Source organism: Ursus americanus, chromosome 27, assembly GCF_024610735.1.
Source record: "Ursus americanus isolate L20-20 chromosome 27, mUrsAme1.1.p, whole genome shotgun sequence".
In the NCBI taxonomy this organism is placed as follows: Eukaryota; Metazoa; Chordata; class Mammalia; order Carnivora; family Ursidae; genus Ursus; species Ursus americanus.
The window spans coordinates 27,136,500-27,280,678 of record NC_142153.1 but is presented as its reverse complement, the minus strand read 5'-3'; positions in this window follow the sequence as shown (position 1 = coordinate 27,280,678).

Below are 144,179 nucleotides of genomic sequence, written 5' to 3'. Positions count from 1 at the left end.
TATGATTATAACAGCTATAAATAAGCGAACATCTTTTAATTTTCCTAAATCTTCAATCTGTGAAGAGAAAACCTAGCTAAAATCTCTAATAAGCATTTTCTAGATGAAGCCTTATTTATTCAAAAATGACACTTAAAGCCATGGATCTCAGAATGAAAAGTAATCAGAAACAATCTGTTCGTCATCCTTCCACGTTAGGACGCTGATTTGGAACTGATAAGGACACATGGATTTAATGGGAATATTTATACATGAAACATTATTTGCAGTTAACTGTGTAAAATTCTAAAACGGACATGTTGCTTGCTCATGATGGAGTTCTGTCTCCTTTTTCCTCAGCCCAGCATCTGTAAAGAATGGAAGATCCTTGATAGCGAAAGGCAATTACTCAGGATTTTCTGTGGCCTCTGATTGTATTTGGGGCTCACAGTCACGTCTGCACCCGTCAGACTCTGCCAGATTTCTGATTCGTCCTTGAGGGTTTGTGCCAGGGATGAAAAGGCCCTCCTGCGGGGCTGTCCAGAAAGCTTAGGCAACAACCCTCATCATGTCTGGTGGCTGGCGACCAGAAGTCCTACCTAACTCCTGCTGCACTACTGTGCACTTTAACAATTACTTGCACAGATTACAGAGAGAGATCTCGAGTGTACAAATAAAGACTGCAATGAGCGTATCATGGGGATCACAGCGTACAGAAAAGAGAGAACATTTTCAAATATACTCTAAATTTAAGACAACAAGCGTTAAGTATGTTAACTTGACAAATAGGACAATGAGTCCAAATGATGTCATGTTAGCCCGACAGAGGTCCCCTGTGAGATTTTTCACAGATTTGGCTTTCTTTTAACCTGAACCCACACTGAATTGTTACCAACGCTGCAGTCTTGCCGCACGCTCTCTTAGACGTCCTTACAAATCGCAGAAAAACTGGATCAAGGTGAACGTGAGAATCTAGGACATCTGTTCTCAGCCGTGTGCATCAGCGGTTACAATCTGTCCCGTAGGGCGGCCCATGTTTTGCCTGACTAGGTCGCACTGCAAAGGAAAATCGGCGACCAAGAAGTAGTCCACACTAGGCTTTCACCGACAAAGACCGAATCATGTATGCCTGGCTCTGTTGTCGGCATGTCTGTGCTCACACTGACCACTTATCCCCAGAAGCCAAATCGAGGCGAGTCCTGTAGAGCTCGTTACGTAGGAACTGGAGGACCACTCAGTAGAGAATGAGCGATAATACCCCACGATGATCCTCATTGTGGTCATTTCTCTTAGCTCTGCTCCCTTCTAGGAAGCTGCCTTCCTCATCAGGAAGTCTGAATAGTGAAAGTGGGACGACACAGTGGCCAACGGGTAAATCACAATCCCAAACATGAGAACGGTCCCATCACTAAAGGGGCTGTGGACAAAATGACAAACACTCAATGGAAGCAGACCTGGCATTTTCTACCACCACATTCGGCTTCAAAATGTTCTTACAATGTAAAAATATACACTTTTACTCTGTAGCCCCTGCAAGGCATAGAAATGGTGGACCTCCACCCTGTGGCCTCTGACTTCTCACTCCGGGGATAGGGAAGGCGGGGCCCCCCTCCTGCTCTCAACCGCTGGAGGGTGGAATTTGATGGTAGTAAAGCTCTCGTGTTGTCACTGCTGTGTCAGAGCACCGTCAAATGAGTCTGGAGCAGTGGCATTTGGCATATTCCCAAGATCAAAGCTGGGAGAAGGAGACACGCTTTTGAGAGGAGCATGCCCTAGACAGGCAGGGCAGAGCCGAGGCACGCGGCGCTGGGAGGGAGGGGGCCAGCCAGCCAGGAACCCCCGGACTCCCTGGACATGTCTCTATTCTGGAAACCGCAGAGGGAGGCAGGGCAGAGTGCCGAGGGACTTGCACAAACAGTTCACACTTGCCCCGCAGTTCCAAACCCCAGGACGTGTAACTCTCCTCTGACTCCTCGACCCAGCTCCCCGCGCTTTGTATGGTTGAGATTTAAGGAGAAACAGGATCCATTTAGAAATAAAAATGAAACTCAGCCAAGGAACTGGATGTTAGAAATAGGGTCTCTTTGAAAATGATTTCTGCATGAGTTGGCAAGGAAACCGTCAAGGAAAAGGGAGAGAAAAGAGAAGAGCTCCGTTCAGTGCCAGGGGCACAGCTCGCAGCCTGCCCCCGGCTCCCTGGCTGCACATTGGTGACCACGTGACGCCGCCCTCCGCCACTCTCAGCTGTGTGTGTAGCTGGATATGCGAACAGAGGAAGGTGGCTGATGGCAGCAGGGCTGTCCGCTGCTGAAAAGCAGCGAGATCCTCCCAAGGACCAGAGAATATTAGAGAGTTACCTGAAATAAGCCAAAGGAGGCAGGTGGGGGCTGAACATTGCAATAAACCACCAATAAACCACCTTTGTTCACTTGGACAACTTTTGCATGTGATCTTCTAGGATTGTTCTATCCTCCAGTTCTACATCTGGGAGTAGTAGTAAAATTGGAAATAATCAGAAAACAAACTGTATCATCTCCCAAAAACTAGAGAATTACTTTTATAAATCCAGAAATATGCTGCTTCCATTAACAATGAACTAAAAATAAATCCTCAAACTTTCCATTACTAGCAATGCCTTATTTCATTGTAGGTAAGTTGATCTCACACATAAAATGCATAAAATTGTGAAACTTGCTAAGATGCTGAATTTTCATGATGTAGCACCATGTTTAAAGCAACTCAATGATAATGTCTAAAAATAGAATATTTACTCTTTAATTCTGTTATATTTTTACTCACACATAAACTCATCTACTGGACCAATATTGATGGAGTGCTGATTGGGTTTCAAGCATTTTTTTCAGCCTTGGGAATACAGTGAATAGAAAAGACCAGATCCTTGTACTGAAGAAGCTTAAAATCTCGTGGTTGCAGGGGTGGGGGTAGATAATGAGAAAATGAATAAGCATAAATCTTTGGGTGATAAGTATAAAATATGAAAGAAAACATATAACAGAAAACATATTTGGTTTTTTCAGAGCATCAGGGGCTAAGGAATACAAGGGCACAAGGTGACTCTGTTTTATAGAGCTGACCACAAGTCTGATGAAAGTGAGGGAGAGCTTGGTCCTTGCTGGAGTAGAATGTTCCAGGTGAACACTCCAAGGAGTGTCCCTGGTGTGCTCAGAAGGAATAGCAGAAGCAGGGGTGGGGGGGGTGAGGAGGGCAGGCAATGCAGCTGGAATTTAGACAGGAGGAGGATGGCAGGATAGCAGAACAGACCCCAGATTTCATAGGGCAAGGTAAGGAGTTTGGCTTTTGCTTCAAAGAAGATGGAAAGCCATGGAAATGGTTTGAGCAGAGGAGTCCCATGAACTGACGTCAGTGGGCAAAGGTGCTCTCTGGCTGCCACCGTGAGCTGTTAGGCACACAGGCAGCAGCAGGGAAATGGCTAGAAGGTACTCTCGTGATCCAGGTGAGCCATGGTGGTGGCTTCACCATGCTGTACAGGTAAAGGTCATGAAAAGGCGGCATGTTCTGAAGAAGTGTTGAAGTTCATCTTAGTCTGTCTGGGCTTCTATAACAAAACACTCCATAGTAAGTAGCTTATGAACAACAGAAATTTCCCACAGTTCTGGAGGCTGATGTCTGAGATCGGGGCGCCAGCTTGGTCAGGTAAGGGCTGGTTTATAGACAGCCATCCCCTAGCTGTACCCTCGCATGGAGGAAGGGATGAAGGAGCTCTGTGGGGCACTGACCCCATTCAAGAGGCTCCACACTCATGACCTAACCACCTCCCAGTGCCACACCGCCCAACACCATCCCCTTGGGGATTAAGATTTCAACATATGGGGGCACCTGGGTGGCGCAGTCGTTAAGCGTCTGCCTTCGGCTCAGGGCGTGATCCCAGGCGTTCTGGGATCGAGCCCCACATCAGGCTCCTCCGCTAGGAGCCTGCTTCTTCCTCTCCCACTCCCCCTGCTTGTGCTTCCTCTCTCACTGGCTGTCTCTATCTCTGTCAAATAAATAAATAAAATCTTTAAAAAAAAAAAAGATTTCAACATATGAATTTGGTGGTGGGGGAGACACACATTCAGACCACAGCAAAAGAAGAGCTGATGTAATTGGCTGATGGGTTGAACATGGTGTTTAAGAGAAAGTCAAGAAAATGATTATTTGGGGTGTTCAAGTGTTGAATCCTCATAACATACAGCAGCTTTGCAATTAAAGACTACTCTTTGCCATCATCAAGGTAAGGAACACCAGTATTTATATTATTAATAATCATCTTAGCAATCTGCACAGTAAATTTTTAATTATTATTTATAAAACAAAGTCCTAAAGTCTTCCTTGTGGAATAATGGAAATTATCCTTCAGGCATTTATGAAATTAAGCATGCTACAGTGGATTTTCTCTTAGGAGTTAATGTATTTCCTTAATTAGTCTGCTTTCAGGAAGTTTGGAAGTACCCAGTTTAATGTGTGATGCACCTGATAACAGCAAGGGTACATGAGCCGAACAGGTTGTGTCCTGCAGAACTGGGAACTAGATCACCCATTTGCTTGTTTTAATTGACCATTTTAAAAATGTATCTAAAGTGAAATACTCCAAATGCTATTTGACGGAACTCTGGGAAATACTAGCATACTTTTAGTTCAAGTGTTATAAGGACCACAGCATACTTGAATGACAATGAAAAAATCAGAGAAATAGGATTAAAATGCCCCACTTCCCATTTTTGTGCTTTACTTTCCTTCCTTCCTTAAAATGAGGCACTAACTCTGGTGATCCCAGAGGTCCTTACTAGCTGATATTTTATTATATTGATTGATATGTTAGTAATTTGGTAAATAGATATTCAAAAGCTTTTTTCCTAGATTTTGCTAAACATTGTATATACAAAAGTGAGAATAATTGGCTACAGACATGGAGAATGAACCTATCAAAATGGCATATGTTTAAAATTCTATTCCTAGAAATCCAGTACGTTGCAAAGATTTTGTGTTGCTTATAAGTTGCCAATGTGAGAACAATTAAAATAAGGAAACAAAAAAATGAAACAATAAAGGGGCATGAAGTATTACCCCAGAAACAAACAAATGAATATCAGGTAGGAATCCATTACAGCTGAGCATCAAACAGGGCCCTGGGACTTCTATTTTTTTTTTTTTTTTAAGATTTCATTTATTTATTTACTTACTTATTTATATATTTATTTATTTGACAGAGAGAGGGAACACAAGCAAATGGTCCCATGGCTATTTATTTTATGTTTGGGTTGTAATTTAACACTTCATTTGTTTTTTTAAGGATTTTATGTATTTATTTGAGAGAGAGAGAGAGAGAGCGCGCGAGCGAGCATGAGCAGGGGGGAGGGGCAGAGGCACAAGCAGACACTCCACTGAGCAGGGAGCCTGATGTGGGGCTCAATCCCAGGACCCTGGGATCATGACCTAAGCTGAAGGCAGACGCTTAACTGACTGAGCCACCCAGGGGCCCTGGCCCTGGGACTTCTAATAACTATGGGGAAAATGGAAGAGCAATGGGATGTGCTACTTTCCTCACCTAAAATAAAAGGAACGATCTCATTTAAAAGGCAATTATCAGTAGATATAGGAAGGGTATCAATACCTCCAATAGCTTTGCACAAGCTACAGGAATGACCTTCTGGTACTAAAGGGGAGGTATCCAGCACTGTTCTAAGCATGTTACATGCACTGATCAGTTAATCCTCCTAACAGCTCTACGCAGTGATGTTCAAAAATATATTCATTTTATGGATGAAGATGGACTGCCAAAGGGGCCAGGTGTCTTCCCCGGGGACAGACGGCTAATACAGAGGGAGAATTCAGAACCGAGTCAGTGGCTCCAGAATGTGGGCTGGACCTCTGGATCACTGTGCTGTATGTATTAGCAATACCTCATACATGTAATGTACTTCCTGTTTTGTCTCCCATAGATTTCTTCTGTTTTTGTAAATGTATATTGACTGAAATTCATGGCATCGAACCTAGAAATACCTAATTATCGATGGACCATTTGATTCCTCAATGAATTAGCTTTGTATTCATTCAAAAATTAAGGTCTACAGTTTTAACAGCTTTTAAAATGGTTCTTCTTGACTAAACTGCCAAATAGATGTTACTTAATCTAACAACACTTCTTATGTTGCTTTTTTTAAAAATTTGGGATGGTATGCCCACAGATGAATAAGCAACTGCATGCATAGCTAAAAACCTTAATTTTGTTTGTAAAATAACTTTAATGATATTTAATTACCCATGAAGAGTGATAAGAATAAACCCCTATGTTGGAAACTGCACTCAATGAAATTTTGCATTTTTAAATTAACAAGTGCATGCTTCCTCCAGAAAACAGCAATAATTTCTCCCTTGAAAAGTAACTTTTTTTTTTTTTTTTGGTCAAATTACAAAAACTTCAGATACGTAAAAGGAGGCCATAGATAATGGCCCCCTTTCTCTTTCCAGTGGAGATAAATACAGTTAAAATTTGGTTGTACATCCTTCTAGATGTCTGTCAACATATCTAGGTATGGGTCTAAATGAGTACAGTCTTAACTTTTAAATATAATGGACATGTTACTACAAGTAATATTTGCTAATATGCCTTCCATTTAACATGTTGTGACAATCTTTTCTTATCAGTAACTAAGACCTTTGCCCAACTTACGGACATCGCTACCCTCGTGTGGTCGTCCAGTGATGCCTAATGAGCATCTAGTTGGTTCATGATTATTTCATATTTGAAACACCAGTGCTGGAAGATTCCTTGAACGTATCTCTTTCCAGTGTATTTCCTTTCCCTAGAAGAGCTTAGATTTGAAACTTATGAGTGAAACTATATAAGTTTATGAAGACTTTTCATACAAACTGCCAAATTGTCTTCCCCAAAATGTTTCCACTTTTCACTACTTACATACGAGCATCACTTTCCCGTTAACGTTCCATAAATGTCAGTTATTTTGTTAAGGGAGAAAAAAAAAAGGTTTTTTCATTCAAGGTACATTTCTGTCATGACTAAAAGTTATATTTTAACATTTTTTGTTGTTTTATTCTCATATGAGTTCTCTCTTCGAAATGCAACAAAATTACTCACTACTTCCCTTCTGCTTTTTATAAATATTCTAATTTAATCCTAGTTTAAAATGGTAATTCCTCACCAGGCATCAAAGACCCTAACATTTAATTTGCAGCTTAAAGGTCAACTGGAAATCAGATATCCATTTCACATTCTCTATAAATTACTTGTGAAGGTATTCTTGAATTTGGCATAATTTGTTTTTCTTTGCCTTCTACGTGCTCAGTTCTGAAATAGAGAAGAAATGAATAGTTTGATCTGAATGAGAAGAATGCCAGGCTTCCCTCTTCTCCATCAGAGATGATGATGGCTGAGAGCTGGGAAGAAAATCTGTCCTCCTCGGGAGCAGAGGTGCCATCCTGTCCCTGGACGCGAAGGGACAGCAAGCCTGCACTTGGAGAGTGCTGGACGGTGCACGTAGACCCGCGGCCTTCCTCCATCCTCTTACTAATCACTACACTTGCAGCCCAGGTTTCTCTGCACCGAGGACAAGGAGGAATTCCTGAATAAATGGGGTGTGGACTTGGGCCAGCAATGCAGCCAGAAACAGCAAACAGGTAGGAAACCCAGCCGCCAAGGTGATGGTGTTAGGGGTGTGGCACTGAAGGGGATGGGGTCCTGAGGGTAGAGCCCCAGGAATGGGGTTAAGGGCCCTCCTTATAGAGACCTTGAGAGCTGCCAGCCCCCTCCTCCATGTGAGGACACAGTCTGGGGGGCTGGGACCAGGAAGTGGGCTCTCACCAGACTCCAGATCTTCAGACAGCGAGAGCTGGGACTTCCCCGCCTCCCAAACTGTGCGAGGCGCAGTTTAAAGTCACCGCCTGCTCTGTCGTCAGAGCAGCCCAAGGGGGTCCAAGACAAGCAGTAGCTGACTCTTCTTTGATGCAGTTACGAGGTTAAACAGAAGCCTGTCTGCGGAATCAGAGCACATTAGAATACGTGCTCCTGGTTTTCTGAAGGCGATAGGAAGACACTTCACAGAGTAATTAGCTGAAACATTGATGGCATGACACAGTGGCCAAAGATCTAATTTAAAAAACAAAAACAAAAAAGGTCGTAACATGGAATAGATCGCCCTTAAAATTCCAGTTGCGCCATCTTTGTGTGGACTAACCATGCTCTCCATCAGGTGTGGGTTTCTGTGTGTTACTTTTCTAGGATTTTTATCACAGCTGAGTAAACACACACACACGATTCTTCAATGGAAAACTTTTGCCCTTCACGTCAGAGAGTAAGAACTACTCCACTTCATTTAAATAATGCCCAGTTGGGGCGCCTGGGTGGCACAGCGGTTAGGCGTCTGCCTTCGGCTCAGGGCGTGATCCCAGCGTTATGGGATCGAGCCCCACATCAGGCTCCTCTGCTATGAGCCTGCTTCTTCCTCTCCCACTCCCCCTGCTTGTGTTCCCTCTCTCGCTGGCTGTCTCTCTGTGTCAAATAAATAAATAAAATCTTTAAAAATAAATAAATAAATAAATAAATAAATAAATAACGCCCAGTTGGTGAGACGGAAGACAATTTGGAGTCTACAAATTATTGTTTGTAATTAGTAACAAAGGGATCACGGCAGGTGTGTAACTAGTGTTGTCTGCACATTGAGGTCTCCGGATCGGATACCACGGTGGGCCAGGCCAACAGTTGCCATAGTCACCTGCACGCTGACACATACGGAAGACTGAGCGAGAAGCCAGGACTTGGTGACATCCCCCTGCTGGTAAGTTTCACTGTGAGCCCGGGTCCGCTGCCCCCGGACAGCTTTACTCCATTTATCCAGGCCCAGAAATGCACCGCAGAGTCGCCGTGTGCCACAGAGCATCTCATCAGAGAACACGGCTGCAAACCAACGCATCCCCTCGCACGCTGCCTCAAAGTTACGTAATAGCTGATCAGGTGCTTGGTTTTTCCCTGCTGTCTCTTTGTTAAGTGATTTGAGCAGGGTTTGCTTGACAACCCTTAATGAATTACATGCAACAAAGAGTCAATTTTCTGTCAAATGGCAGCAGCGAATCATTCACACAGGCACAAGTAGAAGCCTAAGTATTAAATTCTGGTCCTTAACTGACTTTCTTCCTCTCTCCTAGTACAGGACCATAGAAAGATTGAGATTTATATCGGAAATGGCACAATGGCAGGCTTATTTTTGAAGGCAGAAGGCCAGCCTCCCTCCATCCATCCACTTCTGTGCCTGTAATTCAGCACTGGGGAGTTTCTCTTCTCCATTATGGATTAATTACCGGGAGTCCTTATGGAAAACAGGGAGAAAAGGAGCCCTGAAAGTATTGTATACATAATTAATAGAGTTCAGCCTTGACAATTTACTGACAGACCGATGTGAGAGTTATCAGAGGCAGTAAGGCCAATAAACATACAGGCATGGACAATAACAAGACATCAGTTGCATGACAAACACATTTCTTAGGAAGAAAAAGGCATTGGAGGGCAGCCAAGGGCATTGTATCCTTAGGATCTGGACCCAGAAGTCATTGCTCTCTCCCCGTTTGAGTTTGGGCCCTAAATAGACGGTGTGCTAATGTTAAAACCAGGCAGAAAGTTCTTTACTAGAGGTTCTGTCCCCATGTTCACGGTTGTAGTTTCTGCTGAGAGGGGAGGGGACAGACAAGAGGTCCCCCAGGACCCGCGTGTCCCTAGAACTTGCTTTCTAGTTGTGCCTGAGCAAATTCTTTCACCTCTAACCTGATTTTCTCATTTTTAAGACTGAGATACTAATGAGGATTTTGGAAGATGATGCATGCAAAAGCATCTAGAATGTGGAATTCACCAGCTAAACATGAGCTGAGTAGGACTCCATACTCCCAGACACACACACCAGAAAATGGGACAGATATTTTCTTAAAATACTCAATTGAGCAGGAAAGATTAAAGTTTCTTAGCTAAAAAGACGTTTTAAAATACAATATATCTACAGCATTTTAAATGCATGAAACTTACTAAAAGGAAATAAAATATTCACTTTTTTGAAAAATTTGACATCTTATATGGAAACTAAAGGCTATCCCATCTTTTCCTTACAGTAAAAATTGTTCCATCTCAGATAATGTTCTAAGATGTTCCTAATTTTCTGTTTTATCTGAAAAACAATCATATTTGTAGCACAAAGTAATTTAACCTGAAAATTAGAATCCGTGGACTCTAATGACTTTACACTCATTTTCAGATAAGAAAAATTCCCTATTTGTCTCAGACCCACAAACCCATACAATCCATTAGTGCCTCTGTAACTCCATGATGTAAAATAAATGGGGCACAATGAAAAGGAAAAGCAATTACTTATTTCAAATCTATTATCACCCTTACACTCTCAATGCAGAGAGAAACAAAAGTGACCATGAGCGTGTATTCAAGTGTGCAAAGCCCCCACGCACCTGCGTGCCCCTACACACACATGCACGTACACAGGCTAACTTCTCTAGCTTCTGTGTTGTGTATCACTAACAAGTCTCTTCACGATGGACTTAAACAGCACTTCCCCTGGAGGCTGAAAAGGCTCCCCAGTACAGGTGGCAGACAGGACTGCGGTTTATTCCTATCTTCTGCGTGGAGAAATGACGGAAGTACTGTTCACTGGCTTATGCAAAGGAAGATGGTTATTTAGAAATGCAAAAAAGTTTCCTGACTTAGATCACCGTAATTTAATTGCCTAGAAATGTTCAATTCTTAATCATAAAGTCATCAAACTATTAGGCAGATCCAATCTCTTATGCAACAGTCAACAAGTATTTGAGAGCTAGCTTCAGGTCTCCACACTATGAAGAAAGAAACTGAATCCCAATCAAAAGAAGAACTACACCCCAAAGTCCTTAGTAAATGAACAAGTTTTAGGGTTGAAAGGTGTGATTTCCTTATGCCATCTTCAATAACCAAACTAGTTTAATTGCACGAAGCTGTCTTTATGATAATCCAAGAATATAAAAAATAAAACTCCATTTCGGTGAGTTGCATTTCAGTGTTTAAAATGATTCTTTTCATCTTGCTCCTGACAGCTGATAGTAAGAGATCAGAATGGGGATGGTTACTATTCCAAAAGCATTATTTTTCAACTATAGCAGATGGACTTAGAGTCTTCAATAATTTAGATGTTGTTCCTATAAACTGAGACTGAGTCTCTAGCCGGAGACATTTTCAAATCGTGATGTAAAAAAAAAAAAAAAAAAAAAAAAAAAAAAAAATATATATATATATATATATATATATAAAATTAGTTAATTCCCAAAATAAAACCATTGTAATCCTACCCAAGAGTTCTCAGTTCACGGTGTGTCCCATCTAAGTCCCAACAACTTAGAAGCCATCCTGTGGAGCGCCCCTTTGTTGCTGCTAAGGAAAACACCCAAACAAGCACTCCAAAAATGTTGTTTTCCTGGTAAAGTTCTATATTCCACACGAGCATTTTGAGACTCGAGAAAGGTGAACAGTGGACCCATCCCAGAGGTCTGTCCTGACCTGAATGAAATCCTCCCTCAGACCAAACAGACAAGATGTCCACCCACCCTTTTTCTTCTGAACTCCCCCATCACTGGAGGGGCATGAAGGAGGCAGGTTCTGGCCTCTGATATGCAGAGCACCTCAATAACTCCAGCTCATTTTTATGAGGAAAAAATAATTATTTTAAGCGGGTTACATACCTGTTTTTCATGCTTACTCTCTGTAATGAAGAACCTAAACTATACCAAATACCAAGATTTCCTCACTCCTGCATTTCAGCAAAATATCATTTTTGATAATGTTCAATAGACTACAGTTAAGAAAAAAAACCGAAAACCAAAAACCAAAAACCAAAAAAACCTCTAAGGCACAGGAAATGGTCCAGCAACTAATGAGAGCCTACAATGGACACCGCACAGCCTGAGAGTGAGGGACACTGAATCGGTTTATTTTAGGGGCACTGTGATTCCTCAGTTCTTTTTTTTTTTTTTTTTTTTTTTATATCAGATGAAGATGCGTTTAATAGATGACAGAGAAAAACAGAATTCAATTACTGTTTCACTTGTCTTAATAAAAAGCCAGGCTAACTTAATTTCCTTTTTTCTTTTCTTTCTTTCTTCTTTTTTTTTTAAATAGAATAGTTTGCTCAGAAAAACATAGGTATATTTCACCTTGATTTCAATGAGACACATAATAGCCTCTCAATATGTCTATGGATAAAATGGAAATTGGTTGGCTGGTGGAAGATTAGTTAATTGACTTGATTAATTAATTAATACTAGAAAATGTTTGGATTATTCTGGATTATTACTGTCCTGGAATACAGCTTCTAAAACAAAATGAGGGCATCCAACTATCGCTTTCCCTATGTTACGGTTTAGTTCCAATTTGACAATATTCTTTTTTTTTTTTTTTTTTTTAAATGATTTTTTATTATATTATGTTAGTCACCATACAGTACATCCCCGGTTTCCGATGTAAGGCTTGATGATTCATTAGTTGTGTATAACACCCAGTGCACCATGCAATACGTGCCCTCCTTACTACCCATCACCGGTCTATCCCATTCCCCCACCCCCCTCCCCTCTGAAGTCCTCAGTTTGTTTCTCATAGTCCATAGTCTCTCATGTTTCATTCCCCCTTCTGATTACCCCCCCTTTCTTTATCCCTTTCTTCCCCTACCGATCATCCTAGTTCTTATGTTCCATAGATGAGAGAAATCATATGATAGTTGTCTTTCTCTGTTTGACTTATTTCACTTAGCATTATCTCCTCCAGTGCTGTCCATGTTGTAGCAAATGTTGAGAACTCGTTCTTTCTGATAGCTGAGTAATATTCCATTGTATATATGGACCACAACTTCTTAATCCAGTCATCTGTTGAAGGGCATCTCGGCTCCTTCCACGATTTAGCTATTGTGGACATTGCTGCTATGAACATTGGGGTGCATATGGCCCTTCTCTTCACTACGTCTGTATCTTTGGGGTAAATACCCAGTAGTGCAATGGCTGGATCATAGGGTAGCTCAATTTTTAACTTTTTAAGGGACCTCCACACTGTTTTCCAGAGTGGCTGTACCAACTTGCATTCCCACCAACAATGTAGGAGGGATCCCCTTTCTCCACATCCTCTCCAACAATTGTTGTTTCTTGCCTTGTCTATTTTTGCCATTCTAACTGGCGTAAGGTGGTATCTCAGTGTGGTTTTGATTTGAATTTCCTTGATGGCTAATGATTTTGAACATTTTTTCATGTGTCTGTTAGCCATTTGTATGTCTTCATTGGAAAAGTGTCTGTTCATATCTTCTGCCCATTTTTTGATTTGTTTATTTGTTTCTCGTGTATTGAGTTTGAGAAGTTCTTTGTAGATCTTGGATACCAGTCCTTTATCTGTAGTGTCATTTGCAAATATATTCTCCCATTCCGTGGGCTGCCTCTTAGTTTTTCTGACTGTTTCCTTGGATGTGCAGAAACTTTTAATCTTGATGAAGTCCCATAAATTCATTTTATCTTTTGTTTCTCTTGCCTTTGGGGATGTGTCATGAAAAAGGTTGCTTTGGCCGATGTCGTAGAGGTTGTTGCCTATGTTCTCCTCTAGAATTTTGATGGATTCCTGTCTCACATCGAGGTCTTTCATCCATGTGGAGTTTATTTTTGTGTATGGTGTGAGATAGTGGTCAAGTTTCATTCTCTTGCATGTAGCTGTCCAATTTTCCCAGCACCATTTATTGAAGAGACTGTCTTTTTCCCACTGGATGTTTTTTCCTGCTTTATCAAATATTAGTTGCCCAAAGAGCCGAGGGTCCATTTCTGGGCTCTCTATTCTGTTCCATTGGTCTATGTGTCTGTTTTTGTGCCAGTACCATGTGTCTTTGTGATCACAGCTTTGTAGTACAGCTCGAAATCTGGCATTGTGATGCCCCCAGCTTTGTTTTTCCTTTTCAACAGTTCCTTGGAGATTCGGGGCCTTTTCTGTTTCCATACAAATTTAAGGACTGTTTGTTCCAGTTCTTTGAAAAATGTCCTTGGTATTTTGATCGGGATAGCATTGAAAGTGTAGATTGCTCTGGGTAGCATGGACATTTTAACTATGTTAATTCTTCCAATCCATGAGCATGGAATATCTTTCCATCTTTTTATGTCTTCCTCAATGTCTTTTAAGAGTGATTTATAGTTTCTAGAATATAGGTCCTTTACGTCTCTGGTTAATTCCAAGGTAACGTATGGTTTTTGGTGCTATTGTAAATGGGATGGATTCCCTAATTTCTCTTTCTTCGGTCTCGTTATTCGTGTATAGAAATGCAACTGATTTCTGAGCATTTATTTTGTATCCTGCCACGTTACTGAATTGCTCTATAACTTCTAATAGTTTGGGAGTGGCTTCTTTTGGGTTTTCCATATAGAGTATCATGTCATCTGCAAAGAGAGACATTTTGACTTCTTCTTTGCCAATTTGAATACCTTTGATCCCTTTTTGTCGTCTGATTGCTGTTGCAAGGACTTCTAGTACTATGTTGAATAATAGTGGCGAGAGTGGGCATCCTTGTCGAGTTCCTGATCTTAAGGGAAAGGCTTCCAGCTTTTCCCCATTGAGAATAATATTTGCAGTAGGCTTTTCATAGATGGCTTTTATGAGATTGAGAAATGTACCTTCTATTCCTACACTCTGAAGGGTTTTAATCAGGAAAGGATGCTGTATTTTGTCAAATGCTTTTTCGGCATCGATTGAGAGGATCATATGGTTCCTGAGTCTTTTCTTGTTGATATGATGTATCACGCTGATTGATTTGCGAATATTGAACCACGCTTGCATCCCAGGTATGAATCCCACTTGATCGTGATGGATAATCCTTTTAATGTACTGTTGGATTCTATTAGCAAGTATCTTGTTGAGGATTTTGGCGTCCATATTCATTAGGGAAATCGGTCTGTAATTCTCCTTTTTGATGGGGTCTTTGCCTGGTTTGGGGATCAAGGTAATATTGGCCTCATAAAATGAGTTTGGTAGCTTTCCTTCTGTTTCTATTTTTTGAAATAGCTTTAGGAGAATAGGTATTATTTCTTCTTTGAATGTTTGGTAGAATTCCCCAGGAAAACCGTCCGGGCCTGGAGTTTTGTTATTTGGAAGGTTGTTTATCACTGACTCAATTTCTTCATAATTAATTGGCCTGTTTAAGGAATCAATTTCTTCTGGTTTCAATCTTGGTAGTTTATAGGTTTCCAGGAAGGATTCCATCTCTTCCAGATTGCTTAGTTTATTGGCATATAGCTGTTGATAAAAATTTCTAATAATCCTTCCGATTTCAATGGTGCTCGTCGTGACCTCTCCTTTTTCGTTCATAATTTTAATAATCTGGGTCCTTTCTCTTTTCTTTTGGATAAGTCTTGCCAGGGGTCTGTCAATTTTATTGATTCTCTCAAAGAACCAGCTTCTAGTCCTATTGATCTGCTCTACTGTACTTCTGGTTTCTGCTTGATTGATTTCAGCTCTAATTTTGGTCAACTGCTTCCTCGTGCGTGGATTAGGCCTGTCCCTCTGTTGCTGTTCCAGCTTCTTGAGGTGAGAATATAAAAACTGCATTTTAGATTTTTCTATTCTTTTGAGTGAGGCTTGGATGGCTATGTGTTTCCCCCTTAGGACTGCCTTTGCAGTATCCCATAGGTTTTGGACTGTTGTATTTTCATTCTCATTGGTCTCCATAAATTGTTTAATTTGATTTTTGATTTCCTGGTTTATCGAGTCATTCCTGAGCAGGATGGTTCTTAGTCTCCAAGTGTTTGAGTTTCTTCCAAATTTTTCCTTGTGGTTGAGTTCCAATTTCAGAGCGTTGTGGTCTGAGAATATGCAGGGGATAATTTCAATCTTTTGGTATCGGTTGAGACCTGTTTTGTGTCCCAGAACATGGTCTATTCTTGAGAATGTTCCATGGGCATTAGAATAGAACGAGTATTCTTTGGTTCTGGGGTGTAGTGTTCTATATATATCTATGAGGTCCAACTCGTCGAGTATGGCATTCAAAGCCTTTGATTCTTTGCTTAGTTTTTGCCAGGGTGTTCTGTCTATTTCTGATAGTGGAGTGTTGAGGTCCCCTACTATTAATGTATTTTTATTTATATGTCTCTTTATTCTGGTTAAGAGTTGGCTTGTGTATCTTGCTGCTCCCCTGTTGGGGGCATATATATTTATAATTGTCATATCCACTTGTTGAATACTTCCCTTAAGAATAATATAGTGCCCTTCTGCATCTCTAACTATAGTCTGTAGTTTAAAATCCAATTTATCTGATATGAGAATTGCTACCCCAGCTTTCTTTTGAGGTCCATTTGCGTGAAAGATGGTACTCCATCCCCTTACTCTCAGTCTGAATGCATCTTTGGGTTTGAAATGAGTCTCTTGTAGACAGCAAATGGATGGGTCATTTCTTTTTATCCAATCTGCAACCCTGTGGCGTCTTATGGGATGGTTCAAACCATTTACATTAAGACTGATTACTGAGAGATATGATTTTAATGTTGCCATGTTGCCAGTAAAGTCTTTGTTTGTATTGGCTGTGACTTTCTGTTCTGTATCACTCTTGGGGCCTTTTTACTTTTATAGAACCCCCCGTAATATCTCCTGTAGGGCTGGTTTCGTGGTTACGAAATTGGTTAGTGACTGGCGATTCTGAAATGTCTTTATTTCTCCATCAATTCTGAATGACAGCCTTGCTGGATAAAGGATCCTTGGCTGCATGTTTTTCTCTGAAAGAGCTTTAAATATGCTCCCCCAACCCTTTCTCTCATTCCAGGTCTGTGTAGACAGGTCTGACGTAATTCTGATGCTTTTGCCTTGGTACGTGAGAAATTTCTTTGCCCTGGCCGCTTTCAATACTGTATCCTTGCATCTAATATTTGCGAATTGCACTATGACGTGACGTGGCGTAGGTTTGTCATGGTTGAGCTTGGGAGGGGTCCTCTCTGCCTCTTGGACACGAATTTTTGTTTCCCTTGCTAGACTAGGGAAGTTTTCAGCTACAATTTGTTCAAATATCTCTTCTAGACCTCTGTTTTTCTCCACCCCCTCGGGGATGCCGATGATTCTAACATTGGATCGTTTCATTGAGTCAGTAATCTCCCGTAACCTACATTCGTGGGCATGGATTTTTTTAAGACCATCTTCTATTTTCATTTTTTCCTCTATTAATCCATCCTCCAATTCACTAACCCGTTCCTCTGCTTCTGCGACCCTGGCCGTCAGAGCCTCTAGTTTTGCCTGCATTTGGCTCATAGAATTTTTAATTTCTGTCAGATTCGCTCTCATTTCTGTCCTTAGGGATTCTATATTCTCAGTAACCTTTTCGTTAATAGTTTTTTCAATTCTACTCATCATTTTGACCATCGTTACTCTGAATTCCATTTCTGATAATTTGGTTACATCCATATCCATTATTTCTGTGGCAGAGGCCACAGTCTCACTGTCTTTTCTTTGCTGGGGGGGCTTCTCCTTCTTGTCATTCTGATGAAGAGAGGTTGCGGGGTTTCCAGAGCCCAAATTATTGACTGGGTCCCAGGCCGTGCCCCTTGTTTTATAGGGATCTTAGGGATGTGGGCTTCTTCTTTAAAGATTTTATTTATTTATTTATGTGGCAGCCAACCAGCGAGAGAGGGAACAGAAGCAGGGGAGTGGGAGAGGAAGAAGCAGGCTCCCAGCGGAGGAGCCCGATGAGGGACTCCTTTCCGGAACGCCGGGATCACGCCCTAAGCTGAAGACAGGCGCTCAATGACTGCGCCACCCAGGCGCCCGGGTTGTGGGCTTCTTGATTTTTCAGCCTGCCTTCTGTGTTCTGGGGGAGGGGCCTGCCGCGCCGATACTCAGGCAGCCATGTTTGGGTAGAGTCTCCGTGTCCCCTGCGAGGGGGGATGGGGATGAGCACGCTGTGAGCCAGTGTTTCCAGGCTTTTGTTCTCTGGCGGCTTTCCCTGGCGGTTTGCTGTGCCTCTTCTGAGAGTCAGAGCAGCAGCGGCCGAATTTCAGCCTCTGTCACAGAACAGAGGGATTGCGGCCTGTTCTCTACTAATGTTCTGGCCACTTTAACTCTGTTTCTGTTGGTGCTGCTCAACCCTGCAGCGTCCGGGATGTGCGCCCCACACCCGGCGTCCCAGCCCTCACTTCCTGTGCCCGTGCGTCTCTGTCCTTTGTGTTTCTAACGCCGCCTGCCGCCAGCCGCCCCGCGCGCGCTCCCGGATCTCCCGGTCTCAGTCTGGATCCAGTGAGCGCACCGGGATTCCGGTGTTCCGCGAGATGCCTGGTGGCGCGCGCACCCGGCTCACGGTCTCAGTCTGCTGTTTTGCGGTGCCGTCCGCGAGCCCGCCCGCTCTCCCGTGCAAGTGGCTACCGCTTCCCGGCACCCGAACGCGGCGGCTCCCTCCCCCTTCCGTTTATCTTCCGATATCTGTGCACAGTTTCATGGCTCCCCGCTTCGTACCTCAATACTCAGCGCTGGAGATGTTCATTTGTAGAGATCCAGATGCGTCTTCCTGCATCTCAGGCTGGTTCCGTGGTTGTTTAGGCTGGTCTGGTACCTATCCAGCTCCACTCGGAGGACCGGCTGAAAACGGTGTCTCCTACTCCTCCGCCATCTTAACTCTGATTCCTCAGTTCTTTACCAATCCAATTCTTGGATTATCATTTACCAGTTATTTTCCTAGTGGTGAAGATCATCCCTACTGTCATTATTTTGAGAAACAAAAGGAAAAAGTTAAAGGCAAGAAAATCATTTAAGTTTTTTGAGCTGGTTTTTTTTTTTCCCTAACATTTGATCAACTTTTAAGTTACAGCTTGTTTTAATCTTACGTAGGACACTAATAACGCAACAGGTCTGTTTAACAGCCGACGGCATATCTATTCAAACTAGTGGTTAGTTCTGCTTTATTTTGCTGAATATATTCCTTAACATTCCACACATGGCTTCTAATCGATTTCTAAATTTTTTTTTTAATTGACTGTAGTTTAGACTTGTTTTAGAAATAGGTTTTTGACCACAATTATATGATTTAATTTTTTAAACATGTTTATAATTTTTTTGGAAACTAAGATAAGCTGCATTTTTATTCCTGCCATCTGCTCTGTCATTTTTATCTGAGCTACTCTTCACAGTTCTATACAAATAGATGAATAAAGAAAATATAAATAAAATCTTTAAGAGCTTTTACATTGCTTTCTTTGAGACCGTATAAAACTGATCTAGGTTTTACCAGAAAAGCTTAAATTCCAAAGGGAAATGAAACAGAAACCAGAGTTGGTTCTAATAGTATTTAATAGCATCGGGAATGATGCAACCATGTCCTTCCTCCATATTTCTAAATATGTAAGAATGATCTTTCCGTAAAGCAAATGCCTCGCCATGAACACAGAATGGAAACATCCAGGTGAATACGAGACCCACTAGACCCAGCAGTAATTTTCAAACTGCAGTCTGCTTTTCCTAGCACCCCTGGGAACCAGGCCCTCCCCTCAGGGGTCCCTTGTGTGGACCACCTGAGTCTTGTGTTCGAAATAAGAGCCTGGTTGCAGAATTAAGCTCATGTCTCAGACCCACAAACCCATATAATCTATAGACCTCTCGCAGGCTACTGTGTCAGGACACCCGCATTGGAGGGGCTCTTCCCCAAATCACCAGAGTTCATTCTCACTGGTTGGGTTTTAGCTCAAAGGCCATTCCCTTAGTGAATCACTTGGCACTCATTACTGCAAGAGTTTTTTTATTATTCATCTCCTCTGCGAGATCACATTCATTCAAGTTCAAGGGCCCCATCGCTCCCCCTTCATCAACACGCCCAGCTTACCACCTTCCTCACCATTGCTTGTGGCCTTGCTCATAGTCAGTATTGGTTAATTGAATGAGAAAATGCAGTATTGATCTTTTAAGTATTTACAGTATGGTCACTTCTTATTTTGGTAAGCTTTCTCTTGGTCCTTTGTCTTTGCATAGCTTGTAGTTCGTAGAAAAACATTTTAGAATATGTGCAACGATGACAAGATCACTACAATTTCAGTTGTGTTTAGTTCTGCACAGACTGCCAAGTTGCCAATTGCCACATGAGAGGGTCCTGTCCCCAGAACAAAAAAACAAAAATCTGGAGACCATTCATTCATAGCATCCACGCTATGTGACCAACCAGTCCTCCCATCTGGAAATACCCATCTTAAAAGACTCTAGCCCAGATCTTACGAATAGCCTTCCCCAGTTCTCCCCTCTGAGAGAGCACTAAAACGCAGGAATGTAGTGTTCTTCCTTCCAAGCAGGAAATCCAGTGAAGAAAGCCCTGCTTGATGAACAGGTTTTGTTCAGGCGGCCTAAAACCGAGGATTCTAAGATGCAGAAATATTTTGGAGGTCTTCAGCAGAAGGGGAGAAAAAAAAAAAAAAAAAAGAGTGGGCAAGACTCAGATATGGTGCTTACAGAGCTAAAGCTTAATTTATATTCTGGTTGGGAACCAAGCAAAAATCTCAGGATAGGGTTTTCTTCAATTCTATGTGTATATTTATTTCTGGAATCTTCTTATCTCCTGCATAGGCTTCTCTCCTATCCAACAGAAGGAGGTTTTTGAAGTTCTGCGCTCCATCACCAGAAGCATTGCCGTGGGAAGCAGTTACTTACCGCGTCTCAATCAGGCATCACTGTAACTAAACTGATAGATCTAAAATGCAGTTGACGGACCATCTTGTTGTTTTAAAATGGGGTAGGGGGTAGGAATGTTGTCAATGCTTTTCTAGTACCATGGGAAAGCCCAAAATGTATTTCTGATTTCCCTTCTCAGAGAAAATGTTACGGGATTTTTCACATCACCTTACCGTTAATCTATGCAATTTAAAATACAAGAGTATGTGTAACGGAACAGACACAGTTGGTTAGAATGAATTCTACACACACACACACACACACACACACACACGAACAAATCTACTGTATTTTTAGCAAAGATAACACTAGTTGCAGTAATCCTGGAAGGAGTATAAAATAATGCAATTCTGTTTCGAAAAGGATTTACCTACTTAACTGTCTGCTTAGGCATTTCCTCCCCATAGGAATGCCAAATAAATATTCAATGATAAATAAGCTTGATGAACTTCACTAGTCTGCTCTGGTTTTGATTTTCCCCTTACTCGTCATGGGGGAAGTGGCAGCTTATCTACATTATCAGTTTTCCAAAGATTAATGATTGATATGTGTTAATTCTGAATATAATATAGTCACAATGTATTATAAAATTAACACCACTACCTAGCATGCTCCAGATGAACTGAATTTCAATTTGTCACTCAGGGTTTGGCAATGTTTAGCATCGGGACTGATTTTTCAGTTCTGAGCGCTGGCCTTTCCTGCCATGGAATAGCAAACACACGGGGTGCTCTGGGTGATGGTCAGAGATGGTGCAGCTAGCCCCTGGACCAGTCCACCAGGCTGGCTCATTACCAACCCCCCACAGCTGGAATACAAGCCCAGAGTCTACGGATAGCTCACTGCATCCTGCACCAGCATGCCCCAGACTCCCGATGGGTCTACCAAATACAGCCAGTCACATTTCCCACCCTCTTCTGACCACATGGGACTCTGTGTCATTTAAGTAACAAAGACATTACTTTAAAAAGATCTTCAGACTGCTGTTCTCCTGCTTTAATAATGTCTTCTTTCGCTCTCAAGAGAAAGCTCCTGGAAAACCAGGCATGTTCTAATAATTCTGGTGTCCACATAACAACACAGTGTCTTATGTAGGTTCGCTGCAGAACACATGTCACTTGGAATTAAATAACTTCATTAAAAAAAAAGCCATTTGCTTCATTTAAGGACAAAGAATAGCATAAACGTTAGCACTATGCCAATCAGATCTAAATGTTAAATATGAATAACAGATTTACATTTATACGCTGGAAATTTGCATAGACTACAAAAAGAGGCATAATCATGTGTTCATAAACACTATTTTACATACACATTTTATTAAATTATAATCACTATGGGTGAATTAAATCCTTATTAATAGAATTAGTTTTGCTATTTATATTCATATTTACAGAATCATATCATTAGTTATGAGAATATAAGTTTTTCCTTTGTAATAGTAGGTCTATAAAAACCCATGCCTGTTGTGTTTGGTGTTCAGAAAGTAGTAACTGGAGACAATATGGAGAAATGTTTGAAACACCAGCTACTGAATAAAATTAAACGTGTTAATAACAAGTATTCTATAAAAGTCTTTTCTGTTTTAAGAGATTATAGATGTATATCCATATGTATGCAAAAATAAAATATGCACCTATATGCATAAAATATTCAGATGACCTGAGAAAGTTAAGTGGCTTGCCCAGAGGCTGAAATTTATTAAATGGTCATGTGTGATGTTTTCCTCTATCTACTGATAGCTAAGATTGGGAAAACTACCGCACATTGAAAAAAGACGAACTATGTTTCAGTGATTTCGAAAGGATACAAATCATGAAGAATATACTCTCTCACTAGAATAGAGATGAGAAGTCAATAGCAATAAAATACCTGGGAAATCCCATATATTTGAACTCAGACTCTATTCTTCTTAATTTACATGTCAAAGATGAAATCATAAAAGAAGATAGAAAATATTTTAACTGAATTGCTACAAAATGTATGGCATGCAGATAAAATAGTGTTTGGAGAGAAATCATAATCATATAAAAGAGCAAAATCAGTAACCTTGCATTCTACTTAAATTGCTGGAAAAAGAACATAATAAATCCAATGTAAACAGAAGGAGGGGAATAAAAGAAATAAGTGAAATTTAAAAAAAAGGATAAGTCAAAGTATCTTTGGGGGAAAAAAAGAAATCTGACAAGCTCTTAATCTAGAAAGAATATAAATCACCAATACAAAAAATGAAAAATGATTAATCACCACAGTTTCTATGGACATTAAGAGAATTTAAAATACTATTAATAACTTCGTACCAACACATTTTATAACAGAGATTAAGTGGATAAATATCTTGAAAAATATAATTTACCAAAACTGACATAAGAAATACAAAATCTGAAAAGTTCTAAATCAGGGAAATACCTTTTTTTTTTTTTAACAGATTCACAAAAGAAAACTCCAGATACAGATGTTTCTTTGTGAATTTTGTGAAGGAGTAACACCAAAATAACAAACTTTCTCAGAGCCAGAGGCCAGGTTTATTCAATGTTTTGAGATTACCCCTACCCTTATAGCAAAACCTGAAAAAAATTACAAAAAAAAAAAAGAATTACAAGCCACAACACTCATGGGTATAGACACACAATTCTTAATAAAATGCAACAAGTTTATGAAGGGAGGGAAAACTGAATGGGAAGAAATCAGGGAGGGAGACAAACCATGAGAGACTCTTGACTCTGGGAAACAACCAAGGGTTACAGACGCTGGTGGGTGGGGGCTGCGGTAACTGGGTGATGGGCATTAAGGAGGGCACATGATGTGATGAGCACTGGGTGTTAAATGCAACTGCTGAATCACTGAAGACTACCTCTGACACTGATGATGTACTGTACGTTGACTGAATTTAAATTAAAAAAATAAAATAAAATATAACAAGTCAAGCCCAACAGTATATAAAAAGATAGTATTTTATGACCAAATAGACTTCATGCAAAATTGGCTTAACATTTTAAACACTAATCAATATAATTGACCATATTAATATAAAATGGAAAGAAAAAGTACCACCATTTCAACTGATACAGAAAAAGCAGTTGACAAAATTAAACACATTCATAATAAAACCCTCAACAAATAGTAGGAAACTTTCTTAGACTGATAAAGAACATTTATGAAAAAATGAATAATCAATTTATCAGTCAAGTTCCAATAGGGAGACCAAAACTCCTCCAGTAATTTGAACAGGGAGAATTCGTATTAAAGAATAATTAATTTCCAAGTGTTGTTTCTTGCAAAATGTATTTGAATGAGCATTATTTTGTGTTAAGAAGCAAAATGTCTGAATTTGGTTTAAAATTTACACACTACTATGTCTTATTACCCTAAATAAGTTTGAAACTTTAATGACCATCATCTGAACTATAAGAGTTAAAGTGTCTTAGCTTATTTAATCTTTTATTTATTTTTTTGAGACAAAAAGAAAAAAAATGGGGCACCTGGGTGGCTCAGTTGGTAAAACATCTGCCTTCTGCTCAGATCATGATCCTGGGGCCCTGGGATCTGGTCCAGCATGGGGCTCCAGGCTCAGCAGGGAGTCTGTTCTCCCTCTCTCTCTCTGCCCCTCCCCCCTGCTCCTGGGCACTGGTGCCCTCCTCTCTCTCTCAAATAAATAAAATCTTGCTATGCAACAGAGTGCTGAAGGTACTATCCATTACCAGACAGTCCCAACGAGAAATAAAAGGAGGGACGCCTGGATGGCTCAGTGGGTTAAACGTCCAACTCTTGGTTTCAGCTCGGGTCATGGTCTCAGGGTCCTAGGATCCACCCCGAATCCTGCTCCACCGTCAGTGGGGAGTCTGCTTGAAATTCTCTCTCTCCCTCTCCTTCTGCCTCTCCCCCACTCGCTCACCCCCCCCCACACTCTCTCTAAAAATAAATAAATCTTAAAAGGAAAATCAAAGGCCAAAAGGAAGAGGTACAATCCCCCCTCCCCTTTGTAGATGATAGGGTTGTTTACATTAAGATCCCAGGGAATCTTCAAAATAGCTACTGAACCAATAATTGAATTTAGGAAGGTCACAGGATACAACATTAACAAAAATATTTACATAGTATCAAAAAATTTAAAAAAAGATATAATAAACAATGGCATTTATAACAACAAAACACTTAGAAGTAGATAGGAACAAATCTAACATTCTGAGAGAAACAAAAGAAACCCTCAATAAATGGTGAGATATTTTATGTATTCATGTATCAGAAGATGATTGTAAAAATGGCAATACTTCTCAAATTTATTTATATAGATTCAAAGCAAGTCCAACCAAAATCCCAAGGAAATTTTTATAGAAATTGACAAGCTGATTCTAAATGAATATATGAAATGCAAAGGGCCCCCAATAAACAACACAATAATAAAAAGAACAAAGTTGGAGCATATACTTTACCTGCCTTCATGCCTTACTGTGTATTACAATGATCAGTCCAGCAAAAAGACAAACATCATTGAAAAAAATGTCCCTCGCGTATATCAGAAATTGATTTTCAACAATGATGCCAACTCATCTCAATGAGGGAAAATGAAGTCTTCAACAAATGTTAGACCAGCTGAATACTTCTTTTTTTTTTTAAATGAGCACCTGCACTTACCTAGCACCATACACAGAAAGTTAACTTTGTAAAAATCATAGTCTTTTCAACAAATGGTGCTGAAACATTTGGATATCTACATGCAAAAAGATGAATTTAAAACCTTAATTCACATCAGATATGCAAATTAACTCCAAATGTATCACAGACCTATGATGAAGAGCTCAACTATTAAACCTTTCGAAGAGAAGAAATCATTTGTGGTCTTGGAGTATGCAAATATTCTTATATATTCCATAAAATCATAAAAAATAACAATACTAATAAATTGAACTTCATCAAGATTAAAAATGTTTGTTGTTCGACATATACCACCATTAAGAGAATGTATCTGGGAGAAATTATCCATAAAATAGGTCAGTGGAAGATTTTAACAGTCACTTCACAAGAAGAAGAGATTTGACCAGTAATCACATGACAAGATGCTAACATTAGTCATCAGATAAATGTAAATTGAACCACAATAAGATACTCCTTGACACACCCATCAGAAAGACCAAAATTAAAAAGGGTGGACCCACCAAATACAAGCAAAGATGTGGAGTAACGAGAATTCATAACTACTGTTGGGAACGTAATACGGTAAAGCCCATGGAAACTTTGTGGCCGTTGCCTCAAGAGTTCAACATAAATCTACCTTGTGACCCATCCATTCCATTCCTAGGTATCTGCCCAAGAGAAATTAAAACATCTGCCCATACAAATGACCACAGGAGCTTTATTTTTAATAGCTAAAAACTGGGGGGGGGGGGAGAAAAAAACAAAAATAAACCCATGTTCACCAACAAGGGATAAATCAAATATGGCATATCCATACAATAGAATACTATTTGGTGATAAAAGGAACGCACTGCTGGGGCACCTGGGTGGCTCAGTCGGTTAAGTGTTTGCCTTCTGCTCAGGTCATGAACCCAGGACCCTGGGACCAAGTCCCACATCAGGCTCCCTGCTCAGCGGGGAGTCTGCTTCTCCCTCTCCCTCTGTCCTTCCCCCTGCTCCTGCTCTAATAAATTAAATCTTAAAAATAAATAAATAAAAATAAAGGAATGCACTATTGTTACATAAAGAAACATGGATTTCTCTTAAAAATGACTAAGTAAAAAAAAAAGGCAAAAAAAAGCATACATGGTATATAATTCAAACTACATAAAATTCTAGCAAATGCCAATGAATCCACAGAGTCAAAATGAATTTGTGGTTGCCTGGAAACCAAGGGTAGAAAGCAGGATGGATTATAAATGGGCACAATGACATTTTCATGGGTAACAAATATTTGTGATGACCTTTTATGATGGTATAGAACTCGAGGTTTACATTTTCAGTATATACAACTTATTCTTTACTATATTCCAAAAGAAGCATGAGGGGCACCTGGATGGTTCAGTCTGTTAAACTTCCAACTCTTGGTTTCTGCTCAGGCCATGATCTCAGGGTCGTGGGATCGAGCCCCACGTAGGGTTCTGTGCTTGAGGAGGTTTGGGGGGGGGGTCCTCTTCAGGATTCTCTCTCTCTCCCTCTGCCCCTCCCCCTGCTCTCTCTCCAAAATAAATAAATCTTTAAAAAAGACGTGGGAAAATTAAAGGATTCATTTGTCAATATAGTTTTCAAAATCCAGTCTCCAGCTCTTGTGTAAAGACGTCGAGAATACATCCAATGTGATTTGGGCTATTTACATACCAGAGTTCTAATTCAGGAAACCCAAATAACAGGTTTTCAGAAAAACTTGGCAAACCAACTACCTAATAATTATACAAACTTTATTCGGTTAAAGAGACGGGCAACATAGGAATACACTATTGACATATCAAACCATGTCATTGCAACACAAGGTATAGAACAGAAAAGGGTGAGCTCCAGTCTACATGATACCTTTGAGATTTTACGAAATCTCCCAATTTCCAAACCAAAGTCACTGAACTCTAGAAAGTTGTAAGCTACTTCGGGGCCAGGTGTTGTGTGGATGCACGACTCCTCACTCTGGAATTACCAACATATGGAACGCACAAGGCTGCAATTGTTAATTAACTTTCTAGGGCACAGGTGGCAGAGCTGCTGCCACCCAAATGCATTTCCTTTGGCCTGCACCGTTGTTTTTTTTTCCGTATCTTTTTTTTAAAATCAGTAAATAATGGGCGTCATGATGGCAAATGACTTGCAGGGGAGCCCACCCAATAAAACCATGGCTGTCATCTTTGGTTACCCTCAAACAGCCCTCCACAGCCCTCCTCCGATTTCCTCACCCTCCAGACCGAGTTCCCCGCTTTCCAAACACGACTTGCCCCTGTGGCCAGGCAAACCACAGACCACGTCATCCTCCCCTGCACAGACTCCCCCACAGCTAAAAGAGAGGGCACCCCAGCTCGGCACTGGCTGGGGCACACCCAGACCGAGTACCTCGGGGGTGTCGGCAGGAGACTGGCCCACGGTGCACAGGCACGTACCAGCTTCCCTCTCGTCCGACTATGGCAGAAAGGATGGTCTCACACTAGACCCGCACCTCTCCCACTGAATGAAACAGCCTTCCCGGCACAACCTGGGTCCACGGGAAAATCTGGCCCAGACTGCCAGAAGCCAGGGGGACTAATGGGTACATAGACTCCAGCTGGTCCTCAGCCCCATGGGCTCCCCAGGCTGCACACTGCTTTCCAGAAAGAGCTAGGTTTCACCGACTTAGTGCACTTCAGGTAGTAAGGGCAGAAAAAAAAAAAAAAAAAAAGAAACAAGCCAATGCACTCAAACATACATGAACACAGAACAAAAAACTCAGGCACTCACTTGCATCCTGGGGCCAGTTGCGCGCCTGTCTCTGCGAGGTGTCAGGAAGACCATCACCGCCTGTTTCTGGAGGCTTCTCCCATAGAGTAGCCTCAGTGCATTGCTCTCCCATTTGACTCAGCCCAACTGCCACCCTGGCACGGGGAGCTGGCCTCTTCCCTGGAGCCGTGCCCGCAGGAACTTTTCTGCCTTCTGAGCACCGTGGGGCACACGCACGGACTGGGCCTTGGTGTGCGTTCCCAGGGAGGCAAACAGGGCGCAGACGCAGGCTGCATGGTGCACGTGTGGCTCCTGATGAAGGAGCAGGGAGAGGACGGACGGGGTTTGCTAGGCATTACCACCTGCAGAGAGGCTGCCCCGAGCACTCTTCAAGTTGAAGAGGAAGCCAGGTCTCGAGGGAATCGTGGGCGTTCTACAGGTGGCCTGCACTGCATTTTACAAATGAGGGAGTTTCACATAATGAAGCATCGACTGGAAACTGCTGTTGATCAGTTGGAAGCTCTGATCTCATTGGATAAGGCCCACGTTTCTGCTTGGCAACCGTGGATGGAGGGTGAGTAGCAGGTGCTGCAATTACTGGGACCTTTCACCACAGTTTCTTTTACTATTGTCTTACATCCAGTCTGGTTTACTCATTTACGTCCTAAGTCTGACCGCAGCAGCCATGTGAACTTGTGACCCTTGTCTGGTGAGCACGTGGCAATCAGACCTGGTAGTCGAAATAATACCTGCCTTACCCTGTCCCTCTTCCATGCGGGGTGACCTGCAGTTCGGGCTCTGGGCACTCTCTTTAAAATTGAAATATGATAACAGAAGCTAACGGCAGTTGTTGTAAATTAACAACTCGGAATAAATGAGTTTATCCTCATTGTTTTATTCCTCATTCAAGTTGCTTGCTATTTCTGAGATCATGAGAAAATGGGACACCTGACAGGGACTTTTAGAAAGAGAAAGTTCTCTTAGCAGTGGGGGTAAGACAGGATGCCACAGGGGAAACAACTGTGACGCCAGCACGCCAAGGAAAATGGGAGAAAGGAACCGGCTGTGGGGCTGTGGGAGGAAATGAGCCCAATCAACAGGCATATTCCCAGGAGCCTCCACCTGCTGCTTAGCCACTGCCTTCCAGCCTCCCCAAGTGTTAATCTTCCTTTACTGTCGCCGTTTCCTCAGTGTCCCTCAACCTTTTCAACTATGCCCTTGTTTGGCATGGAGCTGAGAGCTTTTCGGGGGGGGGGGGGGGGAACCATGCCTCTGGCTGTGCATTTTGAATGCAAACGCACACTAATGCCCGTTATTTAGAACTTGCAGAAGTGAAGGAGCCACTAGCATGCAGTTTGGAAAATAACATCCATTAATCATCACCTGCTTACAAAGAGATGCATATTTTCTCCTAAATCATGAACACATTTATTATACCGGATGGTAAAGTCTCACACAGAGGGTACAGTTCCAGTGCAAAGCTTAAATGATCCTTTCAAGGTCCCTGTGTGAGCAACATACATTGTATTTGAAAGTAACTCTTTGAGGATGCCTAAGGTGTTACTGAGCAGAAATGTACAAGTGCAAAACTAATCATGGCTCTCAACTACTCCACCTCTGAAAGTTATATACTGCTTGTTGCTTTCTTCCCACATCCAGCACCACTTTTCAAAGGTAGTATTTGCCTAACTCTACTAGATTTAAAAAACACACAACCCCACTATACATACCAAACATTTGTTTGTTTGCTTTTCCAGAAATATCTAATCTAAAAAAATATTTTCTGATGCATGGGCACATAGAGTGTGAAAACCATTAGAACCCAAGCAAGAAAATACTTGATTGGTGTGTCTGTATCCTCTGAAGGATAAGTTCAGTACAGTTTAGACGGGATGATCATGGAGTGTAAGAATTGATACTGTGGTCAGAGAAGATGCCATGCAGGCTCCGTGTATTGCCTGGGAGAAATGGAGAAGCTGTCTGATCAGGGAAGACATGTTTAGAAACTTGCAGGAGGACAAGGTTTTATTTATGTCCGTTTGCCTCCTTGGGCTGAAAGGCTAGGGTCTGTATGAAGCATTCACTTGCAGGCTTTCCTGCCCCTTCCTAGTCTCCCTCTTGAAGTGCATATACACCCTGTTCACCAGGGGCTATGTCCTTGAAGCAGGGAGCCAGCCACGCAGATTCTGCTTTTACGTGAGTGGTTTCTAAAAGAAAAAGGAATGGAGGTTGGTTAGTATATGGCGGTAAGGAGTAGTCAAACAATACTGATGACCCGGAAGCTTCTGTCTGAGGGTTTAATGCAGGATCAATACCATTTGGGAGCTTGGGAAGTTGTGCTGAGGATAAGCTTCGGAGAAGAAACTGTGTGATCTTAACGTGGTTGTCAGACAGAGGCCCAGGAAACTAGGACTCAGGGCGAGAAGCCAAGCAAATGCAATGAGCATCAGTGACCTGAGGGGCCGAGCCGGGAGGGCAGGGCTCCAGATCCTTCTGAAGAAGTTGATACTGGCAAGTTTTACCCCCCACTCAGGTAAAGACCCTCCCCAGCCTGCCTCGGCCTCCAGGGCAAGGATGCCCCAGAGAAAAGATTTGCAGGCTCTGTTCACTTATATGCACAAACCTGGAAGCTGTGAGCAGATTTCTGACTTCTACTTTTAATACTCCAGATGCTATGAGGTGAGAAAGGGAGACGTAAGCCACAAACAAACACAAAACTGAGGTTTAAGAAAGAGGACCCTCTATCTCTGCTCCTGGGAAGAATTATTTGAAAGCATCTTCTAAATTTAAAGGTTTGGGGCTGTATATGCTTTTAATTGTTTACACAATTTTTATTTATCGTACTCTTGGCTGCCTAAATGCACAAACTTGCAAAATGTCTATCAAAACTACTCCAGTTTAAGAGCAACATTTCAAAATTTGAAACAAGTCTCCTTCTAAGATAAATATTTACCTTGTCGATTATTTTTAGTACATTCAGAGACAAAGGAAATCATATTTATAGCAAAGGGAGAGTGATTGTGTTTATTATAGTAAAAAAAAAGAATCGCTTTGGGTTCTAAGTAATTTTCTACCATTTAAAAAAAATTATGTGAATTAAAAGTATGTAACTATCAGATATTCATATAGAGTACTCATTCCATTAAAATATTTTATAAACAACTAATATTATTGAATTAAAATGCTTTTGTTTAGTGTTTTCTGGGGGCTTCTCTGCTGTAGAGTATATAATGATAAATCCGCACTGGCTCTGCTATCCAAGTATTTAAAACAATGAGAGGAGGAGAAAAAGTAAATCTTAAAAGTCATTCAACTACCAATCTGGCCATCCACCTAAAACTCATCTAAAATCTTGGAAATTATAGAAATCTGATTATTCATTGCTCTTCACTGCTTATCAGGGTGGATAGCTTCCCAGTGAGCCATCCGACCAAACGATTTTTGCAGATTCACTACCATGAAGAAGAGTAAAAGGATCTAACTGACCTTTTGACACTTTTATTCCTTTTCCAGGAAATCAAGGACTAAAAAATATAATTTCATTTCCTTTTGAGAGAGAATACGAACATGATTCTTAGTGAAATCTGATTATGCCTAATACTGTGGAAATCCCATTTCCTTGCTGACACAGTCCTGCAAGTGACACCATCATTTCCGTGCACTCCAATTAGAGCAGCTGCCTGCTGCCTGCGCACAGCCGAGAGTAAGTGTCTCCCAGGCTTGGCGAGTTCTGCTGCACGTCTCTTGGCTCGGGTCCTTTAACAGTAAAACAATGTAGAGAGATACCGGTACAGGCGCATGTGTGGGTGGTTATAGCAATAGACGGTTTGCATCGCTGGTTTTCTAGATGGCGTAGTACTCTAGATCAGGGGGTGTTTATCCACAGCATTATTGATATTTTGTGACAAACAACTCTTTGTCTTGTGAGGCTGTCTCGTACACTGTAGTGTATTTATCAATATCTCTGTATTATACCGGCTGCATTCTAGTGCGGCCCCCACCCAGTTTTGACAACCAAAAATGTCTCTAGACGTCGCCAGATGTCCCCTGGGGCATAAAGGCACTCCTGGTTCAGAAACACTGATATAAATATAGATACAGATTAGAGAGAGAGAGAGAGCGCGCCAGAGACAGAGAGATGGAGATAGGCAGAGAGAGAAAGAGAGAGACAGAGATAAACGTGGAGATAGGCATAGACATAGACCTAGCTGCTTCTACGAGAATTCCAAAGACAGGAAATAGATACTTACAAAAACAAAAAACAAAAACAAGAACAAAACAACATTCCCCCACTAGGGCTGCCGGGGACACTCAGTAGCCACACTGTTTCAGGATGAAGTCAGCATCTTCTCTTAATGCCCTCTGGGAGCCCTCAGGTTGGGGTCATGCCCTTGGTCTAGCTTCCCACAGCCCCACTCAAGTCCCCACAGTGCACAGCAATTATACATAAGGAAGAGATTCCCGAGATTGCACCACCGTCCAGAACTCCATCGAAGGTGTTTGATTATGAGTGATTAAACATCATCTATTAAAGAGAATAAGGTGTGGGGATAGATTGAACATTCTAATGCTGTATTTATTTTTAAATGTAAAATACTGAGATCTCTTCATGTCAGCCACTAAAGATCACATTTACTAATTTCAGTGGTGTGCTATATGACATATATATACTCTAATTTTTTTAGTCTGTGGAAAGAGAGACAAACTTAATCCTTTTCAATATTATCAAAATGCACCCATAAACATTCCTTTACATATATTTTGTCATATTTGGGGTATTTTTGTAGAATAAATTCATAGCATAACCTTGCTGAGTAAGTTTGTTTAGTTTTTCAATCTGAGAGAAATTTCAAAATTTATATCTAAAGTAATCCTTAAAAACTTTGACTTGTCATAAGATGTAAAGTGTTGCCATTCAGAATGGTGAGATATTATTTTGCATTATTATTTTCATTGGCTGTAGTTATACTAATTGCCATGAATTTCTTATATTTGAACTGTTTAGTCATATTTTTACCTGATTTTCAATTAAATGATTTTATTTCCTGATATTTCTGATAATGTAGCTTATCAGTGAAGGATGTCAGCTCTTTATCTCGCATGCCTGTTGTGAATTCTTTTTCTCAATTTGTCATTTGGCTTTTGGATTTTAAATCTTAGGAAGTCAAATTCTTCAGCCATTTTCTTCATGATTTCTAAATGATGTGTACTGAAGAGTTTCTTTCCAGTATTTTTGTTTTTCCACGTTAATATTTATATTGGTGATCCAACGTATTTCTTCTGTTGTTAAGTAGTGAAGATAAGACTTTATATTTTATTAAATCATGCCTACTTTCAGGTTCCCATGATTAACACCACAAAATATCTTTGCTGAACATGGAATCCTGTTGCCAACCATTTGTTAGTCCTCTTGTCATCTGTTCTCTTTCTAAAACTCGAAATGCTTTTCCTTATGTCTGCATGTTTATAAGGGAAATGTCCTAGGAGTTGGGAGTTTTGGGAAATTTTTCACACGCATATATTTATGATGATCCAAAAGCCTTCCCTGACCATATGAATAAAGTTTGCCACTTTCAAAATGGCCAAGATATTGAAATGAACCAACACTGTTTGGCTACTGCAGGAAAAAAAAAAAAATCACCACAGCTTGAAGAGGTAGTGGTTGGAATTCAAATACATGTTAAAACTTGCTTGTAGGGGTGACTGGGTAGCTCAGTTGGTTAAGTGTCTGCCTTCCGCTCAGGTCATAATCTCAGGGTCCTGGGATAGAGCCCCATATCAGGCTCTCTGCTCTGTGGGGAATCTGCTTCTCCCTGTCCCTCTGCTTGTGCACTTTCTCTCTCTCTCACTAGCTCACTCTCTCTCTTAAATAAATAAATAAATAAATAAATAAATAAATAAATAAAATCTTAAGAAAAACTAATAAAACTTGCCTGTAGCATTGTAAACATAAATCTGCCTATCTCCCTTAAATGCTTCATTCTTTTATCTCTGGGATCTCCACTTACTAGCAATTTCATCATTTTTGTTAATAAACATAAGTCTTATGAACATGCATATATATATGAAATATCATTGGTCTCAACCAAAGCTACCTATTAAAATCAGTTATATATTCTATATATAATATATATAGAATATATAACCAGCTATATTATATATATATGCATATATACGATCTATATTATATGTAGATATAGAGATAGAGATATATAGATATATATCAGTGTTCAGGCCTGAATCTCATCCTTGAGTTTCTGGTTTCCATGCTAATCCACTGAAGCCAGCCAATTCAAAACAAAACAAAACAAAAAAAGAAAAGAAAAACCTATTCCTCACCCAATAAGCATTGACCTTGTCTATGATTTGCTAAGTTAGAGCATATGTTGAGGAAAGAAAGAAAGAAAGAAAGAAAGAAAGAAAGAAAGAAAGAAAGAAAGAAAGAAAGAAAGAAAGAAAGAAAGAAAGAAAGAAAGAAAGAAAGAAAGAAAGAAAGAAAGAAAGAAAGAAAGAAAGAAAGAAAGAAAGAGAAAGAAAGAAGAAAGAGCGAGCATATGATAAGAAAGGAAATTTGGAAGATGTATCAGAAACAATTATTTTTTTTTTCATCACCTAAGATCTGTAGGTAGAACAGTGGACATGGCTGACAAATTCACATAATTCTGGGAATGTGATGGGTGTATAGGAGAGGACCAGGCACCACCACTCTCCCCCTCAGTTTCTCTGCAGGGTCCTCGCTAAGGTAGGAGATCCTGTTGAAACAGACACAGAAGGACCACTTGGATTTCTGGGCTTCCGTGGCCTGAGACGTCACCTCTGGGCAGTGGGCTCTCATGTCAAGTTTCCACCCCAGCTACAAGGCCCATCTCTCCGGGCCCTCTCTTGCCATGTGCTGGTGTGGTCAGGCTGGCCATTCCTTCTGTTCCTGACCATGAGGCTGGTTGAATATGATACGGTGTCAAGATACATGTTTGGTGTTAGGATGGGGCTCTAGTCTCTGTAGAATCTATTATACCCACTTGGCACTATGTTTATCAGCGTCTTAATTGGAGCATTAGTCACACCCAAGCTAAAAATAAAATGATGCTTTGATTTTTATCTGACTATTGATCTGTGAGTGGCTCCATCGGGACCTCATACCAGCAATGGGGGACAGAAAGGCAGAATTTAGGCATTGCTGGATCTCTAGGCTAATCTAATCTGAATGCAGTTGAAACCCCTTTTTAGCCCTTCAAAGGTCTCAAGTTCTAAACATCACCAGATATAGTCAATATGACATGGGTTTCTTAGCCAATTTTAATGCATTCAGACACATGATTATAGTGCAGAAAAAAAAAAAAAAAACACCAAAACTGGAGAAAACTGTGATATTTTAGCAACACTTATTCATGATCTCTTCATTTGGAGGCCCTATCACATTAATCTCTAACTTCTTATCATCATTACAGAAAACAAGGGATAATCTTGTATAAGTCACAGAAGGACAGTCAAGATCACTGCCGAATCTATTTTCTTGTATTCTACAATAATTGTGGGATAATATATTCTGATTTCCCACATACGCATGACACAATTTCCCTCCATAGGTTCACTTTTATTCATTTATTGACGTTATAATGATATTTCTACTCCAAGTTTGATATTATAATGTTATCACAGCTGGAGATTGATGCCAACTTCAATTATTTTCTGATTTTGGGACAAATAAACATGACTTCACCACTTCATATTTAGAACACACTTACTGGATAACAGTCTCTCTCTTGGACAATTAACTCATGCTCATCCAAAGGAGAGAGATATTAGTGAACATATCCATCATCACCAGAGAAGACACACTCGTGACCTAAGTCTTGGCCTCAGAGGACATATGTTCTATTTGACATACTCAACATCGACATACAATCCCAACAACAGGCAACTCCAGAGCTGGTGTAATTTCAAAGGAGTATATCCTTCAAGGTCTATGTTAGTGGGAAGTGCTAAAGGAGCTTACCAAAAAATGTAACTTTGGGGGGGGGTTGTTGTTTTTTAATATGGTATGCACATGGAAAATTTTCCGAAATAGGTATAATGAGAAGTGGGTTTTAGGAGTAGGATATCGTTTAGGTGAGCAGAGGGAAGGATGAGGAAGTAGAGATGATAAACATATTCTCTTATATGATCAGATCAAGGAATAACCCCCAGATCCTTTCAACTAAATAATAAACTCGCATACTGCTATAGAAAATGTTTGTGACCCCTCTCCCAAATGCCTATGTTGAAATCCTAATCTCCAAGGTAACTGTTTGAAGGTGAGCCCTTTGAGAGGTGATTAGGGCATGAGGGGGAGGCCTCATCAATGAGATTAATGCTCTTATAACAGAGACCCTACATCACTACCTTGGCCCTTCAGCCACATGAGAAAACAACCATCTATGAACCAAGAAGCAGCCCTTCATTCGACATTAAATAGGCCAGTACCTTGATCTCAGACTCAACCTCCAGCGGTATGAGGAATAAATATCTGTTGTTTTTAAAAGCCATGCAGAGGGGCACCTGAGTGGCTCATTCGGTTAAGCACCTGCCTTCAGCTCAGGTCATTTTCCCAGACTCCCAGGATCAAGCCCATGTGGGGCTTCTGTGGAGCCGGCTTCTCCCTCTGCCCTTCACCCAGCTCATGCACTCTCTCTCTCTCTCTCAAATAAATAAATAAAATCTAAAACAAAACAAAACAAAAAAATCCTACACTAAAATATAAAAATAAAAATAAAAGCCATCTAGGGTCCGATATTCTGTGGCAGCCCAAGTAGACAAAGACAATTAGAAATGAATACAAGAGACTGGAGGTCAGAAATGTAGTTAGGGGTCAGGTTACAGAGTTCCTTCTGTTTCTAGACATGTTTATATTACCGGCGATAGAGGACAGAACAGGACTGCAGTGAATGTTTCGGGGTGGGGAGGCGTGAGCCTAGGACAGGAATGTCTTGGTGAACTGGTCAACCAAAGCTCACTCTATGATAGAACAAGGGCCTTCACTGAGCAGCTTCTGTGAGGATCAAAACAGGTTGTGGCTAATGGAGAGAAGTTGCAGAATAAACAGTGTAAGACTTTACGACTACATGGTTGGACCGTTGTGGGAATTTGAGAAGCAAGAGAGGGGGCAGAGTCTATAAAGAGCAAAGATACAAAAAATAGCGATAATGTGACAGGTTAGTGACAGGTCATAAAAATCACTGGTTTTAAGTCTAGGTAATTCAAAGAGGAGACTTTTTTTTTTTTTTTTAAGTAATCTCTAAACGCAATGTGGAACTTTTTTTTTTTTTAAAGATTCTTTTTTTATTTATTTGACAGAGACAGCCAGCGAGAGAGGGAACACAAGCAGGGGGAGTGGGAGAGGGAGAAGCAGTCTCCTAGCGGAGGAGCCTGATGTGGGGCTCGATCCCAGAACGCCAGGATCACGCCCTGAGCCGAAGGCAGACGCTTAACCGTTGTGCCACCCAGGCGCCCCTGCAATGCGGAACTTGAAATCATGACCCAGAGATCAAGAGTTGCATACTCTTCCCACTGGGCCAGCCAGGCGCCCCTCAAAGGGCAGCTTTCTATTTCTAATTTTGAGTCAAAACTTTTCTCTTATGCTTAAGAGAAGCCCTAATTTATCTTCCAATACCTACATGTTAAAATTGAATTTATTAATGGAGGTGCACATCATATAAGTTTGTCTGAATTATATAAATAATCCAAGATGATAACGCAAATTGTATGTTGGTTTTTGTTGTTGTTATTTGTTTGCTTTGTTTTCTTTTTTTGCTTTAAAGACTTTTTTACTGGGACGCCTGGGTGGATACGTCGGTGAAGCGTCTGCCTTCAGCTCAGGTCATAATCTCCAGGTCCTGGGATTGAGTCCCACATCAGGGAGCCTGCTTCTCCCTCTGCCTGCCATTCCCTCTGCTTGTGCTCTCTCTCTTTCTCTCTCTCTCTGACAAATAAATAAATAAACCTTTTTAAAAAATAAAATAAAATAATGAAGATTTTTTTTCTTACATATGGCAAATAATAGTAGCGTTAGTCTTCACTATAGGTCAAATTACAACATGAATCTCAACAATCCTAACCTCCACATTCTAAGTTCTGTTAGTTGTTAAATCTAAATCATATAGTATTTGGAAAAATTTCCTTTACTGTGGTCAAACAAAAGAAATTTCTTTATGATAAAATTCTCCAGTTCTTTAATAAGACAATTATTAATTATTTTTTGATAGTGTCCATGTTGAGCTACAAATAACTGTTTCTAGGCAGCGATGAAGCAACCCTAGAGACCAGGACAGCTCTAAGAAAGAATTTCTGTGACAACTCAGTGCGTCAGGGAAAGCATCAGTCCTCTTAGAAAACATCCTTAGAATTCCAGAGCTGCTGTCAGTGTTGAGTTGATTATGTTCGAGAACTACACAACTGTTCCAAGATCTAATGGGAAACAGGTAGCAAGCGAGGAGACTAGAGGCTCCCCCGCCTCGTTAATTAGAATTTGATTCTATTTGAAACTGCTTTACCATCAGCCAGTGTGGAAATGTTGCAACCATCTTAACAATGCTCGCGTTTCCATTCCATGCAATTATTTATCCAAAATGTTGTATGAGTAAAGACTCCTAGCACTTAGCAGTTTGTGGCATTCTGTTTCTGATATGTTTCGCCTATTTGTGTAATGATACCTAGCATGGTCACTTCTGTCCCTCGAAGAGCTCCCCTATGTCCATAGACTGCCCACACAAAGGCATTCTAAGTGTGGAGACACAAGAAAGATTATACAATTTAATAGAAAAACAAAAGCATTTTCCTCAACTTAAGGACTGGAAACAGGCAGAAATATGACATATTTGTTCTCTGTCTCAAACCAAAAAATTGTAGGTGACTGAGTAATTTATATGAACTCCAAGGAGTTCTTTCTTATCAGCCTTGCTTGCTTTGCTTTCTGTAGTAAAAATATCTAAATCAGTAAAAAAGTCATGATGTCATACATATAACTCACCTACATTTATAAAGCTCTTTGAGGCACTTAAAGCAATTTGTATACTATTCACTGAGATAAAATACAATGAATCTAGTTATTCCAATCTTAATATTTCCACTGCTGACCTTGTTATAATACTGTAGATGATAGGAATGCTGTTTTCTAAACGTTATACTTAACATATAAAGTGGTCATAATGTCACCATAAAGACATAAATCGTTTAAAGACAGGGAATCAACATTTAAGCAGGTTTCCTTTAGAATAAGATAGAATTATAGGAATTATAATAAAATTATAAATTAAGATAATTATAAAACATTATAAAATAAAATACAAAATATATTAAAATATTTTTAAATATTAAAATAAAATAGGAAATAGAAATACTGACAGAGAAGTATTTTTAAAGAGTACATATGGAGAATTTTCTTAATGGAAAGAGAAAGAATTACTTTTATAAAAGAGTCATATGATATTTGAATAAATTGGCTCCTCTATTTTTTTTTATGTTATGTCTGCAGTTTCTATTACAATTCTTTCTATTGTTACAACATACCACCATTCTCTAGTATCATAATTTATTTGGAATAGAAACTAGTAAGTAACTAATTTCTAGAAGAGCAGGAAGTGGGTAAGAAATCTTGCATCAAATTACCAAGGATTGTATTTGTAGAAACTTGCCTAAATATCCAAAGTGTAATGCCATACATGTTAGACAGGAGAAAGTTTACCTAAGTAATTCAGAGATAGTTGTGTGCAATATATGACAAAAAGGAAAAGTGGAAAAGAGTTTTTAAGACAGACACCAGATATTGTAAATGACCCAGAAAAACTGGAAGGCGTTGTATATCTGAAAATGCATAAAGAAAGTACAAATAAAGTATGTCATCATATATTGAATATATTAACTTTTATATACTTTAATATATTAGTATATTAACTAGCTGTGCAATATTCTGTGGTTTGATACTTTTCTCAATCCACAAAATAAAATATAACGTATGTGATCTGTGTGTATTTCTGCTGACGATAGCGACAATACCACTTTATTTATCTAAGCAGTACAACTTCTTCTGCCCACTGTCAGTATGTCTACAAAACTTCATACATTCAACAATCTCTAATTAGTACAAAATCTTAAAACCAGAGGATAAAGCCTCATTTGCCTTATTTATATGTTCATCAGTTTACCTGAGAAATTCCAAATTCTTTGAAAGAGACATTCCTCTTTCCTTTGACAAAAAAAAAAAAAAAAAAAAAAAAAAAGGATATACTTGTACAGGCACAATTTTTTTCTTGCTGATAAATGAAAAACAAAAAGTAACTTAAAATCATCCCAGAAAATATTTGTTCTTTCTTTATGCTAAAAATCATAGATCAAAAGAGAAAACTAATGGGGAATGAAATGTATTATGATTGTGTGAACCAAAAATTCCCCATTGAGCTCAATATTCTTTCATGTTTTTATCCCACCCACTTCCCAGACTTTGTCTTCAGTGTATTCTCTGACAGTGTGAAAGTTCCTTTTGTTGTTCCCTGAATTGTACGCATGCATTTCTTTGTGACTTTTCTCTCAAATTCACAGTTGCTTAAAAACAATGGTGTATTGTAACTTTACTTGAATTACCTTGACCACACCGTTTTACAGATCTGCCACAATTTGATGTCTGTAAATGAAGGCAATGATTGCTTTCAATAAGAAGTTTTTAAGTATTAAAAACGTGTGCACGAAAGTCTGCTTTTTCTTAATTGTAACTATCATTTTCTGATAATTAAATTCAAATTATTAATTCCAATGGAGTTTCAGAATCTAAGCCAAGAAGTGCTACGTAATCTGTAATATAAAGAGCCAATACTTTACCTCACTTTCAAATTCCCTTGTTGGAGCTGTCCATCGTACACTGACAAAATATCAAAATCTTCTTCAAGGGCAAAGGTATGAAATGACAATTGTATCCGATTTCGTTCTCCTGTGATAATGATCCAGGTGCAGTTAGCGTAGTTTGGATAACCGTGCGGAAACCCTGGGCTCTCGATGGTGCCATTGGGACCCTGGACTAAACCGCCACAGTTCTGACCTGAAAAAGAAAAGCACACACACACAAAAAACAGCATGTTATTTTGGCCTATCTTTACTCTGTGATTTTTTTTTCTTAATTTCCAACCATTTTGGCCAATTTTTATAATGATGTATTTTGTGACCCTTCGTGCACAAATATTGAATGATCAATTGCAAAAGTGTTCTCCAGTGCTAAAACGTGGGGGGGGGGGGTGGGCAAAGAAGGAAAATATACAAATTTAGGAACTCATATTAGAAATTTGAGATAAAATGTTTTCCGTGATTTTCCCATACATCTTCATCAATACGAACCTGCCATATTCATGAAACAAATTTGGTGTCAATTATCTGCCACAGCATCATGCTAAGTGCTGAAGCACTCTGCCTTGAAGTTCCTTGCTCAGAGAAACTAAGCCGACAGATCAAATAACCATTACAAAACTACACACACACACACATTAGTATGTCCAAATGACTGCAAACTGAAGCAACATGAATAATTAGGGAAAATCACAATCAGTATTCAAACTATCGATTTCTACCTACACTGGCCAAGTCCCACAAAGCCAAAGAATAAAATAAAACTGTAGGAATCTTACCCTGTTCAAAATAAAAGGTATAAAACAAGAGAAATTAATTTATGCAAAAATTAAGGAGCAGCCCGTCAGAATAAGGGACCTCGCCTCCATCAATGTCTTCCTGTTCCCATGGGTGGGATTCAGTGGATGGCAGGGGGGGGCATTTCCCTTCCACAGATGCCAACAGATGCAGTTAAAGAAAAAGCCTCAGAGTCAGGCTTCCCTAAGCAGAGTGGAGGATATCCCACACTTTGTTCCCGCTTCTTATTCTAACTTCCCTTCGATAGGTTGAATTAGGATTGCTCTTACTGTTCGACATTTGTGATATGGTGATTTATAATAAGGTGTATAATAAGAAATATGTATTTGGTCTTTGTCCCGTTTGGCACAGAGCTCCTAAAACCCTTGGAATTTCCTAGGGGATGAAAGGAAAAAAAAAAGTGTCTTGTGTCATGTTAATGAGAGGACTTTTGGAAAGCATGTAAGGATGGGGGCCAATTGCAAGGGGAAACAACCAAGTGATTAGAGGGGTTGGAACTTTCAGTCCCACCCCCATGACCTCCTGGAAGGGGACAGGCGCTGGAGGTTAGATCTATCGCCAACGTCCAATGACACCTATTAATTGTTCATACCCATGTAATGAAGTCTCCATGAAAACACAAGGAGTACAAAGGGCTTCTAGATGGCTGAGCATGAATGACCCTGCCCTGTGCATCTCATCTGGCTGTTGATTTGTATATTTTAATATCCTTTGTAATAGACCAGTAATCTAGCGATTAAATGGGTTCCTGAGTTGCATGAGCCCTTCTGACACATTAATGGAACCCAAGGAAGAGGTCGTGGGAACCTCTGATTTATAGCCAGTAGGTCAGAAGTGCAAGTCACAATCTGGACTTTGGGTTTGTGTGTGGAGTGGAAGGCAGTGCCATAGACCTGAGCCCTTGACCTGTGAAATCTGATGCTATCTGCAGGTGGACAGTGGCAGGAGCTAGGTGAATTGCAGGAACCCAGCTGATGTCCTGAGCATTGCCTGTTTGTGTGGGTCCCCACGCCCACTGACTACTGGTGGAATGGGTGCCGAAACGAAATCACATGAAACTGGGGACAAGACAGGAAGAGCAGTGAGCACCATAAAGCTGCCTTCAGACACTGAGCAGCTTGAAATTGTTCCTAAGAGCTGGTTCCAGGCGGCCTTGGCTCCTCAAGATTTTATGGTATTGATTTTAACATTGGGATTCTCTGGCGGTTCTCAGATTTCAAGAGCAGTTCCAAGGAACAAGCCCCCCCCCCTTCTCCTTTTTGTAAATTGTAGCCCCGGGATTCAATGTACAAAGACTTGGGGCAAAAGGACAATGTCTGGGAGATTAGCGACAGCCGCCTACCTGCCCATCCGCTGTGTTCCTACCACCAGATAAACCCTACAACCCTTTCCTTCCTGACCTGCCCAGGGCCTCTCGTGCCTGACACCCCTCCTCCTTCATCCACCTGCTTGTGTTCCATCCTTCCACTCCTACCCGTTTCTCCGGTGTTCTCTCTTCCCTCCTTCCCACGTCTAGTGTAGAAACTTCAGCGACATGCCGCGTTGGTTCCCGCTGTGGCTTACACATGCCCTATTCTGTGACTTCTCGTCATGAGCCTACCATGGCTACGTGTGGGTCAACCAGCCCGAATGACTAGGTCAGGACAGGCAGGTCACTTGAACTGCCCTAATGAACACATTATAATCACTTTAACTGTGAATATCACCATCATGGGAGGAAACAGAGTAACTCCTATCAAATCCTTCCAGCATTTCCTCTGCCCCTAAATATTGCCTGTGGGCTTTCATTCTTTCTTCATCTGGACGTTCCCACCAATGTGATTAAATGTATTTAAATGTTTTGACAGGAGGAATACAGGAAAGTTTGGGAGGGATCAGGCCCATTCAGGTTATTATTATATGTAGTGTAAATGTCTGAATACAAGTATTATCTCAGCTTTTACTGTTGAACTGCAAACAGAAGATTATTCGTAACTACATTTTACATGTTAAAAAAATACAATAATCGCTCTCAGAGAGTCAAGTCTTTCATAGGAATATTATCAAATGCTGGTGGGAGTTTGCTAAATCTTAATAAAAAAGATTTAATGAAAGGGATTTATGAGTTTAAAACCAAAGAACTAATAAGAAGCCCATTTTCCACTAAATTTAAATCTAACAATAACATGGTAACAAGTAGATATTAAGGCTGTGGGGTTTTGAAAGGTCTTTAAGGAAAATAGCTTTTCTGGTTTATCTAGCAATCGTTGCTTCATGGTAAATCAAAAAGTGAAGACTTGATTATAAATCGGAGGAAAGAAAAATAAATTCAAGAGCAAAAGTGTCAGCTGGAAAGTAGTACTATTATAGACCCAATACCCTGAACAGGATTATCAGATATTAAGATTTTTCTCTGTGGAATAAGAGTTAAGCTGCAGTGGGTCCCAATTAGTACAGTGCATTTTGAAGAATGAGTCCCATTCGATCAGTAGATAGAATTTTCCATAGGTCCTGGCAGGAACTTCAGGGACTGCTCAAAAGTTAGACAAGTAACTCTCAAGCTTGGGTGCACATTCCAAACAACATAGAAGTTTTTCAAGTATCTGTGCCACAGATCAATTCTGATGTATGTGGTCTGGATCAAGAATATCCAGGACAACCTTGAAGAATAGACCTGGAAATCTTACGCTCTGAAGATCACATCTCATTATAAAGCTATTGTAGCCCAAACAGTGTTTAACTGGCACAAACCTAAAAACATAAGCAATGGGACAGAGTAAAAAGTCCCAAAACATAAGAACATAAGAACTAGGAAGATCGGTAGGGGAAGAAAGGGATAAAGAAAGAGGGGGTAATCAGAAGGGGGAATGAAGCATGAGAGACTATGGACTCTGAGAAACAAACTGAGGGCTACAGAGGGGAGGGGGTGGGGGACTGGGATAGACCGGTGATGGGTAGTAAGGAGGGCACGTATTGCATGGTGCACTGGGTGTTATACGCACCTAATGAATCATCGAACTTTGCATCAGAAACCAGGGATGTACTGTATGGTGACTAACATAATATAATAAAAGAATATTTAAAAAAAAGTCCCAAAACAAATTCATGGGAATACAGACTCTAGATTTATAACAAAGGTGCAGTGCACTACAAAAAGGGTGATATTTTCAGTAGATGGTGCTGGGCAAACTGGATAGCCACATGGGAAAAACAAACCTCATTCCTACCTTACAATGCACACAAACATCAATTCCTTATGAATTGCAGACCCAAATGTGAACTAAAAAACAATCACGCTTCCCAAAAAAAAACAACTTAAAAAATCTTAACTTAAGCAAAGACTTCTTAAATAGAATACAAAAAGTAATACTCCTAAAAGAAAAGAATGAAAATAAACAGAAGCATGGGAATGTTGGTATTCAACAGATAGCATGTTCATAATATAATACATAAGCCTCACAAATCAATAAGAAAAAAGTAATAGAATAGAAAAACAATGATTATAGGCAGCTGGAGATTCAGAATCAGAGCGGGGGGGGGGGGTTTCTAAAATTGGAAAGGGACAAACGGATCACAAAATGGAAATCCTTCGGCAGTCCTGACCATTTTCTCGTCTGGGCCAGCGCCGATCCAAGGAAGTAGCATTTTGTGCTATAGGAAAAAAAAAATCCTGATTTCATTGGTCTTTTCTTTGTAGGAGCAATGACCCCACCCAGCTTTACTCCATGCAACTTTTGGTCCCACTAGGGAATTGTGAAATTGCCAGCAATTTACTTACTGTCTCCTGTCCCATTGAATCATCTCGACTCTTACTTAAAAACAACTACACACATGGCACGTGAAAATAATTACTTGTCTAAGCATCAGGACTACAGTGGTATTGACTAGAGCTCCTGAGAGTAATTCAAAATCTATACTAATGTTGCACGGAAGGACATCTCCTTAATAACAATTACCGCAAAGTTGTGGACCTCAGCATGATCTATCTGGGGTTCATGCTTCCTAACACACTCACCAAACGTAATGGCTGACACCACCCATAATTAAACTAAAATTACTCTCCAAGTAGTTAATCCCAGGATGTAAAGTGATTATAATTAATGAATGCGAATAACTTACAGATGACCTTCTTCGCTGGGACCAGAACTTAATTCAGGTATCTTGGTAAGGTATGTTTGAAAGAAAGACTGCTTTAATAGCAAAAAGTTCTTTCAGTTGAATAAAATAAAGCTACAGATCAAAGTATGTAGATTACACGTGACATCTACATACATCTCTGAATTTACATGCACTTACTCACAGAGTAGGGAATTGGCCTACAGACCCACTACAGGGAAATGCCAAGGTTAGGGTTCTTCCTCAAACCTTCCCAGGAAAGATTTTTGCCTGTTCCCCTTATACGATTTTCCCCTCTTGGTTCTTATACTCTAATGCGCACTTGCCTGCTACAGAGAACTCTCAAATATTTCACGAATGTTTCCTTTTTATATGGCTTAAATCTATGCTTCTCGATTTAAATGTGGCTCTTACAAACAGCTTAAAATAAGCAGATTATTTTAACTGGAAAAAATTTGATGGACACATTTTTAAATACTGTAAACATAATCACACATTAACATCTTGCTCAACGGGCATCTATTGTAAGTACTTTTGTTTATTTGTGTTTTTTTTTTAAAGATTTTATTTATTTATTTATTTATTTAGCAGAGAGAGAGACAGCCAGTGAGAGAGGGAACACAAGCGGGGGGAATGGGAGAGGGAGAAGCAGGCTCCCAGTGGAGGAGCCTGGTGTGGGGCTCGATCTGAGGACTCCGGGATCATGCCCTGAGCCGAAGGCAGACGCTTAAAGACTGAGCCACCCAGGTGCCCCTATTGTAAGTACTTTTGTTTATATTTCCTAAGGGCACTGAAGTAATCTGCAGATAATTTTAATCTTTTAGTGAAAACCGTGTTGTTCTTTGCAAGGTTGAAAACTCGATTATGACAGAAGAAAATGTCTAATGGTCTTCTTTCTTCAAGTACTGATGCTGGAAATTACCTTGAAATCAAATGTCAATGTCCCTGGGAGAAAAAGAATGTCTGTGTATATGCATATGAATGGCACGCATACCTTAAATACACAGCACACAGAAGCACACAGAACTGAAGCCACAGCTAAGTTGCTAGGTGCTACAATTCAAACAAACCCCATCAGAACATCTCAATACATGCCTGAATTTGAAGGGACTGGTGCCTAATAATATGATTTATCGTTTATATCTCAATGAAGCCAGGAAAACAAAAGAAACTGGTATCGAAATCATCTAGCAGTTAAATTATACCTTATGAAATACTTGGTTCATTCTGAAGTAATCAACAGAATGTTACGTATCAGGGACTCCTACGGAGTTAATTTAGTATAGATTTCTACCCGATTTAGAGATCCTCAATACCATGGCGTCCAACACAGAGGATTACCAGCAGGCATTTTAATTCTCTCTCAGACTTTTGGAGTGAGGCACTGTTTTCAAAATACATTTTCACACAGATTCTCAGTTGGCCAGAAAGCAGTCCCACAACATGGCGGGTGTAGACGTGGAAATGTGGGTAGAATTGGAGAGCCTTTCCAAGTTTCTGAGAAATGCAGGAGGGCTTTCTGACACCAGAGACTCGTGTTTGTCCCATCAGATTACAGCTGTCTCAGCAGAGACAAGCACCATGCAAAAGGCGGTCCGTCCTCTGCCTGAGCACTGATGGGACCACAGTGAAAGGTTCAGATCACACAATAAAACAGTGATGAAACACAGATACTTAGAAACTCTCTAAAACTGAGCTATGCCCTTGGTGGGGGGGCATATAAAGTAGCATTTAAAACTATAAAGATCACTCACAGTGCCATGACCAAAGAGAACTATTGCTGTCACTACTGGACCCTTTTCTGATCTCAACACGGTTTCAAGCCACGCTGTGTTACTGGAGACGCGTGTTTGAGATGACCTGTTTGCTGGTCCTGCAGAAGGAACAAGACCCAGTAAGAACTGGATCCAGGATGTGTCTGGCTTTGTTTGCTTCTTGATGCTGACCTTTATTCTGAGAGGGTCCATGAGATCGCCCTGCCTCTCAAGAAGACCCCTGGAAAAAACTGAGTGCTGGCGAGGGTATAACTGATGTGTGTTCAAAAGGGTTGAACCCATGCATGCCACAGATATTCTGGCAGAGGCTGGGTTTCTCGTGCCCTGTGACAGCGCCCTACTTGGGAAACACTCCACTGAGAACATGGCGCCGTGGCCTTGTCATTTTTGAGATGAAATAACCTCTCTTCTCTGAAGGTTCGCCACACTGGGGTCTGTACCCCTCCTCAACGCTTGCCGTCTAATGTGTGCTCCTACTTAGCACACACCTTTCATTTCCAAAAAGAAAGTATTTGCTGAGATGATTCATCTGTGATTCATCCTGGTTCGCCATAAGCAGCATCTGATGAACAAGTGTGTGTATAAGCAAATGCCTTCCTAGAATCCACAGTTGTTCAGACTGTTGTTTTCCTTGACTCTGGACCCGATGACCCATTCTTAGAAAGTAATAGATATAATTTTTGCAAAACTCAGGTGCCAAGCACTCGGCATGTACTATATCTCATTTAATTCTTGCATAGCCTTTCAGGTAGAAGCTAGCCTAGCTTCTGTTTTGCTAGCTGTTATATTTATTTGGACAAAGATTTACGATAAGGAAACGAAACCCCATTCTGCGAGCAAATATTTTCCTCTCTGGGGCATTTTGACATTCAGTGATTTGGTTCATTGACTCCAGAGAGATGTGGTCTATATCGGACAGTAGGTGAAGGAAGCCACGCAAGGAACAGACACTCCACACTGAAATCTACCGACTCCTACACCAGTCATGTGATAAACGATGGCCGGGGCTGCGGAGGAATAATCCAGAGATGAGAAGATTTGGGAAATATATGTTATATTCCAACTACGTGGCCTGGTATCATTTAAAAGAGCAAACAAGTTTATATGTAAACACAGAAAATGTGCAGAAGCTATACACACATCACAGCTAAACCTCAGTAAAGACAGACATAATAAAAATATAAGTTTATATCCTGTTGCAACAAGCGCAGATTGCCACACTGATTTACTTTGAAAGCAATGCAATTCAGGGAAAAGTTTTAAACATATTTATTCTACCCTGCGGCCACCTCCATTCATTCCCTCTATCCTCTCTGTGAAAGCGACAATTTACGTTTGTCCTCTCTTCTGCACATTTCTAAGCAAGTGAAATTTTACTTCCGTGGGACCAGATTTTTGATCTCCAAAGCTTCTCTGATTTTGACATTTTTATGGAAAGACAATACTGCACACCCTTAGGTTTGCTACAAGACTGAAAATTGTCTCCTCTTCTTGTTGTAACAAAGTAGTAACTCTGAAGTTTAAAAAAGAAATAGTTGACTGTAATCTTCACTTGAATTTTTCATTGTCTTTAATGACCAGGGAGCATGACATACTTTGAAGTGCATTCAGCATTTCAAATATCAGGAGTCCTTAAATGTCAGTGATAGGAGGGGAAGTTTCCCTGGTCAGAGAAGTACTTTTTGAAGCAGTAAACAAATCAAATATGCATTAAACTCTGCATTATCTTCTACAGTTTCATCGATTACTTCAGGGTCTGCATTATTCGCAAAATGATTAATTGCACAAGGATCACGACTTACAATACCCTTCCTAGGACTTTGATTAAGGTGTTTCAAAATTAAGGTCTTCAGGCATTTTCTAGGAACAGCATGTCCTGAAGGAAGGTTTAAAAGTATTATACTTCTCTACACCAAGAGCTACTGAATATTGGCTACTGTAGCTGAGAGCCTTAGGGTGCTTGGTTTAGTTTTAATCCCAAACACTTATGGAAGATTATTCACAACATGAACAAAGAAAAAAAAAAAGTGAAAAGCCAGAGGCTCATGAGCCCGAGATGAGGCCAATGAATCAGTTCATCCCTAACGACTCCACAGCCCAAACAAGGCGACACAGGTAGCCCTTCAAGGACATATGAACCATGGATGCCCAAATTCTGCTTATAATAGAAGATGAGGTTTTCCCTGGGCTGTGTAAATATAAAGAGTATGATCTTTCTTCACTGCAGTAGAGTTTCTCATCATAACCACATGCAGGTGTGGTCTGCTTAATTTATTTTCCTTCCTAGAACACACCACATTTGTCCACACCTCAGGGCCTTTGCACATGCTTATCCATCTGCCCTGAAAGCTCTTCCCCTAGATCTTCCCTTATTTGACATCTCTTCACGCAGGTTGAGCTCAGACACTCATCTAGATCAACAACCCCCTACATCATTGCTCACTATCCTTCACCCTGTTGTATTTCCTTCTTGTGTTTACATTTTGTGAAAATATCCTGTTTGCCGGATTACTCATTGACTACCTATCTCTGTAACTAATATGTAACCGTTTCAAGAGTGAGGAACATTGCTTGCCTTGATTATATCCCCATTCTAGACTAGTGCCTGGCACTCGATATTCAATAATTGAAGTATGTGGGCAAGCTGGGTATATGGGTGGGAGGCAGTGATGATGGTGGCATAAATTTCATGTATATACACATTCAGGTAGAAAGAGTCTGTAAAAATACAACGTTGTGGCACTAGAAGGAACTTCAGCCATCAACTCCAGCCAGGTGATTGATTACCCAGAGCATTCAGATTACGGTGTTGTCATTCATATCCCAAGAAGAGGGTCCTGTAATCTCAATCCTGTTTAGCAGCCTGTTTGTCGAGAGCTCCTTAGACTAATTTAAACATCCCCTGCTTTATTGGAAACTAAATCTTTCCTCTGCAACCCTCCTCGTACATTAGTAGCTCTGCCTTTCCCTTCTCAACAGGGGTCATAATTCCGGGCAAGGCAAAGCTGCAGTGAGTCAGACCCGGATGTGCACGGATATGACGTCAATGTTTCCTTAGCTCCTGCACCCAGGGGAGGAAACTGTAGTTCATTCCAGGACTGCCATGATTTAAGGAACTGAGAAGTTGTTACATCCATGGTAATAAAGTCATTCAGTGTCTACCCACACTGCAGAGACAAATTGGAAAAACTTTGTGCATCCTGTAGGGGCAAAATAGCATTGGTCTCTGGGTCAAACAAAACAAAAGTGTGACGGATTTCCAGCATGGAGCATTGGGGATTGGAGCAAGTTACCTGGTCAATATGAGCCTCAGTTTCCAGATGGGAAATGAGGGTGACTTTGCAAGGTTCTTGTAGTGAATTCTAGAAGGTGCTTTCAGGGGCACCCATGCTTGCTTGGTGCCTTGCCCCTATGGTCCCTCATTGTCCACTGTGGTACTTGAAATACCAAGATTGCAAATGCCAAATTATTTGACTTTAGAGATTTTGAATGATGAAGCTGATTCTATCACTAAACAAGCCAAATTAACACAAAACAAACAAGCAAACAAAGCCCCGCTCTATTGCGGTTCTCAGATCCCACACAGGCATTTTTAAATAGATGATGTTTTGCCTAAAACAGGTTCCCATCTAAATTTGAGTCTTTTCTTTCGGAGCCTTCAAATCTATCTTTTTATACTGCGAGTTATTCTGAAGCCAATTCTACTTTTCTCACAGAAAACAAACTATACTCATCAATTAAGATAATTCTTTCTCTCCATAGCCTGTACAATTAACATTCTTAATTGGATGTCAGATATTTCTTTATCTTTTAATGGAATTCCCAGTAATGAAACACATCATTACGGATAACTAGGATTGAACTGTTCCCCAAATTTGAAATAATGTTATTTCATACTCCTGCTTTAATACATGAGAAGTCAAAAGAAGCATAAATCAGGCACTCAAGGTAATAGTGGTGGATCAATGTAGGGAAATAAGTTTCCCTCAAATAGAGCATTACAAATCTAAGATGTTAATTGATATAGTTTAATCACGATGCTGTACAATCAGTTTAGTGTTCCTCATTAAGAAAGGTAAAATAAAACCACCAGCTGACTCCTTCCCTGGGCGCTCAGAGTTTCTACCGCAATGGGCCTCCCCAACCTCTGCATGAATTCTTTTTGGGCAGATGGATGCTCCCTACCCTTCCATTCCTTACTTCTTTCATTCTTGAACAACAGAAAATGATTTCTAGATCATCCAGAGATATTTTAAAATTTTAATAGTATGGTCTCTCATAACATTGAGTGAATTTTCTCCAAAGAGAAACTAAAATGTTCAAAAGTCATGCTAAGGGACGCCTGGGTGGCTCAGTTGGTTAAGTGTCTGCCTTCAGCTCAGGTCATGATCCCGGGGTCCTGGGATCAAGTCCGGCATCAGGCTCCCTGCTCAATGGGGAGCTGCTTCTCCCTCTGCCTGCAGCTCCCCCTGCCTATGCTCTCTCTCTGTCTCTCTGACAAATAAATAAAATATTTTTTAAGAAAAGGTCATGCTAAAACCCCGTTGGTCCAATATGCTCTATGAAGAATGGAGCCAGTGAAAAGTCTCTGGGTGGGAGGAAGGTAAAGGGCAACATTAATTGATGAGGTCGTTGGTAGCTGGGGAAGCTTTTCAGATTTAGAGTCAGAAGGCATGACTAATCACGAACAGCTCTTTTTTATCTTAGCAAAATTAGCAAATACATTTTAAGAATGAAAAATAAATATGTAATGATTTTCTCTGCTCTCTTATACTGCACAGAATAAATGGCTGAGATGATAAGTCAGAATCTTAAGGGTTAATGTACAGATTTAATATAAAAGAATTGGTCTCCAAAAAGTTGCACTTAAATTTATTATCATTTTTTTAAAGGGTTTGTATGTATTTGTCCCTTTGGGCAAATAGACCACGGAGCCCTATAACACTCCTGAAATGAGACAGGGCTCGATTTAATGCCTCTGTCGTTCCCATTCATCAGATGCGAAGATGATTCTGCCACCCAGATTCTCAGTGGCTTCTGGGAGGGTCTTGGTTACCCACTGGCCCTCGGTGGAGCCTTGGCCATTAGTCCTGTGACAGAACACACATCCGAGGAGCATGAAACAGTGGGATTCTCTCTCTGTCTCTCATGTCTCCTACACGTGCAGACTATGAACCTTCTTTCCCTGCCTCTCCATGATGAAATGATGTTGAGTTTTATATGTGGATTTAATGTCTACCTGGATGAAAAATGAAATTTCGCACAGTGGCTGCACACATGAAACTATGATGTATGTCATCATTTACAGGGCTGATTTCACACACTACCATGTTTCATCTTTTAGCAGATTTTTGACATTTACAATTGTGTTTTTACTCAGTGTTCGCGATTTTAGCTAGTGAACTTGCGGGGCTAAAGTTCTCCAGTAAATCCCCGTTACGACGGCGGAGAGACTTTGCGATGCCCACTCGCCAAGTGCCTCACATCTGGTAAATGGGCATTTTCCGGATGGCCGGGAGGACGCATGTCTACTGCGGTACGACATCAAAGTGTGAGGAATGTGTTTCCATATATACCTTAGATTGATTTTAGGAGTGGATCTAGCACTTTCTCAGTACTGACGCTTAGTCCACCAGAACTGTGAAGTATCAATCCCATTACCGCAATACCTAGACTGTGACTACCTATTTCCCTTGGTCCTACACCTCTCCTGTGGGCTGCAACTGCTGTATCCGGCAATGCATTTGAAAAAAGTGAGTCCTTATTGATAACCCATCATTACTTTATGCGATCATTTCCTGAAGATGTAAGTGCTCTGGGCTGGAAGCCACACGGGGGCAGGTATCTTCATCCTGAACTGTTGCTCCAGCTCAATGCTAAGTGCAGTGCCCAGCACATACTAGACGTTCAGTAAACTGACCATTGTATCTGATAAAGGATAGTGCTACTACAGTATTAGTACTGAAGTATTACTACTACTACAATGGGCATTGAATACTCGCTATATGGCAAGCACTTTCCATAAGTTGGGATCTTGATAGACAGGGATCTTGATAGACAGACACTGTCATTCCTTTTTCACTGATGGGGAAACGAAAGAGGTAAGCGCTTCGTCGAAAGCCACACACACACACACACACACACACACACACACACAAGCAGAAGAAGGGGGAAATGAACCAGGTTATTTAAACCCCTGTGCTCATTCTCTTATGCCACAAGTTAGAAACCTTATACTATTTCTTCCTTCTATTTTCTAAAGAGAATGACTCTTACAAACCGTACTACAGAAGCAAAGGACAGTTTCTAAATCCTAAGAAAGCTCCTACTGCTCTCTGTGAGGAGCCAGGTAATTATGTAAATTGAAAAAGAAACAAAAAATGAGTTTGTGTATCTGAGCTGAAGGCTGGATTCTGTGTATTTGTCTCTATAGGTGGACACTTGAGAAAGCCAAAAACTATTTCTAGTTACAGTTGTATTCCTTAAATAAGCCTTCTGACTCAAAGCTATTATATGAATTACTACATAAAAAAGGGATTCAGGATTTCAGGAATATTTTTAGGTGTGGGACTGGGGACACTAGGTGTCGACACACAGGTTGTATAATGCACAACTCCAGGGGTGCTTTTCACACATGCCACCCAGGAGATTAGCTGATTGGAAGTAAGTTTATTGAGAAATTGACTGGTATCAGAATTTCCTATGTCTGAGATGAAATGGCATTATATCTAGATACGCACAAACAAGACAGAGACACTGACTAAGCAGGTCTGGGAATATCAATGAATGGAAGGAAAAGCCCCATTTAGGCCCCATTTAGGGGCTGTAATTGATCTTTACCTGCCCATCTCCATCTTTCAACTTTTAACTTGCTCCCACTTCTGCCCCTTGTTTTATCTTGGTTTGGTGATATTTCTGAACAAATCATGCATGATACTGACATTCCATGGGGGATTAGGATTCCCAACAAGCTACTCTGGCTGAAAAGAATTACTGTCCTTTCAAATCTGGGGCCTTGCATTAGAAGAATAGAAGATCTAGAATGGACTGTGTGTGTTTTTATTTTACTGATCTCTAATCCGAACTTCGAAGGCACAAGTCTCCCCCTCTTCCTTTAAACATAGTTTTTCAGTTATTCCTAGGTTCTAATCCTTCCAAGGTTTGTTTCATTTATTTATTTATTATTTTATTTTATTTTATTTTATTTTAAGAAGTTTCCATGCCCAGCGTGGAGCCCAATGTGGGGCTTGAACCCACGACCCTGAAATCAAGACCCGAGCTGAGATCAAGAGTCGAACGCTTAACTGACTGAGCCATCCAGGCACCCCTTTCCAAGGTTTTAGATCAAAAATAAGACCAGGGGGAAAAACAGCTTTTTTCCTAGATAAAGAATATTAACAGAAGAGTGGATCTGTTTTGCAGGAACATACTAATTTAATTTGCTTTGCTTTAACTATTTATATGAGATAGAAGGTTATACTCATAAATATTTGTAACCAGAAGGAATATGGACATAGAGATAAGGGGCCGTCTGCAATGTTAAATGCTCAGAGCTTGGCGCAGTAAAGGCAAACATTTCGATCTATTGGAGAGGTCTCGGGCAACTAGCATGTGATGCTAAGTGAACGGCTGAGGCTAAAATGTGTGCACTGTTTTCAACTGTGAAAAAAATCATAGGGATGTAAAAACTTCCATAGCATTGAAAGCGTACAAGTTTAACAATGTCATACAGCTGGCATGGAGCAGAGGGAACGTTAATAAGTGATAAAAAGTGTTTAATTACCAAGAGTTCATTGTCGAAATGGGTGAAGGGGATCAAAGTTACCTCCAGTTGTGAGGTAGACGAGACTTGAAGATGTCAGGGACAGCATGGTGACCATAGCTAATTCCAGCCCCCCCCTCCACACACATAGCTTCATTATAATCATTTGTAGAAAATAAAACTTTGAGCAGACAGAAGTGGATCAGAGAAGAAAGAATAAAGTTTAGCGGATTCTCAACTCAGAGTCATACTTCACATTCGCACCTAAGGACTGAACGTCGGCTGGTTATCAGCTCCTCAGTCCCCAGCTGCAAAATGCAGTCCACCTGATTAACAGCCTCACAGGATCCTTGCACCTCTCCCAGGAACATTTGCACTATCTCAATTTCAGCCGGGTGTAGGATGACATCGGTCCTTGTTATCCCAATCGGACTCTCTAACCCAACCACTTCTTTTAGAATTAAACACACATCTCCTCCCCATCTGGGTAGGTGCTTGCTTGCTCCAGGAGGCTGTTTAGATTCACTGAACAAAACAGAGAGATTTTGAGATGAAAGATCCTATTTGGGGAAGGCTGCAGCCTGCAAGCCAGGTGCACGAATCGTGCTGCAGGTCCCAGGACTATCAGACCAGAGGGAAGGCTCTCATTCCATTCTCTGGTCACGTCACTGACCTAGAGAAGAAGCTGACCTGGAACATCCCTAAGACCCAAGTTTCCTCTGAGACGTAACAGGAGCTGCATGGGGTCAGGGGGGCCTGAACCATCAACCCTTTAACACCATCTTCCAATCAAACTACCAAGACTGGAGATGAGGAGGGGCAGGGGAAGACGAGATCAATTCTATTCCTATTCCTAAAGAATCCGGAGATGACATTCATTGGAGACTTCAAAAGAACCGTGAGTCTCAGGAGGTGATCGGGGAAACCATCCAGTCTCCTGTATCTGGACAGCAGGAGCAACTGTAGGACGCAGTCGGGCATTTCTTGGAAGTCTAGCTTGTTAACATCGGTGAAGCCTTTTTGAAACCAACACATGAGACTTCTTTTCTGATTTTTAGTCTGTTCTGCTTTGGGGGGACGTGGGTATGGCCACTGAGTGGGACGGGACGAGCGGGACCACTTCCATCAGCCCACAGGACAGCACGAGTGTGCCCCAGTGGCCAAGAACAGAGACTCCCCAGATTTAGCCACAGGGCAGTTGCTGTCGCCGGGAGTTGCTTCTGAGAGACAGAGCTCCTTGTCTGTTCTCTCGTCACAAATTCAGGCCATTTAGTACAACTTTCTGAAGTAGACTGTCCGGTGATAACACCAGGCGATGGTTTTAGAGGTTAAGTAAATGACTTTTCTTATCTATGAAAATCTGACAAGGGTAAAGAATAATTTGAAGCATGGGCCACTAAGCAATGGATGAAAGGTGACAATCACTAATGCACAACTAAATTAAAAGTTTTACTTTCAGTAGACTATTAAGTAGGTGGATGGTTATTTTTCATGCAGCCACAAAAATGCATGGAATGTACTATCTTTTTTCCTATCACTGAAAATTCCATAATTGTGATTTAATTCACAATAGTAACTTGTCTGCTTCTGTTATGGGTGCAGATAATGTTATTTCCCTCTCTAGGCAAGTTCTGAAATCTGAGTTTTAAATGAAGCAAAGACTTACAGGCAACAGACATTCTAAAATAGATTTTTAGAAACCCCTGATCATGATTGTTTCTATTTGTTTCAAAATAGAAACTTTTCTTTGTGATTTATGACATGCATTAAAATAGTCCTAGATAACAGCTCAGTGCTGTCAAGTCAACTGCAGGGTTTCCTGATCTCAATAAGATTCTTGGGTAGCTCAGTTGCCCCAGGCTGAAAATAATCATGACACAAATGGCAAGAAGGAAATATTGGAGGCAAATCTATTTTCAAACACATTTCTCTGGAACTCTAAAGCATGCTAAATATCATTTTGAATTTGAATTGAGGCATTTGCAAATAACTGGTCTTTATCAAGTGTCATGCTTTCAGGATCCTGAAGAAGACTTATATTTGTCATATTGTTATTCATGAAAATATCTCAATAGCCACTTTTCTCCAAAGTATGTCGTTAAGGACGTTTTAGGATTGAGCTGGGTTCATTTACTCACGATCACGATTTTGATACCCAAGTATTAAGGTTGGCTTTGCACATGAATTGACTACAGTCCTCCGAGTTTGAAAATAACCTCCATAAGTCCCATAACGAGCCTCAGAAACACTTTTCTCTCCCTTTGCAATCTGGGGCCAATTTAACACTACATTTGTTTGGTACATTTTCTATTTGTCTACTGCATTGTCTGTTGTCCCATCTTTAAACCATTATTCTGGGCTGGTCTGGATCTAGCACTCCCAAGGTATCTAAAATCTTTCTTGAGAATTCTGTTCAGACAGTAGCTCAGGCAGATCTCAAGTAAATACAGATGTCTATGGGAGGGACACAAGTGATTGTGAAACATGCTTTCCTTCCATGTGGAGGGAACCTCACGAGGGTAGCATCCCTAGTCTCCCTCTACCCATCCCTTTCACACACTCTAATTCAGGAGAGGTAGAGAGATTTGCTTTCTGAGTTTGGAAGGGGAACATAGAAATTTGGAACATGGTTCCTACTCTCTCCCACTGTTAGGCAGTGTGCTGTCTTCTGTGCTCTTTTAGACACAGGGTGCACTTTCAAAGGAATGGATGGGGTTTAATGAGTGGAACTTAATGGATGAAAGAGAGAAAGGATGATGATCTAATGCAATGCTAATTTCATATTAGGAAGACCAAGTGTCTGTAAGTATCAAGTAAAGTGTCTAACATTAACTTAATTTGTAATAAGGCTTCCTGATGTTTGCTGGTTCCCCTAAGCCTCAAATCTTTGCCTTATTTCTCAATTTATTCATAACTGAGGTTGGGAAGAAGGTTATTTGGCCCCTTCTGCATATCAAGACAGACAGCTTTGGAAGGTAGACTTTGACTGGCCAAACTGGAACTCTCTCTAGGACAGCACATAACTATTACTTAAAAATAAGGATAATCAAGCACTTGACACATAGACATAGCTCCAATCTCTTGTCCTGTTGTCTAAACCTTCAGGAAGTTTGTCCATCAGAGGAGACATATAGATTCTTTCCTATTAATAATTCTAAGGACTTTGTCTAACTAAGACTCAGTTTTGATTCTTTAGATGTTATCAACATGCCTTTTCTTAAATGTAGACAACTACCTTTTTCATGAACTTGTTTTGCTTACTCCTAAAAGTCTGTCCTTTGTAATTATAATGGAACAGAAGCCCCTTTCATGTTAATATTCTGGATGATTTCAGTTCCCATTCCACCCCCTTTCTCCAACCCACCCTTTGAGGTTTTGAAAGTGGCCTTCAGGAAACAGGGTAACACAAAGTGATGGGAAGTGAATGTTAACAAAAAGAATTGTCAATATAGAATGGAAATGTGACTATAGACATGAATCCTAGCTTAATTTTTGTTTTTAATTGAAGTAAAATCTTTGATAATCAGGATTTTAAAAAGAAACTTAAATTATAATATATGCTTCAACTAATATTTTACAAAGAAATAAACAGTTGAATTAATTAAATTAAGTGTTTACCAAGCAGCTTCTAGGTACATAAATTTGTTGTATTTGCTGTAGAAAATATGATATGTAATCACCTCAACAGTTTAGTTGAAATGTTGAGGTAATATAAAACCTAAGTGGGGCACAAAGAGATATTAAACAGGAATATAATTTTAATAAGAAAAGCACAACAGCTACTCCTATTTATAGTAAAATTAAAACTGATGTATAAAAATTAATTACTGAAAGGCCCTCAACAATAAAATATGAATTAGAGTTCAGCTAATTCATTTATCAGGAATGGGAAAAAAAAGTGGCTTCCATTATTCATCAAATATATGTCTTCAATAAGATGCTTCCATGTTCTAGTCCCTTAAGTTCTATCAGGAAAGACAAAGACCCATGTCCTTTGGCACTCTGCATTTCAGTGCAGAGTTAGACAATAAACAATGACCATAATAAGTACAAAAATTACATGCTGTATTAGGAGATGAGAAATGTTATGGAAGAAAAATATATGATGGAGTAAGGGGGGAAGGGGGTGGCCAATGGGAGTGAGACGTAAATTAGGTTTCAAAGGGATGTGACCTTGAGCAAAGAAGGAAGTGAAGGAGAGCTTCACAAGGATATCTTCAGCAAAAAGAGGAGAGTATAGGGGCCAAAGGCAGGCTGCATCAAGATGGGACACAATGGCATGTAGATTATTTTGAGCTGAAAATAATCAGGATAAAGACTCAGGAAGCAACTTTGAACTTTCCCCACAACTGTTTAAAAAGAATTTCGATAGAAGACCTGTACTGGGAGGAGAGCTATTAACAGAGATTCCTTTTTATCTAAGAAACTTACCTGCATAACAGAGAAACCTTTGTTTTCCAAACACCACCTCTCACCTTCCCACTAATGGCCTTCATTTCCTTTGTATTTCCAGATCCTTACCTTTCTCTTTAACCCAGGATGGCATATATACCTCATTTTGCCTGACTGTCTTTGGAATCTCCTGTCTGTGTGAGTTCCCCAGATGTATGAAACTAAATTTGATTTTCTCCTATGAATCTGTCTCATGTAAATTTAATTCTTAGTCCAGCTAGAAGAATATTGAACAGAGGAAAATTTCTTCCTTCCCAACAGCAGTCAGTAAGCGGAGTGAATGGAAACATAGGAGGAAGTGAAGTCTGAGAACTAACCATGGGTGTGGGAAATGTCAGATCAGGCAGGATTTTATAAGGCCACTATTATTTTGGATTCTAATTTGAATGACATGGAAAAACTTTGAAGAGCTATTTCTATATATTATCATATTACAGATCATCTTTGAATACATTGAAATTATTCTCTGTGTTTGTCTTATTATGTGTGGGTAGTTACTTGAAGGACTGACCTAATGGGGTCATCTTTATTTTGCCTAACATATGACTCAAGGAAGAAAACAATGAGCATTCCTCAAAAACATTTTAATGCAAGTGAACTACCAAAGCCACTTAGGGCAAAATATTACAATTGATGTAAACAGTAAAGCACCAAAAGTCTGGGAAGAAAAGCTGGAGAGAATTTCTTTGGGAAATTAGAACATTCCAAAGCACTGTGTATAGTGGGATATTGAGAGAATCACATACATGCTTAGAGTAGGCTAAATTCTCAGAAAAGTTCAGAGAATCTCTAAACTTTCACATCTGCTTGATTGCTGGATTCAATGAAAGCAAGAAGAAAAAACTAAGGGCAAAAAGTCATGGATGCTATTTGTAAAGTGCTGGGGAAAAACAACTAAACTTGATACAAAGTATTCTCTTTTCAGCAAAACTTCCCTTCAGAAATGTAAAAATAAAGACATTCATGAATATACAAAGCTGAGAAAGTTTGTTGTTAGCACACCTGCTCTACAAGAAATGCCAATGGGGGGCCTTGAGGCTGAAATAAAAGGAGACAGTAACTCAAAGTTGTACAATGTAATAAATAATTCCAATAAAGGCAAATAGTAAATACTACAGTCACCATTATTCTATTTTGACTAACTTCTTTCTTTTTCTACATGATTTAAAAGACATATGCATAAAACAATAACTATAAATCTATGTTAACAGGCACACAATATATAAAGATATAATTTGTAATAATATTAACATCAAGGGAGGATTCAGAGCTGTGTAAGAGGAGAATATTTTATGCTATTGAAGCTAAGTTAGTATCAATTCAAACTGGATAGTTATAATTTTAGGGTGTTAATTGTAATCTCTATAGTTATCACCAGGGAAATTACTGAAAAATATACACAAATGAAAATGAGAGAAAAATCAAAATAGAACACTTTAAAGAGAAGGCCGGGGTGGAAGAAATAAGGAATAAAAAAAGTTTAAAACATTTAGAAAACAAATAGCAAATGTTAAAAAGGAGCTGTCCCTTATTAGTGATTATTTTACATATAAATGGATTAGACTTTCCATTCAAAAAAGAAGAGATTCAAAAAATAGATTTTAAAAAAAGAATGATTCAATTATATGCTGTCTATAAGGGATTCATTCTATATCATAGCCACAACTAAGTTCATACTAAAAAAATGAAAAAGATACGCCATGCAAATAGTAGCCAGAGACCTTGCTGGCTATATTAATAACAGAAAAAATAGGCTGTAACTCAAAAAACATTTATAAAGGAAAAATGACACTTTATATTGATAAAAGTATTCATTCATCAAGAAGATATAGCAATTGTAACCATATATGGACCAAACAAAAGAGCCGTAAGATTTATGAAGCAAACATTGACATTGAAGAGCAAAGGCCAGTTATACAATAATAGTTGTAGACTGCAATACTCTCTTTCAATAATGGATAGGACATCTAGGCAGAAGATCAGTAAGGAAATTGAGGACTTGAACAAAACTATAAATCAACAAGACATAATTGACATATATAGACCATGCCATTCACTAATAGCAGAAAACACATTCTTCTCAAGTATAAATAGAGCTTTGTCCAGGATAGGCCATATATTTGACCACAAACAAATATAAATAAATTTAAAAGATTTAAATAATACACCTTTTCCCATCATCAAAGAAAAACAAAACAAAACTAGAAATTAATAAGAGCAGGAAGATTCACAAATGTATGCAAATAAAATTACCAATTTAAAAAATTAATTACAACCAATGGGTCAAATATTAGGGGACATTTAAAAATACCGCAATATGAATGAAAACAACTCCATAACACACCAAAATATATGGGATAGTGACAGCAGTGTTCATTGGGAAATTTATAGCCGTAAACACATACCTTAAAAAAAAAGAACAGTTTCAAAGCAACAACCTTACTACACATTAAGGGATTTGAAAAAGAACAAAAGAAAAATCAACTCAAATATAGCAGATAAAATGAAATAATACATAGATTAGAAAAACAAAAAAATAACAGAAAAAATAATAGAATCAATAAAACCAAGAGTTGGTTCCTTGAAAAGATCAAAAAAATTGACAATTTTTAGGTAGACTAAGAAAAAAATAGACAAAACACAAATAACTATAGTCAAAGATAAGTAAAATTATAGAAATAAAAAGGATGATTCTATGAATACTTTTATCTCACCAAATCACATACCCTGAAAGAAATGGACAAATTCCTAGAAACATACATTCACCAAAACTGAATAAAGAACATATAGAAAATCTCAATAGACCTGGAATAAGTGAAGAGGTTCAAACAGTATTCAAAAACCTCCCCCAAAAGAAAACTCTAGTACCAGGTGCCTTCACTGGTTAATTCTACCAAACATTTAAAGAGTTAACTGCAAGTTAACTTTAAATTCTTCTCAAATTCTTTCAAAAATAGAAAAGGAAGGAGTATTTGCAATTCTTTCTATGAGGTCAGTATTCTCCTAATGCTAACACAAAAAGAGAAAACTAGAGACCCTTATCACCTATGAATATAGACAAAAATTCTTCAACACAATACTATCAAACTGAACCCAACAGAATATTAAAATAATCATACATCATTACCAAAAAGGATTTATCTCAGGAATGCAAAGGTGGTTCAACAGAAGACAACCGTCAATGTAATACGCTACATTAGTAGGAAAAACAAATGAAAAATACATAATACCTCATCATCTCTCCCAAACAAACAAACAAACAAACAAACAAACAAAAAGAAGCATCTAACGAAGTTCAACATTTTTTCATGGTAAAAATACCCAAACAACTAAGAATAGAGGGGTACCTCCTCAACAAAAAATCTGAAGTAGCATTATACACAGTAGTAAGATAAAAAGGGGAAGAAGAAAGATTTACCCCTGAGATCAGAAACAAGACAAGGATGCCTACTTTCACCACTGCTATTCGACATTATATTCAAAGCTCCAGCCAGATAAAATAGACAAGAAAATAGATTAAAAAAGCACACAACGAAAAAGGAAGACGTACAACTATCTCCATTTGCAAATGACATAATCTTGCATATAGAAAACGCCAAAGAATCCACACAAAAAAAATGACTAGAAGAATAAACAAATTCATCGAAGTTGCAGGGGATAAGATTAACAGAAAAATTGGTTATGGCTCTATACACCAGCAAACAGCAATCTAAAAAAAGAAATTAAGGAAACGTTTCTATTGACAACAGCCTTGAAAAGAAATAAAATACCTAGTATTAAAATTTAAAACAAGGAGGTGAAAGTCTCCTTGTACAGTAAAAAGTACAGTAAAAACTACAAGAAATTGTTGAAATAAATTAAAGACCTAGAGAAATGGAAATATACCCCGTACTCATGCACTGAAATACTTTATATCGTTAAGATGGCAATACTACCCGAAGTGATCAATGAATTCAATGCAATACCTATAAAAATTCCCACCATCTCTTTTGCAAAAATGGAAAACTCAATCTTAAAATCTATATATGGGCTTCAAAGTGGCCCCAAGTAGCCAAAACAATATCAAAAAAGGGCAAAGCACAATAGTCAAAAGGTAGAAACAACCTACATTTTCGTCAACAAATGGATAGACAAAATCTGATATATAGCTGATTGAAGATTATTCAGCCATAAAAATGAATGAAGCAGGGATACATACTACATGGATGAACTGCAAAAGCATGCTAAGTGAGTGACATTAGAATCAGAAGGTCACATAATGTATGATTTCATGTATATGAAATATCCAGAATAGGTTTACCCATAAACAGAAGAAGCAGACTGGCAGCTGCCAAGGTTTGAATAATAGCTCAGGGGCACAGGGCGTACCTGTTTAAGGGGTATGGAGTTTCCTTTTTGGGTGATAATGTTTCAGACTTAGAGGTGATGTTTGCACAACATTGTAAATGTACTAAATGCTACTTTTTTATTCACCTTAAAATAGTTCATTTTGTGTTATGTATATTTCACTTGAAATAATATTTCAAAAACAAGAATGCCTGGTGGCTCAGTCGGTTAAGCATCTGCCTTTGGCTCAGGTCGTGATCCTTGTGTCCTGAGATTGAGTCCCACGTCAGGCTCCCTGCTCAGCTGGGAGTCTGCTTCTCCCTCTGCTCTTCCTCCCTGCTCATGTTCTCTTTCTCGCTTGCTCATTCTCTCTCAAATAAATAAATAAAAATCTTAAAAAAAAAGTTTTAAAAACAATATAATCCCCCATATTAATAGGCTAAAAATATAAATTACACGAATAATAAAAATCACATCAATCAATGCATAAAACGCATTTTGCATAATTCAACACACACTCAGGATAAAACCACTCAGAAAACTAGGAATCAAGGGAGCTTCCCCAAATAGATAAAAAGCATCTACAAAAAAATATGTAGCTAGAATTACATGGTGAAAGAGTTTCTCCTGAGATTGGAAAAAATAAATTTATCCACAGTCACTACTGTTATCCAACATATTGCTAGAAGTTCTCAACCAGTGCAACAGGGCAAGAAAATGAAATAAAATTATGCAGATCAGAGAAGAAGAAATAAAACCGTCCATGTGTACAGTTGACATGGTTATCTATGTAGAAAATCCCAAGGAATGTACAAAGATACTTCTAGAAGTAACAGTGCCATTTAAAACTATTCCACAATAATTAATTAAAACTCTAAGAGAACACATATAAGACTTACACATTGAAAACCACAGAACACTGGTGAAATGATGATAGAAATCTCAATAAATGGAGAGCTAGACCATGTTGGGAGATGCAATAAAGATATCAATTCTCTCAAAATTGATATCCAGGTTTAATGAAACTCCTTCAAAATTCTTGGCTTAACTTTCTACATTATAGATAAGAATATTCTAAAATTTAAATGGATTTTTTAAAAAGGGAAACGGAAGAACTGGTGTAACCGACTTTAAGACTTACTACATAAGCTACTAGGATCAAGACTGTGTAGTATTGGCTCAGTGATAGATACATAGATAAGTGGAACAGAAAAAGAATCCAGAAATAGGCTCACATACATGCCTAGTAGGCTTTTCACAAAGTTAGAAAAGCAACTCCATACAGGAAGGATAGACAGCCTTTTCACAAGTAGACATCCAGAGGCTTAAGATGAACTTAGACCTAAGTACTATACCCTATACAGAAATTAACTCAATATAAATCATGAACTTAAATGTAAAATGTAGTTATAAAAACGTTTTGAAAAAAAATGGGAAGAAATCTTCAGGATCTACAGCGATGCAAAGAGTTGGACTTGATACGAAAGTCACATTCCACAAAAAATAAGAAGTGGTAAATTGTACCACATCCACATTAAAAATGTTGGCTCTGTGAGTGAATCCTGGTGACAGGATAAAAAGACTAGCTACAGGCTGGCCGAAAGTGTTTTCAAAATACCTATCCGACAAAAGAGTAGTATCTGGAACATATGAAGAGCTCTTAAAGCTCATCTTTAAAAAACAATCCAATTGGAAAAAGGCAAAAGGGAGACATTTCATTGAAGAAGATATACAGGTGGCAAAGAAGCCCATGGGAAGATGTTCAACACCATTAGCCATCAGAGAAATGCAAGTTCACTACACCCTTATCAGAATGGCTACAACCAAACCAAACCAAACCAAACCAAAAAAACACAAAAAACCCCACAAAGAACTGGTAATAATATCCAATGCTGGTTAGGATGTGGGGAAAACGGATCACTCAAATGTTGCTGGTGGTGGCGCCTGGGTGGCTCAGTCAGTTGAGTGCTCAACTCTTGGTTTCTGTTCAGGTTGAGTGCTCAACTCTTGGTTTCTGTTCAGGTCCTGATCTCGCGGATTGAGACCCGTGTGAGGCTCTATGTTCAGCATGGACTCTACGTCAGATTCTCCTTCCCTCCCCCTCCCACTTCCACACGCTGTCTCTCTCTAACCCTTAAATAAATAAATAAATAAATAAATAAATAAATAAATAAATAAAATCTTTTAAAAATGTTGCTAGTGGGAAAGAAATGGTACAGCCACTCTGGAAAACAGCTCACAGTTTCTGTAAAATACTAAACCTTCTGCTACCATACAACCTAGTACTTGCTCTCCTGGACGTTTGTCCTAGAGACAGAAAGGGATAAAAGGACAGGTTCCGTGTAAATCATGCTGCAGTAAACATAGGGACACATGGAGCACCCCAAGTGTCCACGGAGAGATGAACGGATAAAGATGTGAGGGGTGTATGTATAGATGCATATACGTACACACACACACACACACACACACACACACACACACACACACACACATTGCAATATTACACAGCCATAAGAAAGAATAAGATCTTGCCAGTTTCAACAACCTGGATGGATCTAGAGGGTATTATGCTAAGTGAAGTAAGTCAAACAAAGAAAAAAAATACCATATGATTACACTTACATGAGGACTCTAAAAATAAACAAACAAACAAACAGAAAGCGAAATCAGGCCTATGCATACAGAGAACAAACTGACGGTCGACATAGGGGAGGGGGTGGGGAGATGGGCAAAACATGTGAAGGGGAGTGAGAGGTACAGCCTCCAGTTATGGAATGAATAAGTCATGGAAATAAAAGGTATAGCATAGGGAATATAGTCAATGATAGTGTAAAAAGATTTTTAATAAAAATAAATAAATATAAACATGTTCATGCAAAAACCTGCACATGAATGTTTATAGCAGCTTTATTTGCAAGAGACAAAAGCTGAATCAACCCAGATGCTCTTCTGTGAGTGAATGGATAGATACATTTTTGGGCCATCCATGGCACGGAACCCCACTCAGCACTCCTGGCTCGTCTATGTAACACCGCGGGTGAGTCGGAGAGCTATGCCGAGTGGAAAGACACAATCCCAAGGCTACATGTCCTATGATTCAATGCACATAATATCCTTGAGATAACAAAATGATAGACCTGGAGTGTAGATTAATAATTGCCCTGGGTTAGGTGGTGGGGGGATAGTGAAGAACATGAGTGTGGCTGGAACATGATCTTTGTGGTGACAGGAATGTTCTCTGCCTTGTGCGTATTTACGTCAGTACCCTGGTTATGAGATTGCACTGTGCCTTTTAAAGATGTCACCACTGAGCAAACGGAGTAAAGACACAAGACATCATTCTGTGCGAATTTCTGCAATCACGTGTGAACTGAAAATTATCTGAAAATAAAACATTTCATTTGAAGCGAGAATACAGACTAAGATAAATTCCTTTCTTTTAAGAAAATTAAATTTTGATGACCCTAAATCCAAAGGAAGGGTCAGAATTGTGGCCGTCAGTAATGAGTAATGCAAGTTGTCTAAATCCCCTGGTAGCATGGAGAGAAGAACGAGTGTATATATACCCACCATTGATATCTTCTAATATGATCGTTAACCAACAGACTTTCTACAGAGCTATACTAATCTATAGTGTTATTATGAGCTAATCGACATTATTTTGCTCTGTCAGGAAAGTTCACACTTGGGCAGCAAATACATCACCTACATACGCAGGTCAAATAAATAATTGTGTTTACACTTTATATTAAAAGAGAAATTTGGGGCTGGAGAAACGCTACACACAAATTAAACCTTCTGACTTCAAATATATTGTGATGAAATGTGTAAATGGCAAAGGAAATGAAATCCCTCAAATAAATCCACACGCAGTTTCTAATAACTTGGCATGCTTTCAAAGTTACACTGGAATGATTTTTTGATAATTAATAGCAAATTTAATAAACATTCCTACTTTGTAGACAAATAAGGGGTTTCTAAAAATAAGAGAGCACTGAATTACTCAGAGGAAATGAGAAAAGGCACAGGGGACAATTTTTAGGAACATGCATTGTTCCTGAAATTGCTGAGGAAAGGATTAGGTTTTACAAAAAGGCCACATTGACACACTTTTGTCTTAATAAGGCTAATTTCTTTTTATTTCCTCCAGTGAAGCACTTGGGCTCTGTAGTCTGGTGCCTTCCCCTGGTGAAAAGCCCATCTGTGTTTTTCGTGCACTTTTGCTGGTCTCCCTGGTGAATGCTAATATAAAGATGTTATTCATGTGCCCCACGACGTCCATCTGAACCGCTACTATTTCTCACGTCATGTTCTTCAGAAACGCACAATCCCTGTCTCAGTCAACTTCTGTTTGTGCTCTATTTTCAGGAACATCTCTACACCGCCTTACATTTTATGCAGTTACTCTTTGCATACATCTTCTGCTTCATTATTCCCAGGCAGCTTGGGATGCAAGCTCATGAAACACACAAGCCCCCCATTATCAGACCCTGGACCAGGACACTTGTTACGGTGTTGAAACAGGGGCGACGGTGTTTATTCCAAAGTGCGTCAGCCGGAAAGAGACACTAAAGGGAGACAAAAATGAAGTGACTCTTAAGGAATCCTAGCCAATATTTTTTCCAGTTCCATGTTGAGAAGACTTTTTTATTTCTTTTTTTTTTTTTTTTTAATTATCTCTGCTTCCGCACAGAATTGACTGAAATAGCTTTGTACAGAGAAGTAAGTCAACCGCACAGCCACGCTCTAGGGGCACAATGAGGTGGGCTGGTGAGTCTATGGAGACAGGTAGCAATTTCTTTTTTTTCCAGCTGTAGACACTGACTCAACCTCGGGGATTCTACTTTTCTTGGTGATGCCAGGCTTACTACATGATCCCAGCCTTATTTTTGTGTCTTGTTTTTCATGATCTCTATGTGCAAGATCACAGAAAGTTAAAGCCAGAAGGAACTTCCAATCCCCTGGAGGAAGCCCTTTATTTATTATTTTTTTTGGAGGGGGTGGCTATCACTAGTTTTTCTTTCAAGCGGTCGATGATATCACATTGTGGGTTTAAATTGTATTTCCCCAATGGCTAATAATGTCCAACATCTTTTCTCGTGTGTGTCTTTCATCTGTATATTCTTTCCAGTGAAACATCTTTTCATGTGTTTTACCCATAGTCTAACTGCATTTATTTTAATGTTGAGGAATGCCCCGTATGTCAAAGGTAAAGGAGTGAAGCACAAATACCTAGAAATCTATAGGTATGTTTCCTTTCTTGGAGGGAAGCTTTGCAGGCGGTAAGCATTGCTGCAGGGCTGGGCTGAAGGCTCTGAGCAGAGTGACTTCCAGATCCTGACACGGGCCCTGCAGAACCTTGGGAAAATTTGCTGGGGCTCTGCCTGCGGATGATTCTAGCAAACTGGGGTGCTGACTGAGCTATGTCAGGAAATCACCATGCACTCTATGAGTGAGCACTCGGAAGGGTTTCACTGGATCCTGGGAAGGTTTCTCATACTCGTCCTGGACGCGATTGGCACAGGAAGACAGGTGCTCATGCTACCTGGGAGCCATTTACATCTTTACTTTATCTTGGGGACTTTTAAGAAATATTACAATATTTTTTCCAGCGTTGCCCCTGCTGTGCCTCCGTACGTGTCCCTGGCCCTCCGGGACTGCTCTCCACATCTCTCTACACCCTCCGTGTCCCTCTGCCTTTCCCACATTCAGGCTGAGCTTTCTCTCACATCAGCAATGCTATTATTCTAGACTTCTTTTCAAATGTATCTAGCATTTCTAAATGTTTTCTTTCTTTCTAATGTATTTCTTAGACCCCACATCTCCCGTTTTGTCTCTTCCATTAGAGCAGTTCATTCCCTACTTGGAAAGCACGAGGGGCTACAGTGTATTTCCTTATGGAGATGTTCTACCTTTGATTTAAACTCTGAAAATTTTAGGGTATGAAGCCATCTCCTTTTTTTTTTTTTTTAATAACTTGAGCTTTTCTGTTTATTTTTAAACTATCTTTACATGGTTTTTGTTCATCTTGCCGTTGGAGGTGGGTGCTGCAGTGTTTATCCAGAAGGAGAATGATTTATGTAGAAATATTTAGAAGGACATCCGAGAACAGTGAGGTACTAAAAGTTAAATCACATAAACTCAGTGGGCTCCTGTGCCTTGCAGACATGATAGGGAAGACCGAGGCCCGGTGTCCCATGCTCCTTCTTCCTTGAAGTCGTGACTTAAAGGCTTTATAAATATTGGAGCTGCTTAGCAGAAGGATCATTAAAATTTGCAAATTGTTGACTCTGTGTAGATAAACTATCCCTGTTGGATCTTTTCTAAAGGAAGCCCCCTGTAACCAGGAAAATGGGCTTGAGGCATCCACATCACCAAACATGACATAGAGATCTTTCTGAGGGTGGGCTTAAAGATTTACTTTTTACTGTTCCACTCACAGTAACCTGCCCAAACCAAAGCCCTGTCCCTATATTCCCGCTGTGTCTCACCACAAGCCGTGTGTGTCAGCTGATTAGGAATAGTAATGGGCTTCGACCCCCATCACCGTGATGATCTTTACAGGCAGACTTTCTTCTATTCATGACCCTGTCAAGACTGTGGCTCATAATGAAATGCTCTTTCTCTAATACATGAAGTAGTAGCAAGGAAATTTCTGTTTGGGATAGTTATGAAACAAATATGGGGCACCTGGCTGGCTCAGTAGGTAGAACATGCAACACTCGATCTCAAGGTCATGAGTTCAAGCCCCAGGTTGAGCATAGTTACTTTAAAAAACAAAACAAAACATTTTTTAAAAAGAAGCAAATATGTTATCTTAGTTTGGGCGGCCAAAGCAAAATACCATAAATTAGGCGGCTTAAACAATAGATATTTCTCAAAGTTCTGGGGGCTGGGAAATCCAAGGTCAAGGTGACAGCCAGCCTGGTTCCCTGATGAAGGCCGGCTTCCTGGATTGCTGGCCGCACCTTCTCACTGTGGCCTCACATGACAGTGAACAGTGGAAGGGGGAGGAGCTCTCATGTCTCTTCCAACGAGGACACTCATTTCACCATAAGGCCCCACCTTGATGACCTCATCTAAGCCTAACTAGCTGTGAGAGGCCCCCCCTCTTAATAGTATTATATAATGGGTTGGGGCTTCAACAGGTGAACATGGTAGGAGCAGGGTAGGAATCAGCCTATGTCCTGTGAGCTAACTACCTTACGATAATTTATCTATCTGTGCATAAATAGATTATGAGAATTTAAAAAATTAAAAAGTGCTGAATTTGGAAATACTGTATTTTATGTTTTGGTCTGTACCTTAAGATGGGAAATGAAGCGTATCTTTGTTTTAGCAGTTTCCTATGACATGAGGTTTGATATATCGATATGCAAATTTCACCTGTGGGAATAACCAAGTATATTCAACCATTACTACGAACGTATTCACAGAAAGCACCACGGCAGGTCTGGATGGGACTCAGGACTCTCCAGACATCCCACAGACAACCGCAGTCAACTGGTTGAGAAATACAAAAACTTAAAATACAAAGAAAAACATACCTCGTTTCATGTGGTCAGTGACGATACATTTTTAGGTGAGTGTGAGAATGTGTTTGTATGGTGGTGGGGGGTGGACTTTAAGGAAAAGACAGTTTTATTCATCGAGCAGGGTCATCGAACAAACACATCAGCACTCCCTCCTGAGTACGACTTCATCAAGAAGCTTCATCATGCTTCACCAATAATTTCTCTACCAATAATTCTGAACACGGCGATGGCAGATAGCGCACAGCAAAACCGCATAGCAGAAAACACTGACCACGGTTTTAAAAATAGCTATGCTTGCAAATATGCTCTCTCTGAGAATTTTGTGGCGTGGTTTATATATCTATGAAGTGTGGTATCCTATTCCTCTTAGTATTTTTATTCACCTTCCAAGTGAAATAGTCCATCGTTGGCCATTACGGACATTCAGCAGTTTCTCTTGTGACTACCAGTTCAGGTTACGGAGCCAGCCCTACGGAAGCACTAGGATGGCACATTTCTACATCCTGTTTGGAACTGCAGTTAATGCTGTTTATCTCCCTGAACACACACACACAAACACACACATACACACATACGCACAGGCCTTCTAGTCTTGAGTCTGTTTGTCTTATCAAGCAGAAACTTTGGGGAGAAAAATTAACATTTGTCAAGGAGGTTTATTAGGATAATTCTGGAGGCATGACAGGAAAGCAATTGCTTGGGAACAATAGTAGCAATGTTGGCAAAAGGCAGCTGGCCAGCTTCCAGATAGGGGTCACTCTCTCCTCTCTACCTGAATTCACCAGACACTTTCAATAGACTCGAATCATATGATCCTGCACAGTTCCTCTCTCAGCACAGAGATTAAATGGAAAAGTTTGAAAATGAAATAGTTTTCATGGTTAGATTTAATTAACAGATCCACTTTATCTCACCTTGTAAGACACATTGCTTAGAAAGGACTGTTGGTTACATATATATTTTTTTTTCTTCTCCAGGAGGTTATCAGCCTGAAGGAGCCAGAGGGAAAAAATCACAATTGAAGACTTTCATCCATGCCTCATCTTTTCAAGTCACATTAAAAGCGAGAAGATAGGAACACCCTGCTAGTTGCCTAGATTGGCTTTTGAGTGGGTCAGCTTTCCAGAGAGGAGAGCAGCACCCCGCCCAGGCAGACATCATTTTTCTTTCTCGGAACCCCTGACATGGTTCAGGTGGCTTACAGAGAGCACGGTAGCGCTCACATCAAGGGCAGCCCTGTCCCCTTTGTGCAGGAGATAAAGTGTTCCTGGAAGAATCAGGCGTTGTGCAGTGCAAGAGCCTGGGGACTGATTTCCCCTTTGCACGGGGGTCCCAGACAGCAGCCACTCTACGAGACACCTGCTGGGCTTCCATTGGCCACGGCTCCTGGAAGTCCAGAAAGGTGAGACAGGCAGGTGCTCTCAAAGAGGATTATTGGCACGGGTGTCTGAACCTCATTTAACAGAATACATTTCAGGGATCTTTTGATCTCTTGAGCTCTCTCAGATGAAAACTTCCCTAGGACCTTGTCTCTCAGATCAAAGCTGCATGGGGGGCCGGCGTTGACTTGCGGTGAGTGTAAAAGAGCCTGTCAACATTCCCAAAGCAAAAGTAGACTTGGAAGTATGGGCTGAAGATACCTGTAGTGAATATAAAATCATCCCCTCCCACATGTACAGAAGAGGAAGAAAAATCCCTTTGGTATTATGGAAAAATCCCCTTGGTATAAGTTTCAAAAAAGGGACATTAAAACAATGAAATGCATAACTATATGGCAAATACCCACCAATAAGAAAAAAATGTGAGAATATCACTGAAGCCTAGGGTAAATAAAATGCACCAAGTATGCAGAAAAATTGAAAACAAAGAAACAGAAAGCCTGAGTGCTTGAAAAACAAAACAAAACAAAACAAAACAAAAGAAAACAAAACAAATTTAGGGTCGGGGGGGGGGGGGAGAAAGGAGACTTGGCCGTATACAGACATACACACACTCACAGACACACTCGCTCACACGCACAGTGACGTGAACACACACTGCTGTGGAAAATGGGAAATAAACTGTAAAAGGATACGGAGGGGAATAGAGAACCACACCCAAAAGAGATAGAGAGAGAGGGGCGGGATGGAAGGAAGGAGGGAGGGAGGGAAGGAAGGGGGGAAGGACAGAGGGAGGGACGGAGGGAAAGATGGAAGGCAGGAAGGGTGAAGGAGCATTTCTGGAGCCTACAAAGAGTTCCCAAATATAGAGTTAATGAGTGAAATAATGACTATAGAGAGAAGAGAGAAAAGTTTGCTTTGGCATTTGAGAGATGTGGGGCCAATCTCGATGCTCCCACTTAGAAGAGGACCAATCATTCTTGACTTATTCAACTTCATTGAGTCTCAGGAATATAGGAAAATGTATAAGAATGGTAGAAGATGTGGTCCATATATACAACGGAATATTACTCAGCCATCAGAAAGAACGATTACCCAACATTTGCAGCAACATGGACGGGACTGGAGGAGATTAGGCTGAGTGAAATAAGTCAAGCAGAGAAAGACAATTATCATATGGTTTCACTCATTTATGGAACATAAGAAATAGCAGGGAGATCGGTAGGAGAAGGAAGGGAAGAATGAAGGGGGGGTAAACAGAAGGGGAAATGAACCATGAGAGACTATGGACTCTGGGAAACAAACTGAGGGCTTCAGAGGGGAGGGGGGTGGGGGACTAGGATAGGCCCCTGATGGGTTTTAAGGAGGGCACGTATTGCATGGAGCCCTAGGTGTTATACGCAAATAATGAATCATGGAACACTACATCAAAAACTAAGGATGTACTTTATGGTGACTAACATAAGAAAACATAATAAAAATTTTTTTATAAAAATTGAAAAAAAAAAAAAAAGAGAGACTGGTCCAAGGACAGCGTAGACCAAGCGTGGATGCCGAATCAGAGATGGAAGACACCAGGAATGGTTCAATGCAGAGACCTGGGATTTGTGCCTTTGGGGGGCAGCGATGGGGCAGCAGTGGTTACAGTGGGGGAAGGGTGGTCACAGGAATTATTATGGAGAAGCCCTTCCCAGAGACATGGAAACTGAACCAAGTAAAACTTTGAGAATTGTGTTTGGTATGTTTGTTCAGACTCTTGCAGATTCCTCGGTGGTGCCTTCGAGGACCACCCGCTTTCAACAATGAGCCTATTTTGCATTCAGGGACGGTACGTGCTTTCGATGCAGCCAGAGGTTCTGTAATCATGACATGTGTGCAGTAGGGTAAGGCCTGTGTTTCCGAAACACCGAGTTCCTGCATCATCAGACGAGGAGGGAAAGCTAGTAGAGCCACGGTAAGGCCGAACTGAACAGCTTCGCCAAGTGGTAATTACACGATGGAGCTTTGCGCTAAGTGCTCTGTCACATCAGTGGGCATATGTTAGTGTTGCGGTAACTGGGAGGGAAGATGCTTCACGCAGCACCTTTTGCTCCTTTCGTTTATGACATGCTCTCCACGCGTGTTAATGCTAAATGAATCGTGTTTGTCTTCCCTGCCAAACCCTGAAGTAGCAGCTCCTGCATCCATCTGGCCTCCACTGCTCCATCCCCGGGGCCATGTCTGGGTCCTGCCGTGGACATCCCCGTCGCCCCCGCAATTGCTTCTCGGGGCTTCCGCAGCTGCTGCCATGTGTCAATATTCCTATTTCAACTCTCCTCTCAGTCTGCCACCAGGTCCTGCTAACTTTGCTTTCCAAGTGATCTTGTAATTTCCAGTGCGTCTACCTCCTCACTGGCACCTTGTAGCGCCCCCTGCTGGCTTCCTCTGCACGCTTCTCAGCAGGCTTCCAGGGTCACTCCTGCTCCACACCTGCAACCATTACTCTCCAAGCCTCCTTCGCAGGATAGAAACACTTTTCATTATCGTTTACCGAGCCTATGGATGCCATTCAGTTGTCCCTAGCTCCACGTCTGTGTCCCAACCTTCTCTCCCTTAGTCTGTTGCGCTGTGACCACGAAGACCTTCCTTTGTTCTGGTGAGCGCGTGGCTCCCTTTATACAAAGACTTTGAACGTGCTGATGTGCTCTTTCCTGCAATTATCTGTCTCTTGCTCCCCAGCTCGCTTTCTCTCCCCATTGCCACATTCTATTCATCTCTAATGATGTTTTATCTTTCCAAGCCAGAATTTTCTTTGTGAAAATTCTCCTTATAGTTTAGACCAAATCAAATAAACCCACTTCATGCTTTCCCCCCACTTTAGGCTTTCATAGTGCCTGAGTTAAGTTGTCTTTAGAGTATTTATCACGGTTGCAATTTTACATTTCCCATGGGATCATTAATGAATCGCTCTCTCCAACTAAAGTCCTGCCTTTACTCACTGTTATGCCCCTGAAGCCCACTGGAGTTCTTGGCACCTGATAGACGCTCATGAAATACTTGTGGGGGGAGAAGGAGGGAAGGAGAGAAGGAGGGAAGGAGAGATGGAAGGAAAGGTGGGGAGGGAGGACACCGAAAAAAGCTCTAAAATGATATATAACATGTAGCATGTTGATGCCGCACTGTAACTAATGAAAATATCTATTAACGCCTCAGGTATAAAACACTAGTGTCAATAAAATAAAAGAGACGTCATCCTTGCCTTCTATTTTATCGGCAATCAGAGACAACAGTAAATAACTGTAAGACTACATGATGACTATTTTGGCAATAATGCACACACACCCCTCCGCTCACGTGAATTAGAGACTGTTTGAACAGGTTAGATGGAGTCGTAAAGTCTACAGAGAAGAAGTGTGTTTCAGTAACTTAAGAAGCACCATGTATTTATTATCATTTATAGAGCCAGGTGGCTATACGCCGTAGTTCTTAAAAATTACAAAAAAATTCACGGGCAGTGAATTTCAGAAAGAATCCTTTTGTTTGAAGGTATCTGATATTACAGACAGAAATTAAAGTGAAGACACAGATTCAGAGTTCACCATTAAACACATATGTTGGCTATGTATTTATCTTGGGAACGGATAATGGGACGTTGCAATGTAAGGCATTTGAGGTAGATAAAGATGTTTTTGAGGAGACCCGTTGTTAACAACACATTAATTCAAGATCCTCTCAATAGCAAGGTTGTCTCTCTCCCCTTATCAGATTTTGACCAAGTTATTTTTAGCGCATTGCGATAAACGTCTGGTTTTGCTGGCATGTGTACCCCTGGTCAGAGTCTCAGATCCTGTCATTGTGAACACTTAGTAACCAGTGATGCTTGACAGATGGGTGGCTGGACATCCCCAGACTGTGTCCACTAACCAAACCCACGGACCTGTGACAACAACCATCTGCGAAGTCCAAGTCCAAGTCAGCCCAGTGTTTGCCCCACTTCCTGAAAACTCTGCAGCCCTAATCTCTGCCCAGATGCCCTCACGTACACAGTCCTTTTACAAATAGGGGTCTCTTGGGACATATTGCACTCCTGCTTGCCTGTGGCAGGCTGCTTAACTGCACACCCAGGAAAAGAGGTTTCCTTCATCTGCAGAAGATGGGTGCACAGGGAAAGGACAGGTCCCCGCGCTGGAGGGCTCACCTCGGCTGCAACACACTTCCGGCGGGTGAATGTTACTCGCTTCAGAAGGACCCTTGTTAATGATTGATCCATGCTTTAAAGCTAGTTTTGATGTATGCCCACTTTTGATAAACATTAAAATATTGAGCTTCTCTTTAGTGTTGTCGAAATTCAGAATATAAAAGATGCTGTGCTTAATAAAAAATCAAAGTAATTCAGATCTGTATATTTTTAGACCATCCATAGTCCCATACATACCCATCTCTATTCTAGAATTTGATGAGTCTAAACTTTACTTCTGACTTCGGGCCCAAAGTTCCAATCTTGGGTCCAGGGAAAGTGTTTTTCATACTACAAAAACTACAGTAAGCCCTCTTAATCTTCTTTCTTCTCCAGTGATCATTTTTTTCCACAAAGAGATAATCTCTTACTAAGGGGTTAGGAGGATTGAATGACAAAACTATCTAAAAGAGCCCAGACGCTCAGAAAATGTTTACTGAGTCTGAAATGTATCAGTTTCTATAACTACTTAATTTCTTTAAATGAGGCTTTATGCATAAGTGCATAAATTATGTAAAATGCATATGCAATTGGAATGCTCATTTATTGATTTTCAAAGTGGATGGCCATTTCCCAAATTAATCACTAGTTGTTTTATCTACAAAAATGCAGATTGAAAACCACATTTCTAGAATAGTAGATGTAACAGCTTGTAATTTGTTTGAAGATCCTTCAAGCGTTCTTATTAATGGATGCCAGTGATGTGAATAAAACAATACGCCATGAAAGACTTAAATACTTTCTTTAAATCATGTAGATGTTGCAGGGTATTAGGTAAAAGGGCAACGATAAATTTCAATGGTGTATTTTGAATCAGCACTGTGCTTAGAATCATTTCAGATCAATTTGTGCACTGCGGAAATGCATGCTCCCATCCTGGTCACTCAGCTGAATCTGAAAAATATGCGTTATTTTGTCACCTAGATTTTACAAGGAGAATTCTACCTAGAAAATTGAGTCTAGAAAGTAATATGAATCTGAAAGCATTGGGTCGCTTAATTCAACCTCAAATCTATCCCTACTAGTGTTACTCTCCAATATGATGTACTTTCCCGTGAATTCTGTCACTCTGTGAAAGGACATAGTGAGAAACCATGTTCTCATCACTGACTGTTCACACTTGACGGCTCTGGGCAAGCACATTAAATCACGGTGTGGATGGAAAGGAAGCCGGAGTGGAATTGGTGATGGTGAGCTGCGTTGCTAGTGGGCCAACACGTTTTTAGACAGTTTTTCATGTGAATACAAGAACACAAAACACGCACACATGTAATAGAAAATAATGAATGTCTCTTCGAATCATGAAGATGAAAACACAGTTTTTTAATGATATAGGCATGAACTGCCAATAAGACTTCTTCAAAAGGTACTCCATCCTTGACAAGTAGATTGTCCTTGGTAAATGAGAGAGATCATGTGATTCTAAGACCCTAAAAATCTAGAGGGATAGATCTATTCAACTTTGTTTTTAACCTCTACTTCATATTCTTAAATTTGATAAGAGGTACTGCCATTTCCAACTTAAGGAGAGTTAAGGAAGCAAAATGTCTCACTAATTTCAGTGGGTGTTCCTGCTGCCCCACCCCACCTGCATCCAGTTCCCTCTTTCTCCAGTTTTCAGATTTCAGTGAAGTGAACTGACTCTAGTGGAGGCATAGAACTCAGTGAGCATAAGCCAGTTAGTAATGGATATGCCTCCCAGTGGCTGGGACCTTGCCTACTCAAATCGAGTGGCCATATTGTCCTGATCGAGGTGATTGGGTTTCCATGTGTTTGGGCATGTGGTCTAAGCTGGTCCTACCATGGGAAGTCCACAGTCAACATCCAATAGCTAGAAAGATAAGTTCTTCCATCCTTTTGGCTGTGAGTGTAGAACCATGTGGTTCTTGAGGCTTCTAGCAGCTGTGGCTCTATCATGAGCAAAGCCTCATGAGACAGATAATGCAGAGCTGAATGAATCCTGGAGAAAATGAGCCACAGCTCTGAAGAAATCATGAATCTTATGGACAGTGCTGCTATGAACATTGGGGTGCATATGGCCCTTCTCTTCACTACATCTGTGTCATTGGGGTAGGAGATTATGCTAAGTGAAATAACTCAAGTAGAGAAAGACAATTATCATATGGTTTCACTCATTTATGGAACATAAGAAATAGCAGAAAGATCAGTAGGAGAAGGAAGGGAAGAATGAAGTGGGGGTAAACAGAAGGGGGAATGAACCACGAGAGACTATGGACTCTGGGAAACAAACTGAGGGTTTTAGAGGGAAGGGGAGTGGGGGCATGGGTTAGCCTGGTGATGGGTATTAAGGAGGGCATGTATTGCATGGAGCACTGGGTGTTATATGCAAACAATGAATCATGGAACACTACATCAAAAACTAAGGATATACTGTAGGGTGACTCACATAATATAATAAAAAATTATTACTAAAAAAAAAAATCATGACTCTTAGGCTCAAGCCATGTCAGCATCCAGTTGTTTTATAAGCCAATGTAGTCCCTTTGCTGTTTGAGCCACTGTAAGGAGTGCTGTCCAGTACTTGCTAAGGAAAACATTACGAGCCACAGTTGATAGTGCAGCGTCACTGAACTTGTGACGTGACATCACTTGCCAGCAGATCAATCCTGTTCAAATACTCTCCCCCTCTCCCCCTCAAACTAAATAACCAAAGTTTAAGGGAGAATGAGAAAGAGAAGCAGAAAAACATAGTGCAAAATTCAACCTCCTTGGGAAATATGGGGTGATATTTACCACATTGAGCAGGTCAGAGAAGCTTGGGAGCTCTGACTTCCTTCTCTGGGAGTAGATAAGACAAAGTGTGCAGCCCTACCTGACATACAGGTGTTCAGCACGATCCCTGCCAAATGGCATATCAGTAGCAAGTGTTGACCCCTCTTACCTTCCTTGATGTTGAATGCAAACCTTTATTAATAAGGGCTTGGAATGTTTGTATTATTTCTTTTGATAAGCACTTCTTTTGAGGAGTCAGAATGTTGTATTGAAACTATTTGTTTATAAATTTATGTACTCAATTATGCATTTACTACTTTTCAAATTAGAATTATTTATTTCATTTTTTAAAGACTTATTTATTTATTTTAGAGAGAGAGAGATAGTGAGAGAGAGAGAGAGAGTGGGAGTGAAGAGAGGGGCAGAGGGAGAGGGAGAGAGAATCTCAATCAGACTCCCCACTGAGTGCAGAGCCCAACACGGGGCTCAGTCCCACAACCCTGAGATCATGACCTGAGCTGAAACCAAGAGGCGGACACTCAGCTGACTGAGTCACCCAGGCATCCCTTTATTTCTTATTTCTTATTTCTTTATACTTAATATCTGGAAAGCACCTAATTCTTATGGTTGTTTTAAAAGCAAATATGATAATACATGAACATACAATGCTATCTGAAAAGTCCCATACAAATGCAAAGGTTTTTAGATAGTATTTATTTTTAATTTTGGACTTTAGGATACAATAGGTCACAATAATGCACACCTTTTTCTTCTGGCAAAAGGACACTAGAATTTGGTAATATTGGTCAAATTCATGCTGTCTTCTTGAAAAGAATGGTGTAAATGCTTCAATCAATCCGTTTAAATAAATAATATGTATGATAATATGATTTCTCCCTATGCTAAATGTATTAAAATATTCTATTTGAAGTCCAATAAACAGTGAATGCATGTTTCATTAATATTTTTAACAACTTTGGGAAATTTCCAGAGAAAGTCAGACCTATTTCTCCTAAAAAAACAAGTATTTAATGCACACAGATACTAACACAAACTACACACACACCCAAGCTCTCTTACTGCTCATCAGATACGAAAAAATCCATGTAGTCCAATTTGTCTAAGGGACAGAAGTTAGAAATAAAGATATGTTTTAATTTAATCTGCATTGTTGTCACTGACATGTAACTAAAAACTGATGATTTAGAATTCTCATCCCTCATCTGTTAATGTTTCTGTAAATTTTGTATATACTATAGGTAATATGTCCACCAAACAATTGAGTATTACTAAAATGAATTGAATTATCTTGATTTCCTTTTCAGGAAATTCATCAAAAGAGTAAAAGATGCATTAAAAGTCATGAAAGTAAATACAATATAATTGCGTTATACAAAAAACCAAAATCCAAAGCACATTTAGTGGCTTATTAATGTCCTACTAGATGCACAGTCCCACTTGGAGGGGCTTTCCAAGCCAATACCTCAACCCTCTCCTGCTCAGAGTCCAGCCCCTATGTTTGCACACTTACTATGCACTGAAGGACATACCTGATCCCGCCTGGTCTTGTTGGACTCCACTTCCAGAGACGTGGAGTCAAGACCTGGAGATGCTAAACCACTCGTATTAACGACTGACCTAGGAAAGCAAACCTGGCAACTAGAGGAATGTTGTTTTTCAAACCATTCACAGAGAGGCTGAGAAAGCCTTTCTAGAGAGTCAAGGTAATGACCGTGAACCTTGCAGACATGTAGCTTCCCGAAGCATGGGACCTCCCCGCCAGGCCAGCTGCACTGTCTCCTCCGTGCCCACAGGTTCCTGATGCCCTGAGAGGGAGGTGCCCTGTGTTTCCTGCAGTAGCTCGGATACGGTTCTGTTCTTTACAACTCTCTCTAGATGCTATGCTGCAGAAACATTTACAACATGCCAACAAAGAACGAGTAGAAATTTACTTCCTGGACCGTGAATCTATGCATTTTGGATCATTAACCTCCTTCAAAAGCTGTAAAGAAATAATTAGCAACGTGAGTAGAATATCGTGTACAAGGGGATTTTTTTTCAAATCAAAAGATTATTTGTTATCTTGACACTTGAGGAAATAGTCACTATTACTGATTGGATATTGCCTAAATATATCTTCGTGCATGGGCATGATGGCATTTTTCAACTTTTTAAATCATTTTTAGAAACATTTAAAAAGCTGGGGAATTTTGTGCAAGTGAAAAAGCAGAATGTAAAATGATAGCTATCTCATATGTGAATAGGCACAGGAAAATAAAAGACTGTAAGAAATGCGAGTACTAGCCAGTCCTTTGAGAAAGGACATTACAGGTACAGTTTGTTTTCTTCTTTAAATTTGGAAAATCTTTCTACAAAAAGTGTCCATTGATTTTTAATAATAAAAAATAAGATTAAGATAGATGGCCTGGTACAAATAGGTTTTCTGTTTATCTCACAACATATAACCCACCATCTTTCCCCACCTAGTTTATATTCTCCAAATTCCAATGGTTTCCAAAGTTTAAAGTTGGCATCTTACTTTTAAGATTATTATATATAAATAATTTATATTTATATATTTAAACTTAAATATTTATAGTTAATTATATAAATTTATAAATTTATAAAATTTATAAAATTATATAAATTTAAATATTTATATTTAATATAAATTTATATAAATTTATACTATATATAAATTAATGATATATAATGAATGAATGCATTCATTCATTATATATAATGTATATTCTGTAATAATATTTATATATAAATAAAAATATTATCTCCATATATTCATATATATTTTCACCATAACTAGTCGGTTGTTACTCAGTTCACATGTAAGGTATGTTTTCTAAGGATTAGATTAATTTGTAATGATTGCTTAATGATAGAACTATTTTTACAGAGAGAACCATTTTCAAATCCATGTTTTGCCATGAACCTACTTGGTATTCTGTCTAGGTTAATCTATTTGAACACTTTTGTGTACATTAAGATTACTATTCCCCGAATCTAAGGATTGCTAAGGTGTTAAGTATAAAAATATATGTAAAATACCACCAGCATTGGTTCCCTGCCTCCTTAAGAACAGTAACAAACATAAAAATATCTTCAACTTTAAATCATTTGTCATAAATTGTCAAAGCACAATTTTGCATTTTCAATTCTTGAAAACAGTAAGTGAAATAAAAAGATGCATTGCTCATCCATGTAAAAGAAATCACACACATAGAGGTGCATTAGCTTTTCCTGCTTCACTAATCAATCAGTTAAGGAAATGATGTAAGTAAGAATGCCTTTTATGTTTTACCAGCTATTTCCAATCGATAAAACAGAAGGATCTTTCTCCTTAGTGGGAAATGTGACTGGAAGACAGAAGCAATAAGGTCAGCTGTCTCAGAAATCAGGGTACGCCGCACCTTTGTCTGTGAGTGCCGCCCGTGCCCGGCTGCGTCAGGACTCTACCACGTGCACTAAAAACGAAGTCTACTAAGAGGAGTGATGGAAATTCATAGTATATACTGTAAACAAACTTGGTGAATAGAGAAAGGGCGTAGGGAATCTCAAATAAGAACAAAGACAGTTTAGAAAGTAATTGAAAGGAGAAAACAAGGACAAATACATGTATACATTCCATAAAAACAACATAGCAACATAAACAGTTTACATATGTATACACATATATATATATATATATATATATATATATATATGTATATATATACACATACATATACACACACACACACATATCAGAGCACAACCCGATCAATAATCTTTTAACTGAGAAATAATAAAACAATAACATTTGAAAATTTAGTGAAGGGAGGTGAAATTCTAATACAAACTCTGAACATATTTCTGTAACACTGTGTTTTAATTCTGTCAGTGAGAATATAATATTTATAGGTTTGGTGAAAGAGGCTGATTTCTCTTTGAGCAGTAGAGACAGATTTCCTGAATGGAGAACTGTGTGAAGGGATTTAATAGCGTTCTCTTTGAAAGTGCTGACCTTGTTGTGAATGAGAACCACCCTTGCAAAGACTATTCATTTTAAACCTTTATCTTGTTAGCCTACTTCCACCATATTGTTTTCTAAAGAGAACTAATTAGCAATTTTATCTCGTCTGGAATACTTAAGCAGTCCCATTTACCTTTTCATTATGTGCTTTATACCAGAATACTCAATGGAGACTCCAACTTCTGTCTTCTCTACCTTCTAGAAGAGAAATAGCTATGGACGCACTTTGTCATTCCACATCCATGGAATTAGTAAAGCCATTCTGACTGAGCTGTCATGGTGTTTCCTTTCGGCAGGTGCAGAGAGTGATGGATGGAACACTTTCTTTTCAGGGGGCTGGTCGACCTAAACATACATATGAACACATCCTTGCTGATAGTATGCTGTTTGGAATGTTAGGACCGTGGATTGGTAAGTGTGGATTGAACATGAGGGAGAGAAGGTAGGAGGCACAGACTTGAAGGGGCCATGGCCCAAGACCAGGGGACAGAGGTGTGTCTTCCTGCACTGGGAAAAGAGAGAGGTATTTGTAAGTGGAGGGGATATGTGTCCAGTCCCAGATGGCACTGGAGGTGGTTGGACCACCCATGAGTCTGGCACATGGCTGGCCACTAGTGAATTCTATGCACTTATGAAAATCGTCTGCTGGGGCTGAGCTTCAGGTGATCTAGCTAACTGTGAAAGTCAACTTTTTGCTTGCGAAGAGTTGCTATAACAACCAATCATGGAGGACCAGCAGAGAAGAGTGCCACTGACCACCGAAGAAGCAGAAGTCTTGAGTGGGAGCAACAAAAACCAAGGATGGGGCGTTCTGCCGACCTTAGTCCTGGTCCTGTACCCACGGGATGCTCACATCATCAAATGAAGGGGGGAAGCAGTCTTACTAATGACTCTGTTCAAATACCGTTAGACATAACGATGGTGGTGGGGCAGTGGATAGCCAGGTTTAATCAGACTTCAGGAAATTAAGCAATCTGCAGAAAAAAAACACCTATCCAAACTGAATCAATGCAAAGTTGATGATTTATATCAATATTAACTCTACCCAGTCAATTCATTGTGGAGGATATACTAGAGGACATGACTTCTGACACTGTTTCAGGGATATTTGGAATAGAATCCGCAGAAATTCTATGTAAGCTATATAAGAACTGAACAAGAGAGGTACTTAATCTGTAACTACTTTTCTCAGTGAATTATAAAGAAGTTACTCAAAGCTAAATCAGTGTAGGTTTAAGATAGGTTCCCACTGTTTTTGATCTTTCAAGACAGCCAAGGTTAGAGTCACCTCCCTTTTCCACCGACGCCATCAGCGTGCACGAGCACGTGCGTGCACGTGCGTGCACACACACAGTCATCTCTCCAGACACCTCGTGTCTGGGGTCAGTCTGCATAAGTGTAGGTCTTATGTGAAATCCTATGGCTGACGTTTCACATCCTGGTAATTTAATGCTGCTCATCCAAAGCTTTCTTCACTTCTGCTTGGTTTCATGTGGTGTGCACTTCAAAACACTTCCCTACTGTTATGAGATACTTAATTGATTATCCTGAGGTTCCAGTTGTAGGACCTTACAAAATTCACACAGAAACTGGAGGACTGTATTATTCTTTTTAAGGTATTTGACTCTAGAAGTTGGCTCTGAGTGTACTAGAAGAGTCTAGTTTCTTTAGATGTTAAATATCAGTTCTTCTACCTTAATTCCCAGCCCCAGATACAAATTCTAAGATGCATATTGATCTGAAGGACTGTATCTATCTCAAAGAGAATAAATAAGCATGGACTTGACCTGAAGATCAGTCGATGAATACTGAAAAGCTATCCATGCCCACAGTGATCAGATGTGATGTTGAACCTGGCCTAACAATGTGCCCCCTACCAGGCCACAGCAAGGAGGGGTAGTCACCCGCATTCCCTGTTGCCAGCAGGGATAAGCATGGGTACTGTGATAATAAGCATGATGGATTGAATTTCATTAAAATACTAAGGAAAATCCTCCAAAATGGTTCTTAATTAAATGGTCTCCAGCTAAGCAGCAGTCAAAACGTGAACTTTCCCTACTTTCTATTCAACTGAATGTCATATTGACTTCAAAGCCTATGGGGGGCCTTTAATAACAACGCTCCCTATTTACATAGTTCTCTTCATATGAGATCCATGCAGTGCTTTACAAATATCATCTTATTACCTCATACAGTGAGTCAATTACAAGCTGAGGATAGAACACAAGACTTAGAATCCCCTTAGAACAAGTCATTCGTGAGACTTGTTCTAGTTAAGCATCAGAAGTGGTCTCCTGTTAACAGGTGTGTTAGATGGGGGAAATAAAGTTTGGTATAAATTTTTTGACATATCAATGTCTTAACAGCACAAAAAAAGTGGGTGCCCATTAAATCATTCATTTCCAATTTTCAAAAACCAGCTATGTGCTTATTCTGATATCGACAACCAACGATAAATTATTGGACTAAATTATCTGATCACATGAATACCATCTTCTGGTGTCCATGGAATACGCATTTTCAAGTAGCTAGCAAATAATTTCATTGAGCAAATTCACTGATACATTTGCGTAAACACAATAGATAATTTATTAATTTTGTGATTCCTGAATTCGGCAAATAGAGCCAACAGAGCAGGCTCTAAATCTAGAAATTTCAGTGTGTGTATGTTTTTGTTCTTCCGCCTCGTCTTTAGGTGATTTTTCAGATATTATACTGATAATAATATCAATTAAAAACAGTAAATTTCTCAACTTTGGACATATAGAAAAGTAAATTTGGGCATTGCTAGTTTAAGTTGTGACACCGATAATACTTTCTTGGCGGATTGTTTATCAACCTTAAAGAGTCTTACCTTAATCATACATTTCACAAAAGACTAGAAAACATGATTTTAGGTATAAAATCATAATAAGAAAGGTTTGGTTAAAAAAGGCTTTCATTTCGGAGATATTTCTTGGACATATTCTTGGAAAATTTTTAAAGTGCCCTATGTATGATTACGAATATTTATGGCCAATATAGTTTTTGAGAAGCTGAAGAACACAATCGGTAAGGTCCTCATAGTTCAGAAAATAGAAGAAGGTACAAAGAAAGAGAAATAACATATCCGAGAAAACAAAACAAGTAATTTTTTTTCCTCCAAATGCCTTTGTTTTGCTTCCTGGCCACAGGAACCTGTGCATGGTGAGTCTTTGGCTATAGTTCTCCCCGCACCTCACATTTTTCTCGTATAAGCCTGTTGGTGGTGTCAAGCTGACTCCATATGGAATTCTTCTATGGAATCCTAATAGTGCCTTTTATGGTGTCTTAATTACTAAAGTCATCATATGTTTGTATGAATGATTACAACCATTAAGTAGATACAAAGGAAAACCTCCATTCAAGGGCCAGCTACAAATGTGACCATTTCCCCCTTCAGGAAGTGGGCTTTATTACCATATTAAACATAGTGTAAAAAAATTAAAAATAAATCCAAGTACTGGGCTCAGAGAAGAGAATGCACTAGAAGCACAACGAAAGTTGTGGTAAGGATTGCAAAGCACTCTGTGCTCCCTGGATCTATTTCAGACGATTTCATTACACACTGAAACATTTAGTAAAAGCTCATAATTTAAGATTACTATCACAGTGTATTTATTTGTCAACATAGTATGGTGGGTTTTTTTTTTTTTTTAACTTTGTAACATTTTAGGGCTATCAAAATTTCTAGTCCAACAAGAATATCATAAATATATGTCATACTGGGATTCTCCCTTGTCTCAAAATCCTGAAGAAAAGTATGCAACAGTTTAGTGACCTAAAGTAAAAAGCCTATAAACATTTAAACAGCTACTTCTCACTTTCTCTGTGTCTGCACAAATTAGACAGAGGGGTGTTGCTAGCACATTCAGAGTTTCAAGTGATCAAAGAGATAAGACTACAGAATTTCTGGAAATACCCGAATCTTTATTTTTAAAATTGGTATTAGATGATAAATTAGGATTTTTGTGTGACATTCCTTGGAAAATTTCAGCTATGGCATCATAGTAAATTCCAAGAAACAGTAAATTTTAAATCAAGAGCTTCTCTATGAGCAAACGTATGCTTGGTCCTTAAATCACGTAAACAGAGTTATTAATGCTCACATTAGTCCCAGATTTGCAATTCGACTTTACAAATTGAATAATTACATTGGAACCTTTTTAGAAGGATCCGAAATCTTGAAATTATCGTTCTATTATGCCATGAAATGTGCACCTTTAAAATTGTACCTGAATATTTTTAAATACACTTTTTTCCATCTTTAAGATGGAATAATATTGCACACAGCATTTCAACTGGGAGTGAAGGGGAGCTAAGGAATCAAGGAATGTTACCAAAAGAAACTGCAGTCAGCAGCAAAGGCATAGTGATGTACCGCTAAGCACAAATGAAGCTCGAAAGCCAACTTGTCAGCAGAATGAATAGGCGGATAGTCTGAATTTCAGCAGCAAGCCTTCGTTTAATTTTCTTCCCTGATAACCTTTAGCACAGGCTGTTATTTCAAAGTCCCTCGGCCGACTCACCTAGATAGACACCTATTTCCAAAGAAACCACCTTCTTGCAACATATTGAGTAATTATATTCATCTTGATAACATCCTTCTTGACAATTTTATCATTGATGGAACTCTCAGCATGTGAAGCTGATTTGGATTTTACCCCTTTCTGACCTTATGTTCTGTGATGAGCTTTCTGTAGAGCAAATACCATTTGTTACGTTATCTCGGGAAACGGCTGCACTCCTTCCAGGAACGGCGGCACAAATTCTTCCGTTTCTGCAGTCCATCTCTGCCTGTCAAGACCGCACTAATGGAGTGGAAGGAAGGTCCCTTGCCTCTTTCAACTTTGCTTATTTTCAACCCGATTTCATTAAGGTCCAGGCACACTATAACGGGACTGTGTGGCCATCAAGCCCAGGATTGGAATTTTTAAAGTTTGACCTTTAAATCATCGCTCAAATCTAACCACAACAGAGAAAGTCGAAAAGGTTTTAAATCAGCTAGTGTTTTCACATTTCTCAAACATGTTCCTATAATCTGGCAGCGAACATGAACTTTGTGGACCTTTTCTCCTCACTCTCCATAATCGGTTCATGGGAAATAAACTGCAGCTGTCCTCTTCTGCCACTCCTCTAAATCCACCTACAGGGGCCCCCTGTCCCCCGGGGGTCAGCCACACCATCGCGGACGCTGGTAATGACACCCTGGGGAATGCCAGCCATCCCGCACACCTGCCTGCCAGCCGGCTCACAGCCTCCACCTGGCCAGCCCTTTCCTCTTTGTCTCCCTGGAGACCAGCCTCTGGCCTGGACCCTCGGCATGGAATCATGCTGACCGACCTCAACCGAGTCCCCTCGAAAGCAGCCCCCACATGTCAAATTTTCACATATATGTTAATGAGACATAAACTCATTAATAAACTTGTTTTAATACCGCCACCAGTTAAAACACTAATGCGAAGAGAGGATGGGATGAATTCCTGACTGGTTAATCAATGTGTTTCCTATCATTTGATAGATTTAGTGTGAGGACCTTCCGCCCCTTCCATCATGAGTTTCATGACTAGTCAGCAACAAATTTAGAATCACGAATACACATTTCCAAGAAACATTCTTAATAACCACTAATATGACCATCTTTCTTGTGCTAATCACTCACAATTCTTTAATGTAGAATTTCTTGTCTATTTTGAGGAATGAAAGAAAGAACATCATTTTGAGAAACTCATTAAGGGAAATTTAAAGAACACATCAAAGAAAAAAGTATTTAAAAAAAAAAATCTCGGGTTCTACTTCCCAAGCACAAGTGCTGGTTGCTTTCCCTCGCTACATTTCAAAGTGTCGAAACTGTCCTTGGAGCTCATAAGGTTGCGCTGGGGACCTGGGGGCTAAGGGAGTGGAGAGCAGAAAAGCTCAAGAAATAATGCTGAGTTGAAGAATTGACGCCTGGGGTCAGTGAAGCTGCAGGACACCACACATCACCAACTGTCCCTGTTTTAAAACAGAAAGGCCTCAGTAACCTGCAAACCAGAATGACCTCCTATCAAACATGATGTTATTTCCTATCAATTCTTAACCTGGTGCTCTTAGAAATCCCAAGTCTGTAAGTGTCCACCACAGCAGACATGAATCACTTCCTCTTCGAAGTGTCCTATGCCAGAAGAGACTCCACTGTCATCTTTTTAGTTAATTGAATTCCACAGCTGTGTACCACTGACCCTGGACCAATCCATGCTGGGTCATCTGGCTTCTGTCCCCTGTGTTCCTAGTACAGAGAGCATCCCTGGGAAGCGCTGTAGAGACTTTTGTTCAGCCACAAACTGATGCTAGATGTTGTGATATCACCACGAGGGCTTCCTTTACACTTCCTCTCAGAAGTTCCCAGTTCCCACTGGAAACTCCGGTCTGAGGGTTGCTCTGCTCTCAAGCTCTTCTCATTCCTCCACTTAGCTCATGTTTGAGTTCCAAAATATGAGACCCTCTGCTCAGTCCTGGCAGCATACTGATGAGCAAGAAAGGCTTCAGTTGTTCATCAAGCAGGGGCTAGGAAGGGAAGAGGAGAGAGAAGCTCACCCAAGGATGAGCATGGTATCACACGGGGAGGCTTGAAGCCCATGTGAGCCCAGGGGAGAGAAGCATTGGGGGAAGGGGATTTCCTGGACGTGTGTCTCGGAGGGCTTGGCCACACCTATCCTCACTTTGTCGGCCCTTTGATCCATTGTCTGCGAATTCTGTGGGAACATCAATCCTAGGCTATTCCTTTTTTAAAAAAATTCTTTGGTCATCCCCTTTAATCTTACTGATTTTTTACACTTATTTTAACTATTTTAAATGTATCCAGAGCAGGATTGAAGTTGGGGAACTGGATTTTTCTCTTTCTGTTGGATCTTCTCAAATGTGTGACCCTTCACATTTGTACCAATTTCTCAGCACTTAGTCTCCTTTTTCTAACTTTCTTTAAATTCTAAATTCCAGGGGCGCCTGGGTGGCACAGCGTTTAAGCGTCTGCCTTCGGCTCAGGGTGTGATCCCGGCGTTATGGGATCGAGCCCCACATCAGGCTCCTCCGCTATGAGCCTGCTTCTTCCTCTCCCACTCCCCCTGCTTGTGTTCCCTCTCTCGCTGGCTGTATCTATCTCTGTCGGATAAATAAAATCTTTAAAAAAAAATAAATTCTAAATTCCATATAGTTAGCATACAGTTTGATATTAGTTTCAAGTGTACAATAGAGTGATTCAGCATTTCCATACAACACCTGGTTCCATCATGACAGGTGTACTCCTTAGTCCCCATCACCTATTTCTTCCTACCCCCCCACCTCCCTTCTGGTTACCATCAATTTGTTTTCTAGAGTTAAGAGTCTGTTTCTTGATTTCTCTCTCTCTCCTTTTCTCCTTTGCTTATGTTTTTTGTTTGTGTGTTTCTTAAATTCCACATATGAATGAGATCATATGGTATTTTTCTTTCTCTGACTTATTTCGCTTAGCAATATACTCTCTGGTTCCATCCATCTAATGGCAAATGGCAAGATTCCACTCTTTTTATGTCTGAGGAATATTGCATTATACACACACACACACACACACACACACACACATGTATATACACCATATCCCCTTTATCCATATACCCATCAATGGACATTTGGCCTGCTTCCATATCTTGGTTATTGTAAATAATGTTGCAATAAACATAGGGATGCATGTATATCTTTGAATTAGTGCTTTTGTATTTTTTGGGTAAAGACCCCGTAGCACTTATCCTCTTAAATGCCCTGATTTCTGACTTTTCTTTCCACACTAATAAAAGCGATTATAGTTATCTTCAAGGGTTCCCAATACTTTCTTATCGGCTATGTTACTTCATGCGTGTAGCATATGAGTGACATCTTGGTCAAATTTTCAACTTCCAGAGTTTTTGCTCTGAAACGTGTCCTCCGGATGGTAGCCGAGAAAGCGTACCTAAAGCACCATACTCTCCTCATTTCTGTGCTCATATTTCGCCACAACCGTCATATCACCACATCAGTATATCCTATGAATAAGCTTCATGGACTTCTTCAACTTTGCCCTCCCCTACTAGAACTTTCCTGTCTCATCAAGCTGGTCGATAAGTCACACTCAAACAGGGGTCTTCACTTTGACCACCATGGCTTGTCCAGTGCTGAATATTTCACAGAGAATGCATTTCCTCCTTCTTTCTCTAAATTATCAGAGTCCTTTCATTTTCCATGTGCCACTCACCTGTTGTGTGGAGGTTTCACCGACCACACCAACCCACGATGACCTATCTGCTAGGACTCTGAGTGGCGTTTACAGGCTGCACGATGAGCATTGGGACCACCCCATTCAGCCTTAGTTCTTCAATTGATGTTTGATGTGATAGATCGTTTAGGAGTGAGGGGGTGACTCACACATCTATATTTTCCATTCACATATAGGAGTCCCATAAAAATTATTTGATTTGTTATTTCAACTACTCATCAGTGCCCAGTGACATCTGTTCAGATCTTATGTCGACTGGATTATTACCTTTATTTCTTATTTGGTTCCCCTAAAATATTCTTGCCTGGATATTTTAATTTTAAAATGATCAGCAAGTCATCACTCCAATTAGGGGCTCCAACGTCATTGAGTATAAGTACCCCTTTGTACGTGTCACAGTGAATGCTATTTTAAGTTAGAGTGGGATCTATATAGAGGCAGATTTATGCTTAGGGACTTGGGTTCTAGGGGAAGGACACCTACATTTCATCCTGGTTTGTTAATAAACCTCCACCTTAAAAACATGGATTGTAATAGTATCTAACTCATGACCAGGTATGAGGCTTAATGAAAGATAATGCACGTAGAGTTCTTTCTACGTGATAATCACTCAATGAATGATTAATCCCTGGAAGTCCAGGATATTTGTAGAGGCTGCAGAGTCACACGTGGATGAAAGTGAATTCCACTTTACTACTCTGAATTATTAGCTGGATAGTGCTTTTCACCATTTTCTCCTTCATCCAGGTTTTCTTTATTGCTGCCTTTTCCCACGCCGGCAAGGACTCCATCTTTGTTCTACACTAGAACGGAGAATAGTGCCTGACATCCGATGTCCTTGTTGAATGGCTGAATAAGTAGTTGAATAAGGGAATCCATGGCCATCCAGAATTGTCAAATTTCATTCCATAAAAATCACAAAATGTAGGCATGAACAGAGCTATCAACTCGGTTCTGGAAAGTGTGAATGAAAAACTCAGAAGGAGAGTTTGAACCTGGGAGATACACACTTACCAAAAGGCCCTGAGTAAGTGCCCAAGCATTGGCTGCAAGGACGGGTGCCACGTGGGGTTGTGCTCTGACAGGTATTTACGATGATGCTTTCATTCCTCCAACACCTGCTGGCCAGGTTGTTTCCGAGCTCACAGATGAGTTTGTTTTAGCATGCTCGGATTTGTTCACACGGGCCGGTCCAGTGATGTGAAAAATTTGGCACCTATTACATATGATGTGTTCCTTTGGCTTTAGGTGCAATTCTCTGTCCTGCACTGTTTACTCGAGGGCGGAATGTTGACCAAAAAAATTAGGGTATCCAAGTGACCACTGACTAGGGCTCAGCCAATAAGTTCAAATTATGAGGCCAAAGGCGATTTAACAGGGACAGATAGTAGTGGCTGGTGACATGATTTCCCTGGACAGTTTTAATTACCAGACATGAGAGCCCTGAAATATGGGGATGACTTCATAGCTCAAAGTACAACAGAGAAGCCTTAGTCATTTGGCGTAATAAACTGTGATGAAGTACGGGCACATTCCGCAAACACACGCAGCCTTAATTTCATAATTAGTAAATTGCATGATATTTGCACGTTCTTATATAAGATATAAAAGAACACTCTGCATTTAAGAATAATTTAGACAGCCAATCACATTTAAAAGTCCTGTCACAGCACATGGTGATGTTTAAGTCCAAGTATTCATTCCCATCTATAATTTTTACCGAACATTTAATATGCACATAGAAGGAACGAGATTATGAAACTGGAATGGTACCATCAAAATATTAAGAAAAGCTTCAAAAGTAAGTTAAATACAAACTATTAACCAAATCTATGGACATTTTCAGTCTGATGCTTTGTTTGGTTTTCTTTTTTATCTTTTTTAAAGAGAACCTTACACCGTATACCACAAACTCCCTGCCATCTGCTTCTTTATCTAAGTCAATATCATAACCGATTCTTTGCTGGATTAAAAATTCAATGTCATCTTGAGGAGATGCGTCGAGCATTTTATAAATGTTCTTTCAAAGGTGTCTGTGATGGAACAGGAAGCTCGTATATGAAGGTGTTTGTAGAATGTCAAATGGAACACTTTTCGGTCCTGCTTGTCTCAAAGTTCTTAAAAAATTTTGGTTATTTGAGATAGAGACACAGGGACAGTTTCTGTAGATTTTCTTTTATCTTCCCTTAACTGTAGAATCTGCATATATGTAAAGTTGCAGGGGACAACCTGGGGATTTTGCGTGCATTGTAGTATGTGTGTGTGTATAGCATGTGTGGTGGAAGGTATTCGTTGCGTATGTGGTTGTGTGTATGGGGTGTGAGGTGTGTGCTGTGAGCTGTGTGATGTGTGCGTTTGGTGTGTGTGGCGTTGGTGTGAGAGGTGTGTGAGCATGGAGTGTGTAGTGTGAGGTCTTTGCTGTGTATGTGGTATTTGTGGTGTGTGTTCTATGTTGTGATGGCTGTATGTATGGGGTGTGTGTGTGTGTGTGTGTGTGTGTGTGTGTGTGGCTTGATAAACTGAGGCACCGGACATAGGCGTGCCTGTAACCAGCAGTTAACTCAGGGAAGGGTACTTTCTGAAGGCTGCAGTTGGATGATACTGTCGAGCCACCTGCCTGTGCATGTCTGTGAGAGAAGCTCCTTGCACAAGACCTCCATGTCTCGCTCTTCCCACTTTCTGAGGAAAGAACATACACTGTCTCTGAAATGGGCCATCAGTTTGCAGCCTGCAAGCTGACAGGTGACCGGTGACGGAAGAGCAATTGCTATTCCACATGCATCCAGAGGAGGCAGCATTTACACATCTCAGAGCGAAGCAGAGAGCCATGAAGGGCCGGTAGCTGGATATGGGGGGAAGTAAAACAAAATAGAGTCTCTGCTGCCCTAATGGTAAAGCTCCCCGAATTCAGAGCATCGGACGCTGGCCGGGAGGGGAAGAGAGGACCCTGGTTTTCTAGCAAACTGCTAGTGCTGCTCTTGAGTCATTATCACTGCCCTACGGTCTGAAGGCTGCCCCAGGTGCCAGCGGTCCTAAGCCTGTCTATGTTGGTGGTAGGGCCATTCACCTTTCTTATCTGAAAAAACCTCATCCTATAAAAACAGAGTTGCTTGTAACCTGAAATAAGGTGACTTTCCCTTTTCACGTGAAAAGTCCGAACCAACTGGTTTCCCTCGATTCTGCCAACCTAATCTTAACGTGCACACACACGCCAGACGCCAATGTCACCATCCAACCAACGCTAGTTGGTACGATGCAGCTTTCCTCCCCATGGCCCTGCTTTGTCGTCACTGATTGTGTTTTGACCAACTAAAGACTGTCCGTAGCACTGGGAAAATGTTCCTTTAGTGTGGACATCCTCCTAGATTTCTAGGCATTGGTGTTTCTATCAGTCAGTGACTTGTAGGACGCCATATTTGGAAAGATTAATTCTGTTACTGGCTCTGGCTCTCAAAGCCTGCACAGTGCCTACTGCATTCAAATGCTTCCCTTTTCTCAAAGAATAACTTCCACATGGTCTACCTTGGATTTCATCCACCCTCTTTGGCTTCTATACCAATATGGCCTCTCTGTTTTAAGCAGACTGCTTTACTCTGTCCCTGACACTCCATATAAAGTTGCCTCCAAACCCTAATATCCGAGAATAGGCACAGCTCGCACTTCTCACCACCAACCACTCTGTCCTTTAGTGGCCCTGAACCCCTGTCATGACCCAGATTACATATTGTCTTCTGTAGAGTTTTACCCAAATCCACTTGTCCCAGCAGCGGTTAGGGCTATCCATCCAACACATAGCACGTGCTGGTCTCTGCATGGCTATCCTAGAAAGTATACCCTTTCTAATTTAACTGGTAAGAATATAAATATAAGAGATATCATCACCTGTATCTCATAAACATCCTCAGACTCATTATGGAATAACGACACCTTAACCGTTTGTAAATATACATTACAAACATGTATTTCTAGGTAACACATTCTGTTGTCTTAAAGAATGTCTCCTAATAAGTTTGCACATCAGTGAGATGGGAATAAAATAAAGAGAGGAAGAATAGCCTGTGAAAGAAAAGGAGAAAAAGTCATCAGGAAATTAAATTTCTCTGATTGTTTTTCAACAGGTCTATGGGTAATATATTTCTGTATTAAAAATAAGAAGAAATAAAGAAATAAATATTTCTTCATTCCCTACAGCTGTTTATGAGTGCTATGACATTCTAAACATACCTTTATTAAAAATGAGAAAAAGATATCTCTATATTTTATGCATATTTAATTTCTCTCTTGGCTGACTTTCTAAAATCTTATACGATACATATACTGTGAGAATCTCAATCAAAAATATTATTGATTTCCTGTCCTTTCACGGTTGGAATCATATTCATACGATTCTCTTCATATAATTGTTTTACTCAATTATGAATTTGAACCTATGTTTCAAGAAATGTAAATAAAATGGAACATGTATGTAATAGTACTAAATTTGTGGTTATATAAATAAATACACTTAGTACAATATCTTATGAAATATCATTCTTGAAAGAGATGATCAATTTTATTCAAACTGTGATTTGACATACTTAAGCTTTGCCACAGTGATGTTACAAATTAGAATATGAACGCTCCTGGGAATTATGAGTTATTTAGAAACAGATCCCTGTACATCTACACAGTGTTCTTTCCACTTCTATTGTAATTCTCCTACTTCAAGTTTAGACAGAAAAAAAGAAAAAAGTGCATGGAACTCGAAGGTCTAGCCCAGGAATATATTCTATCATAACTTTCTGTTTGATTGCCTCAGAAGTCTGAGAAAATAATCTGAGCATGTAATCATACTTCTTGTTTCAGTATTTCCATTTTGCTTTACCTCCTGTAGGAAAATGAGTGCACGAAGGAGATAAACTCATGCCTTCAAATTCTTTTCAACTTCCTTCCACTCTTTGCTTCATATAGTAAGGACTCAGTACCTGATGAATTAAATTTCAGAATATCTAGATACAGAATGATGTATTTGAACATCTCTATGCATTGGCTTTTCTTATTTCGATTTTATTATTTTCACAAAAGGTAAAATTGTGAAGTAAATCAAAGACTTGGGGAGCAAATGCAAAAAAAAAAAAAAAAAAGAAAAGAAAGAAAAAACCTTGTCTTTAGGATCTTAAAATTTACTTGGTGAAATATGAAAACATATGCCAGATAAAAATTTAGAGGATTTTAGACACACATCATTGTCCCTAGACACAATTTTTCATCTCCCAGAGAATGTATTGTGTTAATTTCTATCTTCATTGAAAGAAGACAGTGTTTCAGGATTGGTTTGTCAGGGAAGCATATGGTGCTTGTATTAGCTTTAGAGGATGAACCGGACTTGACAATGCAGAGAGGGAAAGGGGGTTAAATACTCCGAGCAAGAACAAGAAAATAAGTTTTTAAGCTATAATAGGATGTTTTAGAAGATTAATATTTATATGTGGATACATGGAGTAGGATTAGAACAAGATAGGCTTCGATTCTATAACTCTCTCTTTTTAATACATGGCTTCAATCGATCCATCTTGCTTATGTTAGAATACAGAAAGCCACAAAGGAAGTATTTTGTTAAACATGGGGTTCTTTTCCTAATAAGTAGAGAAGCTTGCTACTAGCCTTTTAAGATCAATAAACTTCACGACTATGAAACAAAAATCTTGACATCTTAGAAATAAAGTAAAAAAAGCAAACAAAGAAATTAGAGAGAAGATCTCTGGTTTTCTAGCCAAAAAGTGAGATTCAAATGCGGTGAATATTTTAGTATATGTGCTGCTGAAGCAACCGCAGGGTTACCAGAGGGGCGAGGGGTGGGGGTGGTGAAACAGGTGATGGCGATTGAAGAGTGCACCTGTCATGATGAGCACTGAATAACGTATAGAATTGTGGAATTGCTATATTGTACGCCTGAAACTAATATAGCACTGTATGTTAATTATACTGGAATCAAAATAAAAAATTAAAAAAAATCCCAATTTGGTGAATATTACAAATTGAGATTAATTGCATAAATGATTTTTTATTTCTTGTTATCTTATTAACATATATAATAAATGTTATTTAAAATTTTAATTTATTATTTCTTATTAACTTGCATGTTTACTTTACTTTGCTCTTACAAGGTTTTAATGTATAAAGGTGTAGGTTTACTTTATGATAGCTCATTGCTCAATAACCACCCACATATTTATTAAATTTACAACAACTAAAATATGCATGTTAATTGAAAATATGTCTAAAAGAGAGCCAACATGCTTCAAATGAGGAAAAACCTAGGTATGGTTTGCTAAAGGTATTAATTAATATAGTAATTAAGTGTCATTAACAAAAGTAACAAATTAGATCTATTCCCCAAAAAAGAAAATATTTAAGATATAAAGAGAATACATGTATATATACATCTATATTTCCATATATACATTGTTTGAAGCCTCATCAAACTATACCCTTAAAACAGGCACATTTCATTTTATATAAATTATGCCTCAATAAAAATCGGTTAATGAATAAAGGGGAAGGACAGCTCTATAAAAGTGATTAGAAAGTGAGAGGGGCGCCTGGGTGGCACAGCGGTTGAGCGTCTGCCTTCGGCTCAGGGCGTGATCCCGGCGTTATGGGATCAAGCCCCACGTCAGGCTCCTCCGCTGTGAGCCTGCTTCTTCGTCTCCCACTCCCCCTGCTTGTGTTCCCTCTCTCGCTGGCTGTCTCTCTCTCTGTCAAATAAATAAATAAAATCTTTAAAAAAAAAAAGAAAAAGAAAATGAGAAACAGAAAATAATAAAAATGAGAGAAAGGGTTAAGGAAGAATAGAGCAATCATGTTGTAGGTACACAGAGAACAGAATGAAAATATTTCAATGGGGTGATCAACACTGCTTCAGAATGTTACTTTGGATATGAAATCATCCCTGGTCAGATGCAGGCACAGCTTCTGGGAACAAGCTTGGGTAGGAGCGGGGCTTAGGGGAGGCAGGGCAGAGTACCAAGCAAGTGTCAACACACAGACACTCGCTGAGTGAGCATGAGGCTGAGATAGAGTAGACAGAAGTGTGGCTAAAAGTCTCAGCAAGCTCAAGACCTGGGGAGGCCTTCTACCCAGGCTCAGGGCTGATGGCCCAGGGAAGCTGGTGGCCCTGTCCTCCTGCTTCTCAGGTCGGCTTCCAGTCTGCTGACAAAAACCCACACAATGTGGGAGGCTTCTTGGTCATCTTTTCTTTGTTTTTTCTTAAATCCTGCTTAAGAACTGACTACTCCTTTGTTCATGCCCCAAGGCAGCTGGGCATGGGCCCCAGGACACTTTGTCATATGCCTGGGATGCTCCTTCAGTGTCCGATGGGGAGGAGCATCCCTAGCACACAGCATCAAGCCAGCCCACTGAGGGCACTGGGCAAGCACTGATGGTGATCATTGGAAGACGCACTGGGTATTGATCTCCACACCGTCAGATTCTCAGCCAGGAGCCAATGAGGATAGATGTGAACACGACATGGGCCGGGTACACACATATTGTGGAGGGGAGGAGAGGGGAGGAGGAGGAGGAGGAGGGGAGGGAAGGAGAGGAGGAGAGGCGGAGGAGGAGAGGTGGAGAGGAAGAGAGGTGGAGAGGAGGAGGAGGGGAGGAAGAGGAGGATGAGGGGAGGAAGTGGAGGAGGGAGAAGAAAAAGGCACAGTGGTAACAATCCAAAAGATTCCCTTTTTTTCTAACTACTTTTTAACATTAGTTTCTTGAAACAAGATTTAGAAAACCTTGGGTCAAGATTTACTGAAAACACATAATCTTCAAATCTCCTTGGGATGAAGAGCCCCATAAAACTCCATCAAGAGTTGGTGGGTTGCACTCTCTTTCAGACCTGGATGGCCATGGGGCCGTCTGATTGGATTATAAATCTGTGTTAGTTGACCTATTTGAAATAACCATTCAGAGAACCACTCTTGTACAAAGGTTTGAATGAACAATCTTGCCAAAATAACCTTGAGGGAGATGACATCTTGCAGATCTAACTAGAGCAATCCAAATAGCCTAATTCAGTCAAAACATTTTTTTTAATAACATGAAAAATAAAAATATTGACCAGCTTAAAAAAATCATAAGACATTTATGGATTATGAGCCATATGATAGATTTAGCATGAGGATATAAATGTGGTCCATTACAAAAGGAGCCTTATTACTATTCAGCAACAAATTTGGAGTCATAAATATGGGTTCCTAAAAAACATTTTTAATAAATACTAATAGAGCCATATTTCTTATGTTAGTAAGTGGAAAGTTCTTTAATGTAGAATTTTTTAACTGTTCTGGGGAATGAAAGAAATAACGTAATTTCTAGAAAAATGATGAAAAGCAAACTGAATAATAATTCAGGGAGTCATCACATCTTCTTTCACCTTGGAACTTTAATTGGTAGTGTTATTAAAACAAAGTTATTATTGTCACTTGAAAATATCTGGAAAGTTAATTATGCATTTTGATCCTAGATTGCACAGTTTTAAAGATATTTTAAAATGAGAAATTCACCCTTAGGACCCCAAAAAACAATTTTTAAATATGTGCTCTCAAAAAAGAATGATTATTTGATACTCTGAAAAAAATAGGGTGATATTTTTATTTCTGCTGGTCACAGTTTATGGTTATCTGAGTTATTGTACGCTATTTATAATTTGCATTTGAATGAGGTGGCTTATTATACAATATTAATTAGATGCAAAATCTGGCAGAAAAAAGTACTGGTATACATCCATTGAAAGAGATTCCAATTTTCTTTGCAAAATTTAAACTTTTTTTTTTTTTTTTTTTAAGAACGAGAGAGCACTCAAGCAGGGGGACGGGCAAAGGGAGAGAGAAAATCTTTATTTTTTAATTTTTTTATTTTTTTTTATTATTTTTTTTAAAGATTTTATTTATTTATTCGACAGAGATAGAGACAGCCAGCGAGAGAGGGAACACAGCAGGGGGAGTGGGAGAGGAAGAAGCAGGCTCATAGCGGAGGAGCCTGATGTGGGGCTCGATCCCAGAACGCCGGGATCACGCCCTGAGCCGAAGGCAGACGCTTAAACGCTGTGCCACCCAGGTGCCCCGGGGAGAGAGAAAATCTTAAGCAGACTCCATGCCCAGTACAGAGCCAGACATGGGGCTCAGTCTTACGACCCTGAGATCATGACCTGAGCTGAAATCAAGAGTTGGGCGCTTAACCAATTCAGCCACCCAGGTGCCCCAAAATATTCTTTGTAAAATTTAGTATCTGATGCTCTTGCCTACATAATGTAAGCCAGTGGTCCTAGTTGGTTGGCACATGGTGGAAGGGTGTGCAGAGAACAGTGCATCGTGTGTCTATCAGAATCAACTAAACAGTTTCTCCAAATACACCTTGCTGCATATCACCTTCTGGAAGGATCTACATTTCTCCATTGATATAAACAGTAATTTCAGACTAAGAATTTTTATCTATTTCCTGAGAAGTAAATCTTAAGATCAAGTAACGATTGACTTTGAAGTCCCATGGCTTTAATTTAAAAAGATCTTCTTTAAAAAAGATCTCAGTATGGCTTTACTCAAATTCAATGAATACAAATTTGAGAAGGTATTAGGATAAGAAGAGATCTGACCGTTTGCCTGGATATTCAAACCCCAGTCTCTAGCATCATCCCCTTCCAGAATCCAGAGAGCATTTATAATTTATCCACTTCTTTTACTGTGTTGGTAATGCCTCTTACTGCTATTTAGATAGTGTCCATTTGTAAGCCCTGTATTTTCCCCATGCATACCTGCAAGACAGATTTTTACTTTGTAGTCTATTCAGCACCTAGTGTCTCACTGTGTCCAGTAGGTGATCAGTTATTACTTAGGGAATGAATTGACCCATTTCTGAATGTACCCTCAAATTTCACACCCCCATAACTGTAAACACAAGTCAGTTCACTAGGACTTGATTACAGCACTTCTGCAATCAGTAAGAACCATGTTTATTAATTTGCTTATTTGTGCTATGGCGTCCAGCACAGGCTCAGAGTCCAACACACATTTGCTTGAAGAAGCTCCAACTTTACAAAGTTGAATTTTATAGCATCTTTTTGTCCTTTCTAAGCTGATGCTTGTGTCATTCTATAGAGCTTGAGTGGTGGTGATTACAGAACACTTTTCACCTAACACCACCTCATCGACCAACCCTACATTTTCTATTTCCATACACTTCCTCAACCATCTTTGTATCTTACTGATCACTTGAAGAAAACACATCCCCCCCGCCCCATTTGTTGTTGTTGTTGTTGGCTGGTTGGTTTAGTGCAGTGTTTGTCCTTTGAAGGCTCTGGATGTGTGTGTGTGTCCACAGGAGAAGAAGGGGGTGGTCGCACAAGTAACAGGGCTCACTAGGTTTGGAAGATGCTCATGATGAGTCCCCATGTTGGTGAGTCTTGCCATTCTGTAGCACAGAAAAGGCTCTGAGAAGTCCTGTAGTAAAAAATTGTTTACCTTTGTTTTAATGAGGGCTTACAAAACTTAGTTGCCATCACGTCTCTTAAAATAACACATTCTAAAGATGCCATTCTAAGAAAGACACTTCTGGAAACAGCAGTGGTATAACACAATCCACCATCAACCAGAAGAGGCAAGCCATGTCATCCAAAGATATAATACATACGCCAGGGCCTTAAATCCCTGGGCCTCCTAAACACACACACACACACACACACACACACACACTGATACCCAGCTGTTCTGCCGCATAGTCAGAGACCCAGTTCTCTTCTCTGACAATAGAGGACAAACACCTCCTTCTTCTCTGGTGACCCTGAAGTAGGCCATCTCACTACTTCTTTTTTGACTGGCAAGTGTACCTATAGGGTAGAATTTTTACTTATTCTGTATTATAATACTGTGGCATCGAGGGGACTCCACACTCTGGCCCCTATATCTCTTGTCAAGTGCAACTCGTATTCTTTTCTAAATACTCTTTCAACACACTCTACATTGATCTTTTTTGTTACTGGAACCTTTCTGACATGACAAATGCAATATAGATCTCCCCTAGATGCAATACCACTTTTAAGAATCAGCAGAAGACCTATCACACCATAACTGTCTGTCGTGTCCATTCTTAGTGTCTTTGATGTTGTCTTGAATCAATATTGATTATCCATGCATATCTCCCTCTCTCGCTATAAAAATGAACATAGTGGAGGGAACCATGTATTACTTTTTATTATTTAATTACCAGCTTCCAACACAATATCTTAAACCATGAAGCTAATATTTCCTGCTAATAATACTGAATGATTATAACTTCATATTTTATTATTTTTAAGACTTTATTTATTATTTATTTATTTGTTTGTTTATTTATTTATTTAAAGCATGTGAGCAGGCAGAGGGGCAGAGGGAGAGAGAGAATCTCAAGCAGACTCTGTGCTGAGTGTGGAGCCTGACACAGGGCTTGATCTCACAACCCTGAGATCACGACCTGAGCCAAAATCAAGAGTTGGCTCCCAACTAATTGAGCCACTCAGACGCCTCTATAACTACATATTTTAGAAGACACTTCTTTACTGAACAAAAATCTTCCCGTTTTGTTTCAAATTCTCCTGACCACTTCATTAATTTTTTTTTTCCAGATAAAGAATCACTTTTTCCGTTGGCAGAGCTCACTAGATTTCAGATTACAGGCGGAAGGTCAGAGTAGACCCAGCAGACTACTGTTCCAGGAGTCAAGAGACTCTAGGTACCATATTCCAAGGACAGGCCCTAGACTAGACTCTAGAACCACAGGCTATCAGGGAACACTGAGAGATTTCCAGCAGGCTTTGCTTTAAAACAAAACAAAACAAAACAAAACAAAACAAAACACAATGGCAGCTTTATTTACCTTTACATTAGCTGCTTAGAAAATATATCTCCTTAAGAGAGCTGGGCAGTGTGCCAGCTATCAATCAATGTAATGTGGGGCTACGTGTAATCACCTGGCTCTAGAATTGTTACACGAAAATGTTTCTGCTCTCTTTTTCATACAAACTCATGTTTTGTTTTGAAAATTACACAATTTACAAATCAGCCCATTAAAACTATTATTTCAAAATATGATTGAAAAGAGGTATTGATAACACCTTCTCCTGGAGAGTGTCTAGTCTTCTGAGAAGATGTTTGGTGAACCAGCTGAGTCAGAATCACCTGGATGCACGTAAGAAATACAGATTCCTGGGCTCCATTATTGGAAAATCAGCTTCCTTAGAAAAGTGGCAAACCAGCCCGGAGGTGACGCTGTCCGTGCAATATGAAAATCTCTTTAATAAACCTGTAGAGGGGTCTTTACATGCTGAGAGCTCTATGAAATCTAATTTCTTCAGAAAGGGGTCCAATATGTTTCTGAATATCTGGAGAGTGGTACTTATCTGAAATTTCCACAATACAGCCAGAATTTCTCTCTTGTTACTGTCTATCCATTTACTTTATATCCACTTTAAAAAAAAAAAAAATCCTTTTTTCCATGTGATCACCCTTCAAACCCTTGTATTTCATATTGGACTGGTCTGAACTGTGCACAAATACATTTAAGTCATCTTATTCCACATTTATCTGATTTCAGAATTTTAGTTAACTGTCTAGTCAGTACAATACAGTATGCTAGGAGTGAAGAAATGAAGATAAACAATTCCCAATGACTGCACGGATAGAAGCAAACGAGGATGAGAGATTTCAAAAAGTACAGAACAGAGATGTGCGGAGGGAGACACAGAGGGCTGTCTTCAGAGGCATACAGGAAAGAAAGCATTTGAGAAAGATAATGCTTGAGTTCTGACTTCAAAGACAGATACAGTTAACCAGATTGAGCAAAGGGAGGAAAGTCTTAGAAAGGGCATCCCAGTGGAATTATAAAAGGAAAGGAAAGTCATAAAAGCTTCTAATTCCATAAAGCCATGAGTAATTCATTCAATTGAAGCTTGGCAAAGTTTGGGGTCAGAGTAATAGAAACCACATTACAAAGGACCTTTATCATGATGTTTGAAGAACGTTATCAACAGATCTTATTTAGGGACTTAACATGATCAGATTTGAGGTTTAGAAAGATCACATCAGCAGCCCTGTGGAAAATATCAATAAAAAAATAACTTCCAGTTATCTAATATGTACCGTTCGGTAGACACCGTTATTAAAGCTTTATATACCTAGTCCTATTTTAATTTTTACAATAATCGCAAGAGGTAAGGAACTTAGGTGCTTGTTTTAAATATAAAGAAACACACTCAGAGAGGTTACAATTACTTTCTTCAAGATCAGAAAGCAGAACTGGGGCATGATTCAAAAAAATATCTGGCTTCCAAAGTCATGTTTTTAATCATGCTGAGGAACAGAGACAGAAAACGATCACACAGTGCAGTAATGATGACATTCGAAGTACGGATTCACTGAAGAGCATGGATTGCTCAGGATTGAGGAAGACAGACCAGTAAGGCACTTAGTAGCAGCTATATGGACGGCAGCTTAGAAAGCAGATTCTGACCCAATTCCCAGGATTACAACGGATAAGACAGGGAAAATGAGGAGTTTTGGTGTGATTCTTTATCCCTTAATAAAGAATTATTAATTTACTTCCTATAAATTACTGTCATTTAAATAGGAAGGTGTTTTCTCTCCCCCCTCGTGGAATACAAACGTCATGAACACTGAAACCTGGTGTGTCTTGTTCATCACGCTTTTGTCAGTACCTGGCAGTTAGCACACGTTGCTAAAAGGCTTATGCAAAGGACCGATTATGGGAGCAATGAGGGAGTGGTGCCTACCATCTTGATAAGTCACAATGTATCATCAATCTTTACCAGTGTTTTTTTTTTTTTTTTTAAGATTTCATTTATTTATTTGAGAGGGAGAGAGAGTGGGGGGAGGAGCAGAGGGAAAGGGAAAAGTGGACTCCCGTCTGGGCAGGGAGCCTGATGTGGGGCTCAATCCCGGGACTCTGGGATCATGATCTGAGCTGAAGACAGATGCATAACCAACTGAGCCACCCAGGTGCCCCTTTACCAGTCTTCTTTAAAACGAAGTTAAATTAACACTGACTACCACATGGTAATCTATCTTTGAGATAGGCCATTAGAAAGAGTTCACTGAATTATTCAATTCCTAGTGTTTAATATTGTTATTATAGATACCAACCCAGCCAGATTTTTTTCAAGTATAAGAAAAAGATTTCTCCACTCTCATGGGATGAATTGCGGCCCCCCAAAACTCATATGTTGATGTCCTAAACCCCAGTACCCCTGATTGTGACTGTATTTGGAGATAGGGCCTTTAACAATGTAATTACATTACAATAAGATCGTTACAGTGGGCCCTAACCAATGTAACTGGTGTCCTTCTAAGAAGAGGAGATAGGACATAGACACTGACGGAGGGAAGATGGCCATCTACAAGCCGAGGAGAGAGACCTCAAAAGACATCAACCCTGCTGACACCTCCACGTTGGACTTCTTGCCTTCAGAATTGTGAGAAAATAACTACCTGTTGTGTAAGTCTCTGGTGTTTTATTATGGCGGCCTGTGCAGACTGACACACCCACCAAGCTAGATGAACTGACCTGAACAGAATTGCTTCTCACTCTCATCCCATGGAAATTCTGAATAAAATAAAACAATTTCATATTTGGTGCCTAGCTGAGTTCACAATTAAGAGAGAGGAATTCTTAGCTGGTAAAAATGGGGAGGCAACTCAGAATGACAGAGCTGGGGGCTACAGAAGGGAGTCTGGGTTGCAGACACTAATATCTGTGGCAGTTGGGAACTATGGTACTTCTGTAAATTCTCGAGTCACTTCAAGCTGCCCTGGCTTCTAAACAGGAACTAGGAGAGCTCTCTCCATGGATGTGGGAAGTGGCAGCAAGGAAGTTCCTTGGCTGCCCATAGAAAACAAACACTCCCCATGGGAGAGCAGAGGCCCATGCTGGTGCTGATTATGAGTGTGAAATCCAAACTCACAGCTGTTTCTTGAAGCAGAGACCCAAAAACTAGAAGTAAATGTGAAAACTGGCCAGGAACCAATGAATGCCTGAATACCTCGCAAAGATACATGCTTCACCCACACAAGACACAGTCCACAGTCTGTTACGTGTGGAAAGCAAAGCAAACATCCTGCTGCAGGTGAGTCCCCATCAATATCCCTGCCACTTGAAAAAAGAAATCACCGTGAGGGAGAGATAGGAGGTGGAAGATAAAGATAATGTCCACTCAGACCACAAACAAAAATGCAAATTAAAAATAACAGAAAGTTCTAAATGAAAGTTTTCAATATATGTACATGAAATTGCCAAAGCCTTAAAAAACTAGAAACCATAAGAATAAATAGAACCTTCTAAGAAAAGAACAGATTGGTTTAGAAATTCTAGTAATAAAAACATGGCTCATTACATAAAAATATCATTGGATAGTTTGAATAGGCAACTAAGCCAACCTGACAGTGATTTGGAAAATTTGAGAAAAGTACACAAAATTCAGCCCAGGAAGACCATGAGATAGAAAATACATACATATTTTAAATATGTCAGAAGTCATGGAGTCTAAAATGAGAAATCTCAAAATACATCTAATAAGAGAGCCAGGGGAAACTTGAGGGGAGGCAATGTTTAAAAACAAAATGGCTATCTTAAGGTCCACATATGAGTGAGATCATATGGTATTTGTCTTTCTCTGACTGAGTTTAAGACAGAAAACAGATGAACATAAGGGAAGGGGGAAAAGAAAAAAAAGGACAAAGGGAAAAAAGCCATAAGAGACTCTTTTTTTATCATTTATTTTTTAAAAGATTTTATTTATTTATTTCAGAGAGAGTGAGTGAGAGAGAGAAAGAGGAGGACCAGACTCCCCGCTGAGCAAGGAGCCTGATTCGGGATTCAGTCCTGGGATTCCAGGATCATGACCTGAGTTGAAGGCAGACACTTAACCGACTGAGCCAGCCAGGTGTCCCAGCCAGAAGAAACTCTAAAGGATAGAGAACACACTGAAGGTTCATGGATGGAGGTGGGCAAGGGATGGGTTAGATAGGCGATGGGGATTAAGGAGGGCACCTATTGTGTTGATCACTGGCTCCTGAAACCAATATTGCACTGTATGTTAACTAAGTAAAATTTAAGTTAAATAAATAAATAAATAATAAATAAATAAATAAATAAATAAAAACAAAATGGCTAAAAAAAAGTGTGTAACTAGAAAATAGCTTCTGTTGAAGGAGCCTCTCGGGTCCCGATGCCATTAGACGTGCCATTGGATGCGTACGTGAATGGCATGTAAGGTGGCAGACAGGTGTGCCTTAAGTCTATGGGCTAGTGAACCACAAAGCAAGAAAAGTGAGCAAAAGGATGGAATGATGTTTCCGAAAACAAGTTCATTTAAATAACATGGTATTATAAGAGAAATCTTTGCGAAATGGATGAAATTCTGAACACTTCGCAAAAACGGCCCTTTTATGTAAATCATGTTTCAAAAGTCAAACACGAAGTAAAAGCTGCATGTCATGCTACCACGTGAGATTGCCAACAGAATTACATCTGTCAAAGGTTGCTCATTTAAATCATTTCTGTCCATCCTACGCATGGAAGGGCAAAGTCAACTTGTGTTTTGACAATTACTGAGAACTTGTAGCACAAATTTTTGGATTAAAGTTAAGTGGCTTTGTTCCAGTATCAGTTATTCTTAGATAAAACGATGCTCGGTATTAGCCGCATTTTCAAACAAAGATATGAATAGTACTTTTTATTTCTGTAAAGCAAAATTGCCTTCCAGAGAAACTATTTTCGGGACAACCATCCTGGAAAAGGTATAATAGAAAATTTTGATAGTTTTTCAACAAAGGACAGAGAAGAGTGAAAAAAAAATGTTGGCACTAAATTTGAAACACCACTTTAGAAAATATTTTCACAATAGAAAGCCGTTAATACATCTATGACTACTGTAGGTAGAGTGTGGGGTTTTTTTTTTTCTTTTTCTCTTTTAATTCTAGTAGAGTCTGAGCCTAGACACAATTTCAAATGAATTCTCTTCAGAAGATTACCCATCCTCCCCCCCCCTCCGCCCAGTTAAAAAGAAAGTCACAGGCTCAAAATGGCATCACTTAGCCCAAGTCACCAAACCTGGGCCAATCCCTAACCTAACTGCAGTTTCGACCTCCCCCAGAAACACAGTCTTAACCACCAGTCAGAATTTCTTGGTCAGCATCAGTGAGGTAATCTATCACATGGGCATTTTCCATCCCCCTAAAAAAAAGATGATGTAATCAGCATGATAAGACCTCTGCCCTCCCACCAAAGGGAAAGTGACCTTGACGGAAGCAATCTTTTCTTTTCATCTGCTAATAAACTCTTGGTTCACCTTGTTTCCTTTTAAAACCTTCCATTTTGTAGCCTGCCCAGAGCTTCTCTCCACCTGCCAGATGTGATGCCGCCCGATTTATGCTTAGCCTAATAAAGCCAATTAGATCTTCAAATTTACTTGGCTACATTTTTTTAACACCCCCTCAGAGGACAGCATTCAAACATCTAAGAAAGCACCTTGACCTGTGCAGTTGTGCTCTATTTTGGTAATTATTATGTCTACCAGATGGTGGTGGTGCTACGAGTAGGGGTCCCTGGCTTCTTAAGTGCCCGATGTGGGAGAAGGCACTGGGCTTGTTACATATTCATCCCACCGGAGGTAAAAGTTGCAGCTCAAGTCAGTGGTTTAAAAATATGTGATTCAGCAAAAGGGCTAAAAGGACATTTTCTCATGAGAAATTCTATAAAATGCATGTTAAGAGCCAAGAAGAAGAAGAAATTACTGACCCCCGTGGAAGTCATTTAATGGGACTGACCACTATTGAAGTTGATGTCACAGACCACAGAGTCTCTTCTATTTCATTTCTTTGGATGCAACGTCTGTGAATCCATTAGTCCTCGACCTGCACTGGTGGTTTTCAGTACAACATCATTATTCACAACTGGCTGCGGACACCACTAAGCACAAGTGCTCTTGAGTGTAGGGAACATCTCTTCACAGTGGTCATTTCTGACCACTCTTTTCTGACATTTAAAAACCTTTGAAGAGTACAGGGCATACATGGAAGTGGCCTGAACGTGTCTAAGTTAGAAATACAAAGGGAGGGATACGAGACTAGCAACTCTCACTTTGGACGGCCAACTTCTTCCCCCATGTCAATGAAGAAGGGGCCCCTAGAGAAATTTGTCATTTGCCCCATCAGAGTGAAGAAGATGAGTGACATATAAGTAAACAGAAAGGACGGGCTTTGAGATACTAAGATATGTAGAACCAGTTATTGTCTCTTTTTGATGAGTAGATACACAGAATATCTTTAAGCAATTAGTAAAAATTTCACGAATAATCATGACTGATTGTCTACTTATTTCTCTGTTTTAACTTGTAACATGAAATATGCTTTGTTTCTCCCTTTCTTTTAGGAGTGTTAACCTTTGTTCCAGTGCTAAGGTACGTATGTGACAGCAACAGCTCAAGTTTTTATTTCAGAGAGCCCTAATCTGGATGTATATTAGCAGACACCAGCGTTGACGGATGACAGAACACAATTTCCAAAAATCGTGCTTGACCTACGTGCAAGGCTCACAAAAACAGAGCAAACTTTCCTACAAGGATGAGTCTGTAGGCATCAGCGGCAGTAATATCAGAGTGCTTTGACCACATGGTGTGATTTTAGGGATACTGAAAAAGTTCTTCTGCCAAAATTGGTCCCTACTGCACCTCAAATGCCCACCATTAAAGTCATTCATTTGAGTTAAGAAAATTGCCAGTAAGACCTCTATTAAAATGCAAATGTGTTCCCTGGGTGGGGAAACACATTAAATCATTATCAGCCATTAACACTTTAGACCAAATTAGTTTCAGATTTATTAGCCAATTACTCAAAGTACAGGAGGAACACTATGCAGGAGAGGTTAGTTTAAGTTGGTGTGGAGGTAGCTGGGAGAAGAACCATCCAGTGAGGTCTTGCAATGGATTTCAATCTCTTCATTATTCAGTTTTTTTTTTTAAATGAAATGATATGTACAATTCTCACATAAAAATATCAAAAAGTAGAGGGGCACCTAACTGGCTCATAGGTAAAGCACGCAACTCTTGATCTCGGTGTTGTGAGTTCGAACTCCACGTTGGGTGTAGAGATTACTTAAAAATAAAATCTTTTTTTTTTTTTTTTAAGATTTTATTTATTTATTTGACAGAGACAGCCAGCGAGAGAGGGAACACAAGCAGGGGGAGTGGGAGAGGAAGAAGCAGGCTTCTAGGGGAGGAGCCTGATGTGGGGCTTGGTCCCAGAACGCCGGGATCACACCCGCAGACGCTTAACGACTGCGCCACCCAGGTGCCCCTAAAAATAAAATCTTTTAAAAAATATCAAAAAGTAGAGCTGTTCCTGACAGAACATAGGTCAGAACCCAGAGCACTCAGGGACCCGGTCCTCTCACTCCCACCACCCTGCCCCTCCAAAGTGGTTCTGGATGCAGCTCCAGGAAACCCCCGCTTCCAAGAAGTATAGTTTGAGAACCAATAAGTTAAGACACTTAGTCTAGTCTCCATGCATTTTCCTGCTCTCCTTTTCCTTCATATGGAAGTAGAGACGAAGCCAAAGGTGGAGCTGGAGAAGAGGCACTTGGAAACTGGACTCCTACGGAGGTGGTGCGCATGGGTAGCAAACACCCAGCTCCATATGTCCCATATGTTGAATGGCTGCCTATTCCCTACATCCCTGCCAGGCAGAAAAGCCATGCATGCAACCTACATGAAGGTCTGTTGCCTATTTTCTCTTCAGGGCCATCCTTGACCTTCATTTTAAGCCTAACCAAATGGAGAAGTTGTTGTTTCCAAAAGCTTCAAATCTCTGAAGGCACATCTTTGCCCCCAAAAGAGCTGTGAAAGAGTTCTAAGAACAAAGAGAAGATGCAAACATAGCCCCATGTGGCTACTGGAGCAGGATACCTTGGACTTACCTGGTCTTGCTAAAGTCTACACTCATCAGTAAACTCATATGAGATTCAGATGCTTGGACAGGGGAGGCTGTGATCTTCAGAACCAAGCAGAATTAGCCTACCATAAATTGGGTAGCCAGCCAATATTTGATCAATTTCTGAAATCAAAGGGTATTCAGGAAGGAAATCTAGATTATTCGTACACTGCCAAAGTTTGGTGGCGGAGGATAGGATGCAGGAAAATAGATACAGAGCACACAAAGATGTACATTATAAGAAACGTACATAGAATGAAAGAAAAGAAAAATAATAAAAAAGAGAGAGAGAAACAGAAATTCCAAGTCTAAGTACTTAGGTGCTTTCATATACATCTTCTTTTAATTTACTTTCCTATAATTTAAACATTTTGAGTGTAATTCTTATGTTATCCTAGGAACTGCTGTTTGAATAATTCCAGCTACATGATCCAAAGTCCCGCCAATCTTCAGATCACTTATAGTTCAGTTCCAAAAGCTAATATGAAACATATAACTGCAAGCTAACTCTGCTTTAGTGATGTTGCTATTTTATAGGAAAAAAAGAGGAAATGTGATATATGTCTGAGTGTTTTCATGGATTTGAGTTCATAAGCTAAACTGGTTAGTTGTGAAAAATACTAAGAGGTAATCAAAGCCAAGTTGGTATAATTCCTGAATTTCACAAATTCACAAAGTAATGCCTAATTGGAAAGCAATGCTGCAAACTGAATATATAAAAACTGCAAATAAATACTTTCATTCTCCTCTTTTTTCTATCCACTCACATTCTCCTAACAATCTCAGCTGGCTTTATGGCTTTACATACTACATGTAAACTGATGAGCCCCGATTTCCTATCTCCAGCCCAGATTTCCCCTCTACACCCAAACGTCTCCATTACAATTTCATGACGATGCTTCACAGGCATCTAAAGTCTAACATGTACAAAAATGAGCTCCTGGGGCACCTGGGTGGCTCAGTCGGTGAAGCATCTGCCTTCAGCTCAGGTCAGGATCTCAAGGTCCTGGGATCGAGCCCCGCATCAGGCTCCCTGCTTGGCTGGGAGTCTGCTTCTCCCTCTCCCTCTGCCGCTCCCCCTGCTTGTGCTCTCTCTCTCTCTCTCTGTCTCTCTCTGTGTCAAATAAAATCTTTAAAAAAAGAGCTCCTGACATTTTCTTTCTCAAAATCATTTTTTTTTTCTTCCAGATTTTTCTTAGTTATGCCAACTTTATCCTTTTGGGTGCCCAATTCAACTACCGTGGGCCTTCCTTAGCCCCTGTGTTTTCTCCCAACAAATTATATTGGTTCTACCCTCCAAAGGAACTTGTCTAACCTGCTCCACCCAAGCCATCAGAAATGTTTGTTAGATTATGGTGGTACCTTTTAAAGGGGCATCCTTGTTTCTGCCCTAGATCCTACAGAGTCTATTCTTGACATGACAGCTAAAATCATGTTGTAAATCATCCCTGCTGAATATAAATCAGATCATGCAACTCTTCTGCTTAAACCTTGCAAGTGATCCTAAGAGAAGAGGCTGGAGCAGATTAAGAGCCATCAAGTAGTAAAGAAATGGACCATATACTGGGCATGGAAGTCCGCTAAATACCTGTCTGTGGAGAACTACAGAGTCCTGAGATAAACTCCCTGATGGGTCACACCCACTTCTCATTCTGGCCGAGCATCCACCAGACCAAGAGCCAGCCATGGCTGAGGGTATTCTGCAGAATATCTCCTCAGTCTGTGAAGAATCCTACACCCTTCTACTTCCCATACACCATAAGACCATTTCAGCCCTCCACTTCCCTCTAGACCCAGAGAGGGCACTAGAAGGGAACCCCAGTTGACTGATGAACAGTGATTTTTTTAAAAACATTTTATTTATTTATTGTAGAGAGAGAGCAGAAGTGTGGGAAGGGGCAGAGGGAGAGAATCTCAAGCAGACTGCCCGCTGAGTGCAAGCCTGATGCAGGCCTCCATTTCACAACCCCGAGATCATGACCTGAGCTGAAACCAAGGGTCAGAAGCTTAACCGCCTGAACCAGCCAGGTGCCCCTGATTTTTTTTTTTAAGAGAAAATAAGTGACTAATCATTGGAATAAACCATGTTTCAATTATTTTTGATATTTTAAACATATGTATATCACTTTTTGGTATTATTTTTATCATTAACTCTTGAATAACAGGCTAAGTATTTAGAAGGAAGAAAATATAAACTAGATATAAAATAAACAAATTATGTTTTTTCATATTTATTTGTGTTAAAATGTTAAACATCATTAAATACTGGACATAATGTCCAGTTGATCAGTGAATTACGATCTTTGTGTTCTCTTTGCTTAATGATTTAATGATGTCAAGAATCTAGGTGATATTAACATGGCATTAAAATAAATGCCAATTGATATATTCAATTTGGAAAATGTAAATTTGAAATGTATATATGTTACGATATGTGTGATGTGTGTTTCATATGTATATATGTGATTTTTTAAAGATTTATTTATTTATTTATTTTAGAGAGAGACAGAGAGTGGGGGGAGGGGCAGAGGGAGAGAATGCCAAGCAGACTCCCCACTGAGTGTGGAACCTGAGGTGGGGCTCAATCCCAAGACCCTGAGATCATGACTGAGCCGAAACCAGGATTCCAATAGACAACAAACTGAGTCACTCAGTCACCCCAAGTGATTTTTAAAAAATTATGCTCGTTATACAGTAGGTAGGTAAAAATTATGATGATTTTGGTTAGATTGACAAAGCCTAGGAAATTTAAGAATAATATTTAAAATTAGTAGTGTTTGAGAGAAAAATCACCTTGTAAATGGAGACATATTAAATGATCATTTAAATTATTGTCTTTCCAGTTATGAATCTCTATAGTCAATAATTTTCACTGGATTAGGCTTTCTTTAAATGTAAAATGAGAAATATCATGAAATAACAAAAGCTCTGACACACATCTACAGATTTATTTCACTTATACATCTATGAAAAATATGTAGAGTGTATTCAAAACATACTTAATGGCTCTCTACGACTTAGTATTCCTTGTTAAAAGTTTCTAAGGTTGATGCAAAGTTAAATATTCATTATGTTTAAAATTATCTTATTTAACCTTTAACAAAGGATTACTTATCATTTATTCATATTTTTTCCCACTGAATGGCATACAACTTCTTTAATACAGAGTGCCATAAAAAAAAAAAGAGAGAGACATGAATCCTTTAGATGGATCAGGGTTATGGTTCCAAGAACTTGAAAAAAAGTTGAAAAATCATAACTTCACTATGTACCAGTGTCTCAATAATTTTGGTATCGCTAAATACCAATCATCAATCATTTTGAGAAATTTTGTAAGAGATGATAAGTAGAATGAGTAGTAGAGCCTTCCACTTTTGGCTCCTCACACGTGTCCCTCTCCCCTCAGCTTCTGTCAGGAACACAAACACGAGTCACTGGCGACAGTTCTAGAGAGCCATTTCTTCCAGCCAAAATACTTTTTGCTTAATTTTATTATGCTATGTGACTAGCAAGATGACCCGGCACCCTCAGCTTGCCCTGCCTTGCCTCACATTTCTTGTCTCTTTCATTTCTTTTTCACAGATCTGACAACACCCTTGCCATAGGCTAAATGTTTGTGTGCCTCCCAAATTCATATGTTGAGTCCTAACACTCTGTACGATGGTGTCAGGAGGTGGGGCACTGGTAGTGATTAGGATATGAAGGTTGAGCCTCCATGATGGGATTAGTGCCCTCATAAAAGAGACCCCACAGAGCTCCCGGGCCTGCCACCCCATGAAGACACACCAAGAAGACCCCATCTGTGAACCCAAAAGTATGCTCTCATCAGATACCTGCCAGTGCCTTGATCTCATACTCCCCAGCCTCCAAGACTGCGACAAATTTATGTGGATTATAAGCAACACAGTCTACGGGGTTTATTGTTATTATACCCAAACCAACTAAGAGACCTCCATTATTTTGGAGGTTCTTCTCTCCACCAAGTTTTTCCCTTAACTCTCTTAGGATGAGCTTCAGCAAGTCCTTGAAGGAATTATAACTATAAGCCATCGGCACATAATAATCAAGAATATTAACTGTAACTGAACCTGGCTCCTGTCAGCCTACCCCCTGTGCACATGGTCCCACTGCCACATTGTTTTCCGGATGTCTGTTCTCCTTTCTTCAAAAATTCTTTGGATTCTCGGGGCGCCTGGGTGGCACAGTCGTTGGGTGCCTGCCTTCGGCTCAGGGCGTGATCCCAGCGTTCTGGGATCGAGCCCCACGTCAGGCTCTTCCACTGGGAGCCTGCTTCTTCCTCTCCCACTCCCCCTGCTTGTGTTCCCTCTCTCGCTGGCTGTCTCTCTCTGTCAAATAAATAAATAAAATCTTTAAAAAAAAAAAAAAATTCTTTGGATTCTCAAATACCTCAGCCACTGACAAAACAGATTCATCGATGTTGAAATGGAATACAGCTTTGGAACTATGTGGAATAATCATAAATGGGATAGAAAAGATAGAAAAGAGCTTCCCTTTCAAGCTCTAGTGACACCCCTTCTTCCTACTTACCCCAACTGTCAAATAGTTTATCACAAATACAGAATACCTTTCCTCTTATATGACACGTGTTGAATTTGTGCCAGTTGCAGAAATAAAACTTCTATGCCCGAACAATATTTTAAAATGTGGAAAACTGATATATTGATTGGGACTTTTTCTTAAATTTCTATATGGAAAATAAAACTTATAATCTCAAAGACAATTTTTAATTAATATAAGGTTTTTAGATTTTCATAATACTTCAACATCTGTTACCTACACTTATTCATTTTCATTGGACTAATACATTTTAGGCACAGATGTTAAATGAATTTACCACATTCTGGTCACAAATGAATAGCAGACTAAGGGTTGACACGAGGTTTCCTGAATCTTTGGTCTAGTCACCATTTGAGGAAAGTATTTGTTTTAAATTCCAAATCAGTCCACATAATTAGATCCTGACTCATGATGATTTAATTCTGTGGTTTTAGGAAAATTAACTAAAAACTAAGAACTAAATAAGTGTGGCAAGAAAAAGTGAGTATCTTGTTTTTCTTGTGTGCCATTTTCAGATTTCTCGTAGCAACTAATGAATGTGAAAGAACCAAGTCTTGCATATATGTAGATTGGAATTAAATCTCTAGAAAACCAAGAGAACATTGGCCTCTAGGTTTTAAAAATGGGATTTAGTAAGTCAAAGAAATAAACAGTTTCATTCTGATTTAGTGACAACTGTGACTTCTGGTGCGTGAGCAGAGTTGCTGGAGACAGATTTTTTTTTTTCTGTTTATTCCCAAATATCATTAAAAGATGATAAGAAAAAATGTTCTCATCATCTCCTCTCTTTTCCTCAAAATGGGAAAATATGCTGAAAAATGAGAGAGTTGCAAGTCATAGATAAAGAAATGAAGAGGATAAGTACAGAAAGCAGTGAGGTGTTCTGGAAGTGGCAAGTCTAACAATGTGCCAGCAAGGGGCACCTGGGTAAGCACTGGATTCTTGATTTCAGCTCAGGTCATGACCTCAGGGTCGTGAGATGGAGCCCTGTGACCAGCTCCACACTCAGCACAGAATGTGCTGGAGATTCTCTCTCTTCCTATTCATCTGCCCCTCCCCTGCTCATGCTCTTGCTTTACAAAACAAAAAACACCAACAAAGGAAACAGAAAGCTTCAGTGAAAACCAAGAAAGGAAACACACACACACACACACACACACACACACACACACACACCCCGGAGATCATCAGGAAAGAAACACCTCTACATTTCAATAATGGTGAAGGACCTTGGGTGAGGAGAGGATGGTTAGAGAACTTTCTTTGATTCAGAAGAGGCTGAGGGACCTGAGGGATAACATGGAGAAGACATACTTGGAAGAAGCATTCAGTGTCTGTGAGTGAAGAGTCTTCAGATTATGGAAAATCGTAAAACCTGAAAGACCGGCTGCTCCAGGGCTTACCCCACATCAGGAATCACTTGACATTAATAGGTCCAAGAGCATTCAGCACTGCTTTATTTAATTATCGATAATAAATAGCATTGACACAAAATACAGTAGTCCCCCCTTATCCACAGGTTGGCTCTCCACTGCTTCAGGGACCTGCGATCAAAGAGTGTCCCACATGAGACGCTCCTCCTGCTGAGTAGGGAAGGTCACTGGTAGCCTAACCCTACGTCACTCACCTCACTGCATCTCACGTCATCACAAGAAGAAGGGTGAGGACAGGACAATAAGATATTTTGAGAGAGAGAGAGAGAGAGACCACAGTCACATAATTTTTATTAGAGTACCTGTCATAATCGGTTTATTTTATTATTAGTTGTTGTTAATCTCTCACTGTGCCTCATTTATAAATTAAACCTTATTATAGGTATGTTGTATAGGGAAAAACATGGTGTATATCGGCTTCAGTAATACCCACAGTTGCAGGCATCCCTGGGGGTCTTGGAAACGTAGATCCTGTGCAGAGGGGGCAGGACTGCTATAGAATAATCGAAAGGGTGGGAAAGAGCTGTATGGTTTACAAACTCGACTGAATTAAGGAAAAATACATATGATTATTTCTTGTATTACAAAAATTCCATATTCTTTTTACTAAAATTATCTAAATATTCATAAAGTGGTACTTCCTTAACGGGATAAGAACCTTCTAGCTCACTCTAAATCCAATCTCATACGTAACATTCAATTCTTAGAGGCATCACTCCTAAAAATCTGGAATAAGGCAAAAATCAGGAACATGAAAAAGAGGAGATACAGATTTATCACTAGTTGCTTATGATATGATTGCATACCAGAAAGTCAAATAAAATAATTTTAAAAAGCTACAGCAAACTAATAAACAATTCAGTAAGATAATAGAAGCTAAATTACTATAAAATAATTATTAACTTTTCATATAAAAAACCCACAGCCAGTTAGAAGAGTTTATGGAAGACCAGAGTCCGTTTACTAGAGCAACAAAAACTTAAAATAAGGGGGGATAAACTTTACAACAAGAAATTGAAGAAATTGAAGAAAACTTTTTAAAATGTCCCCTGAAAGGCACCATAACATAAATGAATGAAAGCCTTATCTTGGAAGCTATGCGATTTTCTAAAAGAAAATGTTCACTACATATTGATATTTATTTTTATTTTTTAAATATTTATTTGTTTTAGAGAGAGAAAGAGACAGTGTGAGCAGGGGGAGGAGCAGAGAAAGAGAATCTTGAGCAGACACTCTCTGCCAAGTGTAGAGCCCAATGGGGGGCTCCATCCCACAACCCCAAGATCATGACCTGAGGCTGAAATCAGGAGTCAGATGCTTAACTGACTGAGTCACCCAGGCGCCCCTACATATTGATATTTAAAATGCTTTTGAGACATGGTGTTATAAGAAAAATACAATAAAGTTCATACTATGTTATCATGTGTGAAAAACAGAGGAAGAGCTAGAATAAAAAAAAAACAAAACAGTGGTTTGTTTATGCACAAGGAAGGTCTGATTGGTGAACAACAAACCAATGGCATTAATCTACCAGAGACGGGTGTGGGAGAGAGAGCTGTGTAGTCAAAAAGGCATAGGAGGGAGACTACTCAACGCACATTTTTAAATTTAAAATTTTGTGCATGTTACCAACACGACTTAACAAAGTTTAGTAAGAAATAATGGTGTTCTGATACTTTTCTCTCCCTCACCTTCTCCCTCTCCTACCATCTCTCTCTCCCTTCTCCCCCCACCACATGCCCCTCACCTGCCCCCATAATTTCCCACTGTACTAAAAGTAGTCTTATGAGACTCAGAAATTTATTGCTTCATTTCTTCTGAAACTGGGTCTTCCATTTTCTTCAAGTGTTTTGTAAGTATATTTGACTTAAAAAATATATGTACTTTAGTGACCAACTTCCCTAAAAAATTTCAAGAATTATTAAAACATTTCCAAGATATTACATAATTCAGAGATGAGTATGCTTTCAGATGAGTAAGGTAAATACAAACTTGCTCCCTTCCCACTTTATGTACAAGCTACATATCCATTTACTCTGTACTCACAGATGAAAATAATTTGATTTATGAATTTTAGTAAAAGCTAGGGTGTTTTAAATTACTTAAAGCATTCCCAATATGCATTTGTGATTTTGAAAGTATAAATTACTATTTCCCTTCGAGACCTTGAACTACTGCCTTTCCCTTTCATAAATAAAATTTTATCTCATTAAAGTGGTAGAAAGCATTGAAAAGGATGCCCTATATAAGTCTCACATATATACATTCAACTCCAATTTGACTGATTTTACCAAATGTTGATAGCTACTAACATCTCCACTTAAGATTTTTCTATTCTATATTTTACCTGGAAAATAATAAGCCATTCTTACTGAATTTAAAAGCTTCCTTACAGATCATTAAACCTTTTAAGGGAGGGATTCCTGTGGTGAGCTTTATAAAATGAAAATTTCTTTACAACATGAAATACCACCTCTCAGTTTATGATTTGGGATTTTTGTATTTTGGGTTCTCAAAGGCAGTAGGCACATGCATGTATTTAAAAGGAACTTGATCTTCTGCTGTGTTTTGATAATTAATATATAAATAGAACACAAGGACTTGGAAAATCTGAAGAGTTTTCACAAATATCATAGAAAGAAATTCTATAGGGTTGCTTTTTCTCAAAACAAAATATTTCACTAGAATTATATGGTGCAATATATTATCTTACAGGAAGTATGAGGAATAAGACAAAATGCAACATTAGCAGCTATTACTTACCATTTGAAGTATAATATTAAAATATTTCCTTAATGTGGGTATTTGTAAACTGAAGTTTTTGAAAGGTCACCTTGGCTAACATTTTATGATTTACAATTCCATTCAAAAGTTAACAAGGGCCAAATTAAAAAAAAAAAAAAGGTTAACAAGGGCCATTATGAAATAGCAGAAAGAAAGAAAAAAGCATTAACAAGGCCATTATGAAATAGTAGAAAGAATATCTAGACCCAAACAGAACACCAAGCTTCTAGCATCATCTATGGCACTGACATACATGTTAACTGCAATCAAATATCTTAAGTTCCATAAATCTGTGGTTCACCGTCTTTAAAACAGTCCCTTCCTACTTAGCCAGAAGACTACAGTTGACCCCTGAACAATGGGTGTTTCCAGACGCCAACCTGGGTGCAGTCAGAAATCCACATATAATTTGACTTCCCCAAACCTTAACTACTAATAGCCTACTGTCGACCAGAAGCCTTACTGATAACACAGCCGATTAACACATACGTTGTATGTTATATGCATTTTATACTGTATACTTATAATAAGGTAAGCTAGAGAAAAAAATGTTAAGAAAATAAAGATGAGAACATACGTTTACAGGACTGAAATGTACTTACAAAAAAAAAAAAAAATCCACCTGCAAGTGGACCTGTGAAATTCAAGCCGATGTTGTTCAAGGTTAACTGTATTTTTATTGGAACTGAATTTAAATACATAGCTAATCTTGGGTTTATAGGCTCATTTATAGAACCATGATATAATAAACCTCTCAAGATTAACGTGAGAGCTAAATGGGGAGTATGAGGAAGATTTTGGAAACTCACAAATGCAATTCAACAATAAAAAGTCTTTGAAGCACAAATCTTACCAAACAGCACTACTGAAATCAATGTAATCTGGCCAGTACATACAAACAACTGGGGCATAGCAATAGTTTTTTTTCCCTATCCATATATCTCCATGCCTACTATCATGGTCAACGAGTGAAATGAAGAAGTAAATAAACTATCATTACATAATAAGAAGTTTGGGTAGTTTGATTAATAGAAACATTCTGTTCTTATTCTATTGGTTTTCGAAGGGCAAGAATATTAATGAATCAAGTATTATCCAATTGAAACAAATATGTCCCTGACTATTGTGATTCACATAAACTTTGATCCATTTTGAAATATCTAAATTATTTGAAGACAAAATATTGTGTATTATATTTAATATGCATACTGCTTTTAGTATTTTCCAAAGCAAAGTAGCTAAATATAGCAATTCCTCCAATGCTGTACACTTCCAGACTAAGTTGAAAATTACACCATCTCTTCTAAATGCAATGAAAATGCGTTTTGTGTCCTAGTGTAGAGTCACCATATTCTGCTTCCATTGCAACTTGTTAGGATTGCTGATTCTTTAGGATTATATTCCGAGTGGGATAGAATTTTCCCAACCAGATCTAATACTTATAAATATTTGTCTTCCTTCCTGGAAGAATCCTTAACGACAGGGTGTACAAACCCAAAGAGGATATGGATAATAGTCTCAAGATCTCATTGCTATCTTCAATGAAAAAAAAACAAAAACAAAACAAAAACAAAATCTTCCTCTTTGAGTGCAATGAATTGGCTTATTTTCACAGGAAAAAAAAAAAGTCAGTCTTCAGTCAAGATAATACCATGAATGAACTTAATTACTTGAATATTTCAGAAGTACTTATTTTCTTCAACCTCTTAAGAAGCGCATAAAAACTACTAGTATGATACTACTTTAGAAATCTCAGCAAAAAAAAAAAAAAAAAAGAAAGAAAGAAAGAAAGAAAGAGAGAAAGAAAGAAAAAGAAAACAAAAAGATTTGTCCTTTGTTAACACAATGACCTGACATACCCTATTTTGCATACCCAGCTGATCTTTTCAGATCCAAGGTCAGTGGGGTTTCAGTTTAGAATGGGAAGGGATCATTTTTCTTTACTTTTGGCATTCCAAGACAGTCAGGGAGATACAGCTGTGTCCTATCTTCCACAGCATTATTGATCTCCTTTCAACAAAGGACAGAGGTCAGCTTTCTCTCTGGATACTTGTATCTCTGACTCGTACACCGAACACCATTAAAACCTATTTGAGTCCATTAGTGGAAATGGAATCTATTATATGGTCTCTTGGGAAACCCACTAAGGAAGTCATCTAGTATTAGGTAGATGGCTACTTTTAAAGACATTTTAGGCAATTTTCATGCCAGGCCTTAACCTCATCCTCACTGGCTAACTGGGGATAATCTAATTATAACATCTATGATTCCTAGGATTGAGAGTCACAGTAGGGATGGATCTCTTCCCAAGAGGGAGACTGGCTAAACTCATGAAAGCTCGTCCTCATTTCTCAAAACACAGAGTTCAGTATTGTGGAACAAGGAAGTATGTAAAATACATGTTAATCTATAATTCAAGTCACTAAAGGTGATTACTTCACAAAGTGTCCATTTTGTATTTACAGGATACATGCCCCATGGGGTGGGATCAATTGTGTTTAGTCTAAAATAAATGCTTAATATTAGAAATTTTATGAAAGAAGAAGAAATTTAAAAGCAAATTATAATGGATTTAGCAGTTTGGCTTAGCTGATAGCCATATATCTGTGTCCATTTGTGCCATGCCTTTTTGTAATTCTGATAAGATGCCCAACAGGTCTTTAGCAATCATCAAAATAATTTTGATAATTCTTGTAAGAATCTAAAACCTGAGTTTAGAATTTAGAAAAAGCAGTTATCTGGCTTACTGCTGACTCTAAGGTGTTGAGATGTGTTCTCCTGGCTTTCCAAGAACAAACCTTCATAGGGAATGTGATTATCCATGTTCATACGAGACATCTCATTGCCAGCACAATGACACAGAACCACCAGGCTGAGAGACATTGAAGGCCATTCTTTTTACACCAGATAGTATTGTGTCGGGAGAATTAAGATGAAGCAGTGAATCATTTTTGTAGTACTTTTGAAGATGGTAAAGAAGAAAAATCTGTCTGCACTTAAGTGAGACCCCACAATTTGTCAATAAGATCTCCTTAGAAAAATAAAAGAAAACCTGCATGGTTTAGAAACATTATCATGATTTTTCTGATAATTACCAGCATCTCACAGCAAATATATTTGACTTTGCAGTTGTAAGAATAGGAATTTTAGGTCAGAATATCAATACGAACATGTAACTTATTTTCAAAAAGCTATGTCCAAATTAGGTGTTGTCATGTTTATCACCAAGATCAAGATCACTGATGAATACATGAAAAGCCAATAAAGTTCATTAAAGCATAATGATGTATTCTATTTTTCTTATGCTACCATAGGTACACTTTGAAGTAAAATAGGACTGTGGTATATAAATAAGAGATTGAGATATAACATTCATTTGACATATAACTAGCTGAGAGTACATTGCATGAGAAAAAAATACCATTAAAATGAATCTTCATATTATGTAGTTATACATATATACAAAATTTTACTGCAGAAGCTAGAATCAATATACCACATCATGTGATATACTTGGAAAAAATGAAAGTAAATGGGCATCACACAAAGACCTAATGAGCTGTATTTTTAAATTAACCATATTAAACCGTCTTCTAAAATAAGATATCTGGATAAAATTTATCAGTGTTCAGATTTTTACATTCATTTAAAAAATATTTTATTTATTTATTTCAGAGAAAGAGCACACGTGAGCATGAGCCGGGGGGGAGGAGCAGCAGAGGAGGGAGGTGGAGGGGGAAAGAAGCTCAAGCAGACTCAATATTGAATGTGCAGCCCCACTTGGGGCTCTATCGCAGGACCCTGAGATCATGACCTGAGCTGAAATCAAGAGTCAGACGCTGAGCCGACTGAGCCACCCAGGTGCCCTCCAGATTTTTACATTCTTTTTTTTTTTTTTTTAAAGATTTATTTATTTATTTATTTTAGAGAGAGAGCGCTCAAGTGCACTCTTGAGTTGGGGGAGGTGTAAAGGGAAAGGGAGAGAGAGAATCTTCAAGCAGACTCCCCCTGAGGGTAGAGCCCCACACGGGCCTCAATCCTCAACCTCAATTCCACGACCTGAGCCAAAACCAAGAGTCGGACGCTCAACTGACTGCGCCACCCAGGTGCTCTCCAGATACTTACATTCTTAACACATTTTTTGAAGTTAAGATATGGAGTGCAGCGTACAGCCTTGTAGTATGACTGAGGCTTACATGGGCTAGATAAAGTAGCATGTGCATTTTTAAAATCTGATGATAGTATATTTTAGTGTTAAAACTCCAAATATAATAAGAATGGAAAAATAACTCTCTAAACTAAAAAAAAAAAAAGAAGAAAGTAAAATGATACTGCTACGGAAATGATTAGAGTCTACAGCTTAACATTTAGGATGAAAGAGCACAGGGTCTGGATATCTGAACTTGCTGTTCTACACACAGAAAAGAAAATCTGGGGTGTTCGCTATTTGCAGTTCTGACTTTTCCAAGCAATTGTGTATCTGCAAAGTGCTCTTCATTTTATGAAGGGAACATTAAGAATGTAAAGAATGAAAGTAAAACCAAAGAATGAATATAAAAAAAGATTAGTTTTAAGAATTTGTACAGGTGGTTTGGTGTCATGAATTAACATTTTTGCTGCCTAGTTCCAGGAGTCAGCCATATTTATTTACTTAACTGTCCTCTATGTCATTTCTCCCTGCCTATGAGAGCTGTCAGGATCATTGCGTTCTACAAAGTCCAAGCAAAATTCATAATGATGACAGTGGTGGTGGTGATGGCTTTACCTATGAAACTACAGTGACATGAGCTCAGTGCAGTATTTATTGTTGTGATTCTCCATTATTTTTTTAAATAGTTTGGAAAATACATAGTTCTATGAGCTTGTACAAGAGCTCATTGTCAAGGGGATTTCCATTTTATGGTTCTTCTCTTCAGTATGTTTCTAGCAGGAGCTAATGAACCAAATATCTTAAATTTCCGAAGCAACCAGATGTGTTTCTGAGATTTCCACTTCTCTAAAGAAGCCTTCTGAAATGGACACAGCCAAACTTTTATGTTTTGTATTCTTGAAGAAATTCCAACCTTGCTTTTGGCATCTAAGGAGAAAATCTCCATTTATCCAAATTAATAGGGCCACAGTTTTCCCTGGATTATTTAATATTTTATAATGTCAAGCTATCGTGCAGACTTTGTGTTGCATGGTATTCTAGGTGGCTGATTGGAAGCATGTAATTTTCAAGATGTTGCTGAGAGAATTTTCAGATCTTCATCCTTTCTCTAGAGTCTTCACCTCTGGCTGCGAAACTGGGTCACGTTCTGGGAGTGCTCTCTTAACACTCACCCCGCACTATGCCTGTGGCTTCAAGAGAAGTAATGACTGAGAGTCGAACTTTGACATCATAACCAAGTCCTAGGAGCTTCCTTGTAATATATAGATCTTTTTCTTCTAGTTGCTGTGTTAGTTCACATCAGTTCAAGACACTGACAAGTGATTCTCAATACACAGAACATGTATGTACAACACAGGAAAAGCAAACATGAGAAAGCATTTCAGACCATTGAGATATCCTCTGGGCCCGCCATTTGCATCCATGTGGATAGCTACCGAAAGCTGTTGAGTATTACAGGTGGAGGCTTCCAGGTGTGGCGTCATCACTGCTATTAGGAGGAACTCTTTTGTGTTTTTACTATTTTTTTTCCTTCTTTGATCCTTTGTAGAGATAGAGACTAAGTGGATAGCATGTTCTTTAAAAAAGAAAAAGAAAAAAGAAAAGAAAAAAAGCTTTTCATATTCCCCAAAGATGGTTATTATGACCAAAAGCTTTCTCTTCTAACAAGTAAAAATAGAGTGTTTCCCCCTTTAGTTCACAGAGCTGACTTTCATACTCTAGGGCCTTCTGTGCCTTAAGCTCTTGACATTGCTCACTTCCTTTTACAGTTGAGACCCCAACAGACCAAGCTTTAATGAGCCTCTAAGCAATGCCAAGGAGAAGGACAGGACTGCCCCTGTCTCTGACAGGTGAGACTTCTGGGGCTTCTCACAACTGCTGCATAAAACGGAAACTCTGGAGTGCATTTCCAAGCATCTTCTCTGCTCTAATGCTCTGCTGTCATTGCATTTCAGCTCTTCTGGACCTTCCCCATCTGATGGGAGCACATTTCCTTTGCTCAGTCCTGTGGTGTACTAAGAATGACAGTAACACCACTGAGTTGAGAGATGCCAATAAATAAGAGGCTTTGTCGAGTTGTTGGGTGTCAAGCCATTACTGGGAGGATGAAGACCTGGGACAAACAGATTTTTGTGAGTTGGGGACTGCCCAGATGTGCTCAGAAGACAGAAATGGATGAAATGATTGAGACAATAAATGAGACATCTCTGGGGCATTCTAGAATAACAACAGAAAGTTAGTAACCTATGTTCTAAGTTTTAAGTTCTAAGTAATTCGAAGTAACATCAGAGCTTTCTACTTGCTGAATAGGGAAAACAATCATAACCCATGGTCCCTTCTACCAGGAAACTCCTATATCAGTCTACCCCTGGCCCACAGGCTGAATGTAAGAATGCTCCCCATTCTCTGTAAAATGATCGCTCAACAGAACACCTGAACACTTCTGTTCCCAAAGGACGACACTGTATACCAGTCAAATCTCTAACTGCGATTAAGCAATATAATTCAGTGTTGTTGAAACCCATGGACCAAGAACGTGAAAGAAAATTTTCACAGAAAAATAATTTTCTATATTGAAAATTTTGTACATAAGTACACTGAATGTAAAAATACTTCCCTGAAAGTAGCTGCAAGATAACTCTAAAATATTGGGGGAAAATAATAAAAATGCAGAAGGACTTGGCACTTTAAAGATGAAGTGAATACCTCATCTTGGGTGTGCTTTGCCAGGAAAAACAGTGCAGAACTTGGATATACATACATATTTTTTACCTGAGACCACTGACGCACCAACAATGTCCATGTTCATTTCTCTTGATCCACCACCCTCCCTTGCAATCCATCTGTCCATCTGACCCTCCACACTGAGGTCTGGCCGGCAGGCCCGATGTGTGCAAACCAAATCCTTATGTTCCACCTGCAAAGATCCACCCCCTTCCCTTTGCTTAATCTCAATTAATGCTAGCTATTCGGTTCCAGGTGCCAAAATTTGGGATGTGTGTGTATCTGGCATATATACCCGTCTGTGCTAGAAAATCTCATCTAGTTAATATCGCCGAAGAAGAAGATACTTGCACAGCAATGTTGTATGTATTTCTACTTGTGACAATATTTAAATAGGTGCTCAATTAAGATTTCTATATTTCTGCTAGGCAAAAATAACTGGGTGTTTGTTAGCGACTAAAAAAAAAAAATCAAACTGCTTTAGTTTAAATCACCTAGAAACCGAGAGCTGGCACTTACTGAGATGACAAGAGGAAGGGGGCTGGTTATTATAGGATTTGGCTTTGAGCATGTTGAGTTGGAAGTAACCACGGGACCTGCCCGACCTCCGTGGAGCGTTCAGCTCCGTTTCAAGGGGCAGGTAGATCAGGGAGAGAGACATCTGGGACTTGTCTGGGCAGAGATGGAACTACGTAAACATCACCTGTGGAGTGACTGTCCAGACAGAAGACGTGAATAGTCGAAAGCAGGACAGAGAGGAAGATTCAGCCCAGAAAACTCGAAGTGGCTAACGCAGCAGGATTAGAATCAGCGATCTCAGGAGACAGGAATCGTTAAAAGGAAGAGGGAATTACAACTCTAGCAAACGACGCTGAGCGGGAGGGACATAAGGATAAAGAACCTTATGGATATGCGGTGATCAGTGAGCGACATCAAGGTGGTTTTCCTAGAAACGCCGGGGCCAGCACCTGATGGAAGTCGGTTGGAGACAGACAATACGAAAAAAAAAAAAAAGGGGGGGAGAAGCAAGGATGACACTTTCTTCCAAAGTACTAAAGGCTTTCAAAAACCTGTGCTCCCACCTGTGCTTCCTACAAGATTGTAGAGAGGGGTTTCATTAGTAAGTAATTTATACACGGACTGTGTGTACAACAGCTAATGGAATTTTTCCCAAGCAATCCCAGTGAAGACAGAGATGTTCTTAGTCACTAACTTTTTCCTTTCTTTTTTTTTTTCTGAAGTCCTAAAGTGGTATCACTCTGGTATCACCCCGATCCTCTGAAACATGCAGCAGTTTGAATGCTGTGTATTTTAATATGCTGCCTTGTAGGCATGCTTTCTAGGATAAAGGCTTGACGAGTCGATGGTAATATTCAGAGTGTGAACCACATGTGTGAGCATACGAGGTGCTTCCGTGTTCACGTTTTAACCCTCATCATGACCACAGAGCAGAAGTCAAATGACATCTTTATCACCCTTTCTCTTCTCATTGCAAAGCACTTGAACGTACTTGGAGGAATTCCCAGGACACCAAGTGTGGTCATTGTGCAGAATAAGCAAGAGATAGAAAAAAGAGAGGTAGAAGAAGGAATTTTTCTCTGGAGGAGACTCAGAACAATCCTGAAGACATTTCATTAATCCAAAGACAAATTAGGTCTGATAGAAGTATCTGAGCGGAGCTACAAAGACAGTCCTTGGAAGACGAAAATGCACTCAAAGTCATGTATCAATTTGAGAATAAAAAGCAGCTGAGGCAGGTGGGGCAGGTCAAAGAACCCCAGAATTAAGCATGAAGGAAGTGAGTTTGTCAGGGGCTATTGCAGATTTTCATAATTTCTGTGCACATCTCGAAAATAAGGGCAGTTTTGGCCAATGTGCCCTTTAAACAAAGGCCCGCTGAGGCTGATTCAGGTTTTCCAGGCGCATCTCCGCGAAGCAGGGCTCAGGTTCCTGCCGGTTTCGATGACCGCACTTGACTCCTTCAGGAAGTTCTGCGGTTTTATTTCATAGTTTAAAACCCTACAGCCAAGACACCCATGGAAGAATACAGAGGCTGTATGCTCGGTGACCCGCAGGAGCTCTGCACCTGCTCTCAGATGCTCTTGGGTATTTAGGCTTTTGATTTACTTAATGAGAATGCACTGTATGTCCCAGAACAAGGCCTTTCCTTCCCAAATGTAAGTACAAATTCAAGGCAATTTCTGCCTTAGTTTTGAAGTTACAGTTCATCCTTCCCACTTGGTCTCCCCACGAGGCCATGTGCAGGTCACCCTGCCCTCGTTTGGCTGACGGTCGCCCTCGGCATGCTCCACTCTGTGGGATCAGTGTTCTTTTCTAAGTGACAGATTTACCCTGTGTTCAGGAGCCGGAACAAGTTGTGTATACTCGCATTCCCAAACTGCTGCACGCTGTCTTTTCCAGTTTTTACCAGAGCAAATTGCCTCTCAGTCATTTTTTAAAATTTACAAATTCACTTGAGGTAGTTCGCCTTTGAAAGGGGCAAATATCCATTTGGCTCTGTCACATTATAACCCATGTCTAGGTGTTCATCAGGCGTTTTTAATGGAGCATTTTGATGAGGATGCGGAATAAAAGAGAATGAACAGCCACCCATCGCTGGCCTGGAGAAGCTCTCCAGCTCCTGGCAGACAGCAGCCTAGTGAACAGAGGGTCTGCGGCAATTGCCCATCAGCGGGAAGTGACGCGAGGCTCTGCAGGGTCCTCTGTTTCTCTGGGGGCGAAGCAATCTCCGCAGGTGTTCTCCTGAGTGTGTGACGCCTATGCGTCATCTTGACACACGGGTCTTCTGTACTGCCTTTCCCCCTAACCTTTCCTTCTAATGTTAGATTCTTTAAATGGCATGACAAAAAATACCAACAGCAAGAACCACAAAAACACCGGTATCAATAACAACACTAACGACTGGGCAGAGAAAGGGGAGGAGAAGAAGGAGCAGGAACGTTCCGGGCATGCCTACCAACAATGTGCAACTTTCCATCCTGCGTCCTAATCCTTGCAACAAACCCCCTGCTTAGCTTCATTCTGCACTGGCGGAGTCTGAGATTCAGAGACTCCCAATAATATGGGGCAAAAGTGTGAAGGAGCAGGACACAGGAAATAAAGATGTACCAGACTCCACAAGCGGAACTCCTTCTACTCCGGTAAACCATCTGTAAGATGACTGAAAGGCTCCTCTCTAGCTTCTAGAAACCTAAATGCTGAATGAAAACACCTTATGAGCTAACATATTAAAATTCCCGGGCCCCCACTCTGGGCAGGTGGGTTCCGATCCCCCTTTCTGCCCTGCAGATGCGCACCAGCAAGGGCTTGTGAGTGCTTCCTTTCTTCAATCTATTAGTTTTTGAATAACTTGGCCAAATTCAAGTCTTGCGATGCTGTTGGATTTTATTTGTACTAATGGAAAGTGACCTGTCAGAGCTGCACTTCTTTCTGATCACCCTGGGAAGCAGAAGACAGTAAATCAGGCCCCCTGGGCATTGCAATCACGTCTGGGCAGCACTGCGGGGCCGTGTCCTTGCTCTCACTGAGCGACTCCCCTTGTAGTTTATGGGGTTTCCAGCCCTTGGCATGATAAAAACCGAGCAGCCATTTTACAGCTCTAATCGTGTCCAAATCCTCCAGGATTTAGTAACTTCGGGCAGTAAATAAGCTTGGAACTTCCTTGCAGGCTGGTTGATGTCCACATTCATTGATTGTACGAGCATTTTAAGGGCCCTAAAACAGCCACACCTGCCACGAAGCAGAAAACTCAGGGGCAGAGGCTAGAACGGGGACCCACATGTGTGAGGAGACATGTCTGCTCGCCAGCCTTTGGGCTTGCTCTCATTTTCTTCCAATTTCCACTGCTCTTCTTTGAAAAAAGCAAGATAAATCATGCCCTCGAACAAAAAGAAATTTGAAACAGATGGAGGTTGGTATTTAAAGTGTAAATTTTAAGGCAAACTAGAGTAGAAGACATTCATTCATTTGTTCATCTTCCTTCAATACCTACTAAGTCACAGTGTTGGAAAAAGAAAGAAAAAAAGAAAAAAGAAAAACAGAAAAAAATAGGAAAAGATTCAGAGATGACGTTACAAGAAGGAATAATCCCAAAAGTTCATTTAATGAACCCTGCTGCTTGAAAATCATAAACAATATGGAGAAGGAAAAATAAACGAGTAGAGAAATCTCTCTCAAAGCAAGCACAAGTTAGCCAGGCAGGTGTCGAATCTATTATGTGACTCACACCTTCATACACTGGGAGTGTATGGAGCGACAAGACCTATTGTGCGCTCCCCACTTAGACAGATGGAGATTCATGGGGTAAGAGATCGGGTAAGTCACCTGTAATTCAAGCACAAGCCTTGGTAGTATTTCTATCCAATACTCTAGGTTGCATTTCTAATGCATCTGTTCATTGGCTATCTATGTTTTGTTTTCTCCCACCTATGACTAGACAAAAGAAATATGGAACAATCCATGAGAAGAAAACTATAAAAAACAGAACACAAGAAAACAGAAACAAGGTTAATGGCTCGCTAATAGATTATGAAAAATGTTCTTACATTACAATCATCTCTGACCATTTCAACCTGTTTCTGTTTCAGAAATGAGACCTGATCTCAGAGCGACTTGTAAGTTGATCTGGACAGGTTTTTCAATTTGGGGAAAGAAAAAAGAGGAAAAGTTTTGTAGGAATTAGCAAAAAGGCTTTACAAAGTGGTATTGACTCCCTCACACATGTGACATGAATATTCCCTTACCAATGTGAGGAATCCTTCCTATGACAGTATTTTGAGGAATGTTTTTACAGGTTTGAACAAGATGAGATTTCAGGGTTTTTGTTTGTTTCTTATCTTCATTGGTGGTCAACGTCATTATACTTGTTTTACTTACAAGAAACATTTCATTTTCCACGTACACTCACTAGCTATGTTAAAATACACATGAGTGCTTATATTGAAACTTTTAAACATATTCACCTGAAAAATTCCCCTGCATATGACAAGGATGTGTTTTGATTTTCTTTCTCTCAAGGAATTTGTTAAATTCTTTTTAAAAAATGTGGTAAGTTGGGTAGCATTAACAAAAGCAAAGCATTATTTATGGATGTGAGTTTCACGGCAAAAGCTTATTGAACAGTAATTTGCATTTTATTCTGAGTCTTATGCATGTAATTTTTCTAGTTTGTTTTTAGTGAGGCACTGAAAGGAGATGAAATAGTAAAGTTTGTTTCAGGGGTCTCTGGCTATAAAGTTACTTGGTGTGGTTAGAAGTTGTTTAACACAAACTTCCAGAAAACAAGAACTGTTAAAAACTAGGCACGGCATTTGAAAAAGAAGCATACATATGGCTGAGATGAATACATTTTATCTAACAAAATACAGCTGTATTGTATGGGAAATGATCTTTTAGGCATTGGTGACATTTTCTCTTTTTCTTTTCTTATAGAGTGATTCTGCTTTTACCTGTTTGAGGTGAGTGGACCATGCTAGCCAGGGACATCCATCCATTGTTTTTAAGGGGAAAGAAAATATTGTTTGCCCGTGTAGTGAAATTGACTATTGCCATCTCTACCCTTGTTTTGAAGCTCTCTTTCAAGGACCTGGTTATTTCCAGTCTTGGCTCTGCAGTGAAAGATTATGAGTCTGTGTGTTTACCCCCGTTAACGAGGGCGCCAGCATTTTGCTTCTCTTAGGAGGTCTGGCTTTAGCAAACTGCTTGTGATGCCCTGGGATTCTGTGGAAACTTCCATGGGTGATTGTAAAATACAGCTGGGGAGTGGTTGGGTGTTTGAAACCACATCAAAATGGATGGAAAACAAGTTGGCTCAGTAGTAGTGAATTGTTCCTCATTAAAATTTGGAAAAGAAGAGTAGGCAAGTTTCCACAGGGATGAGCAAAGGGATTCTGGGGGCTAGTGTTTAAGCCATCTGTATACACAACAGGCGAATGCCCCCTCACCAGCGGGAGATGTCTTCTCTTTCAGAACACTGATTGCTACCGGTGAGTGACAGAGGACACTTCAGTCATCTTCGCCCTGAAAAATGTTAAGGTCTAGCCTTCTCATTCAATTGACTTCTTAAATTGCTTCTCAAATGCCAGCCACCCAGTTACCAAGCCCGGACGCAGTCTTGACTCTCTGTTGCCAGGGCAATCGTCTTCCTGCCATCAATTTCTCAGCCCCAAATAAACTCTCTTCCGTGAGTGAGAGTATATATTAGGCAGATCCGTAAGTTTTGCAGGAAGACAGATTTTCTTTGAAATGTCGAATCTCCTACAACATTTCAATCCAACTTAGATTAAAGGTCAGGAAAATGTTGTCGGTCTCTTTCTTTTTTAAATGTCTTTTCCCTAGGACCCCACACACTGCCATGAAAAGAAGTGAAAGACGTTTACTAAATATTATGCCAGTGGTGATGGTAACAATGACCATGATAAGACACAGCAGCTGGAAGACCTACCCCCACCCCCGCCGTGTGTGATGCGGAGTCAGACGCTCCGGGGGCCTCCTCCCGCCTCCGTCCCGAGGAGACAGTGAACCGAGGAGACAGGCGTGTTGGTCTAGTCTCAGGATCTGAAGTTCAGAGTTTTCTGTCCGAGGACACAGGGCTCCTACGTGGCGGTGGCAGAATGAGAACCCAGGTCTTTCTGACGGCAGGGCTCCCACTGCTCTGTCGAGGAAGGAACGATGAACAGGTGGTAAACAGCCACAGTTCCACACCCAAAAGCGTGGCCCCATTTAACGTTTTCCTGAATGGGTTTCATAACACGCTTTTCTAATCTTACTGTAGGTCTGCTTGAGGCGCTCAGGCGATCTGCAGACATTTTTACTACCCCACGTCGGCTTTCTTGGGGATGCCTAAGTTTTGCTGAAAGCTTTGCTTCTCGTGAGCTGTGTGGTTCCAGCGTGAGAGCTCAGCCTTCTGGCCGGATGCCATCGAGGACGGCCGACCTTACGCGCGGCTCTCTGCGCTGAGACGTGGAGCCCTGTCACATTTTACAAGGCAGTGAGAAACAAGGAAAAGAGAAAGAAAACGTCTCTCACTTTTTCTTCTCTCCACATCAAAGCATGCTATGTTTTGTATCCAGGAAGGTATCCGTGATTATTCTTAGAGACAGTCAGATAATCAGGAGGTCAGAAAGAGTTCCTGGATGAAAATGGTATTGATTTGAGAATTGGGGAAGGAATGTGCCTGAACAGAGAGGACTGGAAATTCCCTGAAAAGGGAAAATCTGGGAAAACAGAAGTCAGGAGTCAGAGGCTCACAGTCCTGCGTCACAGAAGGGGCCACAGGGGCTGGGACGGGGGCGTCGGAAAGGCGAACCGTCAATTAAATGGTTCAGAAAGTAGATTGGCAAACATTGCACTGTGTGCTGCAGGTCAGAGTAAGGAGGTCGGACCTAATTCTCAGAGGACATAATGAGTGAGCAGTCTTTGAGGGGACACACTGCAAGATTCAAAAATTTTAGAAAGAAAGAAAGAAAGTTCTGGCGTAAACAGCATAGTGCGGACGCTTGGAAGCCAGCCTGGTGTCCTGTGTCCCACTCTAACACTTTTATCCATGTGAGTGTAGGGCCAGAGCCTCAGTCCACTTGTGTGTGGATTAGGGAAAATAGCGCCTCCCTAAAACATAATAGATGCTTTATGCAGGGCTGGTGTATAAGTGCTCAGCCGACTATGTATGCTGATTTTTGCGTTCAACAGGGAGCACAGCGGCCGGGCTGACGGCTCAGGAGGATCCTTTATCCTTTACAGACACCAGGGACTTCGCCAGCACACACCCAGCTTCCTCACCTGTTGTCACACTGGCACCAGACTTTACACAGGAGAGTGTTTTCTATATATTCAATAACCCAATAATTTCACAGAAGAGGAATTTAAAAAAAAAGACAGGCTACCTGGAAGGAATCAATAAATAACTAGGGTTAATGGTGCGCTGAACTCCATAAGCAGTAAAGGACCAGACCTAGCTCAGCCGAGGACAGGTGGAAACAGCTCCTCTTGCAGGAATGATGCGACCTGATGGGCCACCTGTGCTAGATGAGTAAGAAAGCGTCAAACAGTACTACCCCCCAGTCCCCCAAAAAGATGTTAATTCTGTACAACTTGTACGACTAGGAGATTGACAGCAAAACTGGTTTTGGGGAAAGGTGAGACATGAAATTTTGACACTTTGATTTGAAATTGACAGTCTGACACTGAGATGATCTAATGATAGCATATACTTTCTCAGTCACGTGCTGTGGAGGATGAGAGAGGGCTAAGAAGGTGGTAACGGTAAAGAGAGCTCAGGTCACACACCCATGCTAGGTCAGTTCTTTAGGACAACAGTAAAAGCATGCCTTGCGCGCCAGGGACTCAAACACGGGCTTAGGAGAAAGTCAGGTAAGTGTAAAATCTTTCTGTTTGATAGACTTCAAAGCAGTCTGAAAATTGTTTCCGGAAAAACCAAACATATATTTTAAAAAATATAGTTCTATTTTTCCAAAATGTTTTGTGTTGTCATTTTAGGACAAAGTCACAGTTTAGGGGTATTACACGAAATTTTTATTTATTGATGTGTTATTACATAAATTTGCTTTATCATGATGATTAATGGTATGCAGTTCTGATTATAGAATTCAGATTGTTATGATAAAGACAAAAGATGCATGTTCCCGCCTCAGCAAAACTACATGTCATGAGCTAGAATAGGAAAAATGTGCTGTTTTCTTGAGTACTTAGGAACAACACGTAATATATGCACAATAATCTATGATGCTTAAAATTATGCACATTTGGGGGTCCTACCCAAAGATTTGACAAGTTTACAAAATACATTTTCTACTGTAGAAATAATTTTGAGTATTCTGAGTTACACCAAGTTAACAGTTAAAGGAACGCAATGTAATAACTGATGTACCGTTCTTTCTAAACACATACACACCCACATGCACACACACACAGAGAAGCAGGAGCATGCGTGCACTTTACTTAATACATCTCATTTAGATCCCTTGTATCGGTTCCCTAAGTATGTCTGGCCAAGTAATTCTGTGTTCTTGAGACTGTCATGTTCAGGCTTATAATCATAGAAAAGCAGAATCTCACTCAGAGCTTCTGCAGAATAGCAGAGGATAGACATAGATGGAAACACTGCGTATTTAATGGGGAAATTTTACCTAAGTGTGAGCTTCAGAAATGTTTAGCTCCTGTCAGATTCCCTAGTTAGTGTTTTATATCTGAAACATCCGCACCTTCTAGAAGAGAAACACATAAGGACACATGAATACAACCTCGCTGAGATTGAAAAACAAAACAGGGGCACCTGGGTGGTGCAGTCCTTAAGCGTCTGCCTTCGGCTCAGGGCGTGATCCTGGCGTTCTGGGATCGAGCCCCACATCAGGCTCCTCCGCTGGGAGCCTGCTTCTTCCTCTCCCACTCCCCCTGCTTGTGTTCCCTCCCTCACTGGCTGTCTATCTCTGTCAAATAAATAAATAAAATCTTAAAAAAAAAGAAAAAAGAAAAACAAAACAGAACTTTCTTCTATACTGTGACTTAGTTCTAAAAATTGGGACTAATCAAGAGCAGCCCTCTGGAGACTGTTCATCTCTGAAGGAGAATGGGTCTCCTCTGGACTGATCCATCAAGTGGTGGGTTTGTGTCTAGCCTCAGAGAAGCTGGTGAGGCGGCGAGCATCTCATCCTGCCCCTCCCAGCCTGACTACTTCTTTGAAGTCTTTTGCCCCACCTCCTGCGACAGCAGGCTTTGAAGTCTCTCTGTCCGGTCTCCCACAGGAAGGATCTTTCTGAAACCCCGCATAGAGCAGGTTCTCTCTGACCCTCTGTTCCCTGGAAGTTCCCTGCAGCCGCTCAAGTTCAAAACCCAGACTTTTGGCAATGTCTCACTGGCCAGCCTCCTTTCCAGGTGTCTCCCTTTCCAACTGTGAGCTTCCTGGTCCTACAAGGGAAACACCACATCTCCCAGAACGTGCTACGGAGGTCCCAAGTGGGATGTGCTGATCTTCTCTTCTGTCCCCACTCCGTTTCCTGTGCACCTGCTTCAGAGGGGTTCCCAACAGAGGCACGGTTGCAGAACGAGAGTGAGCCCCTGAAGTGCAAGTGATATCTCATTGCTTTCACTCCCAGGAACTAGTGGAATCTGGAGCTCCTCAAGGCACTCTTCTCTTTTAAAAAAAAATCTATATTCTTGAAGGGCTTTATTATAGGGTTTTAAATTTTACCTTAACTAATAATAGACTTGAAATCGTTTTAAGAGGTACTCAGCAGCATTTTTTTTTTAAAAAGGTATATAATTGAATAACACAAGATAGAAAATATCAAAGTCCATCTCACATATCAAAGGCAAGTATTGTTTTGTGAAACTTTTATTTTATTTATATGTGTGAATGTGCATTCACGCATGTATACCTGTGTCTTTGTCTGTGTATAGAATATGTGTGTGTGAGAGAGAGGTGTGCCAGTTTATGTGATATAGTTATGTAATATAATGTATATATTATATATTATACATGTATATTAATGTATATATAAATATACATGTATATAACGTATATTATACACTACATAATGTATACATTATATATATTATACAGGTATATATGTATGTATGTATGTAATGGTTATCCATTTTTAAAGTCACAATTCTAAATACATGACAATAAATTTTATAGTGACTTTCCAAAAAAAACAGGTACGGAAGTCACAATTTAGAATGATGGAATTAATCAAAACATGTTCCATGTTTTTGTCCAAAAACATGGCAAATTTCAGAAAAAATTTATTTTTTATTAATTAACTGCCTGATACACATTTATAATTCTTTTTTCTCTACTTTTTGTCTGCATATCCTTTCATCATACCTTCATATGAAAACTCTTTTTATGGAAAAATAGATCACCTAGTCTTTCCTCCCTGCCATGGTAGATCACATTTTTAAAAAAATAATTATTAATAGAAAGTTTTGTCCAGCTACACAGGTAGTTACCGTTAACGTCATAAAATTTTTTGTATCATCAACTTTGGATGGATTTCTCACACATTACTTTCATGCATGATCAGTAAGTCCTTAGGCTTTTTCAAACTTGTCTGTGGAATTATTAATAATAAATACTCTTTGGATTGACACCTATAAATTACATTTCGGTTGATGTCTTTATTATAGTGGTGCATTTTATGTCTTATGCTATTCTTGATGTGAGTATTGTTGAGTTAAATCAGTAAGAATTAAATCTTTTTTCAAAATGGAATTCACTGTTCTTCATTAATTTCTTATCAAACAAGACAAGAGTCTACTAATTACTTCTATTCAAAATGTATCTCTTCTTCTTAAGGGATAACTTATTTTGTAAGATTTAACTTTTTTTATTATTTGCTTCTCTATGGCAGAATAATTTCTATTGATTTAAGCACTAATCTTCACCACACTTGATCGCATTTGACTTTTCTGTTATTTGATAAGCGTAGTTAAGTAGACGGATGAGAAAGGCACCGCTATCCATGCATAAACACTCACAACACCCACAAGATGGCAATTTCTCATTTGTTTTACTGCAATGTTCTAAGTCCTCTTTGCAAACTGCCAATCAAATGGCATAGTTGATACGCATCATTATTCATATTTGAGAGTTATCAAATATGCCATCATAAACAAATAAAAAAGAAAAAGTTACATTACCTTTGTAGCCATCCATGATGCATAACCAGGTGTGGTTCTGACAGCCTGAATAGGTTTTAACAAGGACTTCACCCTCCATTTATCATTCACAAGTCTGATGATTGCACGCATTTCCCACAGTCTAGCTTCTGAACCCATACATGTCAGTCTTTGTTTCTACACTCATGTCCTTGAGGTGTGAAGTCCCAGAGGACCTGTTCACACCTCGAGACCATCTCAGCCTCTGTGCATTCATGTTACGGCACCAAGTCTGAGGATTCCCAGGAGCCACTTCTAAACAGGACGGTGAACAGAACCTTATTTATGCATGGCACAACTGAGAACCCTGTAAACCATTCCTCACTATGGACAAGCGAAGATATCCCTGGCTGAACTTCTTCACCATGTCCTCAGAATGCCCTTGGCCACTCAATATGAGGTAGAGAGTGATGGAGAAGTCAAGTTGAAAGAGATGGTGGTCTTAGCCATTTGCAGTTTTAATATCTTAATATTTCACATTTTACAAAAATATATGATCATGTGAACACACTGCTAGAGGCTCGCTTAGTACCATAGGTGGGGAAAATCCACCTCTGAGAAGACTAACCTAGTATCTCCTCCACTGGGACCAAAAGAGTAACCCGTGATACTCTAGAGTCAAAGTTCAGGAAGAAGGGAGCTGACTTGTTGAATATTGTCGTCATTCAACTCTCTGGGACATTTACAATAAAGCACCGTAATCTATTTAAAATATTCAGAAGTGGAATATTAACTCTATTTATCTTTCAGAGTGTTAGAAAACTATCAACTATGTCATTTTTCCTCGTTATGTAAAATTCAAGGAAGGCATTTAATTGGTTTTCTTAGTGTTACAGGTTTCATACCACTTTATTTTTCTTAAATACTTAAATGAGAAAAAGTTATTTACTTTATCCATTAAAATGAAAGAAACCTGTCAATAATTGAAATGCTGATCTTTGGATCATACTGCATATCCTGAAATACAAGGTACTGATTTACTTTATGTGAGGGAAAATCTTGGTGGTCTCTAGTCTCGAATTACCTAATCTGTTGTATTATTGAAATGTAAGCATGGTTTATTCTATAATTAAATGGTTTGAAAATGGTCTGAACAATATATTGTTTTAGTGTCTCTTGGGACTGGAGACCTATTTTTGTCTTTTGCCCCACTTTATGGAACATAATGAACAACCAAGCAATACACACTATACTTAGATATGAAAAAAAAATAAGAAATTGGTTTCTACGATTTACCATCTTTTCCTGTCTCCTGTGTGGTTAGCCACTGCATATTTTTTTCTTATTATTTCTTATGATTTCTTCCTCCACACTCATACAATCCCTTCCTGTAGCCTCTTCATTACCTCTGGTCTACAAGCACTGATAGGAACACTTGGCCTTCTACAGACATAATGCCTTAAGAGAGTTCTAGGAGATGTGAAGAATTGAAATGTTGCATGTAATGATTCATGGGTGGAAGACCCATATTTTTTTTCAGACGCATTTTGAATTAAAACATTCATACTTCATCTACCCTAGGCCATACTAGAAGGATCTCTTTCACATGGAAGGAAAGGAGGGATTATAAATCTGTTTGGAAGGAAATGTCTGAATCCCCCCAAATGTTTGATTAGATTAATGCAATAAGCTTAATTACACAGAATAAATAGTATTTCTGCCATTAAGCTTACACCTATGCACTCAAAATAAAAATGACTCAGTAACAACTAGACCATTTTACAAGTACAAGATGGGGAAGATCTGGCTTCAGCAGCAGTTGGCAAAAGGTGTAGGGTTTTAATGAAAAATGAAAACAAACCAAAAAGAACCTCGATATGAGCTAATGTTAGGATGTAGTAATCAGGAAAAGCTATTTTCATGCAAGGCATGGTTGTAGAAATGCAGTTGAGGATGAAGAATTAGCAGCCTCCCTCTGCCATGTGTTGGCTACCCTGTTTCTGAAGCAATGAATGGAGTCAGGACACAGGCCCAGTGGGGTGTGGTCAGAGGAAAGGAGGGCAGCAAATGACAGAAACAAACTTTCCATTTCCAAATATGTGCAAGATTATCATGGTTTGAAGATATATATTTTGAGGGTGACTATGTGGCTCAGTCAATGAAGTATCTGACTCTTGCTTTCAACCCAGGTCATGATCTTTGGGTCACAAGATTGAGCCCCGTGTCGGGCTCCATGCTGGGTGTAGAGCCAGCTTAAGGTTCTCCCTCCCCTTCTCTCTCTCCCCTCCCAAAAAACGAAAAACTAAATATATATTTTGACTCATCATCGGTATGGTTTCAGATAGCAAAGCAAGCACCAAATGATGGAAGGTGCAGGAAGATATAACCATGGTGAAGAAGAGCTCCCTAGCTGGTCCAAGAGAGAACAAGCTCCTGTTCAATAATCTTCTCTTGGGTATATGCTCAAGACGGGGGCAGGACCCTCCGCCAGAGGCTGCAGGACGGATCACAGCATGAGATGAGCTTCAATACTGCTCACCTGGAGACATCATACTTTTTAAATGTTTTCCCAATAGCTAATACTCCTCATTTTAAATACAAAGTTTTGGAAGAAACATAATAAAAATCTTATGAGTATGCATTAATCATATGCCCATTTATAATGTTCTATGATAAAAAATAAGCATAAAGAAACACACAGAAAATAATTTGCTAGAACCCAATAATCTATTACCAGCTTAATCAGATTTGTCACTGATGGTTAAGACGGAAGGAATAAAAACATTATGTCTCTCACAAACTCCATCCTATTATTTCCCCCTTGTCCCAGAGGTAAGTCACTATCCCTCTGCATATATGGTTTTCCTTCAAGTGCGGTAGACATTTATAGAATTGTCAGAAGGCATCTCCTAACCAAAATCTCTAGTGATATGCACGTGATTCCTTATTCTCCCATTAATTAGGTTTAGAGATAAGCATCATTGTTGGATTTTATTAACTCATTATATCACACCGAGTATCATTGTCATTCAAAAGTTTGGCATTTCTTTCTCAGAACATGCTATTTCTATGCTATTCTACTTTGATGGGTTATAAACAAATTATTGTTCATGCCACAAGATTCCTTAAATAATAAATGACCAGGAGATAGAACCTTGTTATTCTTAATGATGAAATGTCAAAAATGTATCTAATCTTTTATATCCATATTAAGATACACAAAAATCGTGGTAGAAGAGTTTCTAAGTGTGATCAAAACAAGACTAATGCAACCTTTGAATAAGAATGCATTTAAAGTTTTAGATCTTAACGTTTGTCTCAGGGAGTGAATTATAGGACCCTCAAGGAACAGAATGATGACAAGAACATATACTAACTTGTTTAGGAAAATAAGATCCATGTAGTAAATTACATCTTTTATGTCTTCATTACTCAGTGGGGTCCTGTATCCTATCTATCAGTTGGAAACCTGTTAGAATTTTGGAATCTCAGGCCCCACGCCACACCTACAGGATTACATCCGCTTCTTAACAAGCCCCAGGTGACCCTCCAGAACATGAAGCTCTATGTCCCTAATTTTATTGTAATCAACGTAGGATTGTTCTATGGTAGGAATGTTTATCCCCCCCCCTTTTGTATGTTGAAATCAAATCCCAATGGTATTAGGAGGTGGGGCCTCTGGCGGAAAGAAAAACAAATGTATGATCCATGAAATGACATCTCACAAATGCTAAATTATGTAAATCAATACGGTTTTCCTGTAGAACATTTTGATAAGGCCATTTTCAATTATCTTAATCTTACAGTGTTGATTTTTATAAAAGGATATGTATCTATGAGAGCTGCTTCAGTAGGGGTCCCCGAGTGGACAGTTAAGTGTCTGCCTTAGCTCAGGTCATGATCTCCTCGGGATCCTGGGATGGAGCTCCGTGTCTGGCTTCCTGCTCTCAGGTAACCTGCTTCTCCTCCTCCTCCCTGCTTGTGCTCTCTCTCCCTTCATAAATACATAAAGTCCTCAAAAAAACAAAAAAGAACTGCTTAAGTAAGTCTGAAAATAAATTATGAAATGTTCAAGCTGTACTAGAAACTGCATTCTCCTGAAATAAAGGAGAGAGAGAGAGAGATATCTTTAATCAACCACATACTTCCCCATGTTTGCAGATTTACAGCTTTTTTCTTAGGGTTTTTGTTTAGTCTTTTATTATGTTAATTATTACATTAACACTAACTATTTTCAGTCAATAAATGGTACTTCTAAAACCTGAAGAAAGGATTACTCTCTGAGAATAAATATACCAAGAAAAACAGTCAAACTTGTAATTGAGAGATCACATTCTTCTAGCAGTAATATATTTTAAAATCTATGTGAAGAATTTGACCCAAATCCCAGTCCAGAAAAATCCTCAGGTCAATATGTGTCTATTATAATGCTGACAACTACACAGATAAGAAACAAGCAGGCAAACCAAAATAAGTGCACAGAAATGGAAATTCTCATCATGAAACCCAGGAAAGAGTGTCCCCAAAGCAAGAATGTGTATGTGTG